We start from the raw sequence: 138,956 nt of genomic DNA, 5'->3' as shown, positions 1-138,956 counted from the left end.
AAATGTAGATGAAGAGAAACAGATTAAATTAAGTTATAAGAGCTAGTGGGACAAGCATAAGACAAGGCCGAGCATTCATAATTAATAAAAAGTGTTCATATCATGACTTTGGGAGCTGGTTGGTGGCCCAAAAGAAAGCCTGCTACACACACCAGACTTCTTCCACCTTTTATTATTGTTTTTGTGTTCATGATGTGTGGCATGTGAATAAGGGTGTGCAAGTACCAAGTGCCATGGTGAGTTGAGGACAACTTTCAGGAATCACTTCTTTCCAATATTGTACATTTCTCCCTCTCCCCTCCCCCCTGTCCCCCCCTACCTCTGTATTTGCTTGTATACCTGGTGCCCAAAGACCAGAAAAGGGCATGGAATCCCTTGGAACTGAAGTTACATACAGTTGTGAGCCACCATGTGGGTGCTGGGACCTGAACTTGGATCCTCTGCAAAAATAGCAGGTGTTCTTAACTACTGAGCCATCCCTCCAGTCCTCTTGATGTTTTGTGGCCCACAAGCTTCCAGGAGATTATCCTGTCTCTTCCTCCCATCTCACCATAGGTGTCCTGAGATTACAGATGCATACTACCCCATCTGGCCTCTAAAAAAGTATTTGTAAAGCTGGGGATGGTAGTACACACCAGTAATCCCAGCACTAGGGAAGCAGAAGCAGGCAAATCTCTGAATTTGAGGCCAGCCTGGTCTAGATAACAAGTCCCAGACCAGCTAGCGAGACCCTGTTTCTAGATAATTATTATGTAATTAATTAATGAATTAAATCATCCCTCTTTTAAGCTGTCTTTTTTCCCCAATATTTTGTCACAGAGATAAAAATAAACTGAATAATACAATGTCTACTGCTGCTATGAACAGAGTATACGAAAATCATGATTTAGTCCTGCTTTCAACTCTTACACATTTATATCTAGAAGTGCAGTGGCTTCAGATATCATTGACAATCTACTGATATCATTTTCCTCCTTTGGGACATTATTGTTGTTTACAATAATGACTTTACTAGTTGAGCCATCTGCATTCTTTCTTGGTGCACGTTTGGCGGTCAAGCTAAAGATATGGCAGACCAGCCCCCACATTTATTTACCTCAGGAACTCTTGAGGAATGAGGAATAATAGACTTAGTTAGAAATAGAAGAAAAACAGAGAGAAAACACAGGATAGACTCAGGTGGTCCTGGATCCTTATCTACCGGGCCAGAACTTTCTTCCAAAGGTCTATTTATAACAATGCCAAGGGGTGGAGCAGAAGACCTCCCCCTTGCTAGTTAGACCCTTCCAAACACCTGGTACCCAGGTCTATGGTCCAATCAACCTCTTATGCAATCCTGCTGGGTACAGCCATTATGAAACCTAGTGGGCTCCAACAAAAAGCTAGACAAACTGAGAGTCGTTTCTCTCTTTCCACAATGGGATCAAGCTCAAACCATTAAGTTTGAAAGCAAGCACCTTTATCCACTAATCCATCTTATCAGCTCTTTTGAGGCAGGATCTTCTGTTGATGTAACCAACCGTCTTATTAAATAAGAAACACAGAACCAATGTAAAAGAGAAAGCCAAGAGGTCAGAGCTCAGAGCTAAAATCTCACCCTTCCTCCTGCGTGCTCCTAGCTTCCTGAAAGAGAGCTATTTCCCTGTGTATAAGTCGTTTCATAGTCTTTTGTTCTGCCTTCTCATTGGTTGTAAACCCAAACACATGACTGCCTCGTCACTGTCTGTATGTACAGCCCTCCAGGTCTTAAAGGTGTATGTCTCCAATGCTGGCTCTATCCCTGAACACACAGAGATCTATGGGATTAAAGGCGTGTGCCGCCGCCGCCGCCGCCGCCGCCGCCGCCGCCGCCGCCGCCGCCGCCGCCACCACCACCACCACCACGCTCTTTCTATGGCTCTAATAGCTCTGACCCCCAGGCAACTTTATTTATTAACATACAATCAAAATCACATTTCGGTACAATTAGAATACCACCATAATCTTCTGCAGCCCGGGCTAGTCTTGAAATTGCTATGTAATTTACACTATCCTTGAACTCCTGATCCTTCTGCCTCTATATCTCATGTGCTGGGAATATAAGTGTACACTGCTGTACCCAAGACCTCATGCTTACAAGCACTCTACCCATGAGATCTACCCCTAACATCTTTATGAACTTTTGAGACAGGGTCTCATAAAATTTCTCAGTCTGGTCTTGAATGCATTCTGTAGTCCGAGGTGGCCTGATAACTGTGACTTCCTGCTTCACACTCCTAGGTAGCTGTGATTACAAGACTATGCCATTAGGCCATACTTTACCTGTCACTTTATTTTTTTTTCAAGACAGAGTTTCTCTGTGTAGCCTTGGCTGTCCTGGCAACCAGGCTGGCCTCAAACTCACAGAGGTTCACCTGCCTATGCCTCCCAAGGGCTGGGATTAGAGGCATGTGCCACCACCCAGCTATCTGTCACTTTAAAGTCTGTAAATAATTCATATGAGAATTTACTTGGCCTGTCTTTTGCCACTTTTGTCTCCCCCTCACTATGGGAACAAGTATATTACTTAAGTCCCAAAGTTCAAGGTGGTACACTCTTAACAGCCACACCTGGTCTGCAGTCCCTTCTTCATTCTTTGTTTCCTGTCTGCCATGAGATGAGCAGCAGCACCCTTCCTTGCTCTCACCACTTCGACAGAATAAACACAGCTGAGGACTACTCAGACTGAAATAAGCTAAAATAATATTCTCTTCTTAAAATTCTTCTCATAGCTATGCAAAAGGTACTAACACAAGCCAGGAACTAGAAACAGACTGTGGTGGTTTGAATGAGATGTCCCCTACATTCTTGGGCATTTGAATCTTGATTCCCAGTTTGGGGAGGCTTAGAATGTGTAGACTTGCTGGAGGAAGTGTGTCACTAAGGGTGGGCTTTGATGTGTGACATTTTGATTACATTCTGACAACAAAGTTTGCTTTGAGTTCAGAGGGCAGAGCTAGCCACTAGCTGACCAAAAATTAACCATAGAGATCTTGTAGGACTGAGGATAGAAGACAGGAAGTACTAAGGCAGGGCTGAGAGAGGATCTTAACCCTTTTAGATTGAGGAATGGAAGAGATAGGAGATCACTGGTGGCTTTTCTGTTACTTCTCCTATCATTCAAGTTCTTACCCCAATATCTGACTCCCGAATTTTTTATTGACAAAGAATAATTAGATAAACCACTTTGAGGTTTCAAAGCAACACACCATTTCTGGTTCACTCTCTCTGCTTGGTACTTGCAGTTCAACAGATGCTCCTGCCACCATACCTGGTGCTTGTTGTCACATTTTTCCACCATAATGGTAATGTATTCTTATCCATATGGAAGCATAAGCCCAAATAAACCCTTCCATAAGTTGCCTTGATCATAATATTTTATTACAACAATAGACACAGACTGAATGGCTGGCAACAAAGGAACTGAAGCCAGGAATGATAGCACATGGAAACCAGATACACACCCACCTGCAATTCCAGCACTCAGGAGGCAGAAGCAGGTGGATCTCTGTATGAGTTCCATCTTAGCTAGGGTTACATAGTGAAACCTAGTCTCAAAAAAGAACAAAATCCCAAGATGAACAGGTAAGCAAAAATATGACTCCTTATTACATGGGATATTTCTCAGACATGAAAAAAAAATGTGGGCATGAGCTGAATCACAAAACAAGATAGTGAATGAGTGATATCAGACCTGAGAGATGCATGTCATACACAATGGTTTCTATGAAGTTCTAGAACATACAAAACCAATCTACAGTGAAAGATCATTTGGGAAAGCTTGTCCTAGCACTCATCTTTGGGGCCTGTGTTTGTACTACCATGTGTATATATGTAGCTCGAATGCTAAATGGTCTTTTAATAAAAAAAACAACCCAGAACCAGATATTGGGGTGAAATCTGAAAGATCAGAGAAGCAGAGCAAGCCACAGCCACCACCTCTTACCTCACCAACTCCTCAGCCTGAAAGAGCTTCAGCCAATAGGCCTCTAGTGCTGGGATTAAAGGCATGTGTGCTTCCCAAGCAAAGGCATGGTATCTCAAGTGCTGGGATTAAAGGCATGTGACTCCCAAGTATTGGGATTAAAGGTGTGTGCCACCACAGCCTGGCTCTGTTTCTCTCCTAGACTGACAAATTATATACTTAATATGTGAACACTTTGCTGGCCCATATTTTATAGAAGAATAAAAATTTCATCTGTGGAATTTTTTAAAAATATGAATTTCATTGAAAGACCTCTTTTTACTGTTATTCATATATTTTTCAAGTATATATTTTATTAATGTACTTCTGTGGTTTTTTAACTTGGGGAGGAAAGGGTTTATTTGGCTTACTTGTCCCCCATCACAATCCATCATTGAGGGAAGCCAAAGCTGACAGTTGAGCAGGTAGGAACCTGGAGGCAGGAACTGAAGCAGACCTTGGAGGAGTGCTGCTTACTGAGTTTGTTTACTTGATTAGTTTGTTTGTAGTATTGGGGGTTGAACCTAGGATGCTAGGTATGTCAGGCAACACCTCTACCACTGAGCCCCAGCCCCAGAACCTGAGAGTATTTTAATTCCTTTTTATTTTTTGTGATGTATGGAGAAGATATTACAGACTCTAGCTAAGTGACCATGTGCTTTCTGTTACCACACTCAGGAGGGAGGCTGGCCTTGTACTTCAGACCCTCCTGCATCCACCTTCCAAGTCCTGGGGTCACACAATATGCTCTCATACCCTACAGTTGCAGGGGGTAGTCTTTTTTCACTTTGCGGCTTTAGATACTGCCATTGTACAACCCATAGATGTGAGAGGTGAGCTCTGTACCTGCCTGGCAGAAACCTCTAGTCAGAGCAGTTGTCTGCTTCACCAGATGTAGCTTGTAGCTAACGTTCTGCTTCTTCCAGGACAGATTTGTCTGTTTCTTCCTGGCAGCCTGGCAGTTTTTGCTTGAGCTTTTTGTTTGTTTGGTTGGTTTGGTTGGTTGGTTGGTTGGTTGGTTGGTTGGTTTGATTTTGGTTTTTCGATATAGGGTTTTTCTGTATAACAGTCCAAGCTGTCCTGGAACTCTCTTTTGTAGACCAGGATGGCCTTGAACTCACAGAGCTACTTCTGTCTCCAAAGTGCTGGAACTAAAGACGTACCACCACACCCAGCTTAGCTTGAGCTATTTTGAGTTTATTTTAACAATCCCTAAGATGTTTTTGTTTTGTCTCAGCGTTCATCCTATCTGATGTTAATACAGATAGCTGAGCCAGCTGGTTACCTGTTGCCTATCATGTCTTTTTTTTCTCTTTTTCCAGACAGCATCTCATATATCCCAAGTTAGCCACAAACTCAAAAACCAAGGACGACCTTGTACTTCTGATCCTCCTGTCTCCACCTCTCAAAAGTGGGAATTACATTACAGACAGCAACCACCATGTCCAGATTCTTCTCTTATTTTTCTGATGCATTTTGTCACAGTAATGAAGTTTTTTGTTTTTGTTTTGTTTTGTGTAGTTGAACTTTCTTTGGACTGCCAGCCCCCGAATAAAGACATGGAGTCTTATTATGAAAACTTGGCCTTTAGCTTAGGCTTGTTCCCAATTAGCTTTTTCTTTAAAGATTTATTTATTTATTATGTATACAGTGTTCTGCCTGCATGTACACCTGCAGGCAAGAAGAGAGCACCAGATCTCATTATAGATGGTTGTGAGCCACCATGTGGTTGCTGGGAATTGAACCTGGGTCCTCTGGAGGAGCAGCCAATGCTCTTAACCTCTGAGCCATCTCTCCACTAGCTCTTATAACTTAAATTAACCTGTTTCTATTAATCTATGTTCTGCCACATGGCTCTTTACTTCTCCTCCATTCTGAATGTCCGACTTCCTCTGTGTCTCACTGGTGAAATTCCACCTTTCTTCTTCCCCAACGTTCTTCTCTCTACTCAGAAATCCCACCTATTCCCTCCTGCATAGCTATTGGCTATTCAGCTCTATATTAAACCAATCACAATGACACATCTTTATACAGTGTAAACAAATATCCCCAAACAGTTTTGTTTTGTTTTCTGAGACAGGCTCTCACTGTGCTGCCCTAGCTGTCCTGGAACTTGGCTCTGTAGACCAGTCTGGCCTTGAACACAGAGATCCACCTGCCTCTGCCTCCTAAATTCTGGGATTAAAGATGTGCGTCACCACCACCTGGCTAGCTTTGAAGTTTTATGTTGTATTTTATTTTGAAAATGTATTTTCTAGGCCTAGGGGTATAGCAATTATCTAACATTCATGAGGCACCAAGTTCAATTCCCAGCACTGAAAAAAAATTTTTTTTCAAGTGAAATTTAAACCCAAGGATATTGCAACAAGTACTCTCTGGGATATAATGAAAAACAAAAGTGACAGATAGAAGTCCAAAGCCCCAAGGTAAACCTCATCCTGGCCTCTTCCTACCTCTATGAACTTGAAGGTCACTCAGCTTCTCTAAACTTATTTTCTTTGATATTAAGTCCACAATCACTGTAAGCTGCTACCAGCATGACTTGGGTCCCCTCATCAGTCATAGAGCCACCAAAAGTGGAATGGCCTTCCTCCTCACAAGAGGCAGAAGTGGGATAGGAAGGACTGCCTTAGTATCAAATTTTGTTTGTTTGAGACAAGGTCTCACTATATAGCCCTGGCTGTTCTGGATCTCACTCTGTAGACCAGAGTAGCCTTGAACTCAGAGACCCACTTGCCTCTGCCTCCCAATGCTGGAATTAAAGGTGTGTGCTACCCCACCCAGCTTAGTGTGCACTTTTATTAAACTATCTACACACTTCTAGATGGTACCCCACAAAAAGAGGAAAGTGAGGCTCTGAGTTCTCAGGAAGCTCAGCTAACACCTCTTATTACTGAATACCAGAGATTAGTCTCAATTGTTTCATTACATTTATTGGAGTGGCACTTACATTCCATGGTACATGTGTGGAAGTCAGAACACAAATTGGTGTCAGTTTTCTCCTACTGCATGAATCTCAGGGACTGAACTCATGTGGTCAGCCTTGGCAGTAAGCCCCTTTCCCTACCAGGCCACCTCACTCGCCCAAATCTCAACTTTTATAAAAAGATAGTTAATGGGACTAGGGATGTTAAGTCAGTGATAGAATGTTTGTTTAGCATTTGAAACCTCCTAGGTTCAACATCCAGTGCTGTGGCTAAATACACATAGCATGAATTTGCCATCCTAACCCTTGGAAGTGTGCATATAGTTTGATGGCATGAATTATATTCACAGTACTGTGCAGTTATCACCACCATCTAGAGAGCTTTTTCATCTTCCTTTTCTTTTTCTAGGTTTTTGAGACAGGACCTTACTCTGTAGTTCAGTTTGGACTCAATCTCACTATGAAGTCCAGTCTGGCCTTAAACTCATGGCAATCCTCCTCTCTCAGCCTCCTGAGGACTGAGATGTTACAGAATATTATTTTAAGATGTGTTACATTAGTGTATGCTATGGAATATTTGTTTTAATAATGCAAAGATGTGTTGCATTCCTTTATGCTGCATTTGTTTAACTCTGTGAAGCTGTGTTACTGTGCCTATCTAAAACACCTGATGGTCTAATAAAGAGCTGAATGGCCAATAGAGAGGCAGGAGAAAGGATAGGCAGGGCTGCCAGGCAGAGAGAATAAAATAGGAGGAGAAATCTGGGGAGAGGGAGATCAAGGAGCCAGAGAAGGAGGAGGACTCCAGGGGCCAGCCACCCAGCTACACAGCAAGCTATAGAGTAAGAAGTAAAGAAAGGTATACAGAAATAGAGAAAGGTAAAAGCCCAGAGTCAAAAGGTAGATGGGATAATTTAAGTTAAGAAAAGCTGGCTAGAAATAAGCCAAGCTAAGGCTGGGAATTTATAAGTAATAAGTCTCCATGTGTTTTTATTTGGGAGCTTGGTGGTGGGTCCCTCAAGAGTAAGAGTTAAAAAAAAAAAAAAAAAAAAAAAAAAAAAAAAAAAAAAACCACTGAGATTCTAAGTGTGAGTCAGCACATCCAACTTGATCTTGTCCATCTTGCAAAACTGAAACTCTGCCTATTAATCATGATTCTCCTCAGCTCTCCTTCCAATCTTTGCCACCTACCACTCTGTGTGTCTCAATCTGAGTGCTCTGGAGATCTCCAGAAGCAGTATCAGAACAGTATTTGTCCTTTTGTGCCTGACTGATTTCACTGAGCATGGTGTCCTTAAGGGTCATCCCTGTTGTGAGAAGTCCCAGCCTTAAAGGGACAGAGAAAGTCTTTCAGGAAATTTCTCAGAAGTGGGATTGCTATATCATGGGGCACATTATTAATTTTGGGGGGCAACCTTGTGTTCAGTTGGAACCTGCAGCTCACTCCTGCATGATCCAGAAAGCCCCATTCCTAGCTCTCTCTCCCTAAACCCCACCCACTCAGAGAGCCTCTGAACAAAGGATGGGTGCTAAAAGCCTGGTTCCACATTCTTGGTGGCTACTGCAACTTCCTCCCCTGGAGTTACCAGCTGCCCAAGTCCTCGCCTAAAGTGCTCCACTTTTGACCATACTTGGGCACAAATATGACCAAGCTTGTGGCAGATACATCACCCCCCCCCCTTGTCTACAACCTATAAAGTCTCCCTGCTTTCGTTTGTGGGTGCAGCTTCTCCAGCCTCAATCTCTGGGACTGGAGAACCCTAGGAGTTGCTTTGCTCAAATAAACCTGTTGTTAAACTTTTTCAACTTGGCTTGACCTGGCTTAGTGCATTGGCAGAGAAACTAATTATCAGGGCACATTATTACTATTACCTTGATTTAAAGGTGAGACAGTCAAACAAGAAGAAAAGGCAGCCGGGCGGTGGTGGCGCACACCTTTAATCCCAGCACTTGGGAGGCAGAGGCAGGCAGATCTCTGTGAGTTCGAGGCCAGCCTTGTCTACAGAGCGAGATCCAGGAAAAGCGCAAAGCTACACAGAGAAACTCTGTCCCAAAAAACCAAAACCAAAAAAAAAAAAAAAAAAAAGAACAAAAGGCAATTTGAGGTTACCCCCACCACCTCAGTACATGGTAAATCCTGTAGCCACACCAGGGCTAGAAATTTGGGGGCAGTCATTTCAGTAAGCCCTTTGGGAAGGGGCTTGGCATCTTCTGCCTAAACTTCAATACTCTCACCCATAAGCACCAGGTAGGCAAGCGAATGGACCCAGGGATGCTGCTTGAACAGCAGTGGCAAATAAAGAGCTGGGAAACACACATAGAAGATATTGACATGGTGGACACCAGAATTTATATTACAGGTGAGAAGGGGGCAAGAAGGGAGGTATGTTGGGTCACTATATGTTGGGAGGATAAGTTTTAGTACTGAATCTGCAAGGATTCATGTCTTTCTTTTTTGTTGTTTATTGACTGAGTTTTGGTTTTTCAAGATAGGATTTCTCTGTATAGCCCTGGCTGTCCTGGAACTCACTCTGTAGCCCAGGCTGGCCTCAAACTCACAGAGATCTGCCTGCTTCTGCTTCCCTAGTGCTAGGACTAAAGTCTTACATCACCACTGTCCAGATGTTATTTTTTTTTATCAATTTATTTACTTTAAGACAGAAGCTTATGTGTCCCAGGCTAGCCTCAAAGTGGCTATGTAGCTGAGTATAACCTTGAACTTTTGATCCTCCTGTCTCTATCTCCAGAGTGCTAGGATTTCATGTGTATGCCACTACTCTTGGTTTATTTGGTGCTAGGAATAGAACCCAGGGCCTTGCGCATAGATTCATGTCTGTACTGGGCAGTTTTATGTCAAGTTGACACAACCTAAAGTCATCTGAGAGGAAGGAACCTCAATTGTGAGAATGCCTCCATAAAATCTGGCTGGAAGGCATTTTTTTTTAATTAGTGGTTGATGGTGGAGGGCCCAGACCACTTTGGGTGGTATCTTCCCTGGGCTGATGGTCCTAGGTTCTATAAAAAAACAGGCTGAACAAGCCATGGGAAGCAAACCAGTAAGCAGCATCCCTCCATGGCCTCTGCATCAGTTCCTTCCTACAGGTCCCTTCCCTGTTTGACTTCCTGTCCTGACTTCCTGTGATGGGGAAGCATAAGCCAAATAAATCCTTTCTTCCTCAATGTGCTTTGGTCATGGTGTTTTATCACAGCATGACCTAACTAACACAGTGTCTTTCAAGAAAAGGAATCTGATCTGGCTGAGGTGGTGGCAACTGTAGACACACTAGCTGAGACCCTGCTGGAAGTCAGGTGCACCATAGAAAGAAGCAGCAAAGTAAATCTTGAAGTCAGGTGCAGGCAGAGATTTCCTGTCCCACAGGTGCTCTTAAATAATCACTCAGATTCTTAATATTAATTATGAATGTTTGGCCAATAGCTCAGGCTTGTTACTAGCTAACTCTTATACTTAAATTAACCCATATTTCTATTTATGCTTTGCCAAGTGGCTCATGGCTTGTTGCCTCATTTTCTACACATCCTACTTTCTCTGTGGCTGGCTAGCTGGCTGGCTGGCATCTCCCCTGACTCCACCCTTCTTCTTCCCAGAGTCCTCTGTGTCTGGCTGGCCCACCTATACTTCCTGCCTGGCTACTGGCCTGTCAGCTTTTTATTAACCAATGACAGTAATATATATTCACAGTGTACCGAAGGATTATTCCACAGCAGTCAGGCTCTGGAGAGAAACAGAGGACAAAAATCAAAAGAGAAGGTGGCAATGGAAGAAACTACCAGAAAAATACAAGAAGATTAAAAAGACTAGACATGTCAGGTGGTTGTGGCACAAACCTTTAATCTAAGCACCTGGGAGGCAGAGGCAGACAGATTTCTGAGTTTGAGGCCAGCCTGGTGTACAGAGCAAGTTTCAGGACAGCCAGGGCTGCACAGGGAAACCCTATCTCAAATTAAAAAAAAAAATGACTAGGCTTGCCACCACACCCACCAGGCCCCTGATTCTTCAGACCTACAGAGGTCCAGTACTGGCATCAAGATGGCCACAAGCATACTAGCTACAGAGTCACTTAGCAGAGACATGCCACCCAGAATAGAGGATGCTTACCAGCACAGAATGCCAGGAATGTAAAAATAGAGCAAAGCTGAGGAGACACCTGGGCTGAAACCTGTGGTGACAGGAAAGAAGTGTTCCCCAAACACACAACTATTTAGGGACTTGCTTGAGGGCAGAAACTGCCTTGTTTATATTATCTGGGGTTTCTACCATTAGAGACCTTCAAAGAGAGGTCAAGGCCTTACATACCTGGTTGATGTGCCTGGCTTTAAGGGCAGAAACACCTCCCTTGTCCTCCCAGGCTGTGGTGTAGTGTGTACCTATCTCATTTTTCCTGTGAAACACGATCTCAAGACGACAGTGATAGGGACTCCTTTGGAACAATTCCTGCTGGAGAAAAATTGTTTCAGTGCTGAGATGAAACACAGGGCCTCCTGAGGAGTATACTCAGAGGGAGCTCAGCCCTGAGAATAATTATATTTTTAAAAAGATTTATTTCTACTTTTATCTTTAGATTTCTTTATTTACTTACTTATTTTTGTTTTTGGAGACAGGGTTTTTCTGTGTAACAGCCCTGGCTGTCCTGGAACTTGCTTTGTAGTCCAGGCTGGCCTTGAGCTCACAGAGTTCCACTTGCCTTTGCCTCCCAAGTGTTGGGATTAAAGGCATGCACTACCACTACCTGGGGGGGGGGGTTATTTTCACTTAATGTGTATGAGTGTTTTGCCTACATGTATGTATGTGTAACATGTGTGTGCCTGGCACCCAAAGAGGTCAGAAGGTGGCATTGGGCCTTATGGAACTGGAGTTATAGATGGTTGTGAGCTACCATATGGGTGCTGAAAACTAAACCCAGGTCCTCTGGAATAGCAGCAAGTACTTTTAACTACTGAAAATTCTCTCTAGTCCTCTGTTTTTATTATTTTAAATTATGTGTAGGGATGTGTGATGTGGTGATATTTTATCTGTGTCCCCCAATAAAGTTTATCTGAGGATCAGAGGAAAAAGCCAGACACTATATTAGACATAGAAGTCAGGCAGTGGCAGCACATGCCCTTAATCCTATCACTTGGCAGGGATCTGTCTGGATCTTTGTGAGTTCAAGGCCACACTGGGAACAAAGCCAGGTGTGGTGGCACATGCCTTAAATTCCAACACTAGTTAACCATAGAGGTCTGTACAGACATACAGGAAGTGATGTAGCTAGGCAAAACAGGAAGGCATATAGGTGTGGGTATACAGGAAGTAGGTCTCTTTGTAGACTGAAGTTCGGTGATGTGAGGTTGACTTGTGGCTTCTCCTGTTTCTCTGATCTCTCAGCTTTAACCCCAATTTCTGGTTCCGTGTTTTTATTAAGACCATTTAGCAATTTGTCCACAGTGTGACTATATGTAGGTATGTACACATGAGTGCAGGTGCCCTTGGATGTTAGAAGCATCTGATCCCCTAAAGCTAGAGTTACATGTTTGAGAGCTACCTGATAGGGGTGAACCAAACTCTGGTCCTCTGGAAGAGCAGAAAATACTTTCCAACGCCTGAGCCATCTCACCAGCCTCAAGACTAACTTTATACTTAACACTTATGCTGGAAAGTATTAGGCAACCGGTAGAGGACATGCTGACTTTAACAAAAGTAGCTGAGGTGTAGGCAAGTACCACCTAGCCACCCAACAAACTAAACCAAGGCTGGTGCACACCTTTAATCCCAGCACTTGGGAGGCAGAGGCAGGTGGATCTCTGAGTTTGAGGCCAGCCTGGACTACAGAGGGAGTTCCAGGACAGCCAGGACTGTTACAAAGAGAAACCCTGTCTCAAAAAACAAAGAGAGAGAGAGAGAGAGAGAGAGAGAGAGAGAGAGAGAGAGAGAGAGAGAAGGAAAGAAACTAAACAAGGCTAGTAACCTACAAATTATAATGAAAAAGGTAAACATGAGGATGTAAAGTTTCAACCACTTTGCTTTAAGATATTCACAGCTGAACATGATGTCACACACCTGTAATCACTCAGGAAGCTGATCCAGAAAGATCAGTAGTTCAAGGCCTGCTAGTGCCTCACAGTGAGATCCAGGCAAGCATGGGTAACTTAGTGAGACCATATCTCAAAAACAAACAGAGATGCCTACAAAGCCAAATAACAAGCAATAGATTTTTAAAACACATTTGGGCTGGAAAGATGGCTCCAAAGTTAAGAGCACATACTGCTCTTCCAGAGGACCCAAGTTCAAATCCCCAGCATCGATGTTGGTGGTTCAACTACTTATAACTACACTCCAGAGAATCTAAAACTTCTGGCCTCTGTTGGCCAACACTCATGTGCACATACCCACACAGTCTCATACACATAATTAAAATTAAAATAGATATTAAAAAGAACATATTTGTTATCGTATAGGAGATAAGAGCTTAATGTCTATAATATAAAAAAAGCTCCTGGGGCTCAGAACATACATCAGTTGGTAGGAAAGGGATAGGAAAGGATCCATCATGAGTGGTTTGCCCAGCATGCATGGAGTCCTGTGTTCCATTCCCAGCACCAAAAGACAGAGGTGTGGTGGACACCCATAATCTCAGCATACAAGAAGTGGAGGCAAGAAGACGAGAAGTCCAAGGTCATCCTCAGCTATATAGTGAGTTCTGTGCCAACCTGGATTACATGGGACCCTGCCTCAAAATAAACAAAAAGAATGCCTGCAAATTGATAACAGAAGAAAAACAAAAACAAACAAACACTCCTCACTAAGAACATTTCCAGAAAAAAAACAAACTGGAAACAGGCAAATGTACACACACCAGTGTAAATGGATTTTTCTTTGGGCCACCAGCTCACACACAAAAAAAATGACACAGAGACTTATTATTAACTATAAAAGCTCAGACAATAGTTTAAGCTTGTCCCACTAGCTCATAACTTATTTAAATTAACCCATATCTTTTAATCTATGATCTTTTATATGGCTCGGTTACCTTTACTCTGTTTTGCCCATCCTGCTTTCTCAACGTCTGACTGGGGACTCCTTTCTTCTTCCCAGAGCTCTCTCCATCCAGAAGTCCTGCCAATACCTCCTGCCTAGCTTTTTATTGAACCAATCATAGTGACACATTGTAAAGACATATTCCACAATCTTCATGTGTGGGCTGTTAGTCACAATCAAATCAAACTCCCTGAGATTGGCATAGCATGAAAAGAGCCTCAAACCTTTGCTATTGGGTAAGAGCCAGAAGTAGTACCTAAAGTTGCTGGTAGAAATGTGAATTGTGAAAGTCACTGGGGAAAGTGATACATGGATCAGAAACATAATTACTTGTCCACCCACCTGCAATCTGCCTCTTTGTACTCAAGGAAGTGGTACTACATACAGAATACAGAGGTGATACGCGCAATTTCCAGCACCATGTGTCTTTAAGGCAAATTGAGATTAGAGGCACAGTTGCAAGGCAATGTGGGATCCTTTGAGTCAGCAACAAAGACCCTGTATGATCCTTAAGACTGCATGCATACCAGTCAACTGTGAATGATGTGTGTGAAGAAGTGGTCAGAATCCTGGAAGTAATTTTAGGTGGTTGTGGGTAATGTTTAAATTCTATGTTGTTCACTTCCTTGCCCTATGAGCCTGTATCACCTGGCCCCTAGCATCCCTGTCTCCTTGTTCTCTTGCTCTTTTTACTTTTCCTCCCAGATTTCTCCTTCTATCAATTCTCTCTGCCTGCCAACCCTGCCTATCCTCTCTCTTGCCTTGTTATTGGCTGTTCAGTTCTTTATTAGACCATCAGGTGTTTTAGACAGGCACAGTAACACAGCTTCACAGAGTTAAACAAATGCAACATAAAGGAGTGCAACACATCTTTGCATTATTAAAACAAATGTTCCACAGCACAAACAAATATAATACATCTTAAAATAATATACTACAACAATCACCCACATAATTAGAGCAGAAACAACACAATTTGGTTTGTTTTTCTTTTTAAGACAGGGTTTTGCTATGTGGTTCTGGCTGGATTCAAATCCTCCTGAGGGCTAGGATTCCAAGCATGTGTGCCACCATGCCCAGCCAAGAAAACATTTCTTTCCACTAGGGAGAAAATATTCAGCAATAACACCTAAAAGCACTTTTCCAGGCAGAGATTGTTGGCCCTGATGTTAGACACCTGGCCTTCAGATAGTCTGGGCTGTGTTTTTCAAGCACTCTAGTTTCAGTTTCTTATTCTGTGAAGTAAGAAATTTTTGCAGATGTCTTCTGAGATATCCCCCCACTAGCTTAGGAACCTCTATACTGTCAAGTCAAAGATGGGAGAGGCCCTATCTGGCAACCAACCATTGGCTCCCCAGCTGTATAGGGGGCACATGGAACAGCAAGACAGAAATCAATAGTCAAGAGGACTCAGCGCAACCCCTTCCTACAGCAAAGATGAGCCCGGTGGAGGTACTATGGATGGAGGGCTGAAAACAGGCCAAGGGAGGCTTAGCCAGAAGCTCTCTTTCTCCAGCTCTTTGGGACCTACTGGTTCCAGGCCAGGGCTGACTGAGGCACTCTGAGGTCTCAGTTACAGGATCTGGGACAGGCCCACTGGCTTAGGAGGAATGAAGGAAGCATCATGGCTAAAGCAGATCATACCTGGAAAAACTACAATCAAAATGGAGTGGAGATTGCAGGCCCTAGTCTACCAGAGCCCTTTCAGCCCTTCTGCTCAGTCTACATAGGCTTATAGCTGTGTTTGAATTGGCTCACTGTAGGGTTGTTAGCTTTAGCAAAAATAAAGAAAATAAAATACAGGAGAGCCCAGATAGGCACTGAAGAAATTTTCAATATGTTTCCTGTAATCCTTGAGATACATGATAAAATGTTACTCATCAAGCCTGCATATAATCTAGAAAACAGAGAGAGGAGAAGGGATGATTATCCCAAGACCTCTGACCTTCCCTCTTTTTGTGGCTACACACCCCTCAGGGTCCTAGAGTAGTTAAGGCCCCGTGTGGTTTCCATGTGTGTATGTGTGTGTCTACCCAGTAGTTCTCTGTGCAACTGCCTGCCTCGAGTCATCCAAATCTCAGCATGCCACCTGTTTCTGATGAGGACTCTGCCTGACACAGGAGCTAAATGAAAACCAGAAGTTTCTCAGAATTATTGAATATATATTAGTAAAAATGAAAACTAGAATGAAATAGTGGTTCTTGTTCTTTGTCCTTGCAACTCAAAGGTGTGGAATAAATAAGGCCTCACAGTTCTCAGCAGACTCACCCCCTGACAGCTTCTGATGGGGGGGGGGTGTTCCTAGATCCTAGATGAAGAGCTTACTTAATTCACAAAGACTTAGGTTCTCTTGCCCTGGGAACCTGTCTGTGAGCCACCAAGGCGGCACAACTTCACCTTCCCTAAGATCTGAGATGGGGTGATTTCCTGGGGTTGCCCACAAGCCTTCTTTTTCTAGGGCACGACTTTTTTAAAACTGTGGGTCATGACCCCATATGGAGTTAATTAACCAAATGTGGCAGTCTCAAAAATTTGGCAACAGTAAGAGGTTTCTCAATATTCAGTGACCAAGCACAGTAGCATACATCCTTAATCCCAGTACTTGGAAGGTGGAAGAAGAAGATCAGAAGTTTAATGTCATCCTCAACTACATAGTACATTTGAGACCAGCCTGGGATACATGAAGCCCTGTCTCAAAAAATCAAAAGAAAAAGAAGGGAGGCTAGGGAGATAGCTCAGTCAGTAAAGAACTTACTGGGAGAGCATGAAGACCCGAGTAAAAGGCCAGGTGTAGTGCTGTACACTTGTAATCCCAGGGCTGGGGAGGCAGAGACAGGAGGATTCCTCAAGTTTGCTGGACAGCCAGCCTAGCCCAAAAGCATGTCCCAGGCCATTTTGAGACTCTGTCTCAAAAAACAAGGTAAGAGCTTGTGGGCAAATGAAATGAGAACACGACTGCTCCAAAATATGGTTGAGGACCCAGAGCCAGATATCAGGGTAAAAGCTGAAAGATCAGAGAAGCAGAGCAGCCAGCCACTAGAAAGATTTCTTCCCTCTAGGAATCCTCAGACTGAAAGGGGGCTGAGCTCTGGTCTCTGCCCGCCTTATCACTTCCTGTTTCCTCCTCCCAAGTTCTGGGATTAAAAATGTGTGCCACCACTGCCTGACCTCTGTGGCTAACTAGTGGCTTGCACCATACTCTGATCTCTAGGCAAGTTTTATTTGTTAGAGCACAAACAAAATATCACCACAAATAATCATCTATGTGATTGGTTATACATAATCTCTAACAACAAAGAGAATCACAACTGATGACACTTCCACTTTAACCAAGAGAAACAATTGGAGGAAGAGGAGTCAAACTCTCATCAATCTGGAATATTCTCTATGAATTCATGAATAAAACTTAGAAATAAACAATAGCGATAAAAATCCTGACACTTGCAAATTCTAGCTCTCTCCAATGGTGACAGACTCATGACCCTTAGGTGGCCTAAGCCTCTAAGGGCATTAAACCACACCTGATGGTAGACCCACATGCAACTTTCCATTAAGAATATAACTTTTGAGCCCTGTGGTAGTAGTGCCTTTAATCCCAGCATCCTGAGTGCTGGGATTAAAGGCATGTGCCACTGCTGCCCTACGTGTTGCGTTTTTGTTGTTGTTTTGTTTTTTCGAAACAGGGTTTCTCTGTGTAGCTTTGCGCCTTTCCTGGATCTCACTCTGTAGACCAGACTGGCCTCGAACTCACAGAGATCCGCCTGCCTCTGCCTCCCAAGTGCTGGGATTAAAGGCGTGCGCCGCCACCACCCGGCTGCGTGTTGCATTCTTTCATGCTGCATTTGTTTAACTCTGAAGCTGTGTTACTTTGCCTGTCTAAAACACCTGATAGTCTAATAAAGAACTGAACGGCCGATAGCTGGGCACAGAAAGGATAGATGGGACTGGCAGGCAGAGAGAATAATAGAAGGAAAAAAAGAGGAGTCAGGAAGCAAGAGAGATCAAGGAACAAGAAAAGGAGAGGAGGATGCTAGGGTCCAGCCACCTAGCCACACAGCCAGACATGGAATAAAAAGGAAAGCAAAGATATACAGAAATAGAGAAAGGTAAAAACCCAGAGGCATAATAAAGGTAATAACTCACATGGAATAATTTGTGAAAAGCTGGCTAGAAACAAGACAAGCTATAGCACGAATTGTTAGACGGTCTTATTAATAAAATCAAACCTGAGCCAGTTATTGGGGTGAATGCTGGAAGAGAGAGACAGAACAAGCCACAGCCACCTCACCTTGCCAGTTCCTCAGCTGATCCTGTTTCCTCAGACTGGAAGCCTCTGAGTCCTCATCCAAATGAATCTCAGCTGAACTGTACTGCTCAAAGCCTAAAAGCTTAACCAGGCCTAGTTCCTGGTCCTCACGCCTTATATACCTTTCTGCTTTCTGCCATCACTTCCTGGGATTAAAGGCATGAGTCACCATGCATGGCTGTTTCCAGTGTGGCTTTAAACTCACAGAGATCCGGATGGATCTCTGCCTCCCAAGTGATAGGATTAAAGGTGTGTGTGCCACCATTTTCTGGCCTCTATGTCTATCTAGTGGCTGTTCTGTTCTCTGACCCCAGATAAGTTTATTAGGGTGCAAAATATATTGGGGGACACAATATATCACCACACCAAGCTAAGGTCAGGCATTCATAAGAAAGAATAAGTCTCCATGTGTGTGATTTATTTAGGAGCTGGGTGGCAGGCCTCCAAAGAGCCAAAAGAGTAAGATAAAAAAAACCAACAACAATGGGGCCTTTTAATAGACCCCAGAACAGAGAACCCTCAGACTGTCAATGTATCTCCCCTGAGAAAGTACAGCAGGTGAACTGGAGCAGAGCAGGGAGAACTGGTGGTATTTGGAACCTCTAGTTTATAGACAAGCAAAGAGGTTAGAGCAATTGAATGTCACAGATTCTAAGCCAGCACCCTTTCCAGATGATAGACTCCAAACCAGGCAGAGCACTGACAAAGGTGGGTAAGGACTAGCTAGGCCCAGGAAGCAGTCAAGGAGGGGGACCAGAGCCTCTAGCAATGACACCAGAGCAGCCTGTCCCTCCTGCTTGAAAGTAGTAGAACAGGATTCATAAAGAGATTAGCAAGAGAAAGGTAGCAAAAGTGAACTCCCAGGCAAAAAGTTTGTAAGGAAAACAGGGAAGGAAACAATTGAGTTGGATGGGGTCAGGAAAGCTGGACTTCTTCAAATCTATCTTGTATTCTAGATTTTCCTTTGGAACATTATTATTATTTTGGTTTTTTGAGACAGGATCTATAGAGCCCTGGATGGTGCTGGAACTTGCTACATAGACCAGGCTGGCCTCACACTCACAGAGATCCACTGTTGCACAAATCCTAAATGGTCTTATAATGAAAACCTGGAGCCAGATATCAGGGTGAAAGCTGAAAGATCAGAGAAGCAGAGCAAGCCACAGCCACCACCTCTTACCTGACCAACTCCTCAGCCTGAAAGAGCCTTAGTTTCTGTCTCCTCCCACCTTATATTCCTTTCTCTGCCCAGCCATATCACTTCCTGTCTCAACCTTCCTAGTGCTGGGATTAAAGTGGTGTGTGCCACCACTGCCTGGCTCTGTTTCACTTTTAGACTGGATTAATCTCGTGTAGCTCAATGAAGCCTTGAACTCACAGAATTACAGATGGATCTCTGCCTCTGCCTCCTGAATACTAGGATTAAAGGTGTGTGCCAGCACTGCCTGACCTCTATGGCTAACTCTGTGTCAAGCTCTGCCCTCTGGTCTTCAGGTAAGTTTTATTACAAGCAATATATCACCACAATCCTCCTGCCTCTGACTTCTGAGAATTGGGATCAAAGGCATGCACCACCACACTCAGCAAAGGCATACTTTTTTAATTTAAAAAAATATTAAATTTATATGTGTGTTTATATTATCATGTATACACATACATTTAGAGCCAGAGAATCAACATGCAAAAGTCAGTTTTCTCCTTCCATTGAGTGGGTCTCATAGAGCTATTTAATTCTGGTCATCAGCTTGGTGGCTAGCACTTGTTGTTAGTTTTTTTTGGGGGGTGGTGTTGTTTACTTTTTACACTTCCTGTTTTGACTCTTTGCTCTTTGATGGGGGGCTGCCTCCTAGCTCCCAAATAAACACATGGAGGCTTATTCTTTCTTATGAATGCCCCCACCTTGGCTTAGCTTATTTCTAGCCAGCTTTTCTTAAATTAAATTATCCCATCTTTCTTTTGCCTTTGGGCTTTTATCTTTCTCTGTTCTATATACCTTTTTTTCTTTCTTACTTTGTTGCTGGTTGTGTAGCTGAGTGACTGGCCCCTGAGGTCCTCCTCTCCTCCTTTTCTTGCTCCTCAATCTTTTTTCCCTGATTTCTCCAACTATTTATTTTCTCTGCCTTCCAGCCCCACCTATCCTTTCTCTTGCCTATCTATTGGCCAATCAGCTCTTTATTAGACCAATCAGGTGTTTTAGACAGGCACAGTAACACAGCTTCACAGAGTTAAACAAATGCAGCATAAAGGAATGCAACACATCTTTGCATCATTAAAACAAATGTTCCACAGTATAAACGAATGTAACACATCTTAAAATAATATTCCACAACAAGCACTTTTACTTCCTAATCATAAATTATCTCGAGTCTTTTCTTTTTGCCACAAGATTTCACTGTGTATCCTTGATTGTCCTGAAACTAAGTCACAGAAGTCCACCTGCCTTTCCTTCAGAGAGCTGAGATTAAAGAGGTATACCATCACACCCTGCTAGATCCTTGTTTGTAAACACGTTTCCTGTCCCAATTATCTGGTCCCAAATTACTACACAGAGGCTTACTATTACTTATAAATGCTTGGTCAATAGCTCAGGCTTGTTACTAGCTAACTCTTACACTTAAATTAATCCATATTTCTATTTATGCTTGCCACGTGGCTCATGGCTTGTTACTTCATTTTTTTTACACATCCTGCTTGCTCAGCACCTGACTGGCTGGCATCTCTCCTAACTCTGCCCTCCTTCCTCCCATCATTCTTAGTTTGGCTTTCCCACCTAACTTCCTGCCCAGCTACCTGCCTGTCAGCTTATTTATTTATTTATTTATTTATTTATTTATTTATTTATTTTTATTTTACAATACCATTCAGTTCTACATATCAGCCACGGGTTCCCCTATTCTCCCCCCTCCCACCCCCTCCCCTTACCCCAGCCCACCCCCCATTCCCACCTCCTCCAGGGCAAATCCTCCCCCAGGACTGAGATCAACCTGGTAGACTCAGTCCAGGCAGGTCCAGTCCCTTCCTCCCAGACTGAGCCAAGTGTCCCTGCATAAGCCCCAGGTTTCAAACAGCCAACTCATGCAATGAGCACAGGACTTGGTCCCACTGCCTAGTTGCCTCCCAAACTGATCAAGCCAATCAACTGTCTCACCTATTCAGAGGGCCTGATCCAGCTGGGGGCCCCTCAGCCTTTGGTTCATAGTTCATGTGTTTCCATTCATTTGGCTATTTTTTTTCAATAATTGAGTAAAACCGAAATTTATTATAAGCCACAGTCGTCCTAGGGACCTCCATGCTATATATATAGCCTCCATGGTTCTATGGGTTGTGGTCTGATTGTTCTTTATTTTATATCTAGAATCCACTTATGAGTGAGTACATACCATGACTGTCTTTCTGGGTTTGGGTTACCTCACTCAGGATGATTTTTTCTAGTTCCATCCATTTGCCTGCCAATTTCATGCTTTCAGTGTTTTTCTCTGTTGAGTAGTACTCCATTGTGTATATGTACCACAATTTTTCCATCCATTCTTCCGTTGATGGGCATCTAGGTTGTTTCGAGGTTCTGGCTATTACAAATAGTGCTGCTATGAACATAGCTGAGCATGTATCTTTATGGTATGAATCAGCATTCCTTGGGTATATGCCCAAGAGTGGGATGGCTGGGTCTTGAGGTAGTTCGATTCCTAATTTTCTGAGAAACCGCCATACTGATTTCCACAGTGGTTGTACAAGTTTACATTCCCACCAACAGTGGAGGAGTGTTCCCTTTGCTCCACATCCTCTCCAACATTGACTGTCATTGGTGTTTTTGATCGTAGCCATTCTGGCCTGTCAGCTTTTTATTAACCAATTAGAGTAATATATATTCATAGTGTAGAAAAGGATTGTTCCACATCACTTGGGTTTTTTTAATCTTTTATTATTCTTTGATACTTTCAATACATGTATACAGTTACAGTATATCTCAATCAAATCCACAGGTCCTTGCTTTATTTGTGGGGGTAGGGGGGCAGGAAGGGACATTCTCACATTATAGCCCAGGCTGACTTAATAAACTTACTCCTGCCTCTACCTGTCAAGTGTTGGGATTAGAGGCATGTCCCACCGCTCCCAGTGAGAAATGTATTAGTTATCATTGAAGGGAGAATAGGCTCAGCTCAATGCTCTGAAAATGACACACAGCCAATCACAGCAATCACAGCCAAGAGGTGGTAGAGATGAGGGAGAGAACACAAGGGGAGGCCTCAAGCTCTCTATACTCTAATGCCAAGCTATGTGCCTCCCAGCCCTGGCTTTTCCTCAGCAGTATGACCTTGGACCAGAACAAGTTTGCTTACCCATAAAATGTGGAAATTGGCAGCTCTTTCTTGAAGCCTGCACCCATGTCTTCGGTGCATAGTATTCTCTTTTTCCTTTGAAATAGGGTTTCTTTCTGTAGTCCAGGCTGTTCTAGAATTCAATTTATAATCCAAGCTGACCTCAAACAGGTGATAATCTGCCTGCTTCATCCTCTGGCCTCCTGCAATTACAGACATAAGCCACCACACCCAGGTTTTTGAATTTTTTAAAAATACATTTTTATCCGGGTGGCAGTAGCACACTCCTTTAATCCCAGCACTTGGGAGGCAGAGGCAGGTGAATCTCTGAGAGTTCAAGGCCAGCCTGATCTACAGAGTGAGATCCAGGACAGGCACCAAAACTACACGGAGAAACCCTGTCTCGAAAAACCTTTATACTTATTTTCTTTGAGACAGAATCTCACTACATAGCCCAGGCTGCTGGCTTCAAACTCGCAGAAGTCCTCCTCCTCTCTCAGCTTCCTGAGTGCTGGAATTCACTTATGCTATACTCAGTTTATTACTGTCCTTTTCCTAACAGTTACAAGTGTAACCTCCTCTACCTTGGCCCTCAACTCTGCAATTCAGGGCTATCTCTTATCTATTTAACAAACTCTCAACTTAGGCTGGAGAAATGCCTCAGCAGTTAAGAGCACTGACTGCTCTTCCAGAGGATCGGAGTTTGAGTCTCAGCATTTACAAAGCAGCTCACAACCAGCTATAACCACAATTCCAGGGGATCCGATGCCCTCTTCTGGCCTGACACTCCATGTGTGCCATGCACTGGCATACATACAGGTTAAACAGCTATACATATAAATTAAAAAGAAATATTTTAAAACAAGCAAAAACGCTCAACTTGAAGAAAAAATGTTGTGGAATATTACTTTAACTATATAAAGATGTGTTCCATTTGTTAATGTTGCGGGATATTACTTTAACTGTGTAAAGGTATGTTGCATTTGTTTAACTACGTAGAGATATGTTACATTTGTTTATGGTGTGGAATATTACTTCAGCTATGTAAAGATGTGCTGCATTTGTTCAATTATGTAAAGATGTGTTGCTGTTTTACCTTGCCTGCCTAAAGCACGTTATTGGTCTAATAAAAAGCTGAATTGCCAATAGCTAGGCAGATGAGAGGATGGGCAGGGCTGGTGAGCAGAGAAAATAAGTAAGAGAAGGAATATGGGGGAAAGGAGAGATGCCAGGGGCCAGCCATCCAGGCAGCCGCCAGCCAGCCACAGAGGCAATAGGAAAGTAGAACACACAGAATGAAAGAAAGATAAAAGGCCCCAAGACAAAACGTAGATGAAGAGAAATGGGATAATTTAAAAAGCTAGCTAGGCCTTCCTTGTTAGTATAGTGGTGAGTATCCCCGCCTGTCACGCGGGAGACTGGGGTTCGATTCCCTGACAAGGAGGCTGGTGCATAACTTGCTTGCCGGGCGGTGGTGGCGCACGCCTTTAATCCCAGCACTCGGGAGGCAGAGCCAGGCGGATCTCTGTGAGTTCGAGGCCAGCCTGGGCTACCAAGTGAGTTCCAGGAAAGGCGCAGAGCTACACAGAGAAACCCTGTCTCAAAAAACAAAAAAAAAAAAAAAAAAGCTAGCTAGAAGCAAGCTAAGCTAAGGCTGAGCATGCATAACTAATAATAAGTCTCCATGTCATGATTTGGGGGCTGGCAGTCCGAAAAGGCCTGCTACCAAAAAAAAAGTGTGGCTTCGTGGCTCATATCTGTAATCCTAGCTGATAGGGAGACTGAGGCAGGAAGATTAAAAGTTTAAGGGAAGCCTGCTTGAATGAAATCCTGACTCAAAAAGTTAAAAATGGCTGAGGATATAGCTCACTGATAGGATACTTGCCTAGAATATATGAGGCCCTGAATAATATCCTCAGTGGTATAAAAATAAAAATAAACAATAAAATGTGGAAGCCACAGAATTATTTATATAGAACTGGTTCTGTTTCTGCTTCTTCTGCTGTTTTTTTTTTTGTTTGCTTGTTTGTTGTTGTTTGTTTTTTGTTTTTGTTTTATACTACTGAGGATGGAACCCAGAGTCTTATGCATGACTGCTAGGTAAGCAAGGGCTCTACAACAGAGCTTCACTTTCAGCCCAAGAATGGGCTATTGTATACCAGACTACTTACCAACATTATATATTTGTTGTTTGTTTCTAAGACAGACTCTCCTACTGTAGTCCAGCCTGTCTTGCTTACCATTCCCATCCTCTTGCCTCAACCGCCAAAGTCCTGGAATTACAGGCACAAGAAAGTATTGTTTAGTTTCAAGGCCAAATATCCAACTCCCTTCCTGAAGTTTAGTGTAGGGCACAGTTGGCTTCTACTCTCTTCCCTTACCCTCTCACCAGACCCATTTCCTCTTTGTCTTCTCAGATATGCCCTGGAGTCACCTGGATTCTGGGCTGCTGGGCTTAATTATGAGGCTTGCTTGTCTTCAGTATCTGTTGCTAAGAAGGACCACTAGGTCTAGTGTGTGGGTCCCACTGTTCTCCCAAACTCATTACCACCACCGGGGAACTGAAGCTTTCATCTTGAATTTGTCTCCTTGTCTGGGGGCCACCTCTGCTCTGGGATTCTTACCTCCAAGCCAGGGTTAACAGGGTCTGTATTTAAAGGCCCTGAATCTTCCTTAAGTACACTTGGATCTCATCGTATTTCTTCTAGCCAACCTTTTGGCTGGACTCAAAGTGCTGTCCACATGTATCCCTGAAAAGGCTTCATCTGGGACACAAGCTGAGGCCCTACCCGGTGTCTCTACATCCTTCCCTGTACCCATAGCTCAATGACACCCATATTAGACTGACTCTTCTATCTTCCAGCAAAAATAATGGTGAACTGGGGACATTAGTCAGATCCTATCAACTGAATAAAGGCCAACTGTTGGTTGAATCTTAAACAGTCTTACAATAAAAAACCCAGAGCCAGATATCAGGGTGAAAGCTGAAAGATCAGAGAAGCAGAACAGCCAGCCACTAGTTCTTATCTCTACAAAATCCTCAGCCTAAAGAGAGTGAGTTCCTGTTTCCTCACACCATATATACACTTCTCTGCCCTATCATATTACTTCCTGGGATTAAAGGTGTGTGTGCCACCACTGCCTGGCCTCTATGTCTAATCTAGTGGCTGGCTCTGTCCTCTGATCCTCAGGCAAGTTTATTAAGTTACACAATATATCACCACAGTCGACATCCAGGAAGGGTATAGATAAAGCTTCCTGCAATGGGATCAAAGTCTACCTGGGTCCAATATGAAAGTCACATACAATGAAACCAGTTGCCCAAGTTTGCCAGGGAAACCAGGCTGGTTACATTGTAGCTTAACTCCCCTGTACTCTTAAACTGCTATGACCCTTGTTCCAGGTCGAATAGATCTTCAGAGCTTCCCCCTAGCAACTGACAGGGTTCTTGGGTCTTTTGGGAACATCCTGCAAAGCATGACAATGTATTTTGCCTCTCCCTCCCTCTACTTTTCTACAGAACTAGCTATGTAGCAGGCATTGGCTTCATATTACCATGTCCATGTAAGTGTAACAATTTCCAAGCTAAGGAGCTTCCTTCAAAAATTAATGTTCCTACCATTAAGGAGGAGGGGATGGGGAGTGGGTGGGTGTGGTGATATATTGTGTACCCTAATAAAATTTGCCTGAAGATCAATGAAGCAGAGCCAGCCACAGCCACCACCTCTTACCTCACCAACTCCTCAGGCTGAAAAAGCCTCAGCCGATAGGCCTCTAGCTGAATGAGTTTCCTCAGTCAGAAATCCTTAGTTCCTGTCTCTTCATGCCTTATATACCTTTCTCTACCCAGACATCACTTCTTTCCTAGTACTGGGATTAATTGCGTGTGTGCCTCCCAAATACTGGGATTAAAGGTATGAATTTCAAGTGATGGGATTAAAGATGTGTGCCACCACTGCCTGGCTGTTTCTCTCCTAGACTGAATCAATCTCATGTAGTCCAGGGTGGCTTTGAGCTTACAGAGATCCAGACAAATCTCTGCCTCCCAAGTGCTAGGATTAAAGGTGTGTGCCACCACTGTCTGGCCTCTATGTCTAATCTAGTGGCTGGCTCTGTTCTCTGATCTTCAGTCAAATTTTATTAGGGTACCCAATATATCACCACAGGTTGGGGGCATAGGGAAGCATGAGGAGGAATGAGAGGAGGATCTGTGGTTGGTATGCAAAATGAATTTTAAAATTTTTTAAACAAAAAAAAGAAAGAAAAAAATTTGTGTTCCTTACACTTGCTTTTTTCCTGTGGCCGTATGGATTTAAGCAGCAGCCACTGTCACCTCCAGACAGTGGAACAGAGGTGGTATTTTGGCCTACAGCATTAATGAGAACATTCTGTTGGGCCCCAGGACTGTCATCTTCGATCTTTCTGAAGATATGAAGGCATAGCATGAGACACTTACCGAATATTTGAATGACCTTAGCCATTCATAAGCACACAAACCCCAGAGGAACCAAATAGTTTCTGAATTTGAGAGCAAAACATGCTAAATTCAGTCAAGCCCCTGGGAGACCAGCAGGTCAGCTCCCTTATTTTACAGGGAGGACCTGGGGCTATAAAAGAGATTGGTCAGGGTCACATAGCTATTGGTGGTACAACCATATAAGCAGGGGCTCATCTCTGGCCTTTGCCAAATGAGTACTTGCAACTAAATTAACTAAAACCAAGAATTAATAAATACATTTAATACATGAAAACAGGATTGTTACACACATTGTTTATAAAGTGACAAGGTAATTTGCATGCCTTATTGCTAACAAATTACAAGTTCTACTGGCAGGCTCAATACAGTAACATCAAAGTTAAAATTATTCAGTGTGGTGCTATATGTCCCCCAATATATTTTGCATACTAATAAATTTATCTGGGGTCAGAGAACAGAACAGCCATTAGATAGACATAGAGGCTAGAAAATGGTGGCACATACACCTTTAATCCTAGCACTTGGGAGGCAGAGATCCATCCGGATCTCTTTGAGTTTAAAGCCACACTGAAAATAGCCAGACATGGTGACTCACGCCTTTAATCCCAGGAAGTGATAGCAGGAAGCAGAAAGGTATATAAGGTGTGAAAACCAGGAACTAGGCTGATTAAGCTTTTAGGCTTTTAGCAGCAGTTCAGCTGAGATTCATTCTGGTTGAGGACTCAGAGGCTTCCAGTCTGAGGATACAGGATCAGCTGAGGAATTGGCAAGGTGAGGTGGCTGTGGCTTGTTCTGCTTCTCTGATCTTCCAGTTCACCCCAATACCTGCCTCCAGGTTTGTTTTTATTAATAAGACTCTTTAGAGATTCATGCTACAATTGAGACTGCCGGTAGAGCTTGTAATTTAATTTTTAGATCTGTACAAAGCAGCTACAGGACTTGTAATGATCTGTACATGTCCTTTGATGACAAAGTCACCGGTGTGTGATACTCTATGTTCTGCTTTCTATATTTGTAATTACTGGAAATGCCAAATTTCCACCAGAAGTTGGTTAAAATAAGGATGAAATTAGGGGAAACTAACGTGGAGAAATAATCTGTTCTTGATCTAAGCTCTGGGACATCAGTTTAGGACCATTGTGCTTGCTTATGATAATGATGATATTGCAATGCCTAACTGGCCTGCTGGGAGACTTAGAACGTAGAAATAAAGACGGTAACGTTCCCTTGTCCAAGTTGTTGTGTGAATTTACTATATTGGCGCGAAAAGGACAGCGTTCACATCCGGGTATTTTGCTTCTCTGGGTTTGCTAGGGAAAATTCAAATCTCGAAAAAGGGCGGACCCGTAAAGCTGCTATACGCCTGCGCAAGGGCGGGGCGAGGAGCCCTGGGAAGCAGGCGGGGCAGATGACGCGAAGTGACGCGAGTGGCGCGCTGCACCCGCGCTGGCTTGACTCCGGTGCTGTGCCGTTGGGCCGGTGTGGGAGGGTGGCCTGGCGCGTTGCGAATCGGAGCGTGCACCTGGGCTCGTTCGGAGGCCCGGCGGGGGGTGGTGCTGGCGGGCCTGGGAGCGGGCAGTAGCTCCGCCCCTGTGTGCTCATGGCGTCACCTTCGGCTTCGCCCCGCCTCCAGCTCCCCACTGTGGCGGGGCTCTGGCTGTCTGCTGAGTATTCGGGGCGGGAAAACAGCCGCTTCTCACCCAGGGGTGAAATCGCAGTGTCTCCTCTCTAGCACCCTTACCTACCATGTGCCCTATCTCCACAGCTAGTTTAAGGCTGTTTCTCGGGTTTCAGTCCCTTCAGCGACCCGGGAGACCGTTCCCAGGGGGCGTGGCCAAGCGAGTCTAGGGAGAGTTACATTTTCATCCGGGCATTTCCAGGTGCTGCGGCCATCTTTGTTTTGTGCTGAAAGTCGCTATTGACGCCTGCAGACAGCCGGCGTGGGGAAGTGGCAAGATGGCGGCTCCCAGGGAGGAGGCGTGGAGGAGAGCTAAGGGGGGACGCAGGGCGGGGCGCTACTGCACCTGACCCGAGTTCTGCTCTTTCTCTAGACTACTGCGCAGCATCGCCAACTCGCCCGCAACCAGACAGCATATTGCACTTTTAAGAAGCTTTAATTCTTTATGAGCTTTGAGTCATTTAAGAGGCTTGAGCCCAGAGATGAAGACGTGCGAGTGCGGTGACGTCTCCTGACTCCGCCCCCTCGCCCGACCGCCGCCATGTTTAGTTGTTACTTCTTCACACAAGATGGCGGCTCCCAGGGAGGAGGCATGAGCGCCCTGCCGTTACCGCTTCTTCTGCCGTACAGTTGTCACTTCAGGGCCTAACTCCTGCTCTTTCGAGCAGCTCCTGTGGGAAAGTCATAAGAAAGGAAGCGAGGATTGGACGCTGCCTTGCTTTTGGTTTGCTGTGGAAGAACTGTCCAGGAAGAAGAGAGTAGGGGGAAGGGGAAGCTAGTCTCAAGATGGCGGCACCCAGAGCGGCAGGCACAGCCTGAACAGCAGAGGCGGACTCAAGGGAGAGGTGCGAAACCTCACGAGCTGTGCGGCGCGGGGCCCCCAACAGTTCAAGCCGGTTTTGCCAGCCTCTGACGCGCCTTTTTAAGGAACGTTGGGGTTGTTCTGCGATCGGCTGCTGTACTAACTGCTGGGCGGTGAAGCAGGACGGTCTCAAGATGGCGGCTTCCACAATTGTGGTCTGACTGCCGACGGGGTTGAGACAACCGCGGCATTTGTGGCTCTTTTCCACCCGCCCCGGAAGCCAGCCAGTGCTGAGGACTGGGGGGTGTGGGAACCGGGCCGGGGCTCCGCCATTTCCGGCGGGGGAGGGCTACGACTGAGGAAGGGAGGAAAGAGAGGCGTCTCAAGATGGCGGCTCCCAGAGCCTCCTGCCCGAGGTTCTAAGCGGGAGCACCCGGGCAAATAGTTAGAGCGGCAGTGCTCAGTGGCCTCCAGCTTCTCGGGAGTAAGTCCTCTGCAGTTTTGAGAAGCTTTAAAGGAGACGAGCCGAGTGAGAAGGGGGGAAGAGCCAAAGGGAAGGAGGATAGTTAAGATGGCGGCCTCCATGGAGTCGTCCACCGCTGTGTAAGGAGCCGCTTCTCCGTGAGAGCTACCTTAGACGAAAAGGGGTGTGTGAAGAATTAAGGGTCTCCCTCCCGCTCAGTGACTTCTTCCCACTGCATTCTTAACCGGAACTATGGCTTCGGCTGTGTCTCCTGCCAACTTGCCAGCGGTGCTTCTGCAGCCCCGCTGGAAGCGAGTGGTGGGTTGGTCGGGTCCCGTGCCCCGACCCCGCCACGGCCACCGTGCCGTGGCTATCAAGGAGCTCATAGTGGTGTTTGGCGGCGGCAATGAAGGGATAGTGGACGAACTACACGTGTACAACACTGGTGAGTGTAAGCCCGCTGGGTTCTCAAAGCCTTCTCTTCATCTCCTCTCACTCTCCTTCACTCGTCGCAATCTTCTCCCCTCTTTCCATCCCTCTTTCACTCCCCTGCTGTCCTTTCCTCCTTCCTTGCTTTGCTTGCCATCTTTGCTTTTCCCTGGTTTTTCAACCCCCGTTCTACACCCCCGGACTCTCCTCTGTTTAAAGATTGCATTTGGTACTTAGAGAAACCCTCTAGTCTGACTTGTGAGGGGGAGGGGATGTCGCCTGCGATGGTGACTTCAGACGTACACCGTTACCCGGCGGGCTGGGGCTGGCGCGGCAGCGGATGTGTTCTTTTGGCGCAGGCGGAATCCTCCCCCATCCTGCGCTCGTCCTCATCTCCAGCGCCCATGCTCGTTCAGGAGAAAAGACAATTTCTACATCACAGATCCGTTCTATGCACCCAGAAAGAGGGAAGCACCCTTAAGGGGCAGACTTTTAATAGTTTAATGCGACCCTGTGGCAAGTGCCGACGGCAGGATGGCTATGCTGTCTCCTCCCCACCCCCACCCCCACACACAGTTGGAGGTATTTACTTGTACGAGTTGTGGATTTTTGTGGGTTTTTTTTTCCTTCAAACTGTTTCTTTTCCTGTGCCTTAACAGCTGAGGTTCTTCTAAACGCCCCCCCTCCGCCATAGCAGGCCGGAGAGCTCAGTGCCTCCTTTCCTGTGAGGTTGAAGGGGTTAACCAGTCCCTTCTAATACCTCCCTCCCCAAAACCTTTGCAAATTGGGAGGAGCCTCTCTGTCTACAGGTATGGCTGATCTGCAGGCTGGCCTCTGCCCCCTCCCTTATGGAAGCCACATGTTGTTCCTTGCTTGGTTCCCTTGCTCTGCCTCTAGGGCAGAAAGCTTTGTCGAATCCTTCCCCTGTGGCAGTACTTTCTGCACATCTAGTACAGGGGATTGTCCTTAGTTGTCGGTTGACTGCCCAAAGGCCTCTAAGACCTTTGCCTTGCCCTAAGGGAGAGTACTGGGACTTGCTAAGGCCGGAAATATGCGCCAGTTGTGTCTAGGTGAGAGCCTGGAATACTAGTGTAGCCAGACAGAGCCAGCCCCCCTTGCCTGTGGTAGACTGGAAGCTTCCCTCTTTTGCAGGAGGTGCAGCCTGCAATGCTTCCTCCCTTGTCAGCTCTTTAGCCTCCCTCTTCCATATACCTTCATCTTTTCTGGGCCCCTACCATCCCAGACACCTTGTCTTCATGTGAGGGCGGGACCAAGTGTGCAGCAAGGCCATTCTATTGACAACCCACCCCTACCCCCTTGCCTCCTTGGTCTGATAAGGTAGGAAGCAGGCAGGAGATCGTGGTCTGGGGTAGTTCATGGAGTGGGGGTTGAAGCCAGACTTCTCGCAGCTCCCCAGCACCTCCCCCACCAGGCTGTGTGTGCAGGCCTGCCTCAGCACCTCTGAATTATTCCCCCTTCCAAGTTGATGGGTGAGTGGTTCATGACGCTCCGAGTTCCTTGCCTCTCCGCACCTGTTGCCTCTAGGGAGCAGGGCTTTTCTCAGGGCCCCCTCAGAAAGGGGGGGGGATTGGTGATGTTTGTGCCAGCCCAGACAGCTGTGGTAGCAAGAATTAGCGCAGTAAGGTAAGGACAAGGGCAGAGATGCAACTTGTGGAGCTGTTTTTAGAGATGCCCTCTACAGGAGCAGCAGCACCTTCTCCCTACCCTGGAACGCCTTTCTTCTACTAAGGCCTGGAGCAGACTTTCTGGCAGGAAAATACAATTTTAGAAAGTAGGACAGGGGCCTAATTACAGTCAGCACCAAAGTCCACTGCAGGCCTCTGTCATGGCTTCCTGGGATCTCTACATATTCATTAGTTTATTGAAACCAATTGACTACTTTGGTATTAATTTGTTACCATTTTGCAAAGAGGTTGTAGGTAACCAGCCTTCTACAAGTCAGCTTACAGCAAAGGCCTGAAATCCTCCAAGAGTAACAGTTTTCAAATTGTCCTGATCATTTTTAGGTGACTTGAGAAAGCATCTAGCTGGCCCTGTTACCCTGTTCTTCACCTTAAAAGGTGTACCCCTTGTTTTGATGGGCTCTGGGTGTGTCATGTATTTGGCAAGCTCCCAAGTTCTAGCAGTCCTGATGCTGCCCTTGCTGCTCATCTTTCCCAACAGATGCCTCTTCTTACCGTGGTTTTGTTTCCAAAGAGGCCTGAGTTCATAATGTGTTCATGCCTCTGCCTGTACCCCTTTGCTTTTGTGGGATTGATCTTTACCCCTTTATAGAATAGGCTGATCTGGAAACATTTTTCTTTTCCATGGTGTATGTGTAGTTGGCTGTCTTGTTCAACTCTTCAGTTTGTGGGGGATGGAGTATAATTCACCCAGGGGTTACCCAGTGGAATAATCGGGTTTGTGTGTTCTAGAGAGTGCATGCATGCATGGGTTTCCCCATTTAGTGGCAGTCACCACGGTCTGAGAGACCCTTTACTGTCTTTTGATAGGTCTTATGGTTGCAATTGTCCATGGAGAAATTTTATTTCCATGAGGCAATTCAGATTATTCAAGAGGCCTCAAGCTCAAGGATCCAGAGTCTGGGGTGGATTGTGTTGTGCTGAAGCTGGGTGTGTGTGATTGTTCCCTCTCCCAGGCTGCTTTTGCCTCAGTAGATATTGGATGTCACCAACCTTCCCCCCACCCCCCAAGGTTGGGTGTGGAACATTGCTTTGAGCAAGTGCTATACCCCTGAGCCACATCTCCAGTCCTACAATAGACTCTTGAGAGTTGGTGGTAGGAAATATTTTCCGGGCGGTGGTGGCGCACGCCCTTAATCCCAGCACTCGAGAGGCAGAGCCAGGTGGATCTCTGTGAGTTTGAGGCCAGCCTGGGCTACCAAGTGAGCTCCAGGAAAGGCACAAAGCTATGCAGAGAAACAGTGTCTCGAAAAAAACAAAAAAAGAAAAAAAAAGAAAGAAAGAAAAAAGAAAATATTTAAAGGGACTTCTTACACATTAGGAAATTGGAATCCAAGAGGGGAAGTGTCAAATCCAGGGGCACTGCACTAGCTAGTGGTAGAAGTGGGCCAGAGTGTGAACCTTTATGGGGACTGCTGTGCCACTTATTTCTTTTCTCGTGTGTGTGTGTGTGTGTGTGTGTGTGTGTGTGTGTGTGTGTGTGTGTGTGTGTTTTCAAGATAAGGTTTCTCTGTGTAACCATCCTAGCTGTCCTGTGACTTGCTCTGTAGACCAGGCTGGCCTCAGACTTACAGAGATACAGCAGCCTCTGCCTCCTGAGTGCTGGGATTAAACATGTGCACCACCACCACCCGGCTGTACCACTTATTTCTTAATTCAGTTCATAGTCTGAAAACCATCATCTTAGAAACATATCCCTTTTCCTCTGTCCCTATACCTAAATTTTACTAAGTCAGATGGGTATCATTTCTGTTCTCCCATCTTTTTCAGGCCCTCTTTACTTCTTAGCAGGCTCACTTCCTGATTGGCCTGTTAGTTTTTCTGATTAGGAAATAGCCAGGGACATGCCAGGGCATATCAAGAATGAGGGACCCAGGGATTAGGTTACATGATACCCCACTGGGTGTTTGAGGGCAAGGGAGAACAGCTGTTAGATTTGTAAGATGGAGATAGGAATTCACATATTTGCACATTCGTAGAAGAGATAAGGAGAGGTGATGTTAATCTTCATACCAGGAACTTTGCTCCCTGATATACTCCTGGTGGGAGTTGGGAAGGGCTTCTTGCCAGAAGAAACATTCTAGAACCAAATTAGTACCTCTTAGATCTCATAGGAGAAGCTGGTGATCTGGGAGGCCAGGAACATCCTAGCTAACATCTGCCTGGCCAGCTAGGTCAGTGAATCAGCATGATGGGAAAGCTGTAGGTCAATCCCGTTTGCCATTTAGCTTTCACCTAAGCCTTGTCTCATGACTAACTACCTATATGCTGTCAACACAAGGGTTCTCAGCTAAGTGAGAGACATGAGATAGTGAATCAGGTTCATGCCCCTGTTGGGTTTTACTCTGACTTCAGGTGAGTTTCCTTTCTTGGGCTCTGGAGTCTTTTGTTTGTGACTGTTTTTGTTTTGAGACAAGATCTCTTATAGCCCAGGCTAACCCTGACTGATCCTCCTACTTCTGTCTTTGAAGTGCTGGAATTACAGGCATGCTCTGGGCTCTTTTCTTTAACTGAGAGCTGGATTGGTTCTTCCTCAGAGGTTCCTGTTGGCTTTACCTTTGTAACTTGGATGAAAAACTCCTTCCACAGATTGTTTAACACCATCTCTTTCAACTTATGTAAGGTTGATTTGCCTCAGTATTGAAAACTCCTACATTTCTTGGTTCGTGTTTGCACTAGGAATGAGAAATGAGGTCAAGAGCCAACATTTGGGTGTGTGGACACATGAACGCATGTGCACAAGCAGTTCATCACTCCAGCAGGAAAATGGCAGAGAGGATGGGGCCTAGGCAACCTATTTTAGTGACTCATCTAAACCACCGAGGAGTCCAATAGCTGTGTTGGGGGCACCTGGGAAGACTTTCCCCCCTAAGGCAAAGCAGGGTGCAATTGTTGCTTATAGAGCCTTAGAATTGAGAACACAGGAATTTATAAATGGGGGGTCCCAAATACATCTGAATAAAGGCTGGGGGAGCAAAACAAGCATTTTCCCTCTTTTTCTCAGACATTGGTCTCCAAATCGAACATCTATTTCTTAACTTGTAGTAGTATGCCTGCCTCCCTGTGTGAACAGTATGGCTAAGAAGCAGATGAATAGTCTAGACTGGTCCACAAATGCCTCCTGTGTCACTTCCTCCAAAACATAACCTGACCTCCCATCAGCTCCCAGGAGGGAGACTGGTCTTGACTTTGAAGTCCTTCCCTACAGCAGCTACAGCCCTCTCAGATCTCACCTGACTGACATGTACGTGTGGCAGGTCTGCCTCTGGGCCCCAGTCTTGGAGATTTTGGAGAGAAAGTGGCTTATCCTTTAAATATATGACATGGCAGAAAAACATACTTGCCTGTAACATTCCCAGAAACCTTGCCACTGCTGATGTGAAGAACACAGGAGCCTAGGTGAAAGAACAGACTGCCAGGCAAGCTAGGGAAGGCTCTGTCCCAGCTGAAGGCTTAACCATCATCTTGTATCATCCTAAGGGAGCAAGGAGGTGCCCTTTCTTGGTAACTTCCCCACCTCACCCCCTGCTAGAAGTATGAGGGGCTCCTGAGAAATTTCTGTCACAGAAACTCGACGGCAGTTGCCACTCAGGCTTGAGAATATTCTGGACTTGTGCGGGCATTGGGGGGGGGGCACTGCCATGGAACCTGTGGACCATCACTTAGGAGACAAGCCAGTAGGGAAGTCAAAGCAGAGATAGCTAGGCCTGGGAGGTCAGCAGAAACTAATTCTTGCCTCATGCTCTTCTGAGCCAGTAAGCTATGACCTCTGTTCCCTGTTAACTGCCTACTTGGAGGGAAGGCATCAGCCTGTAACAGTTGATGTTTCTAGGACCACCTAAAACTGCAGCAATGGGCTCTGAAGAGGAGAACATAAGCCCTAGAGGGCATTTGGGGTATAGAAGTTTGTGATAATCATGTGAGCAGTAGGGGAAGGAAGTCAACGACTACTAGATTCCCAGAGGCTGATGAATTATCTTTGGTGACTTAACTGTCTTCTGAGGTGACCTTGATGAGAAGCAGGCAGTGGTGCAGCAATTTGAAAGCCAGGGCTCTGCAGATGGCTTGGCTAGAGTGACTAGAGATTTGGGGTGATGGTATTCTTAAGGGACAGTAAACTGGCCTAGCCTCTCCTCTCTTGGTTACATTTGAAGACTAGGAGTTGGAGAGTATAAGACTTAAAGAATAAGAAGAAGCAGAAAGGGGCTCGGGTTCTAAGAAGCTCCTGAATGTTTTGACTACTGTTTCCTTTTGTTCTTCAGCGACCAACCAGTGGTTTATCCCAGCTGTGAGAGGGGATATCCCTCCAGGGTGTGCAGCCTATGGCTTTGTGTGTGATGGTACTCGTCTACTGGTGTTTGGTGGGATGGTGGAGTATGGAAAATACAGCAACGACCTCTATGAACTTCAGGTAATAACATAGAGCCCCTTTGGGCCTGGGTTAATACACCGCCTCAGCCCTCATGGAACTCTCCATAGTGTTCCTTATAGTGTTTGAGGGTTAAGACAGGAGAGGCAGTGGAAGGGATCAGTTAAGAGTCTGCCAAGGCTGTTATCATCTTGAACAGTATCAGAGGAGAGAACAGAACCAAATTCCTTAGGACTTGCATGTTCCAGCAATATGCCCCCTCACTCAAGACCACCTTCTCCTTATGCCACAAATTGCCCTAGGCCCCCTACCAGTGGCCTTTTCATCTTGGTAGTCATTCTTTTAAGTCTTGATTTTGCAGGCCAGTCGCTGGGAATGGAAGAGACTGAAAGCAAAGACGCCCAAAAATGGACCTCCTCCGTGTCCTCGACTTGGACACAGCTTCTCCCTTGTGGGCAACAAATGCTACCTATTTGGGGGTCTGGCCAATGACAGTGAGGACCCCAAGAACAACATTCCGAGGTGAGACTTTGTCCCTTTTTTTTTGGAGAATACCACCAGGGTGGGTCTACTTGCTCCAGGTACAGAGCCATGTTTCTCTCCTTTGCTGGGTTGTCAATGAGAGAATGCATTCAGTGCCCTTTTAAGAAGTTCCCAGCGTTGAATCTGAACCCCTGGGTAGGTCTTATAGGAGAAAGCTGGGCACGAGGTAGAAGTCTGCTTTACCTTAGACTAGTCCCTATCCCTCAGACCAAATTAGACCTGGTTGCTTCCTTTGCAGCTTTTGCTGCTTATACATTTTCTGTATGGGCATTTTCTAAGGCCTTTAGCCAAAGGCCTTACTGTCTAGAGGTAGTTCTAAGCTTGACTAAGGCCTCTTGCTCTAGAGAGGCCCAGGTATAATGTCTGACATTGTATACATCCTGAAGGGACCTGCCACTGAGTCTGAACTTAAGGCTGCCATCATAGCTTCACACATACACCCCTTCCATTGCTCCAATTGTACTTACCTGGTAAGCTTCTGGCAGTCAGTCCCCTCTTCAGGAACAAAGATTCCATGGTCTTTGCTCCATTTGTTTGTTTTGTTTTTCAAGACAGGGTTTCTCTGTGTAACAGCTCTGGCTGTCCTGGAACTCACTTTGTAGACCAGGCTGGCTTCAAACTCAACAGAGTTCCACCTGCCTCTGCCTCCTGGGTACTGGGATTAAAGGCGTGCACCACTACCACGCCTGGTCCTGGCCTTTGCTCTTATGTTCTAACGAATCTACTGCTTTCTGAGATACCCAGTAAAGCCTGTGGTGCATATGCTCAAGGCTTGCTATAAATTATCTTCCTCAGGTACCTGAATGACTTATATATCCTCGAACTACGGCCAGGCTCTGGAGTGGTAGCTTGGGACATCCCCATCACTTACGGAGTCCTGCCTCCACCTCGGGAGTCACATACTGCCGTGGTCTACACTGAAAAAGATAACAAGAAATCCAAGCTGGTGATCTATGGAGGGATGAGTGGCTGCAGGCTAGGGGACCTTTGGACTCTAGACATCGGTAAGAAGCTGCTACAGTTCCAGTAGCTTCAGAACAAAGCCAGTTTTCTGGGTAGCTGGCCTTGAGTGACTGGTGAGGTGGGGCTCATGGGGAGCTAGTGTCCTTCTTGACCTTGTCAGTGGATAAGAAACAGTAAGGCTCAGTTGGGCTTTTCTGGAGAATAGGGAGAGAGTACAATCTTTTTAGAATGGAATTCTCTCAATTTGGGCAGAGTCCCTACTAACTCTTCAGTGGACAGTCTCTTTGTGGATTGGTATATTGTGATATGTCTAACAGTAAAATTGGTTACCCATAGACCAATTAATTATACCTTTTACTTTGTCTGTGAAGTGGTTGATGGATTGGGGGGCGGGGGGCATAGATCTTGGTTATATTGCCCCGTGGATCAGAGCACCCAAGTATTTGAACATAAGCAAAACTTGAGTAGCAATGTTTTCTAAAGTGTGGTCCTGTCCACTACTAAAATGGCATGGGGGTAAATGTGTTCTGCAGGGAGTAGAAGTGTAAAGGAGAAGCTAGGGTGAGCTTGACACCCCTGTGCCATTCCTGAGAGCTCGACTGCCTTATAGCAGGTGCCCAGTACATTTGGGAAGAAACCTTGCCCAAATCATACAAACAGCTTTAGAAATGCTGAAACCTATCTCTTAGGACAATAAATTGGAGGGCCTGCTGAGGGATTTAGGGCAACAGGAATGCAGTTCTTACATTGGCTTAGGCTCCATTTGGCCCAAGTCCTGAACTATGGTGTTTGATCCAGCATAGGTAATCCCTTTCACTCCATCTCTGCAGAGACACTGACATGGAATAAGCCCAGCCTTAGCGGGGTGGCACCCCTTCCTCGAAGCCTCCATTCTGCAACCACTATAGGAAACAAGTAAGTATCTGTTCTTCTCTTCCCTGACCTGAGCTGCCCCTGGCGCCTGAAGAGTTCTCAAGTCAGTTTTGTCAACTGTCCTTCAATCCCAAGGAGACTTCTTTCTGGCAGGTCTGACATTTGGCTGCCCCATACCCACCTTATTATAACATAGAGAAGGCAGATTTAGGGTGGAAAGAACTGCATGTAACTCAACCTGAGACCATTTCTTGGCCAGTAAGACTGCTGTAGCTCCTCGCACAAATAGCATTGTTTGTGAATGCCAAGGTCTAGGGTTCATAGAGATTCAGGTACACCTTAGATAAGCCAAACAATACTCTCCTGCTATACAAATGATAGTTCTTTGTAAGAGTTGAACCATTAGGTAGGAAGTGCAATAGTAAACTGCTTCATGAATCTTCAGGGACTCCTGGGGCCTTCTAGAGAACTGAGCATATTCAGAACTTTCTGGGTAAAAGAGGTAGCCTCTAGCTTGGTACTTCTTCAAAACTCTCTTGCTTTTCCTTCACCCTCCCAGAATGTATGTATTTGGTGGCTGGGTGCCTCTTGTCATGGATGATGTCAAAGTGGCCACACACGAGAAGGAGTGGAAGTGTACCAACACGCTGGCTTGTCTCAACCTGGGTATGGCCTCCTCTGGCTTAGAGTGGCCAGGGGTGGTGTGGGGTGGTTTGGGAGTGGTACTGGGAGATTTTTACAGTGTACAGGAGCAAACCTGGGCTCATGGATCTTTCTAGAATTCACCCAGAAGTATCCGATAGGTAGAGAACTCTCAGGCAGCACTCCTTTTAGTTTGGATAGATTCTTCATATGTGCCTGACATCCACAAGTGCAAAAGCACATACAGTGAAGAAGATATGTTTCTTGTACCCCATTGCAGGGACTCTTCTATACAGGCAGTAGCTCTAGGACCTTAGCCTGCCGTACACAGGGCCAAGTGGCCCTTTTCCCTTACTATATCTTGGCGATCATTTCATATCCCTGCACAATGAGTATCACATTTTTTTTACTATGGCGTATGACTTTAATCCTAGCACTCATGAGGCAGAGGCAGATGGATCTCTTGAGTTTGAGACTAGTCCCGTCTTTCATAGTGAAACCCCCATATCAAAAACAAAAACAAAAAATTTGAGTTGCTCTTATTTTGACTGACGATGCATGCATTTTCTTAAGATCTTTACTTCATTTTTCCATATATTGTTTCTCTTTTCCTCTTTCTTAGGATTGTATTACTTTATGTGCAAGGAGTTAAACCTTTGGCTATATCTTCAGAATACTTCCCAAGTTTATGGCTTAATTTTTTTCCTTGCTTCCTTCTTTTTTTTTTTTTTTTTTCAAATCAGGGTTTCTCTGTGTAGCCCTGGGTGTCCTGGGACTCACTCTGTAGACCAGGCTGGCCTTGAACTCAGAGATCCATCTGCCTATGCCTCCTAATTTTCCCACCATAATTTTTATGTTGTTTTTGCCTTATTTTTGTTTACTTTTAATTTGTTACTCCAATAACTTTACCATCCCCAACAGTGAAAGAATAGAGAAAAACTTGGGAATTGGGGGTGGGGACATTTGTATGGGGGTTTGGGTGGGGTTGGTTGGTTGGTTGGTTTTTGTCTTGTGTGACCTCCAACACTTGTGTACCTCTAGATACCATGGCCTGGGAAACCATCCTAATGGATACACTGGAAGACAACATTCCTCGAGCTCGAGCCGGTCACTGTGCTGTTGCCATCAATACTCGCTTGTATATTTGGAGTGGCCGTGATGGCTACCGCAAGGCCTGGAACAACCAGGTCTGCTGCAAGGACCTGTGGTATCTGGAGACAGGTAAGTGCTAGGCCACTGCCAGTTCCACATGCTGAGGCCTCGTCACTCCCTATCTTAACAGTTGTATTGTTGTATTACAGAAAAGCCACCACCCCCAGCCCGAGTACAACTAGTACGAGCCAACACCAATTCACTGGAGGTTAGCTGGGGTGCAGTGGCAACAGCCGACAGTTACCTTCTGCAGCTCCAGAAATATGACATTCCTGCCACGGCTGCTACGGCTACCTCCCCCACTCCCAATCCAGTCCCATCTGTGCCTGCCAACCCTCCCAAGAGCCCTGCGCCTGCAGCAGCTGCACCTGCTGTGCAGCCACTGACCCAAGTAGGCATCACACTTGTGCCCCAGGCTGCCACTGCACCCCCAAGCACTACCACAATCCAGGTCTTGCCGACAGTGCCAGGCAGCTCCATTTCTGTGCCCACTGCAGCCAGGACTCAAGGTAAGCCACAAGGACTAAAGGTATTTGGAGTAGGGCCTAGTCACTGGAGACAATCATTTCTTGAGTCGTAGCTGCTGCTTTGTTGATTGGTAGATTTTAGCTTCAGACTTATTGAGGATTAGAGGATAAGAGTGCGCGCTCTTGCTGGCAGGGACTATGTTGAGGACATAGAAGATCCACACATAAAGAATAGGCAGGTCAAGGAGTAAGTAGCTCAAGTCTGCCTTAAAGTTGGCAGAATGGCAGGATAACTGTGGAAGAGGACCTGATGATCAACCTTCTTTTCTTATCAGGTGTTCCTGCTGTTCTCAAAGTGACTGGTCCTCAGGCTACAACAGGAACCCCACTGGTCACCATGAGACCTGCCAGCCAGTCTGGAAAAGCCCCTGTCACTGTGACCTCTCTGCCTGCTAGTGTGCGAATGGTTGTACCCACACAGAGTGCCCAGGGGGCGGTGAGGATCTGTTACTGAGTGGGGTTTTGTGGTAACCCAATAGCATAAACAGAGTTCTTATGTGATCTTTAAAAAAATATAACTGCTCTGGGATTGGGGATGTAACTTAGTTGATAGAATGCTTGACTAGCATGCATGAAGTCCACCATCTCCCACACTGTACATCATATGCCTTTGTTGTTTGTAAGGTGCTGTTGCATTGAAAATAATGCCTCAAGGGGGCCTAATGCTCCATGTATTCCTTGGGGGCATTTTCAGTGTGAACTTCCTGATTTGGAAGGCCAAGGGGAAAATCTGTTTAGCTGGGTTTGACCCAGGCCTATAAGAATGAGCTGTATCTAACTCAAGGGTTGTATTTGTTTCATTTTGGGTTTTGACAGAGTAATTCTGTAGCCCAGGCTATCTACCACTTAGAGAGATTATCATGCCTTAGCCTTCCAAGTGTTGGAGTTATAAGCATATGAACCATCACACTCAGCAGCAGCAGTGGTAGTATTGATGGGTGTTGTATGTGAAACTCATTACTGCCTGTGTGCTAAGCATGTGTTCTTGTACTGAAATACATCTACAGTTTTGGCTCTGGTCTATTTCTTTATCTCTGCAGTACTGGGGACAGAACCCTGTTAGGGAAGTATTTCAAATACTGACTGCTGTGAGCTGTGATCTTTCTGCTTCAGCTTCCTGAGTAGCTGGTACTACAAGCATTATGCCCCAGGGCTAGCTTGACTATACTGTTTGATTAAAAATCTTCTCTGGGGCTGTAGGGGTATAGCTCAATTAGTGGAGTGCTCGCCTAGCATGCAGGAAGCTCTAGATTCAGTTCGTCACACTGCATAAGCCAAGTATGTGGTATTACATGTCAGTAATCCCAACGTTTGAGAGGTGGAAGTAAGATCAGAAGTTGAAGGTCATCTTCATGAGTTTGAGAATAGTCTGAGCTACAATGAGACCCTTTCTCCAAAAAAAAAAAAAAAAGGCACTTGGCAAGCACCTGCCTACTTGTTGTTTGCACTAGGAGAGAGGATCCAACATTAGGAAAAACCAAGGGATGCTACTGAGGCTCCCCTCCCCCACAGATTCTGAAAGGGTCATGGAGTTGGGAGGCAGGTCAGACAGAACCCTTGTAGCTCACATGCTTTGTGCCTACCACAGGTGATTGGCAGCAACCCGCAGATGAGTGGAATGGCTGCATTGGCTGCTGCTGCCGCTGCCACACAGAAAATCCCTCCTTCCTCAGCACCCACAGTGCTGAGTGTCCCAGCAGGCACCACCATTGTCAAGACAGTGGCTGTGACACCTGGCACAACCACTCTTCCAGCCACTGTGAAGGTGGCCTCCTCCCCTGTCATGGTGAGCATTTATCTTCTGGGTCTGGTTCTGAGCCTGTAGCCCTGGGGCTGGTGACTTCTGGTCACTATGATCGAACAAGCAGTGGCCATGTGTTCCAGGCTTTGGACCAACCCTTCAGGCCGTCGGTTTATAATTGGTACTGGCATGGGCTATGGAATATGTAGTTACTTTAATTGTGTGCAGCCTTGGGTTAGACCGGTGGGGAGTTGAGGCTGCTCTTTTGGTGCTCAGCCAACCAAGTTAGGTGGACAGGTGGTCATCAGAGATAGAGCCATTATGTTGCCACTATTCTCATCATTTATCTCTGCTTCTCCAGGTGAGCAACCCAGCCACTCGCATGCTAAAGACTGCAGCTGCCCAAGTGGGGACATCTGTGTCCTCTGCTGCCAACACGTCTACCCGTCCTATCATCACGGTACACAAATCGGGCACTGTGACAGTGGCCCAGCAAGCCCAGGTGGTGACCACAGTGGTAGGCGGAGTCACCAAAACCATCACCCTAGTGAAGAGCCCCATCTCTGTCCCAGGAGGCAGTGCTCTGGTGAGTGACAGGCACCATCTGGCTGTGTGTGACAGCTGCCAGGCTATGGTGAATGCCACTGGTGACTTACTGTCATGGGCTAACTCCAGTATAGTCCTAGCCCAGGCCATGCCCTTGTTTGGTTCCAGATCACTCCTGCTCCATTCTTTCCTTTTTAGATTTCCAATCTGGGAAAAGTGATGTCAGTGGTCCAGACCAAACCAGTTCAGACTTCAGCAGTCACAGGCCAAGCCTCTACAGGCCCTGTGACTCAGATCATCCAGGTGAGCTCTCACTGTCTCCCCAGAAGTCATCCCTAAACTCCAGGCCTATAGGGATGAATGGGCACTGAGAAATAAGGACAGAAGGTCCCATAAGCACAAGTAGCTCAAAGGCCTGCTGATACCATACAACCCACAATAATCAGAATATTCTGAGTTAGAGTAGCTACACCTATTGTTGCTTTTTGGCAGTAGTTCCTGTTCACTCACAGCTTTTCCCTTTCAGACCAAAGGGCCTCTGCCAGCGGGGACTATCCTGAAGCTGGTAACATCAGCAGATGGCAAGCCCACAACCATCATCACCACCACACAGGCTAGTGGAGCAGGGACCAAGCCTACGATCCTGGGCATCAGTAGTGTCTCTCCCAGCACCACCAAACCTGGCACGACTACCATTATCAAGACCATTCCCATGTCAGCCATTATCACCCAGGCAGGCGCCACAGGTAAACATACAGCTTTCAAAAGGCCCTTGCTGGTGAGTGTAATTCAGGAAGAAGATGGGAAGCTTTCACAGAGCTTATTTTCTCTGGACCCTTCCCCAATGCAGGTGTTACCAGCAGTCCCGGCATTAAGTCCCCCATCACAATTATCACCACCAAGGTAATGACTTCTGGAACAGGAGCACCTGCCAAAATCATCACTGCTGTCCCCAAGATTGCTACTGGCCATGGACAGCAAGGAGTGACCCAGGTGAGGCACAAGAGGCTCCTTTTCACCTCATTCTAGTGCAGACCACATGTGTCCTCCTAACAGGCCTGAGAGGGGCAGTATAGTCCAGTCAGCCTGAAAGTGACATTGGTGGCACTTTGCTCTGGTGTTCCAGGTGGTGCTAAAGGGGGCCCCTGGACAGCCAGGCACCATCCTCCGCACAGTGCCCATGGGCGGCGTTCGCCTGGTCACCCCTGTCACCGTCTCCGCTGTCAAGCCAGCTGTCACCACATTGGTTGTGAAGGGCACCACAGGTGTGTAGCCCACAGGCCAGGTCCTTGGCAGTGACTGGGCTCTCCCTCCAGTCTTCTTCTGGACATAACCTCTAGTCTGGCTGGGGGAGGATGACAGGTGCTCTCTCCAGAGCCTTCTGTCCTTGGTGGCAAAGCTCCCATTTCCCAGCCCTTTCCAGAGACATGCTACTATATAGAAAGTGGTAGCAATAAGCTTCATTCTACTTCTGCCTCTTCCTCCTGTTAGGTGTCACAACCCTAGGCACAGTGACAGGCACTGTCTCTACTAGCCTTGCAGGAGCTGGGGCCCATAGCACCAGTGCCTCCCTGGCCACACCTATCACCACCTTGGGCACCATTGCCACTCTCTCAAGCCAGGTGATCAACCCTACTGCCATCACAGTATCAGCTGCACAGACCACACTGACAGCTGCTGGTGGGCTTACTACACCCACAATCACAATGCAGGTAAGTGAGTTCCAAGGATATACCACCATACAGCAGTACTCCCACATCAAAGTAGGAGGCACTTCGTCTTTTCGCCCCTTTCCAGGTGCTGTTCTGCAGCCCTGTGCAGCTGTGAGTTTTTCCACATGTGGTGTGTGTGATCTCTGTTTTAGTCTTTTCCAGTGACATATCTTATTTCAGCTATTTCGTTTGCAGACAGTAGGATCTCATAATGTATTGTGTGTGCATATAGTATTTGTCCTCCTGACATGTTTTTTTTTCTCTCAAACTAGACAAGAAGTGGTAAGAGATCTAATGCTGGCCTTTGTATCAGCAAATAGGCCAACCCCCTCTCCTGCCCCAGCTCTGCCTCATAGCCCCTCCATCTTAGTCTGAATAAGTCATTGTTTTGAGATCATGGGGCAAGTGAGTCTTAGATTTGCCTGGGCTAGTTAGCAGAGTTGGTGGTCCCAGCCAGAATGGACAAGCATAGACTAGTAGGAGAGTCAAATGAGAAATCACATAGTTCAGACACTAACTCCTCTATTCTACTGTGTCCCCCAGCCTGTCTCCCAGCCTACCCAGGTTACTCTGATCACAGCACCCAGTGGGGTTGAGGCCCAGCCTGTACATGACCTTCCTGTGTCCATTTTGGCCTCACCTACTACAGAGCAGCCCACAGCAACAGTCACCATCGCTGACTCGGGCCAGGGTGATGTACAGCCTGGCACTGTGACACTGGTGTGCTCCAACCCACCCTGTGAAACCCATGAAACAGGCACCACCAACACAGCCACCACCACTGTTGTGGCTAACCTTGGGGGACATCCTCAGCCTACCCAGGTGCAGTTTGTTTGTGACAGACAGGAGGCAGCTGCTTCTCTTGTGTCCTCAGCTGTGGGACAACAGAATGGTAATGTGGTCCGTGTCTGTTCAAACCCCCCCTGTGAGACCCATGAGACAGGCACCACCAACACTGCCACAACAGCCACATCCAACATGGCTGGTCAGCATGGCTGCTCAAACCCCCCTTGTGAGACTCATGAGACAGGTACCACCAGCACTGCTACTACAGCAATGTCCAGCATTGGCACTGGGCAGCAGCGAGACACTCGTCATGCCTCTAGCACCCCCACTGTAGTGCGGATCACTGTGGCTCCTGGGGCATTGGAGAGAGCCCAGAGTACTATGAAGCCTCAGTGCCAAACACAGCAGACCAACATGACCAGCACCACCATGACTGTGCAGGCCACCGGAGCTCCATGCCCAGCTAGCCCACTGCTCAGGCCAAGTGTAGCACTGGAGGCTGGGAGCCACAGCCCTGCCCTTGTGCAGCTAGCCCTTCCAAATGTTAGAGTTGGGCCAAGTGGCCCTAGCAACAAGGACATGCCCACAGGGCACCAGCTGGAGACATATCATACTTATACAACCAATACCCCAACCACAGCCCTCTCTATCATGGGTGCTGGGGAGCTTGGTGCAACTCGGGTGGTCCCCACATCTACATATGAGAGCCTCCAGGCAAGCTCTCCCAGCAGCACCATGACTATGACAGCCCTAGAGGCGCTATTGTGCCCTTCAGCTACCGTGACCCAAGTCTGCTCCAACCCACCGTGTGAGACCCATGAGACGGGCACCACCAACACTGCCACTACCTCCAATGCGGGCAGTGCCCAGAGGGTATGCTCCAACCCGCCTTGTGAGACTCATGAGACTGGAACCACACACACTGCCACTACTGCCACATCAAATGGAAGTGCAGGCCAGCCTGAGGGTGGACAACAGCCTGCCGGTGGCCGTCCTTGTGAGACACACCAGACAACTTCCACTGGCACCACTATGTCAGTCAGTGTGGATGCCCTGCTTCCTGATGCTACTCCTGCTCATGAAACCCTGGAGTCTGGCTTAGAGGTTGTAGCAGTGCCCACCGTCACCTCCCAGGCTGGTACCACATTGCTGGCTTCTTTCTCAACACAGAGGGTATGCTCCAACCCTCCTTGCGAGACCCACGAGACAGGCACCACACACACAGCTACCACTGTCACCTCTAACATGAGCTCAAACCAAGGTGAGTGAAAAGTGCCTAATATAGTAGGGTACAGATATTCTGGCTATATTAGCCATAGTGGGGGGTGGCAATTTCTAGGAAACCTGTGGTGGTAAAAGCAAGTGGAAGTCAACTGGTCCCCCCTTTGACACCCACAGACCCTCCACCAGCTGCCAGTGACCAGGGAGAGGTGGTGAGACACCCAAGGTGACAGCACAAACATCACCAGCGCCAGTGGTATCACAACAACAGTGTCCTCCACACTGCCACGAGCAGTGACCACTGTGACACAGTCTACACCAGTCCCAGGTCCCTCTGTGCCGGTAAGCTTCCCAGAGGGTCCGTTCTGTGGTCTTTTGCCCACTATGCCTTTTATTTGTGCTGTTCCAGAGATGGACACCAGATGTCGCTATTATACCAGACATGGCATTGCTCCTTGGTTCTTCCAGACCATAAAAGGGCAGTCTTGGTATCTGGGTACTTTGTCTCTGATGCTGGCTTCCATCTTGGCTGTTTTCCATAATTTGTCTCTACAGTGAAACCTCTCTGAGCATGAGTTGAAACTTGACACCCTTCAAGCTGCTCCTTTACCCACCTTCCCCATCTACATTTAGCATGGGGTTAAAGGTAGCCAGTCTGTCATGGTTGATACCATAGGCCTACAGGAAAAAATAAAGGCCATCTTGTTTTTCATCCCCACTACCTAGTACTAGCCTCCGTCTCCTCCCCTCTCCCTCTGACGGGGGCTTCTCTCCCTTTCTAGAACATCTCATCACTGACTGAGACTACCCCAGGGGCTCTGACTTCCGAAGTCCCCATCCCAGCCACGATAACAGTGACCATAGCCAACACAGAAACTTCTGACATGCCCTTCTCTGCTGTTGACATCCTGCAGCCCCCAGAGGAACTCCAGGTCTCACCAGGGCCTCGCCAGCAGCTGCCACCACGGCAACTCCTTCAGTCTGCCTCTACCCCTCTGATGGGGGAGTCCGCTGAGGTCCTGTCAGCCTCCCAGACCCCTGAACTCCAGGCCGCCGTGGATCTGAGCAGCACTGGGGACCCATCTTCAGTCCAGGAGCCTGCCAGCTCTGCTGTTGTGGCCACTGTGGTGGTCCAGCCACCTCCACCTTCACAGTCTGAAGTAGACCAGTTATCACTTCCCCAAGAACTGATGGCTGAGGCCCAGGCGGGCACCACCACCCTTATGGTAACAGGGCTCACCCCAGAGGAGCTAGCTGTGACTGCTGCTGCTGAAGCAGCTGCCCAAGCTGCAGCCACTGAAGAAGCTCAAGCCTTGGCCATCCAGGCTGTGCTCCAGGCTGCACAGCAAGCTGTCATGGGTAAGTATCAACTGAGAGCTTTGAGGGATAGGCCCCTTGGGATGAGTGACAGCCTAATAGGGAGGGCTAAAGCACTATATGGGGACAACTTGAGATGAGAAGACATGCTTCCTATGAGAGTGCATAGTGTGCCTCAAGGGAGGCCTGTGTAGGACAGGTGGTCCTAGAAAGGAGACACAGGGCCCAGTGGTGAGGGTATAGTAAAGTGTGAACAGGATAAAAGCTAAGGAAAACAAGATCTCAGGAACACCATTGCTGTCTGTTGGGCCAGGCACATTAGTATTCTTTTGAATAGTAGGGTTTTTTTGGTCCTGGAGCAGGCACTGGGGAACCCATGGATACATCTGAAGCAGCAGCAGCAGTGACACAAGCAGAGCTGGGTCACCTTTCAGCTGAGGGCCAAGAAGGTCAGGCCACCACCATACCCATTGTGCTGACACAGCAGGAGCTTGCAGCCCTGGTGCAACAGCAGCAGCAGCTCCAGGAGGCTCAAGCTCAAGCCCAGCAGCAGCACCACCTCCCTACTGAGGCTCTGGCCCCAGCTGACAGTCTCAATGATCCATCCATCGAGAGCAACTGCCTCAACGAGCTAGCTAGTGCCGTCCCTAGCACTGTGGCCTTGCTACCCTCAACAGCCACTGAGAGTAAGCTGGGCTGCTTTTTGGCAGGGGTAAATTGTTAATAGAGTTGAACTGGTGGGAGATGGACACTGTGGCAAGGGTGGCATGGAGGTTCCAGGAGGTTCTGGCTCAACACAGAACTTCTCCCGACTGATACTTTGTTTCTTCCCAGGCCTGGCTCCATCCAACACATTTGTGGCTCCCCAGCCTGTTGTTGTAGCCAGCCCAGCAAAGATGCAGGCTGCAGCTACCCTAACTGAAGTGGCCAATGGCATCGAGTCCCTGGGTGTGGTGAGTCCAGTGCAGTGGGCCCCAGGGGATAGGAACAGCACTGCTTTTGGGCCCTAAGGACTTGATGTCATCTCATTTCTGTTCTCCAGAAACCAGACTTGCCACCCCCACCCAGCAAAGCCCCTGTGAAAAAGGAGAACCAGTGGTTTGATGTGGGGGTCATTAAGGGTACCAGTGTAATGGTGACACACTATTTTCTGCCATCAGATGATGCTATTCAGTCAGATGTAAGTATACCCAGTAATTGGCACCTTTGGGTGATGGGGTGGATCCTGCCCTGCCTGTGAGACAACTATCATAGAAATAAACTTAGCTTTACAACTTTGCAAGGGGGCTCACAGGAGAATCCCACCTTTGTGCCACTTTTGAATTAAGAAATGAGAGGACAGCCAGATGGAGACCTTCTCAGAGAGTAAGAAAGTAAAAACTTGATTCTTTCCTGATAGCACCAAGTGAACCTCACCATGTCCCTAGGGCCTTGCTATAAGGACAGCCATCACTGAACAGAAGTCTGGGTTCCATGGTCCCCCTAGGACGTTGGCCATTCTAGACAAGCACTATAGCCCTGAACTGCCCCTAGTTTCTATAGTATTCTTTTTGACTGTAGGCCTTGTGCCATTTTCTTCTTCCTCCTTGGTATTCCACTTCTTGCCCTAGGATGACTCAGGCATGGTCCCAGACTATAACCAGCTGAAGAAGCAGGAGCTACAGCCAGGCACTGCCTATAAATTTCGTGTTGCTGGAATCAATGCTTGTGGCCGGGGGCCCTTTAGTGAGATCTCAGCCTTTAAGACCTGTTTGCCTGGTTTCCCAGGGGCTCCTTGTGCCATTAAAATCAGCAAGGTGAGTCTTTTCTATGGGCTGCCTTTCTGTTCCCTATTGGTCTGCTGTCTCTGCTCTAAGGAGGTACATATGAACAGAGCCCCAGGGGGTGGCTGGACCGAGAGTGTACCAGATAAGGGCAAAGTAGCCACACTCACCCTTAGTAAACAGAGGTCATGTGCCAGGTTCTTCACTGATAAATCTTTTGTCTAATCTTGAAAATCCCAAGGAGGTCTGGGTTCTGTTAGTCCTATTCTCAAATGCAGAAACTGAGGCACCAAGAAGCTAAGTGACAAGTTATGAGTTAGGTAATGAGTTGGGGGTGTTAAAAGGTTCTCTTACAGTCCTTTGAAATTTGGTGTGGACTATCTGGGTTGTTTTGGTTAATTTTGTATTAATTTTTATTTGTGTGTGTGTGTGTGTGTGTGTGTGTGTGTGTGTGTGTGTGTGTGTGTTTTGCTCATGTGAAGGTCAAAGGAGGTCATGTGGGTAGGGGAGATCAATTCAGTCATTAGGCTTGGCAGCAGGCACCTTTACCATACTGCTGAGCCATCTCACCAGCCCTTGGATTATCTGTTGTGTTGGGGGAGATTGTTTATGGGGGTAATTAGCAGTCCTTAGAAACTTCTAGCCTTCTTGCTCTGGGCACAGGCAGGGTGGGCTGAATCCACAGTGGCTGAAGAAGACAAGGCTTGACTTTATGTCCTGGGTTCTAGAGCCCAGATGGTGCTCACCTCACCTGGGAGCCACCATCTGTGACCTCCGGCAAGATCATCGAGTATTCTGTGTACCTGGCCATCCAGAGCTCACAGGCTGGTGGTGAGCCCAAGAGCTCCACCCCAGCCCAGCTAGCCTTCATGCGAGTGTACTGTGGGCCTAGCCCTTCCTGCCTCGTGCAGTCCTCCAGCCTCTCCAATGCCCACATTGACTACACCACCAAGCCTGCCATCATCTTCCGCATTGCTGCCCGCAATGAAAAGGGCTATGGCCCTGCTACACAAGTGAGGTGGTTGCAAGGTAAGTAAGTATTCATAAGCCTCTTGGGGCAATTTTTAGGGAAGGCACGGGAGAGCAGAGATACCTAACCTAGGTAGACTAGGAGGGCTTCAGATTGGGATATACGGGTGTAGGATGCTATAGAGACAGGAGCCTCTCGTGCTCTTGGGTGCACAGAAGATACCCTGGGGTGTCTAAAAGCAAGAAAGGTTAGAGGTCTAAAGAAAGCAAAAGCTGTTAGGCCCAAGAACAGCATATCCCAGGGCCATTAAGATGAGGAGCCTAAGCTGAGGCCAGCTTCTAGGAAACATCTGTCTTGGGGGCATTGAGGGCAGGAGCTGGGCCAAAAGGATTTCTGACTCCTATCCTGCAAAGATCAGAGACCTGAAGGATGACATGAGCAATCAGGACCATGACAAGTAGGGTAAACCCAGGTGTTCCTGCCTTTTGTTGGGTTGCTCACCATCTATCCCATTCCTTTCAGAAACCAGTAAAGACAACTCGGGCACCAAGCCAGCCAGCAAGAGGCCCATGTCGTCTCCAGAAATGTAAGCAGCGATTCTCTTTCAGGAATCTTCTGGGGGCTACTTAGAGTAGAAATAGGCCTCACCTCTCATCAGCTGCTTGGAACTATATTTACATAGGGTCCTGAGTCAGTGTTTTTGTGATGCTCTTGGGATCCTCTGTAACTGTTCCTCCTCTGTTTCTTACATAAGGAAATCTGCTCCAAAGAAGTCTAAGGCTGATGGTCAGTGAGGAAGCTGGCCAGCATCTGGATCCTCCAGACCCCTCTGCTTCAGGAACGCCCTATAGGGCTCACCCTCCCACCCTGCCTACCCAGCCTTTGCACTTCACCCTCACCAGGACCTGGCTACCATTCAGTCTCCCCCTTTCCCTCTGTTTTTACAATAAAGAAAGCACACTTTACCATTGCTGTTGGGAGGAAGCAGAAGGCAGATTGGAAAGACTGGCGAGTAAACAAATGAGCACAAGTTGTGCTCCTTTCTTTTCCCTACCTGGTGACCTCCCTGAGCTGAGTACAACTGGACAGTTCAGAGACTTTGGGAAGAGAAATAAAAACTAAAAAACAAAGGAGATAGCACCCACACTTAAGCCTGCACTTGTTTGTAGTTCATCACCCTTGGCCTGAGAGGCAGCCAAGGGCTGGAGTGGGGAAGAGTATCCCCCGAGTTCTTTCAGAGGCTTTCCCCAGCAGGTACCCCATCCTGGGTGTCTGTCTGGTTCTATTTTTGTTTTGTTTCTAGCCATCTTTTATTTCCAGCCACGTCCCATCGCTTATTCAGGCTTCGTAGAATCTGTCTTGTCCAGCAAACCCACCAGAAGCAGAACACATCTCAGAGGCCTTTGTGCTACCACTTAACACCTCTCCCTTCCTCTTTACAAAAAAGATGAGGGAAAAGGAGCCTTGGGTGGTCTGAGCAGTGGCTGTGAAATCCTCCTATTGGGCACAGAGTGGCCCCCAGTGATCCTGGCTTTGGCCCACCTTGCTTGAGCCTGGGGGACACATCACCAACTGCTGCATTTGTTGTATTTTTTAAGTTGAAATTAATGAAGTATAACATTTTTATTGTAATTTTAGCCTTAGCGTGTGGGGGTTTATCCCTTTTTGTTAGCTGTGTACAGAATGTGTATCGTATTTTTTTTCTTCCATTTTCCCCCCTCTTGGCTAATCATTGGCAAGGATCTTTCTGGGGAAAAAGCTGAGAGAGCAGCTAGGGCAGGAGAGAGAGTGTCCTGGGTAGGACCTGATAGACACTGCCTAATTTCCTGTTGCTAGCCCCTACCTGCTTTTGGAACAGTGTGAGACATTGACCTTTATTCCCTGTGGGTTAGCACTTAACATGTAGAGGCTTGGGCTTCTACATCTTCATTAGCATCACTTGCAGAGGACTGACCCTGAACAAAACAGCAGGGGCAGGGAACAGGTGGGACCTGGACACCTTGAAGGCAGCCCCAAGTGTGTGGGGTATGCTATATATCCCACAGAGGTTGGGAGTAGGTACATGACACAAACTCAGTAATTAATTTCATAGCATTGTCCCCAAGCTCTGGATTTTTCTCTCCGGGACGCAAGTTTTAGGCGGTGAGTAATACTTGCAAGAAAGTTACTGAAGGATTTAAAAATGGACAGCCAATGTGTTCAGCTGCTCAGGCCCATACCCCCTGGAGCCTCTAGTGTATTGTATCATATTTCTCTGTGGAAAACTGTCATGTTTAGTCAAGTTGGAGCCCACTCGCCTGGTCCCTTTGTTTTCCCTATCCCTTCTCCCAAGCACCCTTTGATTTCTCTTCTGAGAACAGTACTACCCCGTTCATCTATTGTAGAGTAACCCTGTGACTCAATATTACCATAGTGCGATGTTGTTTTGTGCTATTTTGAACAATTAAAAGACTTTTTTTGAAATAACTGTCTGGTGTCTGTCTACTCATGTCAAGAGTGTCTTTTAGCTGGGCGGTCGGTGGTGGTGCACGCCTTTAATCCCAGCACTTGGGAGGCAGAGCCAGGCGGATCTTTGCAAGTTCGAGGCCAGCCTGGTCTACAGAGCGAGATCCAGGAAAGGCACAAAGCTACACAGAGAAACCCTGTCTCGAAAAACCAAAAAAAAAAAAAAAAATAGTGTCTTTCGACCTTTGGAAAGGGGAAGCTGGGACCTGCCCAAGGTTCACTTGAGCCACTGGAGGCCTTTTGTTACCAGGAACCATAGGTGAGCGATTCTCAATTGCCCTTCTAAGAAGGCTTCAGAGCAAGGTACACCACTGGGGCCTCTAGAGCCATGCTACCTTATAGGCCCAAGGCTGAGGGGCCTCTTGAGTACTTGCTGTTGATTCTGCATTTGGAAGCCAGATCACCTGTTCTCCCACTAAGGGACAGACCAAGGTAAAAGCCTGGCTGGCCATTTGCAGACATGTGAGTGAACCACAGCCTCTATATTCTCCCCAACATAAGCTCAGGAGGCTCCAGGGTGTCAGCTCTGGCAGGACCAAATCCTCTAGCTTTGTGTACAAGCCAAGCCACCAAACAGAGAGAGGCAGAATTACTGACCTTGGCAGTCTAACAGTCAGTTGAGTGGTGCTATCTGGGCAGAAGGCTAAAGACACCCTAGATATAAGGCAGCCCTGGCCTATAGCCAGAGCTCAGTGATGGCAGGTCTAGGTGCCAGCAGGCTGAGAGTAGCAAGCATACCACCTCCATGCATCTCCAGGCCCCTGGTGCTTGAGCTAGAGAAAGAAGGGGTGTGGGTATATGTTTCCTCAGCATCTCCTTTCTGATATCTCTGCTGCTACTGCCTTTATTTAGATTTATTTTTTGAGATAATCTCACTGTGTATCCCTGTTACTTACTGTGTAGACCAGGCAGGCCTCAAACTCAGAAATCTGCCTCTGCTTCCCAAGTGCTGGATTACAGGCTACCATACCCAACTTTCTATTATTTTTAATTATGTGTAGGTGGGTGGGTGAATAAGTATGTGCAGGTTCCCTCAGACACCAAAGACATGGTCCTCTGGAGCTGGAGTTAAAGGCAGCTGTGAGGTGACCAACTTGGGTGCTTTGTAAAAGCAGTACACACTCTTAACCACTGGGCTATCTCTCCAGCCCTCTATTTCTCTCAGTCATTTTGGTACCAAAAGTGGCCTCCTATGAAGCCAGTGCTGATGTGCACCTAGATGTGTGCACTCAGTGCATGCTGATGCCTGAGTGCAGGCCCAGTGTAGAGGGCCTCTGAGAAGCCATTTTCTTGGTGCTCACACCACCATTCGGCTCCAAAGCAGCACCTCCTAGCATGTGACATCCTTATGTCTTCCCACCCAGACTGTTCCCTGCCCCAGATGGAGCCCAGCCCAGGCCAGCTAAAGGACAACTTGGGACAGGGAGCACAGCCTCACTGGGTCCACAACCTCCAAGGCTTCTGGTTTGTTGAGGGTATCCTGTCAATAAAGAGAGCAAGTGAAAGTTCCACTAGCAGCCAGCAGTGGTGGCGCCTGTCTTTAATCCCAGCACTTGGGAGGCAGAAGCAGGCTGATCTCAGTGAGTTCAAGGCCAGCCTGGTCTGCATAGTGAATTCCAGGACAGCCAGGACTGTTACACAAAGAAACCCTGTCTCGAAAAACCAAAAAAAAAAAAAAAAAAAAAAAAAAAGTTCCACTAGCCTGCCTCAGGCCCAGGAGAGGAACAATAAATTGTCCTTCACATAGGAGCTGTGGGAGCAATGTCCAGGGATAAGAAGACATGGATCAGCAGAGACAAGGATCAGCAGAGATGAATTGTCGAGTGGAGAGGTTTGTGAAGATTTGTTAACATGTAGACACTTAGCCTGGCAGAAGTGCAAAGGTTCTTCCCACACTATTCTTATCGCCATTACCTATGGGTCTACCCTCCCTCCTCCCCTGTGCTGAACTTCTCATACCACTCTGGAACTCAAGGAATATACAGGGCTGGAAAAATAGCTCAGTGGACCAGAGTTTAGTTTCTAGCATCTTTGCTGAGCAGACTTCCATGGTCACCTCACTCACACACACACACACACACACACACACACACACACACACACACACACATAATTAAAAATTAATCCTTTTTTTTAAGGATTTATACCAGAAGTGCTTTGGCACAGATCTCAAAATACCGCCGCCGCTGCCGCCGCCGCCGCCGCCGCCAACAACAACAACAACAACAACAACAACAACAACAACAACAACGCCGCACACCTTTAATCCCAGTACTGGGGATGCAGAGGCAGGCGGGTCTCTGTGAGTTCAAGGCCAGCCTGGTCTACAGAGTGAGTTCCAGGAAAGTAGGAACTACACAGTGAAAACAAAAACAAATACTGAGCTTGAAGCTGGGTGTGATGCAACACACCTGTAGTCCCAGTTCTTGAGAAGTGGAGGCAATAAGATCAGGACTTCAAAACCATCCTTGCCTACTAGTGAGAGTACAAGGCTAGTCTGGGATACATGAGACCCTGTTGCAAACAAACAAGCAAACTGAGCTTGAGGGTAGAAAGAGGCATTACAGCCTTGCCTAACACTCCTCCCATGAGATCCAGGGCCAGGGAATTACCTATAGTATCATACCAAGGCTTGTCCTTGGCTGAGCTTGAGGGAGATGGTATGTGTGCAAGGGAGGCAGGGAAGAAGATGGACATGGATAAATACAGTTTAAATAATGGCACACAAGCCTTCCTGGATACAGGTCTAGGGTCCCCTGGGTATGAGCTAAGCTGAGGGTAGATATGAACACAGAGCAGCTGCAGTAGACACCTACCTAACATACATGGGGACAAGGCTTACTCCAAGCACCACAAAGGTGAAGTGTTTCAGGCTAAAAGAACCACTCCAACCTGCAGAGCTAGCCAGCAGCCATAGCCTGGAAGATAGCAGTCATTGTGAAATCAAAGGTCAGAACACAGCTGGGGGATAGAGTGGTACAAGAACATCACCATGCCCAGGAACTGGATTCTTTTTACTAACCAACTCCCAGAGCAGCATTGACGAGGCAGAAGGTCTAGTTACTTTACACTCCTGGGTTGCAGTCTATCCTTAAGGACATATTCAAAGAACTAGAGTGATGACTCAGCAGTTAAGTGCACTATCTTTTCTTCCAGAGGGTCCAGGTTCGATTTCTAGCACCCACATGGAGACTCACAACCATCTGTAACTCCAGCCCCAGAGGATCCCAGTGCCCTTTTCTGGCCTCTGAGGATACTAAATGCATGTGGTGTACAGACATACACAGAGGCAAACACCAATACACATAAAATAAAATGGGGACAAAAAGATTCAGAACATATTCAAGCTCCCCAAAGTACCTCAGAAATTCTGGCTGCAATTCTCCCTCCACAGAATTCTGCTGATCAATGAGGGTGCCCAGTGGGTAACAAAAATGGGGGGAACAGATCAACCAGCCTATCCCAGAGCCAACCAATACTGGGTAGCTAGAAGGCAGGCCCAGAGATCTAGAGGATGCCCACTCTGCTTTGCATGGTTACCACCTGTTTTCCCAGAAGCAGCCTTTGGGGTGAAGTATCCAGGAACTGGCAACCAAGGCCAATGGTTGTAAATTACTGGATACTGACAGCTTACGAAGCTAAAGGACCAAATTGGCAGAGAAGACTTGCCCACTATATGGTCTCATGATTCAGGCATTTCCAGGGGCACCCCAACCCCACACATCTGTTGGGATCACCAACCTCAGCTGCCAGGCACAATTCAGTCTCCTCCCTACTTCCTCTCCATGTGACAAGACTGTCCTCAGCCACTTCCCACCAGGAGAATCTAGAGCAAGAGTGCGCTCACCCTAGGCCTTGATGGGCAGGAGGTGGGGTTTCAAACCCCGCCCTCTGCCCCGCCCCCACCTCACCCCGTCCGAACCCTGAAGAGGATCAGGTGGGTGGGGCACTGCTCGGTCAGCTGAGTGACGGTCACGGGATTTGACCAACTCCGGTTTCCTGGAGGAGAGCTAATAAATGGACTGAGTGTTAAAAGTCAGTGGTCTCTTTGGCAGGAGAGGTGCTGTTCTGGAGGGTCCCAGCAAACGGTGAGGTCAGAAGCCTGTCGCAAAGGCGAGAGGGATCCTTGGCTCAAGACCCCTATGGGGATGGGGTGCGATCAAACAGCTCTGGGGCCCACTTGAGCTGGTTCAGGAAGTCCCTGTGAAGAGCTGTGCCTCCATGCATGCCCTGACCTGAATCACTTCACAGGATATGGAGAAGGAACGAGAGACACTGCAGGTCTGGAAGGAACGTGTGGGACAGGAGCTCGATAATGTGGTCGCTTTCTGGATGGAGCATTCCCATGACCAGGAACACGGGTTAGCTACCCCTCGATGATCCTCCCAGGGCTTTTGCCCCTCCCAAACCCCTACTTCACTCTGTGGCGACTCACAGATCTACTGGCTTCAGGAGAATAGTGAAGCTATTGGAGAAGGGTGCAAGTCTCCTCTTTTTCTAACAATACAATATGTCTCACAGGGGCTTCCTTACATGTCTTGGCCGCAATGGGCAGGTCTATGATCACCTCAAATATGTCTGGCTGCAGGGGAGGCAGGTCAGTTTGCACACTTAAGGCTGTCACACAATTGGATATACCCAGGGATACTTAAGATCCCCCCCTACCCCAGCTGCTCCTCTTCAAACTCTTCCCTCACAGGTATGGATGTATTGTCACTTGTACCGCAGTTTTGAGCGCTTCCGCCGTGCTGAGCTTCTGGATGCAGCAAAAGCAGGTACCCTCTCCTACCCCCATCTCCTCAGGAGCTTCAGTGGATCATTTATTCAGTGGATCTAAAGGGGTAAAGAAAAGGGACTGGTATGTTCCAAGAGACAGTATATTATGAGCCCTTACCTAGCATGCATACTCCCCAACCACCAGGTGGTGAGTTTTTGCTGCATCATGCCCGTGTGGCACCACCTGCCAAGAAGTGTGCCTTTGTGTTGACTCGGGATGGCCATCCAGTGAAGGTGCAGCGGACCATTTTCAGTGAATGTTTCTACACCATGGCCATGAATGAGCTTTGGAAAGTAACAGGGGAAACACATTATCAGGTGTGTGGGAAGGATGGCCACAGGCTGTTGGGTATGAATTCACTCTGAAGAGAGACCTGAGAGCTTGCCACAACTCCCATTCACTCCTGTCCTACCATTTTGTGACTACCTTCTCTCCTCAGCTCTCTCCCAATTCCTGTACCACCATAGGAACCCTGAGCAAACAGGGATCTATCAGTCAATGTCCTGTGTCCATGTAGAAGAGGTCCTTTTTCCTCCCTGGGCCCTCCTGCCTGAATCCCAGAGCTTCCCCCTCACCCCACAAGCAATGTTGGGTGGATCCACTTGGCCTCTGGTACTTGGCTGTAGGGCTGGCCCTGGAGAGCTTCAGAAAGAGCAGGTATCCTTGGAGAACAAGCTGAATCCTAGGTCCTTCCTGGGGGAGAGAAATGGGACAAGGTATGCAGCCTCTGCCTTGTCTCCCCACAGAATGAAGCTATGGAGATGATGGATCAGATCGTCCACTGGGTGCAGGTGGACTCATCTGATCTAGGCCAGACTAGGCTCTCAGGGACCCCTGCGGCAGAGGCTTTGGCAGTGCCCATGATGCTGCTCCACCTGGTGGAGCAGCTTGGAGAGGAAGATAAGGCACTGACCAGCAAGTATGCAGAACTAGGGGACTGGTGTGCCCACAGGATTCTGCAGCACGTCCAGGTAGGCACAGAGAGAGGGACGGAGTGAACCCTATTCTCCCACTCTGCAAGGGCCCCCTACCTGAAATATGTTCTTCAGCTTTCTAGACAGGTAGATCTAAGGAAGCACATTCATTTGAAATATAGCCCAGGGTCCTCAGGAAGGTGGAGCCTGGCATGCTGGGGCAGAGATGGGTGGGTCCTAAGGCAGAAAAAAGAGGCCAGAGCCCCAAGCACATCCTGAGACCTTGATCTATGTTCCTCCTCAGCCTCTGTGGACATCCAACTCTATCTTGCCTCCTCATTCAGTGTTTTATGTGCTCTCTGCTTGAGAGATCCAGATCTAAAGCAAGGATCAGAACCTATAGGCCCATGGGAGACAATCAGCCATTCCAAAAATGTTCTTCTATAATTCCAGAACTCCAGAGGTAGAAGCAGGAAAATCTAGAGTTCAAGGTTAGCCTTGCATGTATACTAAGTTTGAGACTAGCCTGGGTTACTCAAGACTGTTTCAAAACACACAACAACCAAAAATGCCCCCTTTGGGTCTACTGAGTAGGTGGATAGCTGGTACCAAGGGTGGAGGAAGGAAAATTTTTTTTCATTTTTTCAAGAAAGGGCTCTATGTAACAGTCCTGGCTGTCCTGGAACTCACTATGTATACCAGGCTGGCCTTGAACTCACAGAGATCTGCCTGCCTCTGCCTCCCCAGTGCTGTGATTAAAGGAGTGGGCCACCATGCCCAGCAGGAGAGATTTTTGAAGTTAGATCTTTCTGGTTAGATGAGAGGGAATGGAAACATCTGTCTTTTGTTCCTTTTCTGGCAGAGGGATGGGAAAGCTGTGCTAGAGAATATATCAGAGGATGGCAAAGAACTTCCTGGTTGCCTTGGAAGACATCAGAACCCAGGTGTGCTGGGCCCATCAGGAAAAAGAACTCAGCTTTCAGTTTGGGGTCTCCTATGGGAGGGGCTGCCCTCCTCCCTCCACCAAAGACCAGGTAGAGGAAGGGGAAAGTCTGCCCAGGACTGGGCATTGGCTGAAGGAACTTAAGTGTCTTTTTTGGGGGCCTTTTTTTTTTTTCAGGGAATGGAGTCCAGGCAGAAAGGCAGGGTATCCTGTGACAGAGTTCAAGCATCTTTCACCCATGAGGAGGAAGGGAGGTTCCAGGAACTCAAGCCCTCAGATGCTTGGGAAGGGAATTAATTCCTGCCTTAACTTTCTTTCAACCCTCACTAGGCCACGCAATAGAAGCTGGCTGGTTCCTGCTCCAGTATGCCCGCAGGAAAGGTGACATCAAACTTCGAATGCACATCATTGACAAGTTTCTCTTGTTGCCTTTCTACTCTGGATGGGACCCTGAGCACGGAGGCCTCTTCTACTTCCAGGATGCTGATGGTTTCTGCCCCACCCAGGTGGGAATGCCCAGAGCAACTTGCTGGAAGCCTGGCATGTAATAGGGGAACTCAGAGCCAGGTGTAGTGGCACATGTCTTTAATCCCAGCACTTGGGGGCCAGATCAGAAGCATCTCTGTGAACTCGAGGCCAGCCTGGTCTGGTCTACATAGTGAGGTTCAGGACAGCCAGGACAAGGTAAAGAGATCCTATCTCAAAATACAATAACAACAAAAAAATTTGAACCCAGAGTCCAGTTTTCCCCGTCATATATCCCGTGAAAGCCATTAGAGAAGAGAGAGTGTGCAAATGCTGATGCCAAGACACACGTCCCCTTTGTCTGGTGCCAGTGGCTTGAAGGGTTCTTGGGTGATTCTCACTTTCCCACTTGGTGGCAGACAGGAGTGAAATTGTTCTTCTGATCAGTTGTGTCCTGATCCTGCTGGAGATCTGCTGAGGGTACGCTACCAGCCATGGGTAGCAGCAGTGTCCAAGAGGCTTAAAGATGACATGACAAGGCAGACAGCATTCCACCTTAAGGGATAAAGGGAGTCTGCCCCAGTACTTGTCCTTTTAAGGAGCTGCTTGGGGTACATTCAGGTCAGAAAGCTAGCTCTACTCTTAAGGACTAGTCTAACTCTATCCCCCATGTCTCATGATTAAGAACCAAGTCCTGAGCCAGACAGACTGAGTCAGAACAGAGGATATGAGTGTCCTAAAGTCAACAAGGACCTTAGCTGCCTATCTCTGCTCTCTTCTCAGCTGGAGTGGGACATGAAGCTGTGGTGGCCACACTGTGAAGCCATGATTGCCTTCCTCATGGGTTACAGTGACAGTGGGGACCCTACCTTGCTAAAGATCTTCAATCAGGTGGCTGAGTACACCTTCTGCCATGTAAGTGCTATCTCCTTGCTTCCTGGAAGCCCAGTTCAGGTTTGAAGGATGTGACAGACTGCAGGAAAGGAAGAAATGGGCTATATAAGAGGGTCCAGTAGGCTTTCCCTCAGCCACTCCTAGCCTATTCATCAGGTGTTACCCTCAGCTGCTCTAGGGGTACCAAGAGTGCCTTTGTTTGGTAAAACAAGAAGCCCTGCCTCAAGGAACTCATCTTTCTAGGTGGTCAGATTCTAATCAAGTAAACAAGCAGATGTAGAGACCAATGAGCTGTGGGAAACAAAGCAGATGGCAAATGATACAGAACTTTCTTTTTTTTTTTTCACTTTGGTTTTTCAAGACAGAGTTTCTCTGTAGAAAACTGTTCTGGCTGTCCTCTAACTCATTCTGTAGATCAGGCTGGCCTCAAACTCACAGAGATCCACCTGTCTCTGCCTCCCACAAGTGTTGGGATTAAAGGCGTGCACCATCACCGCCTGGTCAGAACTTTCTTATAGAGGGATCAGAGAAGACCTTATGAGCAAGGATCCAAAGCAGTGGAGGGCAGGGTATGTCTGACAGAAGGGAACCTAGGAGGGTCCAGCCAGGTGAGCTCCATGTAGCAGGAACATCCTTGATCTGCCAGGTCCAGCAGCCTGAGCCTTGACAGGGAATCCAACAGCTAGTATGTCAGGCTGGTGAATCAGCAGTTGGAACCTCCCCCAAGTGTGTGTGTGTGAGAGAGAGAGAGAGAGACAGAGACAGAGAGAGAGTATAGGTAGGTCAGAGGACACCTTCAGGTGGTGTTTCTCAGGTACTACATACCTTTTTGTTGAGACAGAGTCACTCACTAGCTATGTTGGCTAGCAGGTGTACCCTTGGGATCATCCTATCTCTGCTTCTCCAGTGGTGGGAATACAAGCGTGCTATCCTTGTCTTTTTTTCATATGGGTTCTGAGACCAAACTTAGGTTCTCATGTTTGCAAGGCACTTTTTTTTTTGGTTTTTCAAGACAGGGCTTCTCTGTGTAGCAATGGTTGGGCTGTCCTGAAACTCACTCTGTAGATCAGGCTGGCTTCCAACTCAGAGATAAGCCTGCCTCTGCCTCCCAAGAGCTGAGTTTAAAGGTGTTCATCACCACCGCCAAACTAGTTTACAAGGTATTTTACTGACTCTTGGCCCAGCAGATGAGTTTCTGAGGCTGTTGTTGGTTGTTTTCGCTCTTTGCTCTTTTGGGGGCCTGCTACCCAGCTCCCAAATAAATTACACAGACACTTATTATTACACCTTTAATCCCAGCACTTGGGAAGCAGAGGGAAGTGAGTTCCAGGGCAGCTAAGGCTACACAGATAAATCCTGTTTCAAAGAAACTTAAAAAAAAAAAAAAAAAAAAAAAGAACATGAGCCAGTTTGGGTGCATGCCTTTAGTTCCAGCACTGGGGAGGTGGAGGTAAGAAGATTTCAACTGAGTTCCAAGCCAGCCTGAGCCACATAGCAAGTTCTAGGGTAGTCAGGAATACAAGGTGAGACTCCTTCTCAAAAATAAATACATAAGGACAAGACTACTCAAAAGTTATGATTAGATACAGAACTGCTTATACCTCTCTTGAATACACCACCACCACTCTTTCTGAGACAGAATCTGGACTGGCTTTGGACTCGAGGCAATTCTCCTGCCTCAGCCTCCTGAGTGCTGAGATTACAGACATGAATCATTACACAGCTTAAAATTCACAACTCATATGTCACGATATTTTTTTGAGACAGGGTTTCTCAGTGTAGCCCTGGCTGTCCTAGAACTCATTCTGTAGACCAGGCTGGCCTCGAACTCAGAGATCCACCTGTCTCTGCCTCCCGAGTGCTGGGATCAAAGGCATGTGCACCACCACTGCCTAGCTTCATATGTCACAATTTAAAGGGAGCATTTTGATGGTAAACTTGAATGCCTTCTAAGAAGGGGTTCTACTTAACTATTTTATCATTGAGAACAAAATGGGAAGGGCCTTGGAATAAGGACTTGGGCTACATTTTGGGGAAATGAAAAAGCCTCAGTAAGACAGGTATGGGTATACAAAGGGTCTGTCCAGCAGCTCAGATGCTGGACCCCATATCTAAAGCATCAGATCCACTGGACAGGGTCAGAATCCATGATGAAGGCGTGCAGAAGACCAGGTTGGCCTGAAACTTACAGAAATGTGTCAGCCTCTACATCCTGAGGGCTGGGGCTAAGGAAAGGCATGCCCCACTACACAGGGTTAGAGGAAAGTCTGAGACCCTGTTATAAAAACCTCAGTAGACAAGGACAGGACTAATGTGTCTCTGTTTGATAATCCAAAGATCTTTTGGACCAAATGCCTGTGAAGTAGAGACCATGAACTCCAGAGAAGTCACTTGTTGCAAAGTTTGCTGGCAAGAGTCTTCCTTCCTTCCTTTCTTCCTTCCTCCCTCCCTCCCTCCCTCCATTCCTTTCTTTCTTTTTTTTAACTTAAATGAGGTAAAATGTTTGTTTCTAAGGTAACACACCAATCAAATATAGAGAGCCTGTTCTCTCAGCGTTTCAGCACACCCCCTGCAGCCCCTTCCCCACTGGGTTACAGGCTGAGAAGGCCTACTGCCTACCATCCTCAGCTTTCATCTTTTTCCAGGACGTGGTCTGTTAAAAGTACTGAAATCATGCCATTTGAACTCTGACCACTGGTAGCACTGCAAAGGAGTGCCCCTTCCTCAGCCGGTGACATTCGGGTGGGTCCTGCCAGATATTAGCTGTCATTGTCTACTTATTCTAGTTTCGTGATCCTGAGTTCGGGGAATGGTTTGGCTATCTGAACCGAGAGGGAAAGGTGGCCCTCACCATCAAGGGAGGTCCGTTTAAAGGTGAGCGGGGAACAGGTGAGACTGCAAGGGTTTGTGGCTCCCCGGACCCTCCCAACAACAGCATCCATTCTCCTCACAGGCTGCTTCCATGTGTCGCGGTGCCTGGCCATGTGTGAGCAGATTCTGGAAGCCCTGCTCCGTCGCCTCGGGCCCGCCCCCGTCGTGTGCTCGCCCTCCGTCCCCAGCCTCGGAGGCTCCAAATAAATCTGATCCTGTTCCACCTGCTTGTGTGCGCACCTCTGTGGGCCATGTGGGAGGGAATAGCTACTGTCCACACTGCCAGGTTTGCCGGGCCTTCATGGCGGCCTCGAAGGCGCCACCTCACCGCCGTTCCACCGAGCCCATTGGCTCTGTGAGCGCTCACTAACTCTGAGGTTTGGAGGCGGATCCTGTAGCCGTGCACTTCCGCTGCAGACTAGTCGGAGCAGCTCGTCTCTTCCGCCACCGCCTCCTGGGAGTTTGGCCCTTGTCCCAGCCCCGGCCCCTAACGTCCGTGCCGTGCTTCTGAGTGGCCGCTGAGCGTGCGCGTTCACAATCCACGAGGACCTGCGAGCTCCGCCGCCGTGATGAACATCCGCAATGCTAGGGTGAGGTGATGGGGAGCCAGCCTGTCCGCACCGCGTGGGCTCCTTGCCTGGTGACCACGTGCGCATGCTATTGAGGGACCTGGTGCTGTGACCCCCGAACGTCTGCGGCTGCTGGACCTTAAAGTTGCTGCAACCTGCTTTAGACATCTTGGGATTATAGTATCCCGCGTTTGCCTGATGTCAGGGCCCCGCAACTTCCAGGCGCTGCTACTTGATCCTGGAACTGGCGTGTTTTGCACGGCGCATTGAAACCAGGCTTGTGCAAAGTCAGATAGATAGTCACAACCCTGCCCTGCCTGGGGGAAGGGGAGGTCCAGAGATAACCGAGAACAGGGGTCTCGCGTGCGTGAGGCCTTCTTAGTCACTGAAGTCCTGGACTAACCGTGTCCCCACTGTCACGCAGCCCGAGGACCTGATGAACATGCAGCACTGCAACCTGCTCTGCCTGCCGGAGAACTACCAGATGAAGTACTACTTCTACCACGGTCTGTCGTGGCCCCAGGTAGGCAGCTTTTGCGTTTTGTAGGGGAGTAAGGGACAACAGGAGGGAAACATGGATCTGAGTGGGCTAAAAGCAGTGGGCAGTGAGGTACAGTGCCTTGGTACATACAGTGAGGCCCTGGCTGATGGGGATGCCTGGCAAATTGAAAACGTGTATGTAGGAACTGTAAGCTAGACACAGGTTGGAGATGGGATTCCCACCTGTGCCTGTGCCCTTCCAAGAGGGGGCACAAGTGTGGACTAGGGAAACTGGGCCCCTTGCATTCCAGGTCACCAGTTGTCACAACTCAACAATTTTTGCAGCTTCCTACTAACTTACACAAAGCAGGAGGCTGGTGATGAGCTCTAGCCTGTTGCCTGCTCTGCCTGACTTGCTTTTCTTGTCTGTTACCAGCTCTCTTACATTGCTGAGGATGAGAATGGGAAGATTGTGGGGTACGTCTTGGCCAAAATGTGAGTCACCAAGGAGGAAGAAAGGAACCTAATGCTAAGACTGGGTGTTGATGAGCTGGGGGGAAAGCGTTGGAGAAGGGATTGGGAAACCAATACCTCCCGTGTCTGGTGAATGCTGCTATGGATTAGTTTTAGAGGGGTTCTCATTCTTTTGCCCAGATTGGCCTCAAATTTATAGCAGTCTTCGTGCTGAGCTTCCTGAATGCTGGAATTAAATATGCCCAGTTTGCTGTGGATTTTTTTTTTTAATTAACAGGTTGTTTGTAGGGTAGCTCTAAGTTGACAGAAAAAATTGAGCAGAAGGTACTGAGTATTTCCATACACCCCTCCTCCATATTTGTTCTCTCACTACCATATATGGTACACTTATTAGAAGTGAGAAACCAACACAGATTTTGTTTACATTCGTGTTTTCATTGTTGTGCTTCTGTCTGTGTTGCACTCTCTCTGGAGTCGGACAGTTGAAGAGTGTCTGTCCACCTTTAGGGTATTCCATACTTCTCACAACCTCCAACAACAAGGTCACTTTTTCAGAACGTCGCAGAGTTGGAATAGGAACTGATAGCTCTTTCAAACTGGATCCCTTCACTTAGTGCTTTGCATCATTCAGCACTACTGTTTTTGTGGCTTAACAGCTGACTTTTTTTCCTTTTGGTCAATCATAGGGCAATGTTCTGTTGACACTGCACATTTCTGGTGGGTGTAGCATGGGGCTTTGAGGAGGGCGTGATTGGTTATTCTGATTCACAAGTTCCTAGTTCTCCTCTGCCTGGATCTGGGGTGCTATAGGGTCCACCACAAAGTCTACACACTTGCTATGCACAGGTGTCCCAGATAGACTGCACCTGTACCAGGCTCCTTTCTAGCTTTCTCCTCTAGGGAAGAGGATCCAGATGATGTACCCCATGGACATATCACCTCACTGGTGAGTAGAGCTACTGAGGGTTTGGCAGAGGTGGACTGGAGGTAATTGAAGGTAGCCTCCCAAGGTTCCACTCTACCCATTCTTCTTCTCTCAGGCTGTGAAGCGTTCCCACCGGCGCCTTGGCCTTGCTCAGAAGCTGATGGACCAGGCCTCTCGAGCCATGATAGAGAACTTCAATGCCAAATATGTCTCCCTGCATGTCAGAAAGAGGTGGAAGCCAAGCTGGGGGAAAGGGCAATGTTGGGGAGTGGGGAGGAAGAGGTACCCGATTGATAGGGGCTCTGGGGTTTACTACCTTCAGAAGAAGATGGGAAGTAGCATTAGTGGGAAAGGAGGACTGGGAAAGGTAGGACCTGGATATGGCCTGCCAACCTGCCTGGCCAAGTTTGTGAAGCTCAGAAGTGCCTTATTCCCCTGCAGTAACCGGGCTGCCCTGCATCTCTATTCCAACACTCTCAACTTTCAGTAAGTAGATCAAGATTTTTTTAAGTGGCATGATCCATCCATTTGACTGGGGTGGGCTGAGAAAGGGGTGGAGGGACTACAGACATTGCTAGGAGGCCTTCTGTATACTCAGTGGCTGTTCACTGGCAAGCTGACATGGAGAAGGCACCTGCTTCCTCTGTGTGTGGTAGAGCAGGGGTCCAACACATCTTACTGGGTGGAGGAAGGATGGCTTGGTATTAGTGAGGCTGGTAAAGAACACACAAGGCTTCTTAGTGCTGGTCTAGGAGTAAAGAGAGATAGGCTAGGGGGCATGAGCAAAGGCTGAGAAGTGACTAGCACCAGAAAGCATCAGGTGAGAGCAGATGAAAGGGGATAGCAGAGAAAAGGGCCCTTGAGCAAAAGCAATGAGGGACCTATAGCTCTGGATATCCTGATGGCTGAGGGCAGGTCTACTCAAGACATGGGCATCTCCATGAGACTAGCATTGAAGAGAGGACCTGGCAGTACCTACTGCCACATAAAAGGGGACTGGAATGAACTGATTGGAGGACCCACTGAGTCACACTAGGCTTTGAGGGGGTACAGTGGATATGAGACCATTGGGACAGGGCAGTGGCTTTCAGGCTTTTCTGGATTCAATATCCAGATTCAGGGAGGGATCTTTGACCTAGCTAAGGATGCCTCTGGTGGGAACTGCTTCACATGCTAAGTCAGCAATTCCCACCACTAGGTGTGGTGGTATATGCCTCAATCTCTGTACTCAGAAGGTGCAGGACTGTGGGTTAGGAGCCTGGCATAGGGAGCTCCAGCTCAGTCTCAGCCACACAGCAAAACCCTATCTCAAGAGGGGGGTGCCAAGGAGATAGCTTGTTTGTGAGGACCTGAGTTTGATCCCTGGCACCCATGTATAAAAGCCACAGTGTCCTGCACCTGTTATCCTAGTGCTGAGAAGGTTAAGACAAGAGAATCCTTGGGTACACTAACCAACCAGCCCAGTTGAATGGGCAAGGTCCAGATTCAGTGAGAGATCCTATTTTGAAAAAAATAAGGTGGAAAGCAATTGAGGAAGATACCCAACATATACCTCTGGCCTCCACATGCACACATGAGCATGTACGTGCACACAACACACACAGAGACACAGACACATACACACACACACACACACACCAATTCTCATCTTTAATGTCTTAGGCTGACAAATACCTTTCTAGGCCATCAGATGGCTTCCCTTCAAGTGTCAGGGCTACTCAAGTGTTCACACACACATCTCCCCTCAGCAGTAGCCAGGTTGTCTGTGATGGCCACCTACATGCAGGTACAGTGTCCCTCTTTCCTAGCAGAGGAATTAGCTATATGTTCAGTAAATGACAGGGAGCAGGTCAGAGAGAGGAAGAGGCAGAATTAAGGGCTTCAATTCAAAAGACACAAGTCCTTGCTAGTCAGGCTATGGGCAGAGTGGTGGCAAGTCCAGGGATGGAAAGTATCCTGGATGCTACATGCTGCTTGGCTTCACTGGAGAGAGCAGAGAAAGCTATCATGGCTGTTGAAAGAGTCCACTCAAATGAAAAACAAAAAAGGAATCCATTCAGCCTGGCCTTTTGCCTCACCCCCTGCAGGGGGAGATGACACCCACCCCAGTAGCCTAAGAACCAGGAGAATTTGCCCCCAGGCGTATGTCTTCATCCTACCCCCAGGATCAGTGAAGTGGAGCCCAAATACTATGCAGATGGGGAAGATGCATATGCAATGAAGCGGGACCTTACACAGATGGCTGATGAGGTAAGAGTTCAGCCAGGTCAGGGCAGCAATTCCAGCATTAGAGAGGATTCTGCATTTGGGAAAGTTGGCTACTTAAGAGCTGCAAGTTGGGGCAGTGGTGGCTGGAAGTAAGACCAAGGTTGAATGGCAGCCCTTGTAGATATAGAGCTAGGAGTCAGAGTCCCTCTTTCCCTTACTTCCTAAGCCAACAAGTATAGGCATGGCCTTGGTTGACTGTAGAAGAGGCCATGGGATGTTCTCTGGGGGAAGAAGCCTGGAGGTGGAATAGGAGAGACAGTAGTAAAAGATTTTTCTACAGAGGGATTGGGACTACTAGGGTTGGGGCAGTCATGGCCAGCCTGCTCAGATCTAGGACCAAACTGAGCTGGGGAGAAAGGGTCCCTGACCAAGCTTCCTGGGGTAGGGCAATTTATGGGGCACTACTGTGTCTTGGGAGCTCCCCAGAAGCCCATTTGAGTGCAGCTGGACCCTTGTCATTTTACAGATGAGGAAACAGGCTTAAGGGCAGAGCTAGGATTGAACTACATCTCTATCCAGTCCTATTTCCTGCCTTGGCCCTACCACTTCTCACTGTGTCCCTTCCCCCAGCCAGCCCCAGGGCCTGGCTCTTGTCTCCTGTCTGGAGACTTAGGCCCTGTCTCTTTCCACCCGCTTCCCTCTGGGCTCCCGGCGGCAGCTGAGACGGCACCTGGAGCTGAAGGAAAAGGGCAGGCACATGATGCTGGCGGCCATGGAGAACAAGGCGGAGAGCAAAGGCAACATGCTTCTGAACTCGGGAGAGGCCTGTCGTGAGAAGGGCCTGGCTGCTGAGGATAGTGGTGGGGACAGCAAGGACCTCAGCGAGGTCAGTGAGACCACAGAGAGCACAGATGTCAAAGACAGCTCAGAGGCCTCTGACTCTGCCTCCTAGACCCTGCCCCACCTGGTTCAAGCCTCACCCCATGTGCTTTTACAATAAATGTCACCCTGTGGCCTTGGGGAATTTGTGAATGTGCATAGTGGGGGTGTGCTTCTTTCCAGCTCCTTTATGGCAGGGTATCATCTTCACAAACCAGAGCCTACTCAGCTCACAAGTCAAACGGATTTGGAGAATCTGGCCACCTTCAGCAACTGAGTTGGGGTTGGCAGATAAACTGACTTGGGTGCCCTATTCTGCTGTCACCTTCCTGGCCTGCAGGCCTCATTGACTTCCTTAAAAATTTTCTAGGGCTGAACTAAATGACTTCTTGGTTCTAGTCAGCCTTGCATTTCAGAGGCAACTTTCCCATCATGATACTCTTTGCTGCGCTGTTTTGCCCTCTTAATGCCCCACTTTTAGCCCTTTCTCCTGGTCATACTTGCTCTCATCTGCAGATGTCCTAGCCGGATCATGGCCTATTTAGCTACCCAGTTGCTCAGGCTTTTCCTTCTCCATTATTTATCCATAATTCTTTCCTCCATACCATCCCAACAGTCATTAGGTCCTGTGGGTTCAATCACATTAATACATATTTTTTTTTTTTAATTTTAGCTAGGCTGGGTCTTTGTGCCACTACACTCAGTTCATACAGTGCTGGAGATCTAACTCGGGGGCCTCTTGGATGTTAGACAAGCACTCTACCAACTGAACCACATTCCTAGCACTAATTGTTGGCCTCAAAGTCCTGATCCTCTAAGGTGTTCTTTGCATGTCCTTTGCATACTGACATTCACCATTACCAGCTTCATTTCCTTTATTTTGTTTATTCATCTTTTTTTAAATAATTTATTTAACTTTATTTTATGTGCATGAAGGAATCAGATCCCCCTGGAACTGGAGTTACAGACAGCTGTGAGCTGCCATGTGGGTGCTGGGAATTGAACCCAGGTCCTCTGGAAGAGTAGCCAGTGCTCTTAACCACTAAGCCATCTCTCCAGCCCCTTATTCATCTTTTTGAGTCAGGATCTCCTTAGCCCAAACTGGCCCAGAACTTATTATGTAGTCCAGCTGGCCTCAAACTTGTGGTAATTCTCCTGCCTCAGGCTCCAAAGTACTGGGATTACAAGTGTGAGCCATCCCAGCCAGCTGCCCCATGAATATTCTGTATTTGTTGCTATGCTGAGACAGTTCTGGTAAGTGCATAAGACAGGGTTTCTCTATGTAACAGTCCTTACTGTCCTGGAACTTGCTTTGTAGCCCAGGCTGACCTCGAACTCACAGAAAGATCGCCTGCCTCTGCCTCCCCAGTGCTGGGATTAAAGGTGTGCGCCACCACCTGGCTCTTCCCTTCATTTACAGGGTCTCAAGTATTTCAGGGTGGTCGTGAACTAATGTACTACGTAGCCAAGTCTGGCCTTACATCCTAATCCTCTTGTTTTAGTCTTCCAAGTGCTGAGATTTCAGGTGTGAGTCACCATTCCCAGCTTTTTTTTTTTTTTAAAGCAAAAAAGGGAAAAAGGTGAGTCAACCTCACTACCAAACGCTTTGTCACAACCCCACCCTTACTTTAACATTCTCTCCTAAATGTGCTTTCTGGCTTTTAAACCATCGGGGGTGACCCAAGAGCACCTAACATCTGAGCTGTCGCTATACTAACAATTTCCCTGCTCCCGCAAGTGACACAGCGGTCTGTCGCCTGGTTGAATAATTTGTCCTGGAGCTTAGTTCTTCTTTTGGCTGTATAAGTGATCCTTCAGAAACCGAGAAAGCTGGAGGGCAGAGCCTGGGAAGAAAAGTTGCGCCTGCGCATGGCTGTCCGTCCGTCCCGTCCCCGTCCCCCCTCTAGTTAAAGCGAAACTGCGTTCTGATTGTACTTCCTTTGTACGAGTCTGAGGCTCATTCCCTTCCGGTTCATAAACCGGTGACGTTCTTAGTTCCCAGGCTCTGATTGGTTTTACAACACCAAAATAAACGCCCAGTTGAACATGCGTGCGGGCTCGGCGGCGCCCCAGAGTTGGTGGGAGGGAGCGCGCGAATTTTCCTAAGGCCCTTGCGGAGGCCCACCCTCTCCCCTGGGTGTCATTGGCGGCCGGTTGAAGTTCTGCTGTCCGCTCCGCCCCTAGTTGGTTAGGTTTCCTGGGCGGAGGTAGGAGCGGTGGAGGGGGAAACCGCAGGCCTGCTAGGCCTCGGGGGCCCAGCACTTCCTTTGTTTCAGTGGCATCCGTCTCTTGGAAGCACCAGCTTAGGTGCCTTTGTGAGCTGAGGCTGGAAGGCAGAGGGTGGGGTGGCTGGGATTGACTAGGGACGCTGCTCCAGAATGTACCCTCACTGCCTAATCATTTTTTTTCTCTTTGGAGCCCCACTGTCCTTAGGGTTCGTGTCATCTCCCTCTGTCCACAGTAGCCAAGCAGTCTGATTACATCAGCCGTGGGGTCATCCCTCAGGACCAAGTGTACATTTTCCCACGTATTTAAAGAGGTCTTTTTTTTTTTTTTTTAACGGTTTTGAGGAGCTGGAGAAATGGGTCAATGGTTAAGAACACTTGTTGCTCTTCCGGATGACCTAGGTTCGATTCCCAGCACCCACATGGCTGCTCACAACTGTCTGTAACTCCACTTACAGTGGATCTGACACCGTCACTCACACAGACACATATAAGCAGGCAAAATACCAATGCACATAAGATAAAAATTAAAAAAACAAAACAAAACAGAAAGGGCTCCCAGCACTCCGGGAGACAGAGGCAGGCAGCACTGAGTGGTTTGTGTTTTGGGTTTCTTTGTGATTTTGTTGTGTTTTGTTTTTTGAGACAAAGTGTCTCTTCTATCTCTCTCTCTCCCCTCCCCTCCCCTCCCCTCCCCTCCCCCCCCTCTCTGCTACCACCTGGCAGCTCTGAGTATTTTATTTTTTCTATAGGTTCTGATAAGTGCATAAAGTCAAATATGTTGACCATTATGGTTTCGTGTTGAATATAAACAGTTGGATTTCTGACTGGCCTGCATAGTGACACCCTGCCAGAAATAATCCTGTAGATCTAGCTTTTTAAAAAATATTTAAGAGCTCTCTTTTTAAATATTTATTTTTATTTTTGTGTCTATGTGTGTTTGTGTGTGTGGGTTCCCTCAGAGTACAGAAGAGGGCATTAGATCCCCTAGAAGTGAAGTACTACATAGTTGTGAGCTGCCTTTGGAATCTAAGAACTTTGTCCTCTGGAAGAGCTCTTAACTACTTTGGAACCATCTCCATTGCCTATCTTTTTTGGGTTTTATTTTTGTTTGTTTTGACAAAGTCTCCATATATAACCTTGATCTCTGCCTCTAGGTGAGCATCACCTCACCCAGCTTATCTGATTTTTGAGATAGGGTTTCATTCTGTAGCTTATAAGGGCTGGCCTGGAAGTCACCCTGCAACCCTGGCTTGCCTCTGAACCACCACTCACCAACTCTCACCCTGCCCTGCAGGTTTTGGAATCTTAAAGCAGGAGCTAGCCAGGTGAGGTGGTGGTGCATGCCTTTAGTCTCAGCACTGGGAGGCAGAAGCAAGCAGATCTCTATGAATTCAAGGCCAGTCTGGTCTACATAGCAAGTTCCAGTCTGACCAGAGCAACTGAATGAGACCCTGTCTCAAAAAGCCAAAAAGAAGGGAGCTGAGGAGAAGGTTCAGTGGTTAAGAGCACTTGTTTTTCAGAGGATCAATTCAATTCCCAGCACCCACTTGGAGGTTCACAATCATCTGTAATTCCAGTATCTAGTATCTGAGACCTTCTGGTCTCCATGGCGCGCGCACACACACACACACACACACACACACACACACACTACACATATAAAAGCAAAACACATAAAATTAAGTGAATATAAATCTAATAAGATTTTTTTAAGCCAAAAAGGAATAGGCCAGGTGTGCTGGCGCATGCCTTTAATCCCAGCACTCAGGAGGCAGAGGCAGGCTAATTACTGTAAGTTCAAAGCCAGCCTGGTCTACATGGTGAGTTCCAGGACAGCCAGGGCTACAGAGTGAGACTCTGTCTCAAAAAAAAAAAAAAAAAAAAAAAAAAGGAACATGAACTAAAGATACAAAAAGCAGTTTCACTCATGGCTTCAGATGCCAAACAAGTGTCCTAAGAGCCAGGGCAATCACTCAACTTTTCTGTTTTGCCTTTCATTCAGTTTTATGCCAAGGGACTGAATGGGGCACCATTCAGATTCCTGGAGTAAGGACTGAGAACATTTGAAGGTCAGTTCAGTGGCCATTTCTTGTGTGCCTGATTTCTGAATCCTGCCCTGCCTGGGCTCTGCTGGGTGGATGAAGGATTAGTCAAGGCTCAGATAGCATGGAAGGCAGGTAGGGTGGGTTGCTTTGACAAATAAGGGGACTTGTGTGAGGCACTGTTGGAATGTGTCTCCTGACAAAGCAGCTCACATGGATGCATGCCCATTCATGTGTTGTGAGAAGACATACAAGCTTGCTTGACTTGATGGAGGATTCCAACATTGCTACTTCTGATACCAGCTTCTGGAAGTCCAAGACTTGGGCCTGTCAACTTCTAGCTAGCTTCCAGGCCTTTTCTTCAAGGCTCTGTGAGCACCTGGCAGCATCTTAGAGAAAGGCTTCGTTACTAAGAGCAAGTAGAGACCAAGAACTAAAGGAGTAAGTATTCTTTCTGGCCAAGAAAGTTGATTGCACACAATTGAAGAGCCAGAATAGTCTCCCCCTCCTGCCAGAACTCCAGGTCAGTGTCATATGTGTTCACATGCACTTTGATATCCATTTGTGCATGTACAGGTCTGGACTCCTTTTGTATTTTAGTACCTAAGTTCCTTGCCTTTCTCTTACTATCTGTATGCCCCACCCAGGGCCTTCTCTCCATCGAACTGAAGACAGGTGGATTGTCATCTGCCTCCTGCCTTCCCAACTGAGTAGAAAAGCCTAGTGTGATTGTACATACCTGTAATTCTTGTACTTGGCAGAGGCAGAAAGATTGCCTCAAATTTGAAGCCAGCCTGGATTGTGTAAGGAGTACCAGGCCAATCAAGGCTACAGAGTGAAGCCCTATGAATGAGACCCTATCTCAAAACTTGTAATACAAAACATCACAAATTGACTGATGAGTAGGTCTTGCCCTCTGGCTTAGAGTTGGTGGGGGTGGAGCAAATCCCCTTTATCCCTAGATAAAAGAGGCAATAGGAGTTGCTCCCAGGCTGTCTCAGAGTATAGGTCCCTACAGGTGCAAGATGCAAGGGAAAAGAGACAAAAAGAGTCTCTTCCGGCAGCAGGAAGTGGTAACTACCTATGGGGAAATGAGGCTAGTTCTTTCCTTTGGTGCTAAGTAGAAGGGGAACTGTAGCTGAACACTATTCCTCCCCCTCGGGGCCCAGAAGGAACACAGGCCTGCAGTTCTCTGGGGAACTTCCCATTAGCTAACAGGGCTCCCTTAGGCCTCAGTCAGGGCTGTGACTCGGGGAAGGAGGATGGCATCTGATGTTCAGGGAGGCCGTCTAGGGGCAGTCTTGGGACTGGAGCAGCTATGGCGCCAATGTCCACTAGTATTGAGGGCCAGTGGGCACAGGGGTGTGGTCTGACTTTGGGGACCACAAATAGCTTTCTGCAGATGGTGAGGAACAGCAGCAGGTGGCCCCAGGCATGTTGGGGCTCTCTTGCATTGGCTGCTTGATGCTGAATCTTAGGGCTCAAGGTGATCTATATAGAGGAGCAGAGCAAGACAGCCTGCTTCAAGAGCCGTGTGTTGGGAAGGGGCGCCTTGTCCTTAAGAGGCCCACCCAAGCAGCAGGCAGCGCTTGGTCCTGGTCGCCCCGCCCCTCCGGGGGACCTGCTGGGGGCGGAGCGAGACGGGGCAGGGCGGAGCTGGCGGACTGTGCTGGCCTTGGCGCCCCTGGTCCCTGTGCTCCGCGGTCTCGCTTTGCCGCCGCGTGGGAGCATCGGGACTCGAAGGCACGCTCAGCCCTCGACCATGGCGGCTCACGGGAAGCTGCGGCGGGAGCGGGGGCCGCAGGCTGAGTATGAGGCACAAGTCAAAGGTGAGAGGGCGCTTCAGGCCTGGTTTACCGCGGAGACCCCCGAGTGCCCGCTGCTGAACCTCAGATATCCCCGGAACGGGGTGGAGGAGGGAGCACAGGCCCTGCTTCTTGGAGCCTTTGGCCTCAACTGCCTGCCCATGCCCTTCCTCCCGCCTCTGTACTCAACTTGGCTCGCCTGCTGCTCACTCAGGCATCAATGACTCTGGTAGCCTGAGGGAAGGGCAGACTGAGAGGGTGGCTTTCTAGCTGGATGTAAGGGGCCGCCTTGACTTTGCTGGTGGCCTGACACCTCACTCTTAACACCACTAGAATCCATGAAGCCTTAGCACCTTCGCCTCCCTTTGGCACTTAAATAGCTTGCGGATTAGGGTTGTTGGCCCTGGGTCAAGTTGAAAGACTGAATGTGGGTTAGACAAATTCAACTGGACTGACTTTACAGCCTTAGGATATTAGACCTCTGGATTCTGGCAAACAGGTCATTGCAAATCACATGCAAATAAGCTTTGTAAGTTCTTAGCTGACAGCTTCATTTCTTCAGGGTGTGGTAGGTAACTCTTGCACAGGAAAGGAGGCAGCATCTAACTGCCCCTCCCCCAGTTTCTTGTTGCCTCCAGATATCTTGACTCCCATTACCACTTTTTTTTTTTTAACCTGTTGTGGATACAAGCTCAGAGAAGCAGTGTCACATAGCACAACAGCTCCCAAGAAGAGGAATAAAATGACCTTTGGAGTTTTCCAACCTGTAGATGCAATTCCAATGTTCTTATTTGGTGCAAGCAACTTATACCAAAGTGTGTCTTAGTGATGTGTTGCTGCTATAGTGGTGAGCATAGCTGCCTTTGAAAGTTTGACCCAGTCCTCATCTTGGTGTCCAGAGCCAGCTTGAGGTGACTGCAGAGGGTGAGCCAGCAGGTGGAGACAAAGATCCTATCCTACTTCCTCAAAATGTTGAGAAGCAGCTGGGTGGTAGTGGTGCATGCCTTATAATCCCAGCACTCTGGGAGACAGAGGCAGGTGGATCTCTGAGTTCAAGGCTAGCCTGTTCTAAAGAGTGAGTTCCAGGACAGCCAGGGCTACAGAGAAACCCTGTATCTCAAAAAAAAAAAAAAAACACAAAACAAACAAAAAAACAACAAACATTGTCATGAAGCCCAAGGACCTTGAAAAGTCCTCAATCACTTCAATCAGCAAACACAGGTCAGTTAGTTCTCACCAAGAAACTGAAGTTTGGCACAAGACTGTCTTTAAGATAGCCCTTGCTCATTCAGAGTGTCTAGCTTTTGTGGCTTTTATTTCTCATGGCCCTCCCTCAAAAAAAGGAAAAAAGGTCTTCCAATTATGCTGGAACAGGGGCACTGTCTTCAGACTTTAAATTCTGAAAGGTCAGCATAGTCGCGGTTTGGAGGCCATCTATTCTACTCCACTGGTCAGCAGAAGTGAGAGTGAATGCCTGACTCACAGGAAGTGCTGGAGGGGCCTGGGTCCCACTTTGCAATGCAAATATGCAGGATTTCTTACTTGTTCTTGCCAGCAGTTCTTTTGTTTGTTTGTTTGGGTGGGTGGGACTGGAGCTTGGTTTGTAGCTCAGGCTAGTCTTGAACTCATTATTTTACTCAAGCTGGTCTGTAACATGCAGCATCCTCTGCCTCAACCTTCCAGGGCTGGGATGGCAAGCCTGTGCCACCACACTCAGCTGCCAATTTTTTTTTTTTTTAACATGTTTTGCTCTAGACTCTGGGAATACTTTATTGTATAAAAGAGAAGCAGTCCTTCTTGGTGGTTCATAGGCCTGAGGAGAGAAAAATTGCACACAGTTGATTTCATGTATGATGATAACTACTGCAAAGGACAGCCAAGGTGCCAAGAGCACATGGGGGCTAGACAAGGGCCAGAGCTAGTTTGGTAGAGATCTCTTTGAGCTGAGATCTGAAAGCTCTGCCATGGCACAGCCTGGAGTCTTGGGGCAGCAGTTTCCTGCCTTCTGTGGACCTCAGATGCAATTGGCTTGCAATCTATAGCTCTGTGACACCGGCTGGTGTGCATGTTCAGACCGGAAGTGCTATTGCTACTGGTGAAGAACCCATACAATACTGTGGTCTGCTGGTGCACTTAGCATTATGCAGCCATAATAGGTCTCTCCTTGGCAGCACATCCTTTTTGGAGGGCAGGTCAACCTACAAGGAAGGCCTTGCTGGGGACTCTTGAGACCTTGCTTGGAATGAACTTAAACTGCCATTCTTCAAAACCTTTAGTCTCATTTAATAGAGACTCCCCTAATTGAAGTCAGCAGCATTAACATTCATCCTAATGAGTGGCTGGCTGGCATACACCACTTCAACCACAGGAGGCTGGTGACAGTGACACTTGGTATTGTGGGCTTTGCTTTGGCTTCAGTGTTGGGGGTTTGCACGCACGCACGCGCGCACACACACACACTCCCTTCTGCCTGACTTGTCCCCATGGTAGAAATTTAGCAATTCCAGTGACCAGGTTAAGAAGCCCACCCCAAGAGAGTCCAGTGTGTAGGGTAGAAAGCTGATGAGTAGGTCATGCAGGCAGCTGGATCTGGAGCACCTGGACTCAAGGAAAAGAAGTAAGTCCCACCATGGAGTGGAGTCTGAGAGCAGGCAGGGAACATACTGAGAAAGGAAATTAGAAGGGGAGATGGGGAGGTCTGGGCAGGAGATACCTAAGGAGGCCTTTTATCTCATAGCCCTAGGAAAGTCACTGTCAAGACAAAAGTCCACCCATTTTGATCTCTTCACAGTGTATTTCTATTGAACAGCTATCTCTGGGGCTTGCCTTTCAGACTGGCTCCCAGTACCCACCATATTTTCCTTAGACAAGTGTAGTAGCTGCCCCTTGGGCTCTACACAGTAGCCAGAGGGACCCTGAAAATGAAATGAGTCCACAGGGCTCTACCCCCTGGCTTGCCTTTTCCTGGGCATTCAGCTGGAATCCTGGACCATAAGCTTTTGGTCATCTGCTCCCCTCCCCTCCTTCCAGATTCCTCCCCCTTGCTTTTTTTGTTTGTTTGTTTGTTTGTTTTTAGACAGGGTTTTTCTGTTGTAACAGCTCTGGCTGTCCTAGAACTAGCTCTATAGACAAGGCTGGCCTCGAACTCACAGAGATCCGCCTGTCTCTGCCTCCCGAGTGCTGGGATTAGAGGTGTGTACCACCACTGCCTGGCTCCCCCTTGCTTTTTGTATACTTTTTTTTTTTTTTTTTTTGGTTTTCCGAGACAGGGTTTCTCTGTGTAGCTTTGCGCCTTTCCTGGAACTCACTTGGTAGCCCAGGCTGGCCTCGAACTCACAGAGATCCTGAGTTCCACCTGGCTCTGCCTCCCGAGTGCTGGGATTAAAGGCGTGTGCCACCAACGCCCGGCATATACTTTTTTTAAAATATATTTTATTTTATTTTATGTACATTTGTGGTCTTGCCATGGGTGTCGGAGTCCCGTGAAACTGGAGTTACAGACAGGTGTGAGCTGCCATGTGGTTGCTGGGAATTGAACTCGGGTCCTCTGGAAGAAGAGTTAGCACTCTTAACCCCTGAGCCATCTCTCTAGCCCTTGTATACTTTTTTTAAGGCAGTGTCTCCTGTAGCCCAGGCAAGCCTCAAAGATGTAGCCAAAGATGATCTTGAATTTTGGATATTCCTGCTTGTACTTTTTGAGTATTGGTATTACTGATGTGCACCACCACACTTGGCCTGTGTGTGCATCTTATAAGTACCAATCATTGCTCCTGGTCATTCTACCATGGCTCTCTTCCCATGCTATCTGTCCCCCACTATGGTCCCAACTCCAGCAGAGCAGGCACTGTGTCTAGAATATGCCTGGAATGAAATAGATGTGAAGTCACCATTCCACTAAATGAAGAAATCAATTAGTGTTCTGCTCTGAGGATATGGCTGAAGACCTGTCTGTGGACATGCTGCTTTCTAGATGCCAAGACAGTGTGTCTTTTTGTTTGATGTATTGATACATGGGTTGTGGTGCTCATCTGGGTCTTTGGGGATGTGGGGCATAATGTTGCTAGCAGCTTGCAAGACAGGCAGCTTTTGCTTGAGATATGGGTGAGGGAAGTATTGCTAAATCAAGCCAGAGATAAGATGTCAAAAGGCCTGTGGTGGTGTGGGGCCCTCAGCTATGACTCCCCTGTAAGATAGAGGGAAAAACTCTGGGGTGGGTAACTGCCAGTGGAAAACAACAAACAGAAAACTTAGTCCAGCTCCTCTGTCCCTTCACTTATCAACCTTTACCAGAACACTATGGGACCAGTTTGACCTGGCCTGAAGTCCCTGAAAGCTTGGCAGAGTGCCACAGCAGTCCTGCCCCTGAGCAGCTTCTTGTATCTGTTTAGAAGCCACAGCACAGAGTTTTCTGCCTCAGGGCCCTTCCCAAGTGCACAGGGGCTGCTGAGCCTGGGTACCTTGCTTCAGGGCACCCTTCTTTCTTCTGCACTTAGTTCCAGATTTTAGCTCAGTCAGGTGCCAAGGAACCTTTGGTGTGGACAGGATGGCTGTGTGTCTGTCTGTCTTTGCCTCCCTTACCTCTTACTGGCCTGGTTGGTTCACACCGTGCATATCGGCCAGGCCTGAACCAAGGTCCCCTTACAGAGATGCGCTCACAGTTGAGTGAGCAGCTCCGTTGCCTGGAGCTTCAGGGAGAGCTGCGGCGAGATTTGCTGCAGGAGCTAGCTGAGTTCATGCGGCGCCGGGCAGAGGTGGAGCTGGAGTACTCTCGGGGCCTGGACAAGTTGGCTGAACGCTTTGCCAGCCGCAGTGGTCGCCTGGGGGGCAGCAGCCGGGAGCAGCAAAGCTTCCGGTAGGTACCACACTGGCAGCAGTGCCTTGCAGGGCCTAAGGCCTAGGCTCCCTGGTCTGAGTATTCCTCTGCTACAGGAAGGAACCGACTCTCCTGTCACCCTTGCACTGCTGGTCTGTGTTGCTGGAGCACACACGGCAGCAGAGTCGAGAAAGTGCCGCCCTCAGCGAGGTGCTGGCTGGGCCCCTGGCTCAGCGCCTGAGTCATATTGCTGAGGATGTGGGACGCATAGTCAAAAAGGTAGGTTAACACAAGTTGTGGAGGGCCTCAGGATGTAACAAAGCCCATGGGGATCTATCTGGAGGTACTGTGGTTAAGAGGCATGGGGGGCCAGGTGGAAGTTGCTATGGTCACACATACCCCTTCATCTCTAGAGTAAGGACCTGGTGCAGCAGCTGCAGGATGAGCTCCTGGAGATGGTCTCAGAACTCCAGACAGTAAGCAGGACCCACTGTGTGCTGATCAGGGGGAAGCAGGAACAGTCCCATGCCATTGCATCTCCCAGTGAGGCTCAAGAGAATGGGTGCTCAGGGATGACCTGAGGGGGGGGGGCACCACAACAACGGACACAGCAGGCATGGGCCTCTATGCTCTGGGGACAGAGTGGTTAGATGACAACATACTTAGGTGAAATGGCCCAACCCTCAGATCTGAATCCCAGGGGCGCCAAGGGGTACTGTTCCTGGTCATGACCTTCAGCAGGGCTTCCTTTCCTGGGCTTCCCTGCAGACCAAGAAGACATATCATGTGTACCACTTGGAGAGCATGAATGCTGAGACCAAACTCCGGGAAGCTGAGCGGCAGGAGGAGAAGCGATCAGGCCGGAATGCCCTGCCCACCAGCACTGCTGCCTCTACCAGCACCACGACTACTGTCACCACCACTGAGACAGGGCCCCTCCGAAAGAGCTCTCTCAAGAAAGGAGGGCGGCTAGTGGAGAAGGTGGGCCTGGAAAGCTATGGACCCCCTCTCTGTCCAGCTCTGATGGCTCTGGCCTTTGTCCAGGGGGCCTTTCTTTCTATAAGCTCTTGGCTGTCCCTGGGGCAAAAGTGTGGGGGAAGAACCATAGGCCTCTAGCAAGATTTTTTTCCTTCCTGGTCAGAGCTGATAGCTCTGAGATGTAGAAAGAGAATGCTACAGAGACTTCAACAGACCTGAAAGATAGGGAAAGACACAGTGAAAGATTGATGGATTCTATCACATTATGCTCCAAGCATGTTGTCCCACAGCCCTGCTAGAGCACAGAGCTGTAGTACTCTAAGCCTGGATGACTTTTTCCTAGCTAGCTTTTAGGAGTTTTTAGGAACACAAGAACTCGGGATGAGTAAGACTGGGTGCCATTCTGGGAGAAGCATTCAAGGGGACCCCATGGAAAGAATGGAGAGGCTCCAAGCTAAGTTGGGCTTAGAGCAATGGCTTTTGTTTTCTGCCACCCCCATGTGGAGCCTAAGTGGCTTTCTCATACTTTTTCCTAGTTCATACCTCTGTCACAGGGTCTGAATATGAATGCCTTTTATTTAGCCATCTGTTTCTATGTGTCCTACCTTCCACTTCTGTGGAGAATGACGGTGAGGCATGTTGGGGACTCAAACCAAGGTAAGGGCGGGGGTGAGGGGATCAGCCCTTGCCAAGAGATCAAAAGTAGCCAGTTAAGACCTAGGGAGTCAAGCCAGGTTCTGGGAGTTGTATAGGAGACTCTTCACAGTAGCACTGAACACTGAGGGTGCACCAAGGGTTGCTGTGTGGCAGCATAAAGAAGTTCATGTCAAGTTAAGTGTGAGGGACTGGGGCACATTGGGCATGCTTGTTGGTAGAAGGAATGTGAAAAAGTAGAGATAAGAGTGGTCTCCATATGGGTGACCCTGGTGTGCCTTGGTGTCTTGAGCAGCGTCAGGCCAAGTTCTTGGAGCATAAACTTAACTGCACTAAGGCCCGAAACGAGTACCTGCTCAGCCTGGCCAGTGTCAATGCCGCTGTCAGCAACTACTACTTGCATGACATCTTGGACCTCATGGATGTAAGTCCTGTGTGGGCAGGCAAGTGGACCATGGTATTGGAGCTTAAATGCTTGGAGCCGTTGGCTCTGGCTTCAGGCCCACAACAGTGTCTGTTTGCTTCTTCCCAGTGCTGTGACACAGGTTTCCACTTGGCCCTGGGGCAGGCCCTCCGGAGCTACACAGCTGCTGAGAACCGCACCCAAGCCTCCCAGATGCAGGGATTGGGCAGCCTGGAAGAGGCCCTGGAGGCCCTAGATCCTCCAGGGGACAAGGCCAAGGTGCTTGAGGTTCATGCCAGGGCCTTCTGTCCCGATCCACACTTTGACTACCAGCCCCATGAAGGTGATGAGGTGAGGGTTAGTTTATTCCACCCCCTACTCCTGCTACCCTTAAAGCCCAAGCATGATTTCAAAGGGCTTCACATTCTCTGGACTTCATGCTAATGTGGGTCAGTCACATAATTTACACTTTGCTAAAACAAAACAAACAAATTCTAGGATGCTGAAGGTCCTTATTTCTCAGGTCTTTAATGCATGGCCTCTGGCCCATTAGAACAGTTTGCTGTGGCAGTTCACTTAGGGGGCTGCCATCAAACACAGTGCAACCACAGCAGTCCAGATGGCTGTCCATACACTATTCGTTGAAAACTCTTTGTAGCCATATATGGTAGTGCATGTCAGTCATCCTAGCACTGGGGAAATGAAGGCAAAAGGATTACCCTAAGTTTAAGGCTAGCCTGGACTACATAATGAAACCCACAGCTTGGACTTCAGTGTAAAAATCTGTCAACAAACAGACAAACTGACACCACCAACAACAAATTTCATAATAAACACTTGGGAGGAAATATAGCATGCAGAATAATTTCTTCTTTCCTTCCTTTGGTTGTTTGGTTTGGTTTGGTTTTTTGAGACAGGGTTTCTCTGTGTAGCTTTGCACCTTTCCTGGAACTCACTCTATAGCCCAGGCTGGCCTCGAACTCACAGAGATCTGTCTGCCTCTGCCTCCCGAGTGCTGGGATTAAAGGTGTGTGCCACCACCGCCCAGCTTTGTTTTGTTTTTCGAGACAGGGTTTCTCTGTGTAACTTTGCGCCTTTCCTGGAACTCACTCTGTAGACCAGACTGGCCTCGAACTCACAGAGATCCACCTGACTCTGCCTCCCAAGTGCTGGGATTAAAGGTGTGCACCACCACTGCCCCGGCAGGGTTTCTTTATGTAACAGCCTGGCTGTCCTGGAACTTGCTTTGTAGACCAGGCTGGCCTCTGCACTCAGAGATCCACCTGCCTCTGACTCCCAAGTGCTGGGGTTAAAGGCGTGCGCCGCCGCCGCCGCCGCCGCCGCCGCCGCCGCCACCACCACCACCTGGCATACGGCATCATTTCTTTCTTTCCTTCCTTCCTTCCTTCCTTCCTTCCTTCCTTCCTTCCTTCCTTCCTTCCTTCCTTCCTTCCTTTCTTCCTTCCTTTCTTTCTTTCTTTCTTTTTGGTTTTCAAGACAGAGTTTCGCTGTGTAGACCTGGCTGTTCTGGAACTCTCTCTGTAGATCAAGCTGGCCTTGAACTCACAGAGATCTGCCTGCCTCTGCCTCCTGACTGCTAAGATTAAAGGTGTGCACCACCACATCAGGCATACAGCATCATTTCTAACATCTGTCCTCATCTCATAAACTTTTAGAGTAGAGTGCTTACCTAGCATGCATGAAGAAGCCCTTGGTTCTATTCCCAGCACCCCATAAACCTGGCATGGTGGCAAATGCCTCTCATCCTAGCACTCAGGAGTTGGAGGCAAGCAACAGAGATGTACCATGTTTCCTCAGGCCTATCCTTAATGCCTTGTCTGAGTTCTGTGCCCTGGCCTAGTCCCTGGTACTACCCTCTGCAGGTGGCTGAGATCCAGGTTGAGATGGAACTTCGGGATGAGATTTTGCCCAGAGCCCAAAACATCCAGAGTCGCCTGGACCAAAAGACCATCGAAACAGAAGAGGCATGAATGGCCAAGCCTGGGGTGGGAACAGGCCTTAGAGCTTTCTTCAGCTTCAGCTGCCCTGACAGTTCCTTCCTAGTTGGCAGTAGCTTTTCTTTCCTCTTTCTGCAGATTTAGGCTCCTTTCCTCTCACACTGTCCTCTACTCACTGCCCTGGCACTGTCCCCTCAGGTGAATAAGACACTGAAGGCAACACTTCAGGCTCTGCTAGAGGTGGTGGCATCAGAGGATGGGGACATGCTGGACTCTTTGCAGGCCAGCCCCTCCACTGAGTCCCTCAAGTCCACAAACTCAGACCCGGGCACCCGACAGACAGGCCGAAGACGGAGCCAGCAGCAGGAGACAGAGACCTTCTACATTACGGTGGGGCTGGACAGGGGGAACAAGGCCACAAAGGGCAGCAGAAAGGAGGCTGAGTTGAGGTTCAAACTAGGGACTCTTCTTTGGGTTTTCCAGAAGCTGCAGGAGTATCTGAGTGGTCGGAGCATTCTTGCCAAGCTGCAGGCCAAGCATGAAAAGCTGCAGGAGGCCATACAACGAGGTGGGTCCTGCTCCAGGTACACCCTTTCTAGGACCCAAAGCTGCCCCTGTCCTCCTCCCTCTGATCTGATCCATGCTCCTCCTTGACCAGAGAGGTTGTTTGGCATGCAGGGACTAACCAAGCATAGGTACTGACTTCTCTTCTACCCCTTGATCCTATTACTATCCTGAGCTTTCAGTCCAAGCCTCCTCTCTCTGGGGTTAATTGAAGATCCCTAGCCTGAGAGACAGACCAATATTTTCTCCTTTCCAGGTAACAAGGAAGGGCGAAAAACATCTTGGTGAGTCCTTGATGAGGTACTGGAATATTTGGAGGTCCCCATCTCCCTATTCTTACTGTCTAGCTCTAGCTCTACTGCCAGCATCCTGTGACCTGGCTGGCTTAGGGATGGGAAGACTTCTCCATGGCTTGTTCCCCTAAGAGGAAGTTCCCATTCTTTTCAGGACCCAGTGCACAGAGAGAAAATTCCACAAGAGCCACCATCCCCTTCCTAGCTCCCAGTGTAACCAGAGACTCTTTGGAGGTGATCTGGAGAAGTTTATCCGGGTATTTGCTTTGCGCCACACTCCAACACATTGGAGGCCATCCCTGTCCCTTCTGGTCTTTCTCCAGCTTTGGTGGCCCAAGCAACTGCCTAATCCCAGTGTTCTCTAGTCCCAACCTTCCTGGGTGGAGCTCAAGTGCCTCTTCCTATGCAGGCCATTTGCCAGTGCCGCTGAGGTCTCCCTGGGCTTCCCAGTGTCCTGTACACAATTAAAGGGAACTATTTTTTGTGTTACTGTTGTTTGCTTTTTGGTTTTTAAGACAGATTCTCACTCTGTAGAACAGGCTGGCCCCAAACTCACAGAGACCTGCCTGCCTCTGTCTCCCAAGTGCTGGGACTAAAGACATGTGCCACCACCACCTAGCTCTAAAGGGAACTCTTAAACTCAGAAAACCTGGAGCTCCAGGAACTGGGTTCAATTCCCAGTACTCACATGGCAGCTCATAACTGTCTGTACCTCCAGTTCCAGGGGATCCGACACCTTCACACAGACATGAATGCAGGCAAAACACCAATGCACATAAAATCTTTAAAAATTAAATACATACTTGAAAAGAAAAAAAGAAAAGAAAACCTGGGGCTGCAACATTTTTAGGGATAAGATGTTCAGAGTTCCCCCCCATGTGATTAGGATCAGCACAAGATGCTTATAGGCCATACTTCTAGCCCGTATGGCCTTGACAATTCTAAACAGCAAAAAAAGGAATGCAGTGGAGATCTGAAAGAGCCAGGTGTGGCGGTGCAGCCTGTAATCTAGCACTTAATGGTTGGAGGCAGGAGGATCAGGAGATCAAAGCTAGCCTCAGCTACATAACAAGTTTTAGGCCAACCTGGGGTTGATGAGGTGCTGTCTCAGACGGAAGGGAGGCAAAATAACAGTATCATTTGCAATTGTGCCATTATGTACCTAGAGTATTCATAAGAATCAGACCATTTAAATGAGCAGATATAAGTTTTGCAGTGTTTTGACTAAAAGTCAACACCTGGATTTTGATTGCCTTATTACAGTTGCAACAATTTACAAATAAAAGGTAAAGTGATGGCACCAGCAAATCAGTTTCTTCATGGAGATTCCAGTAAACTACACTATAACACTATTAGGAGAAAAGTGATAGAATGACCATAGGACTTGCTGTGTCCTAGTGAAATAAATGTGTTCTCTCTCCCCAGAGCTCAGGCCAACCTGTGCCCCTTGTGGTGGAGAGCTGTATCCGTTTCATTAACCTCCATGGTAAGTGTAGCCTATCTTCTGCCACCCTGGCACTGGGTATTTGTGAGAGAAGGGATTCTGCCTATCAGTTCCTTGTCTTCCATAGGCCTGCAGCATGAAGGCATCTTCCGGGTATCAGGTGCCCAGGCCCGGATCTCTGAGATCCGAGATGCCTTTGAAAGAGGTGAGGACCAATGGATAAGTGTGGCAGTGGCTTCAGTAGGCACGGGTAACCTCTTCATTTTACCATGTTACTCTCCACAGGGGAGGATCCTCTGAAAGGTTGTACTGCTCATGACCTAGACTCAGTGGCTGGGGTACTGAAGCTGTACTTCCGGAGCCTGGAGCCCCCACTCTTCCCCTTGGACATGTTTAACGAGCTGCTGGCCTCAGCAGGTGAGGCCTGAGGCCAGCTGGGTAGGAGGACCACCCACTAATGCTAGTGGCTACAACTTTACTCAGTCTGCTCTCTTGGGCTGCCTTGACCACAGAACTGGAGGCTGTGGGTGATCGGGTGGAGCCTGTGAGCCAACTGCTGTCCAGACTGCCCAGACCCGTGCTAGTAGTCCTGCGATATCTTTTCACCTTCCTCAACCAGTGAGTACTTCTGGGGAGCCAGTTGGCTCTTGGGGGTGAAGGGGTCACTAGTGCTGTAGCTCCCTACCTATGACCTGTGTATTTCTCCAGCCTGACCCAGTACAGCGATGAGAACATGATGGACTCCTACAACCTGGCTGTATGCTTTGGGCCCACACTGTTGCCTGTGCCTGCTGGGCAGGACCCTGTAGCCTTGCAGGGCCGGGTGAACCAGCTGGTGCAGACTCTTATCCTTCAACCAGCTCGAGTTTTCCCACCCCTGACTATGTTGCCAGGCCCCATCTATGAGAAGTGCATGGCGCCACCTTCTGCCAGCTGCCTGGGGTATGCTTTGGGGGTTTCTTGGGGGAGAGGGAATTTAGTGGAGGAAAGCCTGCCTTACTCTGCTTGAAACATCAGGGATGGCCAATTGGAGAACCTTGTTGGGGAGCTGGAGTTGGAAGCTGGGACCACAGCTCAGGAGGATGGTGAGGAGGGATCAAGCAGGGAGGCTCTACCCCATCCTTTACCTGTGTACCCACTCTACCCTCAGCCTGACCCTCTTTTCCTGACAGACCAGGAAGGAGTTGTGGAGGCTGTGGCCTGCTTTGCCTACACTGGCCGGACAGCCCAGGAGCTGACATTCCAGCGAGGTGATGTGCTACGGCTGTATGCTCGGGCATCAAGTGACTGGTGGCGAGGGGAGCATGCTGGTGTGCAGGGACTCATTCCCCATAAGTACATCACACTGCCTGAGGGGTGAGTGAGCTGTAGCCCTGGGGAGGGTCCCATTGTACCTGCCTTGGATCCCTTGGCCTGTGATGTTCATGGTTGCTTTTTAGCCCATACTGAGCATAGAGTCTCCAGGCCTTCTTCTTTCTGGAAGTAGCCACTGTCATTCTGACATGATTAAATAGGACTTGTTCTAACCAAGGTTGCTGCCCTCCCCAACCCTAAGAGAGAGTCTATAGGCCTGGGTTGCACCCAAGAACAACTATTCCCAACTCCTTTGATTGAGGAAAGGGACATTGACCTCCAAGCTCCAGCCAGGAAGGATTCCAAAGCAAGCCAGTCTTTTCCCTTCCCAGGGATGAGAAGCAGACAGCTGGTCTGCAGGCCACAGCGGAATCTGTGAACCATCCAGAGGGCTTCCTGACCTTGGAGTTTACCAGTCGGTGAGCCAGGAGAAGACAGGCCTTTGGAAAGACCCCTCAGCCCATGTGTGCTGTTAGAAATAGCAAGCACCATGGGTCAGAGGCTACCTGCACTGTTAAGCTTGAGGATGTGGGCTCAGGCTTTGGCCACATGTGATTGGGGGAGTTGTTGCATAAAGGACACTAAGTGTGGACAGAACAGAGTCATCCTTATTTGTGGCTGGAAGAGGTTCTAGAGGAATTTGGGGACCATGGAGGCTGACCTCTTTCCTTGGCCATACCTAAAAGATGAGCACTGCCAGCTTAGGTCAAGGATTTCCCAGGGTCATTGCCAATCTTCTTATCTATGCCTTGTAGGCTGGAACTAGGCACCCCACCTGAGGCTGTGAGCCCCTCTGGGCACAGACGACACTGTTTGGTCCCCATCTCCCCTGAGCAACATGTGGAGATGGATAAGGTAAGAGCCAGGACTGACTATGGGGCCAGGAAGGGGTGCCTCTTCTACATGGTCTCTGACCTCCCCAAGGTGAGGCTCACTGTTATTGTCCTTGGTTCCAATCCAGGGGCACCTGGTGCCAGCAAGTCAAGTCACAATCTAGGGAGGGGCATGGGGACAAGGGGGAAGAGACGGGGTGGTGGGACAGGGTTAGGGGCACAGAAGCAGAGATGAGAGAGCAGTAGATCATCAGCCCAGTTGTGGTATGGGACTCACAACACTCTTGAGCTAGAGAGAAGCCAGATTGTTTAGGTTGGTGTGGGCTAGAGGCTCCAGGATAGACTTAAAGGCTGGCACCTAGAGCTAGGCTTAGTTGCTTAGCAAGCCAGGGAGAGTGAAAGGACAGCTGACTGAGGAAGCAAAATAGTCTCAGAACAAGGCTCTGATGAATGCCACAACTTGGGGAGTCCCCTTTATACAGTGGATCCTTTGAGCCCCTATGAACTAAGCAGGAAATCCTTGAAGACAGTTGCTAAGTCTTAGGAAGAGTGTCCCCACTCCTAGGCCTAGGGAGACTAGGGAAGGCTGGTAAACACACAGGAACTAAAGCCTGGCAGCTGGGAGACCCAGGGGAAGACACTGACCCAGGAGTCCCCAGCATGTTGACAGCCCCAGAGACCATAATGGAAGCTGTGATGTCAGCCAGAGAAAGAGTATGGGTGAGAAGAGGGAGGACCCAGGGCTCAGAGGGGCCTTCTCTTCAGAGCCAGACCAAGAAGTTACTGTCTGACAAGCAACACTGAAAGTGACTGGAGGAACATAGTTGGAATGGAGTCGGGGAGGTGGCCTGGAGCCTCAAGCAGTCTCTCCCATGTCCCCTGGAGAAGAGAGCCTGGCTGCGGCTGCGATGTGGTAACCAAGGTCTCAGTTTGGGGAAACTCACTGTGCCCTCCATTTTTCCTTTCTGCTAGGCTGTGGCCCAGAACATGGACGCTGTGTTTAAGGAGCTCTTGGGAAAAGCTGCTGTCCGCCAGGGACATGGGCTAGCATCTACAGCACCCCCCAGTCTAGGAACCCGAAATCTGAAACCCCTGGCCTGCAGCAGCTTTGGCAAAAACAAAGTTTTCTCTCGGGGACCTGGGGCTCCAGTCTCCCCCTCAGTCTCCAATCCCCAGGGTCCAGACTCAACTCGCAAGCCACTCTGAGGCAGCTTACCTCCAGCAGTCACCAGACCACATCCCCCTAGGCCTGTTGCCTCTCCACAGCCCTGCTCTAGGCCTCTTTGAGAAGTAACAAAGGAAGGAGGCTAGAGATAAACCCTTCTGTACCTTTTCTGGGGAATCTTGGGCTGTGGAAATCTTGGAAGATGGAAGTTGCAGCAATTCATAAAGACCCATGCTCTGTTTGCTGTTGTAATAACCTACACTCTGTTTTGTGGGGCTAAACAGGTCAGGTGCAGTACAGCTCTGAGAGCCTACATTGCTAGAGGTCAGATGCCAAGACAGAAGGTTGAACAGCTTCAGCAGCTTCTCTTGGGAAAGAGGGTCCTCTGACATGGCTCGGCCTGTTGTCATTTAGGGACTGCTCACAAAAGTGCAATCTTGGTTGCTCATATCACAGGCTTCCAACCATGTGTATATCTATAGTTGTGGGGGTCCTTGTCTTTATTCCAGCCTCCGTACCCACCATTTACCTGGTCTGAGGAAAGCTTTTCCATGTGGAAAATGAATTGCAACTTTTATTAGGAAGATAGGCAGAAGGAATAACAGGAAGTTCTACTAGCCCCATCCTGATCCTTCCTTCAGCTCCCTGGGACTCCTCTTCACCCACAGGGTACTTGCCAGGGTAAGACGCACAAGCACCTCTGTTACCTATTCCCCTCCTAGATCTTGAAGCCTCTGCCCCAGTTACTTCCCATGTCTGGCACAAAGGAGCCAACTTAAGGGTTTCCTTGTAGTCCTGGAACATTCCTTCTTGCATACCTGGGGACAATAAGACCTAGGGAGGACCAAGAACAGCCAAGGTACCCCTCTCTTGGTGCCCCCAGGGCCAACTCCAGACAGGTGAGCTACAGGGAGCCTTTGGATGGAAAGAGCCCAGTGAATGCTCAGAAGGGTGTATCCTTGGTCAGAGAAGAGCTGGCTGTGGCACAGGACTCATCTTGATGTCCCAGGCTGGGTGTGATGTGCCTCTGAGCACAGCAAAGCAGGCTACGTAGCTCTGAGGAGACACTGCTACTGAAGGAAGCATAGATCCAGGGGTTGGTACAGCTGTTAAGGCTAGCCAGCAGCATGAGCAGCACAAAGGGAGGTCCTATGAAGGAGAGAAGAGTCCAGGTTGGATCTCAGGGTGTCCCTTGCTCATGCTAGCAAGCCATGGGGGCACCACATGTAAACCCACTAGTTGGGCATAAAGGTAGCAAGTGGAGTACTTGGATGTGTATGGCCAAGCCCTTACCTCCCTCACCCCCAGCCTTAGCCACACCCACACCCACTTTCCAGTGGAGCCTCTGGGTCCCACGCTGCCCACAGCTGCACAAGGAAGAAGGGTGCCCAGCACAGCACGTAGACAATCACAATCACCAGTGTCATCCTCACAGTCTTGGCCATGGCTGCTGACACATGGGCTCCCTCGATGGGACTGCCTGTCCGGTGCCCTCTGCGGCGCCTCCCTGCTCTCTCAGATGGCCCTGGCACCAGACTGGCATGAATCTCTCGGAAGATAAGAACCTGGCAGGCAGCAATGCCCAGGGCAGGTGCTATAAACACCATCAAGGCAATCCAGGTGACGTAGGCACGAAGGCCCCAGGGCTCTGCAAATCGGGCCCAGCAATCAAACACTCCACTGCCATTTCCCACATCTCGTTGAGCAAAAATGAAGAGCTGAGGCAGGCTGAGAAGGAGTGAGAAGGCCCAGGCCACCAGCACTGGCCGGTTCCAGCGAGCCCCACCTCCATGGCGATATGCCAGCATAGGGCGGCAGATGGCGCGGTGGCGGTCTAGCGTCATGGCCAGGATCATATAAGAGGAGGCATACATGCCCACCATCTGCAGGTACTTGACGGCCCGACACAGGGCATCAGGACCATGGAAGCGGTCAGTGGCATCCCAGGCCAGCTGGGGCAGCACTTGAAACAGAGCCACAGCCAGGTCAGCTAGGCACAAATGACTGATGAAGACATGCATGGGTGCCCAGCGTCCACGCCGGCCCCGTCGTATTAGGGCTCCCAGCACCAAGCCATTGCTCAAGGCCACAGCCACAAAGACAGTAGAAAGCAGGGCCAGTTCAGCCCGGACTAGCAGTGGGTCTCGGTCATCCAGTAGCTCCTCCTGGCTGCTGTTGCTGGGAGAGCTAGGGGGCGAAAGAGGCCCAGGCACAGCTAGGCAAGGGTGAGAGGGACAAGGGACAAATTAGTGGGGTGCTATGTATGCTCCCTAGAATGAGGAAGTTCCAATGCTAGGGATGGTGGCCTGTGCAGCTGGTACCTTGAACCCCTTGTTGGTCTTACTGCCCATTCCCTGGCTCCCAGCAAAAGGGACTTCTAAGGAAGTGTGTGGTTTGGGAGGCAGGTAGTGCTTGCCCTTCAACCCCTCCTGACAGCCTACCCATTCACAAGAAGGGAAAGAGGTTTTAGAAAAAGGGCCTTCTCGGCTTCATCCAACCCACCCAGCCCACCTGGCTCATCCAAGCAAGGGTAGCAGAAACCCAGTGGCTGTAACCTTACCAGATATGGTGGACACGAGGAGCATGGTTGGGGTGGCTGCACACCTGTCACGGGGGCCAACTCAGCCTCCACTCCAGGTGCCAGCCCCACTGTCCAGGGTCACTGTACAGGATAGAGGTGCCAGGAGGCAGGTACCTCTCTGAAGGTGCGTTCACAGGATGGAGGTCCAGGCTGTATTTAGGCCTGGGCAGGGAATATAAAGAACAGTCAGACAGAACAACACACAAAACCCAGGTTCCATCCAGGCAGTTCACAAGAGCCTGTGGTGATTAGGCATCAGAGGTAAACACTAAGATTCCCCCTGCCCAAACAGCAGCTTGGGTAGAACCACCATTGGAGGGCTAAGGACTGGACAAGAGAAACCAAGTGTGCTTCTCAGAGCCTTTTTACAGCCCCTTACCTGCTTCAGCTCCTGGGCTTCTGGGCAGCTGGGCAGCAGCGTGAAGGTGGCCCAGTGCTCAGACTGCTCTCCATTGTCGGCCCCGCCCCAACCCAGCCTCAGGGAATGACCTGAACAGGAGACTTCCCCCTCCTCTCCCTCACGCGCCTCCCCTAGCCTCCCGCCTCCCCTGGCCTCCTTCCTCCATCTACCAGGAAGTAAGTTCCTGGCCTCCAATTTCCTTTTCTGCCCCAAGCTTCTTAGGTCAGTCCCCAGGACCACCCTTCTCAAGTCCAGTCCCTATCTTGGTTCAGCAGCAACCTCCATCCTGCCTGCCCCTACCCCACAGGTCCATCTTTCTAGAACATCTGGTATGACAGTGCTGTGAGAAACTATTTAGTACAGCACCTCATCTACTAAGTGGGAAACTGAGGCTGGAGATGGCTGGACCTGACCCAGAATCACTACTTTTTCATGGCAAATCCTTACCTTCTTTACCCAAGCCAGACGCCTTATTTTGTCTTCATTTCCTGGTGTCAGAGGGCTAAAAGCCTGGGGTTGGGAGAACCTCTAAGGACCATTCAAGCCCCTCCTCCTCAATTCGAGTTGGCTGCCCAGAGATGGGGGACAGAAAGGGAAGGAGTGGGGCTAGGGGAAAATCAGAGCTAAATGTGCCCCTATGTGATTCAGCTTCCTCCCCAGGGGCCTGTAGGAGCAACCACCCTTTTCCTCATGCCCCACCTGCAACCACCTGTCCCAGGAGGAAGGCCTTTCAGACTGCTCTCCAGTGTACGTACCCGTTTCTCTCTCTCTCTTCATACACACACCCTCAAATACATGCTTCTCACAACACGAAGACTCATACATTTGTGCACAAACAGCGGGCTCAGGGATCCAAGTTCCCATGTGAAAGAACCTGAGGAAAGAACTTAGGGACACAGATGTTTAGGACCTTCTATCACCCACATACCTGACTCCTGCCACCTGTAACTCACCAGCTCCCCCTCCTTCTATGGCTCCCTGTCTGTTCAAGTTAGCTTGGTTTAGTCCCAGGCTATTGCCTGCTCACCCACCCAAGGCCAAGCTTCTTTTTTGCCCGTTTCTTGGTTTTCTTCCCTTGACCTACAAGGCTGGCAACCAAAACAGCACTAGCGTGAACCAGGTCCAGGCCCAGGGACCTTGCCAATGGTCAAGGTTTCCTCTTCCTGCCTAGAGAGTCTGGTGGGGCTCTAGCACCTCCCTGCCCTTGAGACATGGGATGGATGCCTTCCTAAGAGACATAGATGCACACCCCACCTCCATTCTTTGTGCATACATGCTATGCAGTTCAGACTTCCACATTCCACATATATTACACAGGGACACACATCATCCAATACACACTGCACATATATACACTATCACACACACATATATTGAATGTTTATCATCCTTTTGGGGTCCTTTGGGTTTTGCTATTTTGAGACAGGATCTTCTGGTAAGCCTGGAGCTCCCTAAGTAAATTAGGTGGGCCTGAAACTTGCATGGATCCTCTGTCCTCTGCTTCCTAAGTGCAGATTATAGACATAGAGCACCATGCTTTGTTTGTTTGTTCCTTTGTTTTTTGAGACAGGGTCGCTCTATGTAGATCAGGCTGTCCTAGAACTTACTATGTAGACCAGACTGACTTCAAACTTACAGAGATCCACCTGCCTCTGCCTCCCAAGTGCTAGGATTACAGGCATGTGCCACCATGATTTACATGTTTTTGTTGTTGATTTGTTTGCTTTTTGTATTTTGAGATAGAGTCTCTCTACATAGACCTGGCTGTCCTGAACTCAGAGATCCATCTGTGTTTGTCTTCTGAGTGTGGGAATTAAAGATGTGCACTACCATGCCACGCTTCACTGTAGATTTCTTTTTAAATTTATTTTATTACATTTATTTATGTGAGGGTGGGGGTGTACACCACAGTGTGTATAGGTCAGAGGAAAACTTGTGGGAGTCATTTTTCTCCTTCCACCATGTGGGTCCTGGGAATCAAACTCTGGTTACCAGGTTTGGTGACAGGCATCTTTACCCACTAAGCCATCTTGCCAGCCCATCATTATTACTCTTTAATTCACATTAATGTTGAATTAAGTTGAATTCAACTTCACAGTGGAGAGATATCTATGTCCTTTGTGCTTTATTGGTGTTTGTTGATGTTGCTGAATTTTTCATCTGCACTAAAGAAAAGTGGTTTATTGGTGAAATTATTAAGGCCACTCCACGTAGTTAAAAGGGGAGGTTTATTTAGTGGGTAACTTACAAATGAAGGGATAGGTAGATTGTGGGGTCTGGGGAAGGTGTATTGCAGTCCAGCGGTGTTCTCTGGAGCTCTGCTCAGTCAATCTCCACCGTCCAGGGTCCAGGAACAGAGAGAGTGCTCACCCATCCGGATCTCAGGTCTTCAGGGCCCTCCCTTGGCCCCACCTCATAGGCGTGATAGTTGCTGAAGCCTCAATGGGGGTTGGAACTTCCAGATCAAAGCTGGAATGGCTACCTACTACAGTGGTTTATCCTGCTTGGAGATGTAGTGCTCTCTAAATATCAATTAGATTAATTTGCCTGATAATACTGTTCAAATCTATATTCCGACTTTTTTTTCTTTCTTACTTGATCAGTTCCTGAAAAACACATGTTATAGTGTCAAAGTGTGTTGGGAGATTTGTTTATTTCTAGAGCCCTTTAGAGGGAACAATTTTTACTTCGTGTATTTGAGAGATTTGGTATTAAGTCTTGTTATTTGTCCCTTTTTCAATGTCCCTCCTACTTCTGGTAACATTCTTTATGCTGAATTCTACTTTATCTGGTGTTTATAAAGCCACACCAGCTTTTCTGTGCTCCATGCTTGCTTGGTATATCTTTTTCCATACTTTGACTTTCAACATGTATTTATGCTTAAAAGTGCTTCTTGGAAATACCATATAGCTACTTTGTTTAAGGTTGACATTCTCTGCCTTTTAACTGGTGTGTGGCAGATTGTGGCTTTCCAAGGTAGCCCCAACAATCTCTCCATCCCACATGTTCTCCTGGAGCCTTGCCATCTCCCATCAAGAGGTGAAATTTAACACTCACCGTACAATCCAAGTAGGTTTGCATGTTGCATGTAATTAAGATAATCTGCTAAAAGTGCTGCTTGCTTTCTGAGGCTGGGTCAGAAAATTTGAGACATGTGGCTTCTGCTTTATTAGCTGTGTACTCACCCATCACAACCATGTTAGCTGCCTAACTTCCCTACCACCCCATGAGAAGACCTGAGCAGTCATCATGGAGAGAGTACAGAGAAGGGCTTACAGAGAGCATAAAGGAGACAGGCCCAGGCAGCTTTAGCTTGCTTCATCTGCAGGCCTGGTTGGACAGCAAGCTTGTGAAAAACCCAGAACTAGAATGACTTGGGTGAACCCCTCCCAAATTCTTTTTTAAAATATTATGGTCTGCTGGGCAATGGTGGCTCATGCCTTTAATCCCATTATTCGGGAGGCAGAGGCAGACAGATCTCTGTGAGTTCAAGGCCAGCCTGGTCTACAGAGTGAGTTCCAGGACAGCCAGGGCTACACAGAAACACTGTCTTGAAAAACTAGAAAAAAATTATGGTTTATGTATTTATTTAGCTGGTATAATGTGGGTAATTACAGATATAGTTTGACAGTTTAACTATTTAAAATGTTCAGTTCTGCAGTATTAATTGTTTTCATAATGTTTTTGGCTTTGGGGTGTGTGTGTGTGTGTGTGTGTGTGTGTGTGTGTGTGTGTGTGTGTGTTTGTTTAAATGTTTTGCCTGCATGCCTGCTTTTGCAGCACGATCATATTTAGTTCCTACAGAGGTCAGAAGAGGACATCTGATCCCCCTGAAACTGGAGGTACATTGTAGTGGGTAGCCATTCCAGCTTTGGTCTGGAAGTTCCAATCCCCATTGAGGCTTCAGTAACTGTTACACCTACAAGGCGGGGCCAAGGGAGGGCCCTGAAGACCCGAGATCAGGATACACCATTAAATAAATCTCCCTTTTAACTACGTGGAGTGGCCTTAATAATTTCACCAATAGTACATATGGTTGTGAGCCACTGTGTGGGTGCTAGGAACTGAACCTGGGTCCTCTGCAAGAGAGTGCTTTTAACTGCTGAACCATTTTTCTAGCCTGCATTCACAGTGCTTAAAGCCATCACTACTGTCATACTAGTCAGAAGCTTTTAATCCCCCTGCCTCTACTTGAGATTATAGGAGTGCACTGTTACACAGGGTTTGTGCAGTGCTGGGAATGGAAGTCAGGACTTTGTACATGATAGGCAAGTCCTCCACCAACTGAGCTCCGCCCCCAGCTGAGTAGTCTTTTGTTGGATTTATCTACTTGGCTGCTGAGAGCGGCTTAGGTGCTTCCACTTTTTGGCTGTTGCCATTTGCTCTCAGGTGAGCTCTATCCTAGCACCTGATGCTGACTGGATAGCAAGTTCCTCTGAATCGAAACATTCCTTCTGAAGGAGGGATGCCCATAAGACAAACTAAGTAAACTTAGGAGGTTTAGAGCTCAGATAGTGACAAGATTCACAAGACCCTTCTCCAGGATAATGGAAGCTGTAATCAAGTGATGGGGACATTTTTTTTTCTTTTCTGAAGCTGCCTTGGAATTGTGCAGGAAGCCTCGGGGTTGCAGCTATTTTTAATCTCATCCATGTTGGAGTGGGCTTTTCAGATGCCTTCAAGTCACCCAAGCTCTCATAAATAAACAATTAAACTCCTTGGTTCATCATGCTAGACTTGAATGGACTCATTGCTTTGGTTTGTCATTGGCACCCTATCTTGGGTGAATAAATGTTTGTTTACATCCCCCAGCAAAAGTCAAACAGTCTGATCTCTGTTTGATCCATTTTTATTTCTCTTTGGCTTTTGGGGGGACACTTTGAGTCTTTTTTTTTTTTTTTTTTTAAGTATCAATGACATTCTTTTCTTTTTTGGTTTTTCGAGACAGGGTTTCTCTGCGTAGCTTTGCGCCGTTCCTGGAGCTCGCTTGGTAGCCCAGGCTGGCCTCGAACTCACAGAGATCCGCCTGCCTCTGCCTCCGAGTGCTGGGATTAAAGGCGTGCGCCACCACCACTCGGCTACACTTTGAGTCTTTAAGAGTGTTTTCTGTTTATTGAATTTCTGTTTATTTATCTTGCAGTGCTGAGGATTGAACCCAGGTCTTTATGCACAGTAGGCAAGTGCTCTATCTCTGAGCAACATCCTCAGCCCCTATTGACATTTTAATTATCATTTGAATTTGTGTATGCTATGCAAATGTCCTATCACTAAGTCATAGTACCCCCCACCCAAGAAATTTTCTTTTCTTTTCTTTTCTTTTTGAAACAGTCTCATGTAGCACTGGAGTGGTGGTTTGAATAAGATTGGCCCCCATAGGCTCATATATTTGAATGCTTGGTCCCTAGTAGGTGGAATTGTTTGGGAAGGATTAGAAGGTGTGGCCTTGTTGGAGAGGGTATATCACTGGGAGTGGGCTTTGAGGTTTCCATAGCTGGTGCCATTTCCTAGTTAGCATCTCTCTCTGCCTCTCTTTCTCTGTCTTGTGCTTGTGGATCAGATGTAAGTTCTCAGTTACTGCTTCAGGGCTATGCCTGTCTGTCTGCCTATTGCCATCCTCCCTGCCATGATGGCCATGAGCCCACCCTCTTAAACTGTAAGCCCCCATTAAACACTTTCTTCTATAAGTTGCCTTGGTCATAGTGTCTTGTCGGAGCAATTGAAAAGAAATTGAGATATCAGGCTAACCTCAGACTTGCTAAGTAGCAGAGGCTAACCTTAAACATCTTATCTGCTTGCCTTCATGTCTTACTTTTCTATTGCTGTGATAAAATGCCATGACTATGGAAATTTTTAAAAGAAAGAGTATAATTGGGTTTATGGTTCCAGAGGGATAGAATTTATGATGTCAGAGCAAGGTCACATAGGTATGTGGCTGGAGCAACAGCTAAGAGCTCATATCATGATCTGCAAGCAGGAGTCAGAGAGTATACTGGAAATCCCATGAGTCTTTTGGAACCTCAAAGCCTGCCCCTAGAGACACATCTCCTTCAATAAGACCACACCTCTTCATTCTTCACAGACAGTCTCCAACTGGCAACCAAATATTCAAATCTATGAGCCTATGAAGGCCATTCTCATTCAAACCACCACACTTCAAATGCTAGGATTACAGACATGTGCCACCACACCAGGACTCTTTTTTCCATGTTTTTGTTTTGTTTTGTGTTGTTCGTTTTCAAGACAAGGTTTCTCTGCATAATTCTGGCTGTCCTGGTGCTGTGGGATGTGCTGTATGTTAAATGTGTTGCTCTGATTGGTTAATAAGTAAAACACTGATTGGCCAGTAGCCAGGCAGGAAGTATAGGCAGGATAAGCAGAGAAGAGAATTCTGGGAACAGGAAGGCTAAGTCAGAGAGACGCTGCCAGCCACTGCCATGAGAAGATGTTAAGATACTGGTAAGCCACCAGCCACGTGGCAAGGTATAGATTTGTAGAAATGGGTTAATTTAAGCTATAAGAAGTTAGTAAAAAGCCTGCCACAGCCATACAACTTATAAGCAATATAAGTCTCTGTGTGTTTACTTGGTTGGGTCTGAGCGACTGTGGGACTGGCAGGTGAGAGAGATTTGTCCTGACCGTGGGCCAGGCAGGAAAACTCTAGCTACAGTCCTGGAACTCACTCTGTAGACCAGGCTGGCCTCGAACTCACAGAGATCCACCTGCCTCTGACTCCTGAGTGCTGGGATTAAAGATGTGTGCCACCACCGCCCAGCTTCATGTTTTGTTTTATTTTATTTTATTTTACTTTAAGACAAAAGTCTCACACTGTAGTTAATGACAGCCTTGAATTTTTTCTGTAGACCAGGCTGGCCTTGAACTCTTGGTCATCTCCTGCTTTAGCTACCCAAATTCTGTGATTATAGGCCTATAGCACCTGACACAATTTAACAAATGTGCTGGCTAGTTTTATGTCAGCTTGACACAAGTTCGAGTTATCTGAGAAGATGGAACCTGAATTGTGAAAATGCCTCCATAAGACTGGACTGTAAGCAGAACTGTAGTGCATTTTTGTTTGTTTATTTGTTTTTCATTAGGAGAGAATTTTGTTGTTGTTGTTTGGTTTTTTGAGACAGGGTTTCTCTGTGTAGCTTTGCGCCTTTCCTGGATCTTGCTCTGTAGACCAGGCTGGCCTCAAACTCACAGAGATCCACCTGCCTCTGCCTCCCGAGTGCTGGGATTAAAAGTGTCATCTTAAACTGCAAGGATGTCCTTTAAACATCACAATCAACATGCCAAAGGAGAAGCCGTGTTGTCACAATGCCCATTTACCAGACACTTCAATCCACCCTTGCTGACCTTCTATACCGCCCTTTTTTTCTTTTTCTTTTTATTAAACGAGAGAAAGTAGGCAGATACATGTTGGTAAATGCTAACTGTCTGTATGCACATAGAGACACAGTGTAATCTCTGAGCCCAATACAGAGAAAGGAACAAAGCTAGAAGTCTATGCACTACTACACAGGGGCCGAAGGGTTTTTCTTTTTTCCCACAGAGCAGTGGTGGTGTTGAATCCACAGCTTGAGACAACAAGGGATAAAAATGAATTTAGAACAGAATAGTGGAGATTCTTTTCCTGTTGTATTTTGTTCATGGTATTTCCCCCCAAATAGGTTGAGAACCATGGTGTTGAGAAGAGACCTCAAAAAACAGGGTGACTGAGGACAAGAGGGGTTTAGGGGTGAGGTGGAGGGAAATGACTGCAACCTGCTCCCAGGGACTGGAGAAAATAAAATGTTCTTTGAGACATGGTTTCTCTGTATAACAGCCCTGGCTGTCCTGGAACTCACTCTGTAGCCCAGGCTGGCCTCAAACTCATAGCGATCCACCTGCCTCTGCCTCCCTAGTGCTGGGATTAAAGGCATGCGCCACCACTGCCCAGCTGTAGGGCACTTTTTAAATTAGTGATTGATGGGGGTGTAGAGGGAAACCAGGAATATTAAACTTGAAGGCTTTTCTCTTTAATGGAAAGGATTTATACCTATTTTCTGCCTTGAAAACGGATTGGATGTAGTTAATAATCTGGTGATCTTTTGGATCTATAGAGCCAGTCCTCATCCAAATCCCCCAGACTACTATGTTTATCCTAGATTTCTGAACATTGTTTCTTAGTCAACAGAACCTGTTCTTACGAAAGAGATCCCATATACTTTCTACTATTATGCTTATTCCAGACTGTAGCTAGAGTTTTCCTGCCTTGCCCACAGTCAGGACAAATCTCTGTCACCCGCCAGTCCCACAGCTGCTCAGACCCAACCAAGTAAACACAGAGACTTATATTGCTTACAAACTGTATGGCCATAGCAGGCTTCTTGCTAACTGTTCTTATAGCTTAAATTAATCCATTTCTATAAATCTATACCTTGCCACGTGACTGGTGGCTTACCGTTGTCTTCACATGCTGCTGGTCATGGCGGTAGCTGGCAGTGTCTCTCTGCCTCAGCCTTCTGCTTCCCAGAATTCTCCTCTCTCCTTGTCCCACCTACTTCCTGCCTGGCCACTGGCCAATCAGTGTTTTATTTATTGACCAATCAGAGCAATTTGACATACAGACCATCCCACAGCACTTCCCCTTTTCTTTTTTTAAAAAGGAAGGTTTTAACTTTTACACATTGCAAAGCCAGCTTGGTATATTTGGGAATTTGGGCGTAGCTTCTCTTACTACTTTCTGCTGGAGGGGGGCGCTGTATCTTATGGGGATACAAAGAAAATTTTAGGATCATGAAGTAGTCCATGAGGGTGTATCGTCTGAGCCAGTTGCCTTGAAACGATTCTGGATGTTGGATCATCTGGGCCATGGTGTCATCAGAGACCTTTCAGGTGGTCTTGGCTGGTCAAACCTGATGTATCTTAATCTGGAACCATTTCAAGACATCTCTCTTTTTAAAATTTATTTATTCTTATTTTGTGTACATTGGTGTTTTGCCATGGGTGTTGGGTTCCCTGGAACTGGAGTTACAGACAGTTGTGAGCTGCCATGTAGGTGCTAGTTCCAGGTCCTCTGGAAGAGCAATCAGTGTTCTTAACTACTTAGCCAACTCTCCAGCCCCCAGCCCCTTCCTCTCTTGACCCCTTAGCCTGAGCATTGCTTCTCAGTCAATATAACCCATTCTTATGGAAAAGGACACCAGTACTTTACAAAAGATAGGTACTTTGCAAAGGAGTTTCAATTCATTCCTTAAACTTTGTTGTGATAATTGTCACTAGAAAACATTTTTCCAAAGTTGTACTGTGTTTAAATATGTCAAAAATAAACTGCTCAGGGTTAGACTCTAGAAGTTTTTGTGTTTGTTTGTTTGTTTTTTGGTTTTTCAAGACAGGGTTTCTCTGTGTAACAGTCCTAGTTGTCCTGGAACTCACTCTGTAGACCAGGCTGGCCTTGAACTCACAGAGATCCGTCTGCCTCTGCCCCCCAAGTGCTAGGATTAAAGATGTGCAACACCAGACCCAGCCAGACTCTAGAAGTTTGAACCAACCCGAATAACTAAGTCACATTGAACAGGATTTCCTTCGTGCCTCATGCAGATCATTCCTCTGCCTGCCATGGCATTTGCTGGGACCCCTACAATGAGGGAAGGCACAGTCCATTTGGATTGGGCCACCCCTAGGCTGGTGGTCCTGTATCTAATAACAAAGCAGGTTGAGCAAGCCAGTAAGTAGCACTTTCTATGGTCTCTGCATCAGCACCTGCTTCCAGGCTCTCTCAGATTTGAGTTCCTGTCTTGGTTTACCTCAGTGAACTGTGACTCTGGATAAATAAGCCAAACAAACCCTTTCTTTTCTAAGTTGCTTTTGGTCATGGTGTCTCATTACTGCAATAGTAACCCTAACTAAGATAGAAATCAGAGTTTGTGGTTTGTTTTGTTTTGTTTTCCTTTTGGTTTGCTTGCTTTTGAGGATCTTTTTGTATAACTCTGGCTAGCCTGATACTCAATATATAATCCTGGTATGCAATCTATAAAATATGGGTGGCCTCACATTTACAATAATGTGCCGGGTGGTGGTGGTGCACACCTTTAATCCCAGCACTCGGGAGGCAGAGGCAGGCAGATCTCTGTGAGTTCGAGGCCAGCCTGGGCTACCAAGTGAGTTCCAGGAAAGGCGCAAAGCTACACAGAGAAACCCTGTCTCGAAAAACAAAAACAAAACAAATTTACACTAATGCACCTGCCTGAGCTTCCAAGCAGCTAGGATTAGAGATGTGAGTTATCATGCTTGGCTCAGAAAAGAATATGTATCTTTATAATTGTATTTTCTCTTTCATGCTGTCAGGATAGAGGCTTTCCTCAGAAGTCTGGTCATCTTTGGCTGTTTTCTCATGCTAGCCATGGTAGCCCAGGCTTATAAACCTAGCTCCACAAGAGGCTAAGACAAAAAGATCTTAAGTTCAAGGCCAACCTGGCAACTTAGTGAGAGAGCCCCTATCTCAAAATAAAATAGTAAAAAGAGGCTGGGCATGATGGTGAATGGCTTTAATCCCAGCACACTGGAGGCAGGGGCAAGAGGATCTCTGGGAGTTTGGAACCAGCCTGGATAGCCAGGGTGACACAGGGAAACTCTGTCTCAAAAACAAAAACAAGCAAACAGACAAAGAAAACCAAACACATAGTAAAAACAGCAAGGGTCTAATGACCTGAGTTTGAGCCCCAGAACCCAGGTACAGGGGGAAGGAGAGAAGTGACTCCACCAAGTGGTCCTCTGACCTCCATAGGCATGCCATGGCATGTGTGCCGCCCTGAATCATGCACATAATAAGTAAAAATGTTTTAGAAGATGACTGGGGATGTAGCTCAGTGGGAAAGCACTTGCCGAGAATGTGCTAGGCCTTGTGCTAGTGCTGAGTACCAAAAATGAAAGAAAAGAAAACCAAAAAGAATCATTAAAGAGCTTTCTAGGAAGAAGGGGCTTGCAGAGCCTGAGCTAAACTGCAGCAGGGCTGTTTCCTTGGAATTCTGTCATTCAGCTTTCCATCATTGGAACAAATACTTGATAGTGAATTTAGAAAAACAAAAGGGTTATCTAGGTCCACTGTTTCAGAGCTTTTGATCCTTCATTGGTTGGCCCATTGCTTTGTGGCCTGTGGCAAGACCACAGGAGCATGAGGTGGGACAAAACCAGTGACCATACAGTTGGTTGCAAAACAGAGGAAGGGTCTGGGACTTCTCTCTCTCCCTTTTAAAAAGTAATTTTAAAAAATTTAAATGTATTTATTTTTTATTCATTTATTTTTTTATAGATGTTTTGCCTGCTTGTATATCTGTGTGCTATGTGTATGCAAAGCCCATGAAGACCAGAAGAAGGCTTCAGGTCCCTAGGACTGGAGTTAAAGATGGTTGTGAGCTGCCATGTGGGCACTTGGAATCAAACCCCAGTCCTCTGGAAGAACAGCTAGTGATCTTAAATCTGAGCCATCTCTCCAACCCCTCTCTCCCTTTTGAGTGTGTGCTTTCAATGTATGGAACACTTACCATTGGGTACCACTATTTCCCAGAATCCCATGTTGAAAACTAATCTTCTAAGCTTTTAATACAGGGACCTTCACAGGAGTGATCTATAGCACCCTTCATCAGTGCTGTCTTCAGGTCCTGTGTCCTGGGATTAGTCCCAAGGAAGATCTTTAGGCTAATGCCTGAGGCTGGTTGCTAGCACTCAAGGAACTAAATGGGCCAACACTGAATAGAGCATCCTTTTAGCCCTTAGATTGTGCTTGAAGGACTGGTCCAGACTTGTAGCTGGTAATGCCATCGCTACCACCACCTGTTCACCATGTCTGAGTGAGGGGCTGTGGATCAAAAAACAGAGACAAGAGACAGCGGGTCGTTCACCTCAGCAGAATGCCCAATACCGTTTATTGAAAGAGGGAGGAAACCTTAAATACAGGCTTACAGCACAATGGAGGATCCCTGGAGGGCAGAAGTTCCAGTTCTACATTCTTGCATCTAAGCTGTTTACACCAAATGCAGGATACTCGAACAAAGAACCTTTGGTGAGCATTCAGTAAGAAGGAAACCGGCAGGGAATCAGCATAGGGAGGAAATCTGGTCAAGGTCAGCAAGCAAGGCAACAGCTACCCAAAATGGGGGACCAGGGCCCTACACAGACTCAGGAGTAGAAGGAATGGAAAGGAACAGCATGAGGTTAAGGACAGAGGGTAAGCATTTGAGATGAACAGATTAGAGCAATTGAAGCAGAAGGAGGAGGAAGCTGAGGTGAGGTTAGCATAGTTTGGGGATGCTGGGCACGGTGGGCACATCTGTAATCCCTATACTTGTGAGGCTGAGTCAGAAGAATGATGAGTTCAAGGCTAGTCTGGGCTACACAAGACCCTGCCTCAAAATGAAACAACAAGCAAGAGATAAAAGAAAACAAAAGAAAGACCTGACACCTTCACATCAACATACATGCAGGCAAAACACCAATGCACATAAAATAAAAAAATTTTAAAAAAGAATGCATGTTTGTAACAAGTCTTTCTCTGTCCCACCAGCCAGCTCCCAAATAATGACACAGAGACTTATTATTATTAATTATGAAAGCTCAGCCTCAGCTTAGGCTTGTCTCACTAGCTCTTATAAATTAAATTAACCCATATTTATTAATTTATGTTCTACCACATGGTTTTTACCTCTCTCCCATTCTGTTTGTCCAACTTGTTCTGTGTCTCCATGGCATCTCATGCACCTAGATTTATCTCCTACTTCCTCTCTCTCTGTCTGAAAATCCCACTGATACCTCCTGCATAGCTGTTGGCCATTCAGCTCTTTATTAAACCAATCACAGCAATATATCTTCACACAGTGTTCAAATATCTCATAATATATGTTATAAGCTGGGTGTTGGCGGTGTATACCTCTAATGCTAGCACTTGGGAGCCAGAGGTAGGTGGATCTCTGTGAGTTCAAGGTCAGCACATAATTAAAAATAATAAAAATAGCTGGGTGTTGGTGGTACACACTGTTGTGGAATATTCCTTTACATTGTGTGAAGATGTGTCACTGTGATTGGTTCAATAAAAAGCTAAATGGTCCCCGGGGTGGTGGTGGCGCACACCTTTAATCCCAGCACTCGGGAGGCAGAGGCAGGCGGATCTTTGTGAGTTTGAGGCCAGCCTGGTCTATAGAGCAAGATTCAGGAAAGGCGCAAAGCTACACAGAGAAACCTTATCTCAGGAGAAAAAAAAAAAGATAAATGGCCAATAGCTAGGCAGGGGGTATAGCAGGGACTTCTGGACAGAGAGAGCTTTGGGAAGAAGAAAGGCAGAGCCACAGGCCTTTTATGCAGGAGGAGAGGTAAAAGCCACGACTCACATGGCAACATGCAGATGAATAGAAATGGCTTAATTTAAGTTATAAGAGCTAGTGAGACAAGCCTAAGCTATCGGCTGAGCTTTCATAATTAACAATGAGCTTCCATGTCTTTTTTGTGAGCTGGTGGCCCAAAGAAAAATCTGTTTACAGCACACCTTTAATCTTAGCCCTTGGGAGGCAGAGGCAGGCAGATCTCTTTGTGTTAGAGGCCAACCTGGTCTACAAAGCAAGTTCCAGGACAGCCAGAGCTGTTACAGAGACAAACCCTGTCTTGAAAAACCATAAATAAATAAATAAATAAATAAATAAATAAATAAATAAATAAATAAATAGATGAGTGCATGGTAGTAACTTCAGTAACTACTATAAAATTTATACAGTGCTTCAAAGCAAGGAGATAACAAATTTAATCCAAGATGACCAAGAAGGTGTACTTGGGTCTCCTCTTGGTCTTCATTCTCACCTCTTTATTTATTTATTTAAAGATTTTATTTAAAATTTTAATTACCACCGGGCGTTGGTGGTGCACGCCTTTAATCCCAGCACTCGGGAGGCAGAGCCAGGCGGATCTCTGTGAGTTCGAGGCCAGCCTGGGCTACCAAGTGAGCTCCAGGAAAGGCGCAAAGCTACACAGAGAAACCCTGTCTCGAAAAACCAAAAAAAAAAAAAAAAAATTTAATTACCTGTGTGTGTGTGTGTGTGTGTGTGTGTGTGTGTGTATGTATGTATGTATGTATGTGTATGTATGATGTCAGTGCAGTTGTCCACAGAGACCAGACCAGAGATAAGAAATTATATGGTCTCTTAGAGCTGATGTTACAGAGAGTTGTGAGCTGCCTGATGTGTGGTGCAGGAAACTGAACTTATCCTCTGCAAGAGCAGTAAGTGCTCTTAACTGCTAAGCCATCTCTCTGTCAGCTTTGGTTTTAGACAAGGTCTCATGTAGGCCAGGCTGGGTTCAATCATTTTATGTACCTGAGACTGCCCTTGAATTCCTGAGTGCCGAGATTAAAGGCTAAAAATCTTTTTTAAAAGGTTAAAAATCCCAAGTGCTGGGATTAAAACTTTTTTTAAAAAAATCAGAAAACAAACAAACAACCCCTCCAAAAAAAAAAAGCCAGTCATGGTGGCGAATGCCTTTAAACCCAGCACTTGGGAAGGAGAGGTAAGCAGGTATCTGTGAGTTTGAGAACAGCTAAGGCTGTTACACAAAGAAACCTTGTCTCAAAAAAAAAAAAAAAAAAAAAACAAGCTGGGCAGTGGTGGCGCACACCTTTAATCCCAGGACTCGGGAGACAGAGGCAGGCAGATCTCTGTGAGTTCGAGGCCAGTCTGGGATACCAAGTGTGTTCCAGGAAAAGGCGCAAAGCTACACAGAGAAACCCTGTCTCAAAAAACCAACCAAACAAACAAAAAACGCCACCACTAACACACACAAACACACACACACACACACACACACACACACACACACACACGCAAAAACCAGAATAAAAAAATAAATAAAAACCCCAAATAATCAAAAAACCTTCCTGAAACTATATGCCTCAAAAGGATCAACTTTACTATAAGTTATATTTTAACATGGATAGTTTTTATGTTTTTTTCTTTCTGTTTTATGGAAGAACTGAGAAAAAAAACTGAAGGCCTCACACATGTTAAGCAATCACTCTCTCAGTAAGCCACAGCCCTAGCCCTAAAGCTGATTTTTATTTAATTTAATCTTTGTTTTTTTTAAGTGGAATCTTGCAATGCATCCCAGGCTGTCCTTGAACTCACCAAGTAACCTAATCTGGTATCAAATTTAAGATATTCCTGTTTCACCTCCCAGTGCCACAATTTTAGGCATGTGTTATCATGTCTAGCAAGCAGATTTTTATTTTATTTTACTTTAATTAATTAATTTTTTTTTTTTTTTGGTTTTTTGAGACAGGGTTTCTCCGTGTAGATTTGGTGGCTGTCCTGGATCTGCTCTGTAGCCCAGGCTGGCCTCGAACTCACAGAGATCCACCTGGCTCTGCCTCCCGAGTGCTGGGATTAAAGGAGTGTGCCACCACCACCCAGCTAGATTTTTATTTTTTAATTGATTATATTTTGAGACAGGCTCTCACCATATAGCATTGGTTGATCAGGAACTTGCTATGTAAACCAGGCTGGCCTCAAACTCATAAGATACCTATCTGCCTCTGCCTCCCAAGTGCTGATATTTAAATGACAAAGTTTTTTGAGAGGTGAAACAAAACCATTTGTATGTAGGTTTTGCATGTAACACTGGGTGTGGTGAACCACCACCTATAATCCCAGCAGGCTGCGGCAGGGGGATGTAGGTTTAAAACTAACCTGGGCTATAGAGTGAGTTCCAGGACAGCATCAACCCTAGATTAGGTCGAGCTGGGACTTGGGTGCAGGCTAGGAGTAGGGCAGAGGAGGAAGCAGCTGGAGAGGAGTGGCCAATTTTGTGGCCTATCGCTCTTATATCAGTGCAGTCAGGAAGCTGATTTCAGCTCAGTGCCTCATGGAAAATACCCTTCTCTGCCCAGCTCAAGAGGCCTCTGGCTTCATGACCCAGGCAGGCTCAGCCTCTTCTGCTGTCTCCTGAAGACATGAACCAGTGGCACTTCGTGAGTACACTGGCAGCTTCATTGTGAATCTGTCTGAGCCAAGTGGCAGGTCTGTAGAAGGTGCGGTACCCTCTGAGCTCTCTGCCTAGGCATCCACCTTCACTCAGCTGCTTCTTCCTAAAGACTCCATCGAATGCGGCATCAAGACCTTCACAGAGCGCTGGTGGGCACCCCCAAGTTTCCTTTCTTTCATGAGAAAGGAAGCTGGCAGGAGGTGGTCCTATGAGGAAGGAGACCAGGCCAGAGTGCCAAAAGTGATTTCATGGGAACAGGGCACTGCACCACTAGGGGAGTGTTGGCAGGCTGAGCAGAGGGCCTAGGGAATGCTTCACTGAGTAACAGGCATGCCCATAAAAATACCTTAGCTACCAGGGCTGCTGCAATCTGCCATCTGGGCCCTAGGCCTTCCTTGCCCTGAGGCTTCAGCTAGCTGGACTTAGTTTGGAATTCCAGCTCCCTCCACTTTGTCTCGCTTGGGAGGTCACAGTCGTGAGCCTGGGAGGGGGCACCACTGGGAAGAGCTCCTTCTTTCCAGAAGCTTTCCCCAAAGGGTTGTAAGTGGGAGTGGGGAGGGCAGGAAAGGTCAGGAAGCGGCCAATCCCGAGGACAAAGAAATTAGGCACTGAGCAGGCTGGAAGTGGGAGTAGGGGGTTGCAGGTCTAAGAATGCCCTCTCTGCGACCTTTTGCTTCTGTGCTAGGTTGGGTAGCGACTGTGGGGTGTGCAGGAGCCCATGTCCTGCCACACCTCCTTCACAGGCTGGGGACTCAGGTTCATGCGCACATCCTTGAAGGACCCTGGCCTAGCGTCCTGGATAGACAGAGGTTCGAAGAGGAGCCCGAGGATATGGGGTTCTTCCCTGAGGGCACAGAGACGTTCAAATGCATGACAACGGCGCAGTACGGACCTAATTGTGTATGAGTACCCATCACTGGCCAGCGCCCTCGAAGCCCAAGTGGAGGTGGGGCAATCTGGTTCATAGCCTGGATCCTTTCCCCACTGCCCAGCGGCGGGATCCCAAGAATACTCTTGCCAACGATTCCCAATCCAAGTCTCCAGGGTGGCGGGGATTCCCGATGGTGAGGCTGGGGTCACTCTGGACTTGGGGGTTCCAGGACTGCAGAGCTCCTGGAGAGGGCTCCCGAGGGGTCCCTATCACGCGCGGGGCTCTGCGGCTAGGTTCCAATGAAACAAGGAGAGAGGGTGTGGCGAGGCGGGGCCTGCTGCGGGGGAGGTGATCTCACTCCCCCTCCTCCCTCTTCCTCTTCCCTCCCCCCCACGCACTCCTCTTCCCCAACCCTCCCCTCCACGCACGCCGCCCCGCCCGCCGCTGCCTCCGCAGCAGCAGCAGCAGCAGCAGCAGCAGCAGCATCGGCAGCGGCATCACGGAGGTGCTGGGTGTCGGGTCCGAGGCCGGCGTACATAGATGCTAGGCTGGCAACCTGAGCAGCGAAGGTAAGGCGGGCTGGTTTATCCCCTTGGCCAAAGCAGCGACCATTCTGTGTTCCAGACCCAGCCCTGCCTCGGGCAGAGGGACGAGCAGCTTTCGTGTTGGCCTGGTAGAGGGCAGGGAGACTGGAGCCCCACCCATACTAGGCACTTGACTCTGAGCACTGCGGTCTGTAGTAGGATAGGGGAAAGTGGCTAGGTCCCAGAGCCCGACAGGTGAGGGGTAACTGGGCGGCACCCCAAAAGCACTCTTAGGGAGGGGCACACGGGTGGTCAGACAGGTTCTGTGTGGGCAGGTGGGGCTGAAGTTGGCATATCCCTATGGGTGTGTGCGTGTGTGAGGAAAGAAATGTGAACCCAGCAGAATGTCCCTCTAACCTAGTCGACCGTCGTGGGGTGTGGCTCTGGGCGTGGCTGCTCCTCATCCCCAGTATCTAGAATGGTGTGGGAGAGATTGAGCAAAGCTCCTCCAGCAGTGGGGGAAGGATAGGGAACAGGGCGGGGCGCTGCCCCAAAGTGGGGAGGGGGCTTTGTTCTTCACCTGCTCCTTTCCAAATTCCTCTCAAACGATCTGCAAAGCCAGTCTCCTCTCAGGCGCAGCAGGGAACCTCTTCCCTTAGGTTCTTTAGCCAATAAAGACTAGGAGAGACGTGCCTCTGAGTACACATGGGTGTTGACCAGGGGTCCATCAGGTAGGAATAAGGGAAGAAGGACCTCATTGGCTCAGGATCAGGGACTTCTAGAAGCAAACTGCCTGGGACCCTTTATGTAGAGACTGCAGCAATTTTGGCCATTGCCATATCTTACGGTCTCTGTTTAATTATAGAAGGGGAGGGCTTTCCATACCCTATTCCCTTCTGTCTGGTTCAGAGTTTTAGGGTATCGGTTGACAGGGATTGCAAAGAACAGCAGGTATAACCCACTGCCCCTGACTGTGTAGAACCCCTGCCCATCACTGTCTGTCTCAGGGAGGCAGGACCACCATCTGTCTGAGGGCCTGACACCCCTTTCAGGTAGATTTCTTGATCCTGGTTAGTGCAACTCCAGTGGTAGGGTTTGCTGGCAGCCCAATGTTATCTCTGCTGACTCACATAGCCCTTATGGTGAATAAAATCCAACAGCCTTTCTTCCCTCCTTTACGGTCCTTTAGTAGGGTGGCTAGGGTGGGGCCTGCCCAGGGCCTCTCACCTCTGGTGGGTTCCTTGCTGCAGGTGGTGGGACTTGCCAAACCTAGCCTCTCACTTGCTGTAGTCTGTGCAGCACTGTATACATGCTTACTGTCAGGCACCAAGCCTTCAGTCACCCTCAAGTATCTGTCACCTAGCACATGGTGAGTTGATGCTAAGGCTGCAACTGGGAACTCCTCACCTCTCTGCTTCCTTGCCATATCTCAATGTCTCCCATTCTGTATTTATTTGTTTGTGCATACGATCCCCAAAGCAATACATCTTGTTACCGTATATTTGAAATATATAGGAACAACTTATTGAAATACATTTTAAATACACAGAGAAGAACAAAAGAAATTAGGAATTGCTGGTGATCTGAGGAAAGGGAAACATTCAGTATTCAGCACAGCTCAGCCCTCCTGGATTGCTACCACCTACTCCCAAGATGCTCCTCCTCCAGTGCCCAGCCCCTAGCCTTCTGCAGAGTACCACGGCACAAGGTAGCCAGGCATGGGGTTTATTTACAGAATGACTGCCCAGGAACTGAGCAACCATGGGTGGGTAGCCATTTGCTAGACAGATTCTCACTGCTGAGTGCCTGCTTGGGCCAGACTGAACATGTAAGTAACCAGCCACCAATACCATCCTTGTCTCTATGAAATACAGATTTACTTTCTTTTCTTTCCTTCTCTTCTATTTTCTTTTCTTTTCTTTTTGTTCCATGATAATTTGAAGAGAAAAAGGAAGACAATGTAAAGGAAAGCCAGCAGACAGGGGAGCCCTGCTATGCTCCCCATTTGGCCTCCCCCAAGTCTGTACTCTTCTATCACTGAAGGATAGGCACTTTCCATGAGAAGCACTTGACCATGATTGACTAGGAATGGTGTCAGGGACAGATGAGCGTGCCATACTGACTGCTGCCCAGATCAACAACTTGAGACAATCAGGCCCTTACCTATTTTGAGCTTCAGCCCTCACCTCTTTCATTCTTGTAAATTTTTAAATTTTTATTTGTGTTTTGGGTATTTGTTTGTTTGGTTTGGTTTGGTTTTTTGAGACAGGGTTTCTCTGTGTAACAGCCCTGGCTGTCCTGGAACTCTCTCTGTAGCCCATGCTGGCCTCAAACTCAGAGAGATCCTTGCCTTTGTCACCTGATTTCTTTCTGATTTTTTTTTTTTTTTTTTTTTTTTTTTTTTTTTGGTTTTTCGAGTCAGGGTTTCTCTGTGTAGCTTTGCGCCTTTCCTGGAGCTCACTTGGTAGCCCAGGCTGGCCTCGAACTCACAGAGATCTGCCTGGCTCTGCCTCCCGAGTGCTGGGATTAAAGGCGTGCGCCACCAACGCCCGGCCTCTTTCTGATTTTTGAGACAGGATTTCACTCTGTAATTCTGGCTGATCTAGTACTCAATATGTAGCTAAGGCTGATCTCAAGTTCAAAGCAATCCTCCTGCCTCAGCCTTCCTGAATGCTGGGATGATAGGCCTGTGCCACCACACTGAACTTGAGCTTCAGCTTTGCTGGCTATCACGTGAGGGGTGGTGGTTTACTGATATATTCAAGGTCTCTTTCAAGGCAAATGGTCCCTAGTACCACCCAAAATGGTAACAACTAGGTGCTCCTCTGGACTGTGAGGATGACATGACCTTGCAGAATGACCTAGTCTAATGATCCTATCACTGCCAGTTATTCCAAAACCACATCTGTCAGGCCTCCCTTTGTGGACAAGGAGTGAGGGGGTACCCTGTAGTTTGGGCACTGGGAGTGGGTCTGAATTCCAGGACATGTCCCAAGCTGGCAGCATCTTTGCCCTGTCATCTGCTCTCATGATGGGGGAAGGCAGGGCTTGGGCCCCTGTGTGGGGTCAACTAGAATGGGCCCTCAGTGGCTCCATCCCTTAGACCCTGTAACCTTTCTGTCTGTCACTTGCTCTAATATGGTCATCTTTTCTGCTCTCCCAGGCTCCTTGCTGCCACTTGTCATCCTCTCACTAGGCCATTCTCTTTCTTTCTCATTTGCCCATGGAGGGTGGAGATGCAGCCCTCTCCTTCTCCCCTCTGCTCTGTCTTCCCTCCTCCCTGCTTCCACCTGCCCACTTCCCCTTCAACCTCCAGTTGGTTCCCCTTGCTCTATCTGATTGCCATTTTACTGATCTTTTATTTCTTTGCTTCACCTCCTACTTCCCCTAAAGTGTTGCCCTCTCTCAGGAGCTTCTGATGGCTGTGAGCTTGGCTCTGAGTTGCCAGTCCTAGTATTAGGGGTGACCCTTAGTGTACCTTAATTGTCTCCATGCCCCCGAATTGGGCCTAGACACTCCCATATGACCTTCTCTGAACTGGAGGTTAGAGAGGAGCATCTGGTGGCCACCCTGCTTGCTTCCCTAATATCAACAGGGTCTTTGTGGCTTCCTAGAGGCTGTGGTTGGAGGGAGAGGGAGGAGTCAGAGGAGGGCGGGGAGTTCTTTGGCCAGGAGAAGGCTCTGCTCTGCTGGCCTTTTGGAAGCTTTTCTTTGTCCACTGTCCCCCATCCAAGGCCCCAGGAAAAGCTGTGGCAAGCTCCTGCAAGGCCAATCAGTCTCCATTCAGCAGCTTGTGCCAGTCCCTGGCCCCTAAATCCAGCAGGGGCAGCTGCATAAACCAGGGATTGGGTGGGGCAGGAAGGCAGCAGAATATGTATGCACTTGTCCTGTCCATAGGGAACTTTGGATCCAGTCCGTCTCAATTTTGGTCTGAAGATGGCCTTTGAAGGATAAGGACTGTCTTTTTAGGAGCCCCCTCCCTCCTCAGAACTCCAGTCTAAAGCATCCAGTGCCAGAGAGAAATGGGGTGGGGGAAGGGTAGCCCTAGTGTGGAGGTTTGCATGGGAGAGTTTGGTTGCTGGGAAGCTTTGGGCCTGTGTGTACGTGTTCTAGTATTTTTATTTGCATGTGTGAGACTCATGTATCTGGTCACATGTGTGTATTTTTTGTTTGCCTACACTGGGCTCCTATTTGACTGTCTGTGCACATTTGTTTATTTGTATGTATGTTCTTCAGAGATAGTGTGCACACATACATATCCTCCTGTGTCTACATGGGCCTCTTCAGTGCCCTAACAAGGCCTACATTGGGAGGGTGGGATGGGGTGGTGGCTGACAGATGCAACACTGGTTCTTGTTTGCGGGCAAAGCCTCTGACCAGGCTAGGCTTTGGTCTCAGTGGAAGGGGCTATTCCCTTGGGCCCTTCCCCAGATGGCTTCGTTCATGCCTTAGGAATGCTCAGGCTATAGGGAGCACAGAAGCACCATTGTCCACTCCCAGGCTTCTTGTGCCTCTTCTGCCCTTTAACACTTTGGGAATAGAAGCCCCAAGGGTCTGCTGGGGCCTGGCAATGTCTGAGCCATTTCCAGGAGTCATTTTGGAACTGGAGATAAGTCGGCTGTTGCTCTGTTCACATTTACTCACAATCTCTTCCACCTCACATAGATTGCCTACTTGTTTGGTAGCCCCTCACCCAAGGAATGGATCCATATTGTCTCCTCTGGCCTAGCCCCTGAAGCCCCTCAGTATGTCTCATCCTATCTGACCCATGAAACCCAGGGCCAGGAGAGCCTTGATACCTTCTGTTGCTTCATAGCTCTGCCTTCAGGGCTCTGGAAGGTTGGATCTTGGTCTCTATCACCCCTTAGTACAGAAACAGAGCCATTGCTATCTCTGAGCTCTGACTGGAGAGAGGGACCTTTGTGAGCCTTTGGTTGCAAGACAGATAACAGCAGGCTGAGATTCTGGCTATCAAGGAGAGGATAAGGAAACCCAGCCTGCCCTTGAGTCCAACAAGAAAAGCAGTTGGCCTTCTCTTAAATGGAGTACTTGGATGAAGGGTGTCATATGAGTTCCATGGGGCTTCAGGCTGAGGGGAACCCAAGTAGAGGACAGGTAGGTTGTTTGAGGGTCAAGCCTGCTCCATGAAGACATACTGTTGCTTTCATGGCACTTCCTCATGTCCACCCTCCCAAGACTCCACTCTCCACCTCTTACATTTGTCTAGCAAATAGGCCCTTCCCCATGAGACAGAATGTCTGGGAGGCCATCCTTGACTAGGCCTCTGGTTCTCTAGGATTCAAGCAGGAATAAATTAGGATGCTAGAAGAGCTTTTGACATCTTCAGGAGCCTCTACACTGTTTAAAACTCCACCATTCCTGAGTACCTATGGCAGTTCTGCACACAGTTCAGCTCTGGGTCTGTTTTCTTGCATGTCAAATGGAGCTAATGAGGATGAAATGAGTCTGTAGAAAAGTGCTTAGAAGAGTCCCTGATAGGTGTTAAGTGTTATGAGTTTACTTAAAATGGAGCTGATAGAGATCATGGTTGAGGGAATGTAGGGTGGGACCAGTCAATTATGATGACCCTCCCTCCCTTCCTCACAAAGGGTTAACCTCCATCTGCTCCCTTCCCATCATTTAAGGAGAATGGTCTTAACAGGTGAATCTTAGTTGCCTTGGAAACAGGAGCCTCAGGTAGGATGAGGGGGCTGGGATTAGGGAGGCTGAGGCTGGATGGGGTGTACTCTCTCTAGTCTCCCCTTAGGGAGGATATAGGATAGAGTCTAAGACTTCTGGGCTTCTAGGTATCTGTGGGGGCTCCCTCAAGCAACCCTCTTTATGTATTATCTAAATAACCCAAAAGGCTACAACAAGGCTTCCCCCATCTTTGCTGTCAGGCTCCATCACCATAGAAACCCACAGCCACAGCCTATGGGGTGGGGGAACTTAAAGGGACATAGTGCATAGGGTTTAGGTGACACCTATACCCTCATGTCCATATTGACGAGGTACCAAAAATCTTCTACTTCCTCCCAGGACTGAGGGACAGGGACTTGCCACCCATTCTGGCTCTGTCATAATACCCAGAGCACTGAGCCTCCAGTACTGCTCCCATTCTGGCCTGCTGCTATTCCTCTAGAAACTGAGTAGGAAGCTTGCAGATTATTTGCTCCACCTTTAAAGGACCCTCTTGTTTCTTCTCCTTTGGGAAAGACTGGCAATGGCAGTCCAAGAGTGGTCAGGCGTGTGTGTATTTCAAGTGCATTTGCAGGGCATCCTTGGAGTGGGGGGGGCATCCTTGGAGTGTGTGTGTGTGTGTGTGTGTGTGTGTGTGTGTGTGTGTGTGTTCCGGATTGAAGCAATGACCCCAGGTTTCAGCCAGGTTCCATGACCTCACAGGTCCCTCCCTGGCAGTACTGATGACAATGCCTTGGTGTGATATAGACAAGTGGACTCCCCATGGAACTCAGGGCACAGAGTGGCCAAGGTGAGGGCAGAGGTGAGGCTCCTCAAGAGCTGTTACTGGGCCCTGCCCTGTACACCTGTGGTCTTGACCCTCACCTCTTGGGCTTGCCCCTCCCGATGCTTGCCACACCCTTTCTCCTCCTTGCTCATGAGATTTGTCACAAGGTGGATTGGATGATTCAGGGCTGGCTTCACTTAGGAGCATACTCACCTTTGTCTTACACTCCACAACATGGTGGTATGTGTACATGGTGATAGATATATATGATTGGTACACACACACACACACACACACACACACACACACACACACACACACACACACACACACACACACACACACACACACACACACTGTTGTGCCTATGATTTTGTGTGCACCTTTCCCAGCCAGGCGGCTGCATATTCTGCACTGGCGTGCACTCAGTGGCAATCTTGAGCTCCTCTGGGGGCTTCTCTCTCTCATATCCCTCCTCTCTGTTGGAACCTCTACCTGTTCTCTGGCACATGTGCAATAGCCAACAGTGAATCATTTATCTTGTCTTACAACTGTCCTGCCCCAGTGCCACAAGTGGGCAGGGACTTACCGTTGTCACTGTGGTGCTTTGTTGTTTCTCTGGCCTCAGTGCTCAGCATCTCTACTCTCCCAGCCCTCCTCCTACACTCAGCTTGACCTCTAAGCAGAGAAGCCCCTCCACTGACCCAGACTCATTGTCATTCCTTCCCTGGCCCTTGACTGTCCCCCACCCGCCAGGAACTGGGACTGCTGCAGAGGGAGGCAGCAGTGGCCTGCACACATGTGCACACACCTATCCCTCTCCTCTCTCTGCCATTTCTCAGCAGTGATTTTTGCGCCTGTCTGATACCCTTTGTACTCCTTTTTCCTCTTTTTTCCTGTCCTCACTACCCAGGTCTCTGTTTCTATATTTCTCCATCTTCTTGTATCTTTTGGCTATCTAATCTTCTAACAGCTGTCTTTGTCATCTGTTCCCAGCCCCCTATCCCTGCTTCTCAGATTCTCCTGCTCCCTCCTGCCCCTTTCTCACTCTGTCTGTCACCCTTGGAAGACTGGGCCTTAGCTCCATCTGTGGAACACTTACCATTCCCTTTGCCCTCCATTGTGCTGATGGGGGATCAGGGCCTGCTGAGCTAACAACCTTAGCTCTCTCTGTAATTGCCTGAAGAATGGTGAGAGATCAGAGACCCAGCAGTAGTAGGAGAGAGGAGAGCCCCCTCCCATCTGTCAAGGGCTTCTCAATCTTCTGGCTCCTTCCTGCCTGTCTCTGAGTGCTCAGCACAGTGGCAAGAGAGATGACAAATACTAGGGGACATAAAAATAAATTGAATGTGCGGTTATTAAGATGAATCCAGGATGGGACACGTGCAAGGGTAATACAATATTCCCACCCCTGCTTCTCACTTTGCATGTATACCAAACTCCATTATGGGATTGTAGGTTTGGAAGAAAAATGAGGAAATGGCTTGGTAGAAATCACCAGTCCAACACACAGAGCATCAAAGCATCCTCCCAGACAGGACAATCCTTCTTTGAGCTTCCCTTGCTCCAGTTCCCAACCCCCACCCCACCCCCGCCCCAACACACACACACACACACACACACACACACACACACACACACACCCCTCAGACCAGGGCTTATAGCTCCCAAAGCTGTTGTTTGATCCCGTGCTCTCTGATCTGAGTCTCCTACTGCTTCCTACAGGCCTTGAAGTCAACACTAAGGCTTCCTGGGGCTTCCTAGCTCTGCTAGCACTGACTTTGTTGGGGGAGGCGTTGGTAAAACAAAACCACTGTTCTCTTCCATTCTGGGCCCCAGCTCAGCTCTTGCAGGTTTGGACTGATAATCCATTTTCCACTTCCTAGTATTTAAGTCATTCCCTTGGCCTCCACGACAGTCATGTTAACCCACTCTGGTGCTCTGTCAACCTCACTAGCTTTGGAGGACAAAGCTACAAGCTGACTGCTACTCTCAGATCACCCCGTGTGTGAAATTGATTTGTGACTACTGCATGTCCGGATGTAGTTCAGATGCCTTAACATGGCATTCCAGAACTCTTGACCTATCTTCTGGGTGTTCTAAATTTTCTTTTATGTTTATTAATTTATGTGTGTTTATGCCATGATGCTTACTTGAAAATCAGAGAACAGTTTGTTGGAATCAATTCTCTCCTTCCACTATATGGGTTCTAGGGATCAAACTCATGTTATCAGGCTTTACCTGACAAGCATCTTTACTCACAGAACCATCTTATCAGCCCCACTTACTTGCTTTTTACATTTGGGTGTTCTAGATGAGGCCTTCTACTTTGATAAGATCCTGGTTAGATGGATTTATTGAGGGCATCCAGATTGGGGTCCAGGGTCTCTAGCTCAGTCACCCAACACCAGCTCTTCCTTTGTCTCATGTTCATTTGTTCAACACCCTTGCCTCTTTCATGCCTTTTATTATGTCAGTCAAAGTGACCTGTTTTTTTTTTTTTTGAAGTTTCTTTCCTCTCCTGATCCTTGTCTTGGATTCCCAGTCTCTGGGCCCCACTGCATCTAGGGAAATACACTTGGAATGACTTTGTCTTGAAGTGGATACATCTAGCAGTTAAACTCTGAAGACTCACTCAAAAAAAAAAAAAAAAACAAAACCAACAACAAAAACAAAAACAACCAAAAACAAAACAAAACAAAAAAAGAACCAGATACTGAGACTACCAGACATGAGAGATGTCAGAGACACTGTCTTAGAAATGTCCCAAAGCTTTCTATGACCCTGCCTTGACCCTGGCCTGGAGCATGTAGCAGTAAGGAGGCCATAATTCCCATTATTGCCCTCTGGGGGCTGAAGAGTAGCAAGGTAGTGGTTTCTTCTCTTTATCCAAGTTCTTTTTTTTTCTCCTCTCCAAGTTCTTGAAAGTGGGCTTCATTCCTCATCCTCTCTTCTTTTTCTTGAGTCTATTCTATGAAATACAGCTATCTTGGGCCTATTTCCTCTTCTCCTATCCTGTTCCCCAAGCCTCCAGCTTGTAGGTGCAAATAGCTCTTAGGGATCAGTCAGCTCTTGTTTTGTTTTATATAAAATGACATCAATAGGATAATGTATGCATATCATCCTTTATAATATTTTCTACCATGAGGAGTTGACTTTATTATTATTTTGTTTGTTTTGGTTCATTGATTGGTTTTTGAGACAGGGTTTCTCTGTGTAGCCCTGGATGTCCTGGAACGCACTTTGTAGACCAGGCTGGCCTCGAACTCACAGAGATCCAACTGCCTCTGCCTCCTGAGGGCTGGGATTAAAGGTGTGTGCCACCACTGGCCAGCTCAGTCAGCTATTGGAAAGATAACAATGAAACTACAAGCAAAGTTCTTTACAAACATGTGTGTGAGCTAGGTAGGAGTCATGGGGAATTCATCCTCCACAGGCACTTTCAGACACACAAAAAGTTAGTAGCTACACATGGATTCCTCCAGACACACACCAACAACATATGCTTGTGCATGCACATGCATAGCCACATAAATACTCCCCACATGCAGATCTGCATCCACACACATGCCCTTGGACACGCGTTCACAAGTATATTAAGACACACATGGCTGTGGTACCCACAGGGGAGTTAACTGGGCAACAAGTTGGTGCTGGAGAGGCAGCAGGCAGGAAAGCACAGACCAAGAGAAAGAATGAGAGGGAATCTGGAGTCCCATCTGAGGTGGTTTCTTACAGGTTTTTCCTTCCAAGGTGGAATTGCTTGTGTAAAGAGGGGAGAGGAGGAAAAGTGGGGGAAGGTTGCCAGCTGGGGGGTGGGACTGAGGATGGGGCCAAAATCTGGGCCTTGCCTAGATGTTAGTCACTAATGGCTGTTCCATGCACTCTCTTCCTCTCTCCTCTTCCACCTTCCCTCCTCCCTTCTCTCAGTGCCCCCCACTGTCAGCAGCTACCGCTGTAAGTCAACTACTAGCCCCCTTCCCTCCAGCGGGAGGGTGAGTGGAATCCGACCAGTTGTGCCGCACCGAGCCATTGCCTACCAGGAAGATGGTTGTGGTGCTGCAGTACGTGTGGCCTCTCCTCTTCTGCAGCCCCTGCCTGCTCATACAGATTCCTGACGAATGTGAGTAGCTGGAGGGAGTTTCAGCACCTCCTACCACTGCTGTGCTGAGCCCTTCTTTATCTTCTGCCTCTTCACTTTCTCCCCATTTTTATCCCTCACTCCTTTAGCACAAGGTCCTTTGGGATGACCAGGAAGAAAGCGTGGGGCGTGTCAGTACCGTGGACAGGGGTGTGCATGCTTCTAGCACCACGGACAGCAGACAGTGCAAAAGACCTCTTTTCTATAACCCTGCTGTCCTCTACCATGCACACCCCTTCCTAGCCTACTCTCTTCTCTCCTTCCATTCTCTCCAAACACACCCCAGGGATGTGGCAGCCAAGAGAATGGGTGATCTCATCTCTTTCCCATCTTGAGCCCTGGGTAACCTTATCTCTTAACTGAGACAAGGAAAGACACTTTGAAAACACCAGGTCCCAACTCAACTGCCTTCTGGATTCTTTTTGGTGTGTAATTATTTGGAGGCAATGGGCAAGGGCTGGAACGTGTATCTGTGAGGCTTGGGGGTCATCACAGGTAAGTGTGTGGCTATTATGGAGTGTGACTGTAGAGCGGGGCTAAGATTTTGAGTTGGGTTGTGCATTTGTGCGTGTATAATTTCGACTGACTAGATGACTGTTGCTGAATATGATTTTAATTTCCTATTCGAGTAAGTTTGTGAGTCACTCTAACTTATTTAGACTTCAAGTTTGTGGAAATGTGGAGGTATTTGCCTATAACGTTTCATTGTAGTGGGCTAGGTATACAGGTGTATGGGTGAGTAGAGTATGTTTGCATATGAGGAGTATTTTTACTGTGATGGGATTTTCCTCTAAAGTTTTAGCAAGAGTTCTGGGCACACTGCTCTAAGTGGTTGTCATCCTGTAGGGAAGAACATTTCAGAGAGTACCATATATGGCTTTAATCCCTGTCCACTTTGTCGTCTTTGTCTCTGAGTCTGGACATAAAGAGAGACAAGCTCCGGAGCAGGGGTAGGGAAGAATGTGCCAAGAATGGGATAGGAGCCAAGAGAGGTGAGCTTTGGAGGAAATGAAGAGAGACTGGTGGCACAGAGATTGAGGCTACTCCCTTAGACACTCACTTAGAGGTCCTTACACCCATTCCTTATCCACCAGAGTTGCTTAAGGACTTACAAGTATAGTTGGAAATATGAGCCAGACACTTGTTCCAACTAGACACAGAGATGTGAATGTAATGGGACATGCCAACAAAAACACACACAGGTGAAGATTTACCTGTGTTATCTACACAGACATAAAGGAGCAGTTGTGTACACAGACATGGGGGCTGTATACACAGCACTGTGAATTGAGATGTAAGCACACCAGACAAGTCTGCGTGTGTGCTCTGTTAAGGCCTTAATACACACACCAGCAGACACAGGACATGCACATTCCAGGGCATCCATATATGTGCCAGACCCCAACTTCTGCACATTCACAGACATGTAGTGGTCCTTCTTCCCTCTCTGCCTTTCACTTGCTTTTCAAGGTCTGCCTCCTAATATGAAATGCCAAGGCCTTATGCTAGATATGAGCCTTCCCTGCTGCCACATGGGCTGGTCCTTCTTGCCTGGGTGTGTCTCTGTGTGGTGGGGGCAGGGAGAATTTAGGGAAAAAAAAAGGGAGGCAGTGAGGACAGATAACTAGGCTAGAGACCACAGCAGCTCTAGGCCCCTTGGGCAATGATCAGCCCTTGGTACTAACTCTGATATGACACAGAAGGCAGCCATATTGCCTCCCTATTGAGACCTGACCTCCACCTCTCCTTCCCCAGCCTCTCCAGCTCCTTTGTCTCTCTTCTTGTTTCTTCCACTTAGTTGATTCCCCTCATCCTGTCACTGCTGTCATTCTCTTGCTCTCAAATTGGCTCCTTCCCAGCTCATAGACCTCTGTGGTGTTCCTAGGGAGATCCTTTTTCTCTTCTGGGAGCCTTATGCTGAAGCTGAAGTCTTTTGTAGAGACAAAGCTTTCAGAGACAACCCAGTGCTCCTGTTCCCTCCTCTCCCCTCCCTCCACCTCTCTTGTGCTTGGTTGAATCCTGGGGTTGGGGAAGTTCCTCTGCCCCAGGGCGCTTGGTGGCCTCCTGGGAGAAAGGAAGGAAAGAAAGAGGGTTGGCACAGGTCCTGCGGGCTATGGAGACTCAGATGCTGGCAGGGCCTTTGGGGAGGGCTTGAGGAGGAGGGGTGCCATGTTCTGAAGGCTGGGCCTTCCTAATTGAAAATACTGAGCTGCACTAATTGGATTAGGAGGGAAGTGGGCTGGAGTAGGGGAGGGTGCTAGTTGCCAGGCTGTCTGCCTCCAAACCTTCCAAGGCATCTTGGGAGAAGAGGTTAGTTGTGTGGGACTTACCCAACCTTGACAGAGACTATATCACTCTCTTGTTTGTTTGTTTGTTTGGTTGGTTGGTTGGTTGGTTGGTGAGTGGGTGGGTGGGTTTTTCGAGACAGGGTTTCTCTGTGTAGTTTTGGTGCCTGTCCTGGAACTTGCTCTGTAGACCAGGCTGGCCTCGAACTCACAGAGATCCGCCTGGCTCTGCCTCCTGAGTGCTGGAGTGCTGGGATTAAAGGTGTGCACCACCACCACTGCCTGAGCACTCTTTACTAAAAGCAAAAGTTCTGGACCTACAAATACTGGGGCTCTATCTGGTGGACTCTTTCTTCTTGGACATTGTGCCATCCAGAGATTCTGTCCAGTGCCCCCTGAGTCTGGCCTGCCATTGCTCAGTCCAGCATGTGCCCTCTTATTACTCCCACCGGCCATGTAACTCTTCCACTTCTCTTCTCCACGGGAGGCTGCTCCAGCTTGCTTCTCCTCCTGCCATCAGCCCTGTTGAGACTGCTTTCAGCATTTCTCTCCCTTTTCTCCCTTGCTGTCTGGATTCTCAGATAAAGGACACCATGGTAAGTTGGAGGAGTGGGAGCAGATGCTTAAAGGCCACAAACAGGGAGGAGGAGGGGCCTTGGGCTGAGCCAGCACATCTCTGTTCTGCATGTTGGAGGACACTTAGCTTTCTTTTAGTGCTGTAAGTGGGTGTGGTTGGGGGCTTTTTGTAGCTCAGATCCCTTGCCCCTTAACTCAATCCAGAGGCTCCTCTTGGCTTCTTCTCTCACCTGAGTTTAGCATCTTTGCTCTGTCTCTGCTTTTGCTGGAATTTCTGCCATTCTCACACTAGGAATTGCTGGTTTTTTGTTTTTTGCTTTTTTTGTTTGTTTTTTTTTTTTTGTGTATGTGTGTGTGTGTTGGGAAGGTTAAAGACAGGGTTTCTCAGTGTAGCCCTAGCTGTCCTGGAATTCTCTCTGTAGACCAGACTGGCCTCAAACTCAGAGATCTGCCTACTTCTGCCTCCTGAGTGCTGGGATTAATTATTTGCACCACTACAGCTGGACTGGAGTTGTCCTTAGTTGCTTGTATGCTTGCTTTCTCTCTCTCTCTCTCTCTCTCTCTCTCTCTCTGCCTCTCAACTTTTTGTTCTTTCTGTCTCCTCATCTAAGTACTAACCAGGCCTACTTAGCTTCCGAGAGCATTTGGGGTGACATGGTCATAGATTATTCTCTCTCTGTCTTTCTCTTTCTGTCTTTGTATCTGTCTGTCTGTCTGTCTCTCAGTCTCTTCTTTCACCTTTCTCTAACTTCTATTGCTATCTTTTCTTTATCCCTCCTGTGTATTTCTGACTCCTTGTGTCTCTTAGCTTCTTCTTATCCCCATATCCTCATTGGCCATGGGGTTTTAAGGGACCTACTATCCTCAGAATGAGAGAGATTGAGGCCATAGCACCAACCAGACATAAATTTCCCCATTTTTCTTATTTTGTTTCCAGTGATGGAGCCACCTGTCATCACAGAACAGTCTCCACGGCGCCTGGTTGTCTTCCCAACAGATGACATAAGCCTCAAATGTGAGGCCAGAGGCAGACCCCAAGTGGAGTAAGTGGCCCTCACCCTCTGAGCCTCTGTCGCTGACTGCGGACATCAGCCTCTAGCCCACAGGCCTCCCTAACTTCCAAGTCTAGAAGCCTCAGATTTGGATTGTAGCCCTGAGTCCCTGCCCACTCTGGCCCCACCCCCCTGGGGTTCCCTGGCTTCATGAACCTTCAGCCCTATCCTACTGCAGCATGTTTTGGGTGCCAGGACTTCTCATCCATGCTCTGCCCACAGGTTCCGCTGGACGAAAGATGGCATCCACTTCAAACCCAAGGAAGAACTGGGTGTGGTGGTGCATGAGGCACCCTATTCTGGCTCATTCACCATCGAAGGAAACAACAGCTTTGCCCAGAGGTTTCAGGGCATCTATCGCTGCTATGCCAGCAATAAGCTAGGAACTGCTATGTCCCATGAGATCCAGCTTGTGGCTGAGGGTGCGAGGCACTGCAGGGCCAGGGAGGGCTTGGGGTACCTGAGAGGAAGGCCCTTAGATCCTGGGGGCTGGATGGGGGCCTAGCTGGCAACCACTGTCATCTCGGCTGGTTGTGTGGTGATTGAAGTTCCTGGTCCCTGATAGCCCTCACTGTTCCTACCCCAGCTGTTCCTATTGCCCCTTCCTCCTTTCTCTAGTCGTCTACTCCATCTTCTCACCCTCTCTTTTTCCACTGAACTTTTAGTCACCTCACTGCCCCTCCCTTCTCTCAGTCTTTCTCAGTGCCTACCTTGTGATTGATTCTGGTGAACTGGGGGCTGTGGACTGGTTGAATGGGTGTGTGGCTGCCTCAGGGTTGTGTTTGACCTTCTGTCCGCCTGTCTTTGTCTGAGTCACTCCTTGGCTTGGCATTTGTGGCTGTTGTTTCTGCCTAGGTTCCCCTTCCACTTCTTAGCTCATCTCTCTCCATCTCTGCCATTCATCTTCCCTTGGCTTTCCCACTTTGGTCTCTGCTGCCATCCACTCCTTCTGTTCCACTGCATCTCTAACTCGGCTTCTCCATCCCTCTCGTTCCTGATTCCTGCTCTAGGGCTCTGTCTTTATCTGTGTCGCCCTTTCCCTGGGGTTTTCTCTCTACATTCCATCCTCCCTGAGCTTTCTGCCTCCTGAGCACTTTCCTCTCTCTTCCCTGCCCCTTCAGTTACCTTGGGAACCGTTGCCATGGTTTCCCGTGTCAAGATGATGGAAGGGTCTGTGACTCCCGCATCCCTCCACAGCTCCCCTCCCCCACTGCTGCACCTCAGCCTCCCCTACCATTCTTGTCCTTTCTCAGGATGGGTGAGAGAGCTGAGAATTGTGGATTAACCCTTCTTGGCCACTTGGCCTCCTGCTCACCATCTCTTTGTCGTGGGGTTCCCATCTCCACTGTGAGCCCCAGAGGCATCCAGAATTTTTGCTTCCCTTTATGTGAACTTCCACTTGGCCCTTTCACACCCTGTGAATCACCAAGACAGTTCTCCCTCCTCCTTATTCCTGTCTTCAACTTTTTTGACAAGGATGAGAGTGCCAGCCTCTGTCCTTTCTAGGTGCCCCCAAGTGGCCGAAGGAGACTGTAAAACCTGTGGAAGTGGAGGAAGGGGAGTCAGTAGTGCTGCCTTGCAACCCTCCACCCAGTGCAGCCCCACTTAGGATCTACTGGATGAACAGCAGTGCGTGCCAGAAGGAGCTGCTGCCTGGGACTTGGGGGCTGGGGGCTGGGGAGTCTTCTCTGACAGATTCTCACCTCTTATGTCCTTGTCCCTTCTTCTGCAGAGATTTTGCACATCAAACAAGATGAGCGGGTGTCCATGGGCCAGAATGGAGACCTGTATTTTGCCAATGTGCTTACCTCAGACAATCACTCAGACTACATCTGCAATGCCCACTTCCCTGGGACCCGGACCATCATTCAGAAGGAACCTATTGACCTCCGGGTCAAGCCCAGTGAGTCCCAGAAGCTTTGACAACCCTATCCCACTATTTTCTTGACTTCCAGCCTGGCCCCCAAGAAAAGGGTCACACAACCCCAAATATCATCAAAGGCAGCATGGCTCTCAACTTTATGCACTGAGACCCCCTTTTTAGGTGGTGAAGGCAGGGATGGACATGCTGGCCTGGGACTTGCTATGTTGATCAGAATGGCCTCATGGAAATCTGCCTGCTTCTGCTTCCCAGGTGCTGGGATTGCAGTCATGTGTTACCATATGCTGCTAAGACACACTTTAAAAAAATAGTTTCACTCTATGGCCCAAGCCGGCCTTCAACTCATGATTCCTTCTGCCTCAAATTCATGAATGATGTTGATATTACAGGTATGGCCACCACACCCATCGGGCATCCCCCTTTTTTTTTCTGGAACCTAGGGCCTCTTGAACATTAGGCAAACTTTTTACCACTGAGCCATATTGCAGCCATTCTTTTTAACATAGGAGCAAACAAAGGCCTAGGGGCCCGCTGAGATGTCCGAGTTCTCCAAGTCTGGTGACTCACTCCCTTTCTCCTGTTAGCCAACAGCATGATTGACCGGAAGCCACGCCTGCTGTTCCCCACAAACTCCAGCAGCCACCTAGTAGCCTTGCAGGGACAACCATTGATTCTGGAGTGCATTGCTGAGGGATTGTGAGTGTGGGCTTCTAGGGCGGAGGGCTGGGGCTGGGTGGCCCCAGCAAGCTTAGGCCTCAGGACTGAGTGGCTTTGTTGTCTTTCCCTTCTCTTCTCCTTTGGCACTGTGACCCTGGGCAGCCCTACACCCACCATCAAGTGGCTGCACCCTAGTGACCCTATGCCAGCACATCGTGTTATCTACCAAAACCACAACAAGACCCTACAGCTACTCAATGTGGGTGAGGAGGATGATGGCGAGTATACCTGCCTTGCTGAGAACCCACTGGGCAGTGCACGACATGCCTACTATGTCACTGTGGAAGGTACGGGCCTGGTACACCCTTTCCCAGCCACCACAGGCTCCTCAGCATGGCTTTCAGATGGCCTGCAATGTCCACTGTCACAGGAGAGGGCAGAGCCTGCACTTAGAGCCAGAGCAGGCTTCAGGCTCAGGCGGCTCTCTCCTTTCACTCAGCTGCCCCATACTGGCTGCAGAAGCCCCAGAGCCATTTGTATGGGCCAGGAGAGACTGCCCGCCTAGACTGCCAAGTCCAGGGCAGGCCCCAGCCAGAGGTCACCTGGAGTATCAACGGAATGTCTATGGAGAGTAAGCAGGGTCTCAGCAGTGGTCGGGTGTGTGGGGAGTACAGGAAAACATCAAGGGGAGGAAGAGGAGGGTGACAGGGGGTCTCAGCACAGCTCAACGTTCTGACCTGGGCCTGTGGGCCCTGCCTGTTGCATATAGAGGTGAACAAGGACCAGAAGTACCGGATTGAGCAGGGGTCTCTGATCCTGAGTAACGTGCAACCAAGTGACACAATGGTGACCCAGTGTGAGGCCCGCAACCAGCACGGGCTCCTGCTAGCCAATGCCTACATCTATGTTGTCCGTGAGTGCAGTGCCAGCAGGCTGTATAGCCTGTCTTCTGCCTGCCTTTCCTCCCTCTGTCCCTTCTTCCCTCCCACCCACCTGCCTATCTTTGTCTCATAGCTCCCAGTCTGTCCCTTCAGTCCACCAAAACTACTCAGCTAGCAACTGGTGAGGCCATCGCTTCTTGGGCCTGCCTTGCCCCTTGATAAGGCCTTTGCCCCATTTCTCCTCCATCCTCACAATAATTGGGAGTGGGAGTTGTAGTATGGGCAGGGTCTTGTCATCATGTCTGAGCAGAGATGTACCCTGGACAAGATGTAACCCAGGATAGTCTGATGACTTCTGTCACAGAGACTCAGAGAGATTGTGGGTTGATTAGGGATGCTTTGGACAAGACACTGACTTCTCTATGAGTCTCCAATAATTGATAGAATCCTAGTGGCTGGAGTGCATGCAAGGATAAAGAGACCATGTATCCAAGGTTGAGAGGGACAGCCTGGAATGGGGAAGCCAATGAGTATGGCTCCCAAGGGTCTGTGTGTGCCATCTGGGGAGTCACTGACTTCTCCCATACTTGGGACCTCTAGACCTACCCTGTCTCCTGAGACTATTCTTCTCCTAGAGCTGCCAGCCAGGATCCTAACGAAAGACAATCAGACATACATGGCAGTTGAGGGCAGCACTGCTTACCTGCTGTGCAAGGCCTTTGGAGCCCCTGTTCCCAGTGTCCAATGGTGAGTACCCATCCTATAGAGGCCTCTAAGCCATCTTCTCATCTAAGGATCCCAGGAGGGCATGGAGGCCAGGCTGGTTAGTTCAAGACAGGCCCTCTGCTTGTTCTAGGCTGGATGAGGAAGGAACCACAGTGCTTCAGGACGAACGGTTTTTCCCCTATGCCAATGGAACCCTGGGTATTAGAGACCTCCAGGCCAATGACACTGGACGCTATTTCTGCCAGGCTGCCAATGACCAGAACAATGTGACCATTTTAGCTAACCTTCAGGTTAAAGGTTAGATGATGCCCACACATGACTGTTTGACCTCCTGAGAGGTAAGGTCAAAACAAAGTCTGTGGAAAACATCAAAGTGACCTCCCCTCACTTTTGTTCCCCTCAGAAGCAACCCAGATCACACAGGGGCCCAGAAGTGCGATTGAGAAGAAAGGTGCAAGGGTGACGTTCACGTGTCAGGCCTCCTTTGACCCCTCTTTGCAGGCCAGCATCACTTGGCGTGGAGATGGGAGAGACCTCCAGGAACGTGGGGACAGTGACAAGTGAGGGCCCCAGCCCCAAACTGGGCTAGGTAGAAGGGAGCAGAATGAGAAAAACTGGGAGTCAGACCTCCTGGCCTTGTCCAGGCAGGAGGCACTCCTGCTCAGAGGGAGAACATGGTGGGACATGGTGGGACAGGAAAAGGGTCAGGAATGACAGGAAAAGTGGTGCATCTGCCACTAGCCAAGGGGCATGTGTGCCCCCTCTGCAGGTATTTCATAGAAGATGGGCAACTGGTCATCCAGAGCCTGGACTACAGTGACCAGGGAAACTATAGCTGTGTGGTCAGCACTGAACTGGACGAGGTAGAGAGCAGGGCACAGCTCTTAGTGGTGGGTAAGTCCTAACACAGTGTTAGGTACAAAGGGTACCTACCTTCTGGCCTACCATAGCCAGGCTCCTGTTGCTGGACATTCTGAGTTGGGGGTAGGGGCATGTGGATGGTTCTTGAGGAGACCAGAGAATCCTCAATGAAAATCCACCTTCTATGGCCCTCAGGGAGCCCTGGGCCAGTGCCTCACCTGGAGCTATCTGACCGCCACCTGCTGAAGCAGAGCCAGGTGCACTTATCTTGGAGCCCCGCTGAAGACCACAACTCTCCCATTGAGAGTAAGAGACCTGAGTGTGGTATCCCCTGAATTCTCCCTGACAACTCTCCCTCTTTCTGGGACCCTCCTCTCTTCCAGAACCATAGCCATAGGATGGCCTGCCTCACTGAGGCATCTGCTTGTTTCCCAGGGACTTTGTGTTCCTTTACAGCACCTACCTCCCTCTTCCCCTCCTCACTAAGCTACATTAGATGCTCATTACCCCACTGTGGATTTGTTTCTTGGCAGAGTATGACATTGAATTTGAGGACAAAGAAATGGCTCCTGAGAAATGGTACAGTCTGGGCAAAGTGCCAGGAAATCAAACCTCTACCACCCTCAAGCTGTCCCCCTATGTCCACTACACCTTTCGGGTCACTGCCATCAACAAATACGGCCCTGGGGAACCCAGCCCTGTCTCTGAGACTGTGGTCACACCTGAAGCAGGTAAGCCAAGGAAGCACCCTCTTCCAGATGACCTGGAAGGGGTACCAGTCACTGGGCTCCAGGTTCTGTGCGGGAAGGCCTAGAGAGGTGCTGTGCCCATGCCCTCTTCTTCCAGACTTCCAGGGGCAACAGGGAGGGTTGTGCTGCACCCTTGGGGCTGCTGTCTTATTGCTTCAGGGGCCAGAGTGGACCGTTTGTTCCTTGTCCTTGCCGCAGCACTGATAGGTTAACACATTACTTTCCAGCCCCAGAGAAGAACCCTGTGGATGTGAAAGGGGAAGGGAATGAGACCAACAATATGGTCATCACATGGAAGGTGAGGGTCCCTACCCTGATTTACATTATGGACATGAAGCCAGGACCCAGCTCTTTGCTGTCCCTTGACTATGCTAAAGAGGAAGCCAATGCCTGGGGAATATCTGGCCTGGAGGACAAGGCACAGAAGTTGGGAGCTCTTGGCCAATGGACTTCTTTTCTGCTGGCCTTCTCCAGCCCCTCTGGTGGATGGATTGGAATGCTCCCCAGATTCAGTACCGTGTGCAGTGGCGCCCACAGGGCAAGCAGGAGACCTGGAAGGAACAGACTGTGAGCGACTCCTTCCTGGTGGTGTCTAACACTTCCACCTTTGTGCCTTATGAGATCAAAGTCCAGGCAGTGAACAACCAGGGCAAGGGCCCTGAGCCCCAGGTCACCATTGGCTACTCAGGGGAAGACTGTGAGTACTAGAGTGGGCCTGGCCCGCATTGTGGTGGCCAGAATCCTCATGCATGTCAGCTTGTGCACATGTGTATTTCACTCCCCCCTTGCCATTGCCAGCTCCCACCTCTCAATGCTTCAGTGTATAATTCCTACCAGCAAGGGCATACATTCCCAAAGCCATTGCAATGTTATAAAATTCTGCACAGCTCAAATTGCTGCATTTATGCCATTAGCAGAAATAGCAGCCACTATTGCAGCTCAGTGAACCAGCACTGTCTTTGACAGCACTTCCTCTCTCTGGTCCAGGGAATATTTGGTATAGGCCGAGCATCCCTCATCAGAAAATCCCAACTCTGAGATTGGAGCTGAAATATGGCACCCTAAGGGGGAAATTCCACAATTGATTTTTTGTGTTGGATCAGTGAGAACACAGGCTTGCTAAAAATAGTGTGGTATATATACAGCTGGGATGCAGTTCATTTGGTAGAGTGCTTGCCTAGCATACATGGAGGCTGGATTGGATCCCCAACACCATATAAAGCAAGCATAGAGGTGCATACCTGTAATCCTTAGCTACATATAGAATTTGAGGCCAGCCTGGGCTCCAGGAGACTGTCTCAAGTGTGTGTGTGTGTGTGTGTGTGTGTGTGTGTGTGTGTGTGTGTGTGTGTTTGTGTAAAGTTAAAAGTATCATTCCAGAATTTCAGAAGCTGAGGCAGGAATTAGATGATACTCTGGGATACATAGTAAGTTCCAAGACAGCCCTAACTACAGAGAGAAACCTTGTGGATTTAGACTTAGAACCTACCTTCACAACATCTCCTTATGTATATGCAAATATTCCAAAATATAAAAGAATGCAACTCACTTCAGTCCCAGCATATCAGCTAAGAGCTAGTTACCAGATCAAGTTCCCATGCCTTGTGGGTTTCCTTGAGTCTGGAGCATCACTAAACAGTAATTCTGAGCACCCACTTAGGTTTTTTTTGTGTGATTTCTCTGTGTAAGTTGCTGCTTTCTTCTTGAAGAGCTCCATTCCTCACTGAATAGTCCCTTGTGTAGCATGCAGCCCACTTTCCTGTGAGAAGGTATCTGGCCTGCTGGCTCAGGTGAGGGCCTGTGTCTCTCGAAATAACTGGCTGTTTTCAGACCCCCAGGTGAGCCCTGAGCTGGAAGACATCACAATCTTCAACTCAAGCACTGTGCTGGTCAGGTGGAGGCCTGTGGACTTGGCCCAGGTTAAGGGCCACCTCAGGGGATATAATGTAAGGACTCAGGATATGGGGAAAGCTAAAGAGGGATATGATAGGATTGAGGGTGGGGAGTCTGTCATCTGTGAGCAGCTCTCCTGAAAGTTCTTGGGTTGGGGGAAAAGGGTCTAGGACAAGAGTGGTGAGGATCATGTGTTGGAGGTTCTGGTTGATGACTTCTGTCCTTATGAGGTCTGTTGGCCATCTGTACAGGTAACATACTGGTGGAAAGGCAGTCAAAGAAAGTACAGCAAGAGGCATGTCCACAAAAGCCACATGGTGGTACCTGCCAACACCACCAGTGCCATCCTCAGTGGCTTGCGTCCTTACAGCTCTTATCATGTGGAGGTGCAGGCCTTTAATGGGCGGGGCTTGGGACCTGCAAGTGAATGGACCTTCAGCACCCCAGAGGGAGGTGAGTCTGACACCTCACCCTATACCTACATCCCCTGCCCCTTCTCCTTGGACTCAGGTGAGAACCTGCTACCCTTCTGTGCTTCCACAGTGCCCGGCCACCCTGAGGCATTACACCTGGAGTGCCAGTCGGACACTAGCCTGCTACTGCACTGGCAGCCACCACTCAGCCACAATGGAGTGCTCACTGGCTACCTGCTCTCTTATCACCCCTGTACGTGCACTGTACCTGGTGTGGAGGCTACGAGACTCAGAAAGGCTCTTGAGCTGGTAAGACAGCCCCTTGCTTCTTTCCACAGTGGATGGGGAAAGCAAGGAGCAGTTGTTCTTCAACCTTTCGGACCCAGAGCTCCGGACTCATAATCTCACCAACCTTAGCCCCGATCTGCAGTACCGCTTCCAGCTTCAGGCCACCACCCAACAGGGCCCTGGTGAGGCCATTGTGCGTGAAGGAGGCACCATGGCACTGTTTGGTGAGCTGGAACAAGGGTTTGCGGGATGTTAGTCTTGAGGGTTTCCCTGTGCTTGACCCAGGGAGGAGGTTGACTGGGAGGCTAAGCTCAGGAGAGTGGGGCTTTGAAGGGCCTTGTGGTCCCCCTTTGCTCCTACATTCTCCAGGAAAGCCAGATTTTGGCAACATCTCAGCCACAGCAGGTGAAAACTACAGTGTGGTCTCCTGGGTCCCTCGGGAGGGCCAGTGCAATTTCAGGTTCCACATCTGGTTCAAAGCCTTGCCAGGTGAGTGTAGAGAGATATCCCTGGGGCAGGGAGCCAAGGCTCTGTTCCTGACCTCAAGGTGTCCCCAATCTTCCAACTAAGTCCCCCTGCCACTCTATCTGATCATCTGATCTTTGCAGAAGGAAAAGTGAGCCCTGATCGCCAACCTCAGCCTCAGTATGTAAGTTACAATCAGAGCTCCTACACACAGTGGGATCTACAGCCTGACACCAAGTATGAGATCCACCTAATGAAGGAAAAGGTGGTCCTGCACCATCTGGCTGTGAAGACTAATGGCACTGGTGAGGCACTGGGGCCACCATCTAATGCCAAGAAGCCTTGGGCACCACTGCTGGGTTTGTTGCATGCAGCCCTTAGCAGCCATGACCCATTGCACAGCTCTTACCTCCCCCAAACCTGGGTGTGCTTTGGCCAGCGTGCCTTTCCCTACACCATCTACAGAGGGTTCTCTTCCCTGTCTCCTTCTGATCTGCTACTGTGGCACCTTCTGGCCCCAGAGGGCCCCCTATAGCTTCAAGTGAGTCTTGAGCACCAGACCCTAACTCAGAGTCTGCTGCTCAGGCTTAGGAATGTAGTATGCCCTTGGCGGCATAGCTCATTCCAGGGTCTGGGCTTTGTCTCCTTCCCACACTGTGCCTTCAGGCCCCGTGCGAGTTTCTACTACAGGTAGCTTCGCCTCTGAGGGCTGGTTCATCGCTTTTGTCAGTGCTATCATTCTCTTGCTCCTCATCCTGCTCATCTTCTGCTTCATCAAGCGCAGCAAGGGCGGCAAGTACTCAGGTAACTCTGGGAAATGTACAGGCCTGGGTAGGGTGCTACAGCTGAGGATAGAGAAAAACCACCTTGCCCCAAGGGCCCAAGCTTGGGAGTGGCAGGACAAGCATAGTCATAGAGGTGGGGTCCAGGCCAGAGGCCAAGGCTGCCTCTTCCCAGGCTGGGGCCACAGAGGCCTATGCCAGTGGCAGCTGGACCCACATGGGTTGGGTAGGTCACTCTGAAGGCTTCTAAGTGCTGTCAAGACAGTGCTGGGGGCTCTCACCACAAAGGGACCCAGAAACTGGGAGTGTGGGCAGGAGAAGTTGACTCCTGTTATGTCTGTAGTGAAAGACAAGGAGGACACTCAGGTGGATTCTGAGGCACGGCCCATGAAAGACGAGACCTTTGGCGAGTACAGGTAAGCAGGGGAAGGAGCAGGGGTTGGCCCAGCTCTGCTTGACCTTTGCTTCTTACCCAACCCCTCTCTCTTTTCTGTGCTTCGGGGTGACTTCAGGTCCCTGGAGAGGTAAGGTGGGACAGTGGGGATGGCCAGTTAGAGCCCAGGGACTGGGAGGGGCCCCCATTTTTACCCTTTTGGGTATTTGCCTAGCTATTCTCATGCTAAGATCCTACTTGTTGGGCTGCCTGTCACCCTCCTGGCTGCCTTTAACCTCAAGAGAAGCCCCAGGAGTAGGCACAAGCCCTGTGGCATCATACATACAGCCCGATTTCCCAGAAGTGTGTCAAGATGAGTCTCAGAATTTCCTGCAGGGTCAGGCAAATAAAAGAGGGCAAGAACCTACAGGGTGCTGGGGTCTCCTGTCAGAGCCCTGCAACACGTCTGCTTACACCCCACCCTCTATCCCTGCAGTGACAATGAAGAGAAGGCCTTTGGCAGTAGCCAGCCATCTCTCAATGGAGACATCAAACCCCTAGGCAGTGATGACAGCCTGGCTGATTATGGGGGCAGTGTGGATGTCCAGTTCAATGAGGATGGTTCCTTCATTGGCCAGTACAGTGGCAAGAAAGAGAAGGAGGCAGCAGGAGGCAATGACAGCTCTGGGGCCACCTCTCCTATCAACCCTGCAGTATCCCTAGAATAGTGAGGTCCAGCCAGGTGAGGCAGGCCAAGCTGGGCCCGGGGCCAGAGGTGCAGGAGAGCCCAGGGGCCAAGATACCTGGCCAATGTACCATGCCACTGACCTGCTGACCTTGGGATCGAGGCCCCTTCCTCTTTCTACAGCCCATGGAAGACTTGACTGGAGCAGAGGAGAGGAAGTGTGGCTTCGAGTCTCCTTATCACCCACTACCCTCTTTATTGCCAAAACCCAGCTGCACCCTTTCCTGGGCATACGCTGCTTTGCCCCAGCTTGGGGCAGTTCACTCCCATATCAGGGATCTTCAGGTGCTGCCTTGCCAACCCATTTAGGCAGAGAGGCCACAGTTTGGGGGAGAGGACAAAAGTGTGTCCTTTGAAGCATCTCTGAGATGCTGTCCTTCTCACTCTCTGACTGGGAACAGGCATGGTGGGGTCTCCTCAGGACTAGATTGGCACCTCTTCTTTCTCCAGCCACTCCCTGGCTAGCCTGACTGGGACAGAACTCTGTCTCCACCATCTGCTCTCTTTTCTTTGCCATTTTTGCTCCAATCAGGATGGCCACCTGCATAGAAGAGGCCATCTGGAAAGTGCAGAGTCCCTCCCCCACCTTAGCACATTGGGTTTACACCCTCCTCCCATTGCTGTTCCACCTTTCAGGACACACACACACACACACACACACACACACACACACACACACACACACTGCCTTCAGTACCCACCAGACAACATCAAAGTGGCCTCTGTCACTGCCAGAGATAGGCACACCTCTTCCTACTGGAACTGGCTGGGCTTTTTTCTTCCTGCCACCACCATACCCCAGGACCCCTTCGCAGCCCTGCCTGCCCCCAGTTCTTGTCCTCAGCCCCTTCCCCTGTCCCCAGCGTTGGGAATGTAAATACACCGTGACTTTGAAAGTTTGTGCCCTTGCCCTTTCCCCATATGCCGCTAGTGTGTAGGCAGATGTCTGAGTCTCTAGGTGGTTTCTCTGTTTTATAGCAGTTAGCTTTGATGATCCCACTCCAGGAAAAATAAAAGCAGACAAAAAAGGGGGGAAAAGCAAAGATTGGTTCTCCCAGCACTGCTGTGCTCCTGCCCAGCAGCTGTGGCCTCCCTGTATGCCTTTGCTTGGTCTGTTGATGAGCCCTCTACAAAAAACAAAAGTATATATATATATGTACATAATATCAGAATTATAGCAGGCAAATAAAAACCTGGAAATGAAGAAGCTCTTTCATCATTTTATTGAGTGACCACTTACTCCCCTATACCTGTCCCATGCTGTGAAAGCTCCATCCCTGGGCAGGGGATGCCCTGAGGTCTGTGCTCAGCTCTGTCCTTCCCTATTTTTCCCAGAGTTTGTGCATTCTACCCCACTGCCAGGCCTTGTTATCTGCCCCCTTGGGCGTTACTGTTACACTGTGAGCCTTAGGCCCCCCTTTCTGCTGATGTCTTCTTGATATCAAGTTTTATCTCTAATTGTTAGGACTACCCCATTCTTAAAGGAGGTAAACACTGGGGCAGAGTGTAGCTGAGGGTCTTGAAGTCTTCAACCTCCTGGCCCATACCTGGGAGCCTCTTTCTTACCCAATAGGACAATAAAGCTACTGGCAAATGTCCACTTGGAAGCTGGGGTTCAGGCAAACAAGCATGTTGTACCTGGTGTAGTCATCCCATCCTTGGAGTGTCCAGCCACCTAAACCAATGGAGAGCTAACAAAAAGCTCATCTCCAACACACAGGATTTTATTTAGTGCAGACTGGCCTGGAACTCACTATGTAACAAGGCTGCCCTTGAATTCCTGATCTTGACTTTACCTCCTGAGTGTTGGGATTACAGGCATTCACTTTTTCCCCAGTACTGGTTATTAGAGCATTGGTAGATGTCTTAGTTAGGGTTTCTATTGCTGTGAGGAGACGCCATGAGCACAGCAACTCTTGTCAAGAAAACATTTAGCCAGGCAGTTGTGGCGCACGCCTTTAATCCCAGCACTCGGGAGGCAGAGGCAGGCGGATCTCTGTGAGTTTGAGGCCAGCCTGGTCTACAGAGTGAGTTCTAGGACAGCCGGGGCTACAGGGAAACCCTGTCTAGAAAGAACCAAAAGGAAAAAAAAGAAAAAGAAGAAAAGAAAACATTTAATTTGGGTGGCAGCTTATAGTTTCAGAGGTTCAGTCCATTGTCATCATGATGAGGATCATGGCGGTGTGCAGGCAGACATGGTGCTGGAGCTGAGAGTGCTACATCCTGCAGGGACCAGAAAGTCGACTGACAGTCACATTGAGGGAAGCTTGAGCAAAAGAGACCCCAAAGCCTACCCCCATGGTGATACACTTACTCCAACAAGGCCACACCTCCTAATAGTGCCACTCCCTTTAGGGGCCATTTTCTTTCAAACCACCACACTAGACAAACAATACTCAGCCACTGAGTTACCTTCACAGGTGTCTTTTCACTTTTTATTCGATATAAGGTCTCACTAAATTACCCAGACTGCAGTCTGGTCCTGAGGTCACTTTGTAATCCAGGCAGGCCTTGAATTTGTTAGTCTTCTACTTTGGCCTTTCAAGTAGCTGGGATTAGAGGCCTGTGCTAACAAGGTTCTCTCTGTGTGTCTCTGTCTGTCTGTCTGTCTGTCTGTCTCTCTCTCTCTCTCTCTCTCTCTCTGAAACAGAATCTTACTCTATAGA

General features: G+C 48.3%; 6 protein-coding genes and 1 non-coding gene across 18 annotated transcripts; 6 read left to right on the top strand and 1 right to left on the bottom strand.

Annotated features, from left to right (window-relative positions):
- Positions 1–23,938: 23,938 nt before the first annotated feature.
- On the top strand, positions 23,939–24,010 carry Trnad-guc. Its single transcript has one exon. It is a non-coding gene; the product is annotated as a tRNA-Asp (tRNA).
- Positions 24,011–29,010: 5,000 nt separating this feature from the next.
- Positions 29,011–53,710, top strand: Hcfc1 (host cell factor C1). Its single transcript, XM_028888458.2, is given in 27 exon segments — positions 29,011–30,431; positions 36,381–36,529; positions 36,849–37,009; positions 37,826–38,034; positions 38,824–38,908; positions 39,426–39,532; positions 40,550–40,729; positions 40,810–41,169; positions 41,463–41,623; positions 42,776–42,973; positions 43,290–43,514; positions 43,673–43,777; positions 44,001–44,220; positions 44,325–44,467; positions 44,601–44,739; positions 44,966–45,186; positions 45,730–47,233; positions 47,371–47,408; positions 47,410–47,535; positions 48,108–48,552; positions 48,873–49,196; positions 49,345–49,463; positions 49,553–49,690; positions 50,121–50,306; positions 51,002–51,302; positions 51,766–51,829; positions 51,998–53,710. Coding segments are annotated over 27 exon segments (6,141 nt in total). The 5' UTR covers positions 29,011–30,238; the 3' UTR covers positions 52,038–53,710.
- Positions 53,711–57,665: 3,955 nt separating this feature from the next.
- On the top strand, positions 57,666–64,839 carry LOC114706216 (renin binding protein). Of its 3 annotated transcripts, none has more exons than XM_028888560.2 (11): positions 57,666–57,841; positions 58,000–58,109; positions 58,270–58,345; positions 58,448–58,523; positions 58,670–58,842; positions 59,272–59,496; positions 60,302–60,383; positions 60,713–60,888; positions 61,631–61,762; positions 64,528–64,615; positions 64,695–64,839. In XM_028888560.2, exons 2-11 carry the CDS (start codon positions 58,003–58,005, stop codon positions 64,817–64,819), a joined length of 1,260 nt encoding a protein of 419 aa, XP_028744393.1. In that variant the 5' UTR covers positions 57,666–57,841; positions 58,000–58,002; the 3' UTR covers positions 64,820–64,839. The 3 variants fall into 3 exon arrangements, with proteins under 3 accessions (XP_028744393.1, XP_028744392.1, XP_028744394.1); XM_028888559.2 differs by having other exon boundaries at positions 57,667–57,836; XM_028888561.2 differs by lacking the exon at positions 59,272–59,496 and having other exon boundaries at positions 57,667–57,836.
- Positions 64,840–65,010: 171 nt separating this feature from the next.
- Naa10 (N-alpha-acetyltransferase 10, NatA catalytic subunit) lies at positions 65,011–70,304 on the top strand. 3 transcript variants are annotated; one of them, XM_037199342.1, is made up of 8 exons: positions 65,011–65,202; positions 65,606–65,704; positions 66,098–66,156; positions 67,036–67,081; positions 67,176–67,291; positions 67,502–67,546; positions 69,226–69,310; positions 69,903–70,304. In XM_037199342.1, exons 1-8 carry the CDS (start codon positions 65,182–65,184, stop codon positions 69,939–69,941), a joined length of 510 nt encoding a protein of 169 aa, XP_037055237.1. In that variant the 5' UTR covers positions 65,011–65,181; the 3' UTR covers positions 69,942–70,304. The 3 variants fall into 3 exon arrangements, with proteins under 3 accessions (XP_037055237.1, XP_028744396.1, XP_028744397.1); XM_028888563.2 differs by having other exon boundaries at positions 65,013–65,202; positions 69,987–70,304; XM_028888564.1 differs by having other exon boundaries at positions 65,014–65,202; positions 69,899–70,304.
- A 4,784-nt stretch (positions 70,305–75,088) lies between these two features.
- Arhgap4 (Rho GTPase activating protein 4) lies at positions 75,089–90,922 on the top strand. 3 transcript variants are annotated; one of them, XM_037199340.1, is made up of 22 exons: positions 75,089–76,246; positions 80,867–81,074; positions 81,152–81,314; positions 81,449–81,511; positions 81,804–82,016; positions 82,963–83,091; positions 83,200–83,421; positions 84,954–85,055; positions 85,227–85,418; positions 85,512–85,596; positions 85,849–85,876; positions 86,040–86,142; positions 87,311–87,371; positions 87,457–87,534; positions 87,615–87,746; positions 87,842–87,947; positions 88,038–88,271; positions 88,347–88,414; positions 88,502–88,685; positions 89,015–89,101; positions 89,438–89,537; positions 90,281–90,474. In XM_037199340.1, the coding sequence occupies exons 1-22, from the start codon at positions 76,180–76,182 to the stop codon at positions 90,317–90,319; spliced, it is 2,664 nt and encodes an 887-aa protein (XP_037055235.1). In that variant the 5' UTR covers positions 75,089–76,179; the 3' UTR covers positions 90,320–90,474. The 3 variants fall into 3 exon arrangements, with proteins under 3 accessions (XP_037055235.1, XP_028744381.1, XP_028744383.1); XM_028888548.2 differs by lacking the exon at positions 90,281–90,474 and adding an exon at positions 90,488–90,922 and having other exon boundaries at positions 75,103–76,246; XM_028888550.2 differs by lacking the exons at positions 80,867–81,074; positions 81,152–81,314; positions 90,281–90,474 and adding an exon at positions 90,488–90,922 and having other exon boundaries at positions 75,116–76,246.
- Positions 90,923–91,232: 310 nt separating this feature from the next.
- On the bottom strand, positions 91,233–93,811 carry Avpr2 (arginine vasopressin receptor 2). The gene is made up of 4 exons (XM_028888551.2): positions 93,641–93,811; positions 93,241–93,423; positions 92,011–92,895; positions 91,233–91,829 (listed from the first exon to the last, which is right to left on the bottom strand). Exons 2-4 carry the CDS (start codon positions 93,263–93,265, stop codon positions 91,624–91,626), a joined length of 1,116 nt encoding a protein of 371 aa, XP_028744384.1. The 5' UTR covers positions 93,266–93,423; positions 93,641–93,811; the 3' UTR covers positions 91,233–91,623.
- A 17,151-nt stretch (positions 93,812–110,962) lies between these two features.
- On the top strand, positions 110,963–137,494 carry L1cam (L1 cell adhesion molecule). 6 transcript variants are annotated; one of them, XM_028888514.2, is made up of 29 exons: positions 110,964–111,100; positions 121,452–121,644; positions 124,529–124,543; positions 125,461–125,566; positions 125,798–125,997; positions 127,082–127,204; positions 127,308–127,478; positions 128,042–128,153; positions 128,277–128,461; positions 128,614–128,745; positions 128,884–129,027; positions 129,631–129,742; positions 129,852–130,018; positions 130,125–130,281; positions 130,491–130,615; positions 130,778–130,888; positions 131,116–131,313; positions 131,559–131,629; positions 131,806–132,028; positions 133,162–133,277; positions 133,476–133,677; positions 133,768–133,890; positions 133,976–134,149; positions 134,295–134,414; positions 134,534–134,695; positions 135,057–135,194; positions 135,516–135,588; positions 135,685–135,696; positions 136,042–137,494. In XM_028888514.2, the coding sequence occupies exons 2-29, from the start codon at positions 121,569–121,571 to the stop codon at positions 136,271–136,273; spliced, it is 3,780 nt and encodes a 1,259-aa protein (XP_028744347.1). In that variant the 5' UTR covers positions 110,964–111,100; positions 121,452–121,568; the 3' UTR covers positions 136,274–137,494. The 6 variants fall into 6 exon arrangements, with proteins under 6 accessions (XP_037055234.1, XP_028744347.1, XP_028744349.1 ...); XM_028888516.2 differs by lacking the exon at positions 124,529–124,543; XM_037199338.1 differs by lacking the exon at positions 135,057–135,194.
- The last annotated feature ends 1,462 nt before the right edge of the window (positions 137,495–138,956 follow it).

The sequence above is a fragment of the Peromyscus leucopus genome, chromosome X (genome assembly GCF_004664715.2).
Source record: "Peromyscus leucopus breed LL Stock chromosome X, UCI_PerLeu_2.1, whole genome shotgun sequence".
Taxonomy (NCBI): Eukaryota; Metazoa; Chordata; class Mammalia; order Rodentia; family Cricetidae; genus Peromyscus; species Peromyscus leucopus.
The sequence above is the reverse complement of the archived record's forward strand: the minus strand, read 5'-3'. Positions and strand labels throughout refer to the sequence as shown.

Bases quoted from the DNA above. Each gene is read 5' to 3' on its own strand.
- Avpr2 (XM_028888551.2), bottom strand. From the start codon at position 93,265: ATGCTCCTCGTGTCCACCATATCTG. The intron at 92,896-93,240 runs GTAAGGTTACAG...ACCCTTGCCTAG, and splicing joins CCTCGTGTCCACCATATCTG to CTGTGCCTGGGCCTCTTTCG. The intron at 91,830-92,010 runs GTGGGTGTGGGT...TCTCCTTCATAG, and splicing joins CCCAGAGGCTCCACTGGAAA to GACCTCCCTTTGTGCTGCTC.
- Naa10 (XM_028888563.2), top strand. From the start codon at position 65,182: ATGAACATCCGCAATGCTAGG. The intron at 65,203-65,605 runs GTGAGGTGATGG...ACTGTCACGCAG, and splicing joins TGAACATCCGCAATGCTAGG to CCCGAGGACCTGATGAACAT. The intron at 66,157-67,035 runs GTGAGTCACCAA...TTTCTCCTCTAG, and splicing joins GGGTACGTCTTGGCCAAAAT to GGAAGAGGATCCAGATGATG.
- Arhgap4 (XM_028888548.2), top strand. From the start codon at position 76,180: ATGGCGGCTCACGGGAAGCTGCGGCGGGAGCGGGGGCCGCAGGCTGAG. The intron at 82,017-82,962 runs GTGGGCCTGGAA...TGTCTTGAGCAG, and splicing joins GAGGGCGGCTAGTGGAGAAG to CGTCAGGCCAAGTTCTTGGA. The intron at 88,686-89,014 runs GTGAGTGAGCTG...TTCCCTTCCCAG, and splicing joins TACATCACACTGCCTGAGGG to GGATGAGAAGCAGACAGCTG.
- L1cam (XM_028888514.2), top strand. From the start codon at position 121,569: ATGGTTGTGGTGCTGCAGTACGTGTGGCCTCTCCTCTTCTGCAGCCCC. The intron at 128,746-128,883 runs GTAAGCAGGGTC...TGTTGCATATAG, and splicing joins CAACGGAATGTCTATGGAGA to AGGTGAACAAGGACCAGAAG. The intron at 134,415-134,533 runs GTGAGTGTAGAG...TGATCTTTGCAG, and splicing joins CTGGTTCAAAGCCTTGCCAG to AAGGAAAAGTGAGCCCTGAT.
- LOC114706216 (XM_028888560.2), top strand. From the start codon at position 58,003: ATGGAGAAGGAACGAGAGACACTGCAGGTCTGGAAGGAACGTGTGGGA. The intron at 58,524-58,669 runs GTACCCTCTCCT...CCCAACCACCAG, and splicing joins TCTGGATGCAGCAAAAGCAG to GTGGTGAGTTTTTGCTGCAT. The intron at 60,889-61,630 runs GTGGGAATGCCC...CTCTCTTCTCAG, and splicing joins ATGGTTTCTGCCCCACCCAG to CTGGAGTGGGACATGAAGCT.